Raw genomic sequence first — 105876 nt, 5'->3', positions numbered from 1 at the left:
CAGCACTACGTGCAAAACTACTCTAGCGTTGCCAGCCCTCTAACTGACGCACTTCGAAAGTCGGGGCCAATTAAAGTGGTATGGGACTGAGAAAAGGAGAATGCGTTTTGCAAGCTGAAACAGGCCCTAAGCGAAAAGCCCATTCTCATGGCACCCGATTTCTCTAAGAGATTTGTCATTCAATGCGATGCGAGTGATCGGGGCATGGGAGCTGTATTGTGCCAGGAAGACAGTGCTGGTAACGAAAGGCCCGTTTTCTATTTAAGTCAAAAACTCGGGTGCAGGGAAGAGGCATACAGTACCTCTGAAAAGGAATGCGCTTGCCTTGTGTGGGCTGTTCAAAAGCTAGCCTGTTTTGTCTCCGGTTCGAGGTTTGTGGTCGAAACGGACCACTGTGCTCTAACCTGGTTAAATAACATGTCGCCTAAAAGTGGCCGCTTACTGAGGTGGAGCATGATACTCCAACAGCACAACTTTGACGTTCACTACAAAAAAAAAAGGAAAGCTAAACGCTAATGCAGACGCATTGAGCCATGCGTTTCAGTACGTTCTCCACCTTTCGGTGTCTCGCTGGCGAGTCGAAGCAAAATTTTGTCCTAATCATGGCCTTAGCTGAGCGCTCTCGTCCAGAGTGATCTCAAGGGGCCAGTTTTATGTTGTATTCTATTCCATTACGTTGTTGTACGTGTAAACATATGAGCTCTCATTTTAAGACTCTTTGTGTCCCACATATGCCTCTTGATGTAGAGGGAATGAAATTCCGATAGAAACGTAGTTAGGCATATGTTGTACTATACTTTCTCTGGTATTCTGTCGGGTAACCGAAGGCACTTGCTTGTGCCATGTGTTGTCTGTTATCGAACCGTTCTTAACAAGTTGCAGAACCATCGACAAGTGCTGAGACCGAAATTTGTCAGAAGAGACGAGCGAAGCTGGCAGACAAGTTGTGGCGACAAGCCAGTGGAGCTGGTATCTGTCCTCAAGAATCGGATGTGTTCACAGAACTGAGACTAGAGAGCTACATTCTCCCGATGGCCCTGGAGGCGAACCTGGAAGGACCTGGCGAACGAGCGCGCGCGACATCCGAGCCACTTGAAAGCAGCTCGTCTTTCCGGTGCATTGTCTGGCGGCGGGGGTGCTGTTACGCCTGGGAGTCCACACCAACGTCAATGCTTCTGCAAAGGCAATCTATGTCAAGGCCAGCGATCGAGCCCGCCTGACGCTATCAACTCAACGACGTCATCAAGCGGCGGCGCTGGTCTGTCACGCAACGCAACCCTCGCCCCACGAGCCCGATGAAGCAATCGGCGCCTTCCAGTCTGGCGAGTCTTACTCAATTCATGGCAACATTCCTCGTCCTTGGGTGCAACCACACGCAGCGGCGGGTCACTGTTGGAGGATTCTGACATCACGGCCAGCGGCGCTTCTGGTTGGACGTTGGTGACGCAAAGATCCACCCGGTTCTATAAAAAAAGCCAAGTGGCGCGTCGCCAGCAGTTGACCTACGCGGCAGAGAGAAGCCGACGGATGCGTGCGAGAGAAGACATATCTCGGCTCTTCGAGTCCCTAAGTTGTCGGCCCCAGTGCCGAATATGTAACGCCTCTATTTCTATGCTGTACATAAACCTTGGGTTAACTCACCGTCGTCTCGCCCGCTCGTCTATCAGCTCTGCGCAGAAGCAGTCGTGAGCTGAGTAACACACGCTACCAAACGGCTGGTGACCCTGTCGTAGGAGTTCAGAGCAGTGGCGCCTTCGGGACCGTGTTGGCGCCTCGCCTTCGTAACAACGCACGCTCTTGCGTTGCTTTGTATTCCCAGCTACACCCAAGAACAATACAAAGAATGCAATAACGAGATGATGGGAATACTCGGCTTTAGCATTCTCTATTAATTTTGCGGTAATATGTCACTTGACTAGCAGTGACCTGTTTCTAGTGGCGTGAGTAGATGTTCGATGACGGTACGTGTTTTTTAGTCATGTGACTATAGATGCTACGTAACTAAACGTTATGCAACTCTACTCACGCGACAAGATGTACGTGATTTTAGTTCCGTCACATGGTGTTACACGATGTTACGTCATTTTCAGTCACATGAATAGTTGTAGAGGGTTGTTTTGTGCTTTTAATCCCGTAACTGGTGACTTAACGTAATGCAATTTTTAGTCCCGTGACTATTTACTACGTGATGTCACTTCATTTAGTCACGTAACCAATTGTTACGTGCTGTTACGCCATGTTTATAGCCGCGTGGCTAGCCGTTGCTTGATGTTACGCAATTTCGGTGAAGTGAATAGTTGTAAAACGATGTCACGTGATTTTTAGTCCCTCGAGTTATTGCACTACGCGGCCAAACACATCGGTGAACGTGTCATGAGATCAAAGCACAAGATGAAGAAGATGAAGCGAATGCGTGCTGTTTCTGCTCGCACTGTCCGACGCACTGAAAAGCTTTCGCTGTTAAAGGAAATATATTGTCACGACCAGCAGACTAAAGCTTTAAAACTGCGCCCACACAATACCAGTGGTCAAGAAAGATCCAACAAAGCTCGGCGAAATTGACATGCTATACAACGAAATCACTGAAAGCACAACTCTGGAAGAAAACATTTTTGAAGTTCAGTATAGCCTTCCCCTTTCAGTCAGCCATGGCAAAGAAATGTACGCACACTCAAAGTAGTTACGACAGGCCCGTCGCCAATGGGAGTCTCTTCACGTCCAAGTGCACAGGATACGACGAGGTTATCACGCGTAAAAGAGAAAAAAACGAACGGAAATTGTCCGTCACCGATTAACCACACCGTGTTAGTCAGTGGTTGATAGATAGACCAATATTATTTGTCGCCGATGTGGCATTTCCAGTTGCAGCCCAGGGTTATGCAAGAAACTTGTGCACGGGGACCCTTCAAATAGCGGCCGACGTATTTTTGCCGGATATCGTCAAGTCGACGCCGCTTTCACTCGTGCCAAACGTCACAGTCGGCGCTTGCCTTTGTTCCCATCTATGCACTTTGCCCATTGTAGTGCTTTTTCATGACTGCATAATAAATAAATGAGACGCTAAGGTTTTAAGCTACTCGAATGCGTATTATCAGCGAAATGAAAACAAGGACATGACCAGGATTCAGGTGCTCTCGTCGGCGACAGCAGAAGCCTGCCGTAAATGAACGGGAAATGGGCGAAAAAAATCATATTTTGTGATAAAAAGCCAGACATTAAAAACAGCTCCCGGTTCTACACAGCATATACTTAATGAAATTCAGTAAAATTAGTGTCGCACCACAAAACGCGTGGCTTTTCAGGATGTTCAATATTTCACAAAGGGGCCCCATGTGTTTTTAATGGGCAGTGTTCAGTTGTGATGCGAAGCCGCACGCATTGTACTGCAATTTTACCAAAATGTTCCAGTAAGCTCTGCCACGACCTTCATTTTTATCCAGTGGCTTTCTGCAGGCTGCAGAATAAACGGACATGTCTTTCTCGAGGCGAGGAGAGAAGGATGAAAAGTCCACTTGTGGAAACATCGGCTTGAGCCCACAACCTGTGTTTTTTACGGGAAATGTTATTCGAGACCAGAAGTTATTGCACGTACTGCTCTAGCGCCAGAAAAGACACGAAATGGAAGGTGAGTATTACTGCGTGACAGAAAGACCCTTTCTTTTTAAGAGCACGCTGTCGACCCCAATTGATATCATAATGAAAGCCATCCGGCTGAGTGGACGAATCAGCCTATACGTACGATCTCTTTGGTGTGCTGGTCCGACTCCGCATCTTCGAGTCCCGCGCCGACTTCCGACCAATGAGACGGCGGCGTCACACGGTCCACCGGGGTACGCGCGTCTTCCATCTGCACCTTACCCCAAGACACGCCGTGCGTGGACGACTTGGAGGCCTTGGAAGTCTTGGAAGCCCTGGAAATCCTGGATGACTTGCTTGCCTTCCTCGACAACTCGCGTGTCCTTGGAAAGGGAGGGGTGCTGGCAGTGGCCTCGGCCGGGCTCGCCGCGCCTTGTGCCGTGTGGACCGCCGTAGTGGTTTTCTCGATGTTGGGAGTCGACGCCACTGGCGTGTGATCCGCGGAAGACAGCCCCCGCGTTTGGTCGGATGCCCACTGCACCTGCATCTCGTCCGCGTTGTGCGCCTTCTGCGTAGTGTCTGGAGACTTCTGTTGCTCCTCCACCAGCTGCGCCGGCGATGCCGTCGAGTGTTTCGTGTGGCGAGACTTGGACTTCTCCTGGTTCTTGTGATGATGCTTCTTCTTCTTTCGCCCCATGACACAAGAGTTAAGACAGCCCGATGCCTTGGAGATTGCCTGCCAGCAGTGAAAGACTTCTTTATAACACCTGTATTAGCGCTGACGGCAAGCAGTGCCTCGGAGATTGCCTGCTTTCAGTTAGAGTTCCTTGTGTGTTAGCGCTGACTGCGAAGTATATACAATCGATTGATTGATCTATTAATTGAGTGATACGCCCAGAAACATTTTTTTCAAAACGCTATAAAGAGAATACTGCAATAAACTGAGACGTATACTGTTGCTGATCAAAGTACAGTAATTGCCAAAAGTTTAAAAGACCACTAGCCAGGTCTGCGAAAAGGTTGAGTTTGCCAGCGGTTTGTGAATGTGCTTGGTCGCACATGTTTTAATGCATCTTAAAACAGGCAGCAAATCTGAATCAAAGGTTTACGTGCCATTCCAGCGGGATTATTCAGTTTTTTTTTCTAGCTTTTGTGGTCTCTGAACATTTGAAGCTGAATGTACCTATACTCAAATATAAAACGCCCATAAGAACAAAGGAGGCACTTGGAACATCTGGCTTATTTAGAGAAACACAAGGTAAATGAAGAACGTCCATAAAACACACATGTTTTAAAGAGTTATGTGCAGTTTATGAAAAAATAAGTCATAGCCGAAAATACGATAGGTGTTGTACTGCAGTGTGTGACTTGTGAACTGTAGATCAGAAATGTGAACTTACTACACAGCTTATAAAACTCACTAATTTTACTTCGGGAATCGCCTGCGCTACATGTGTGTTGAGCCGATTTTCTTGTGCGCCTAAAACGGTGTTTCAGGTAGCTAGAAATAAAGCAACGCACCTGAGAAAAAGAAATAGAAGGAATTCGTTTTTGGTAATCGAAGCGCAGAAATTCGAGGTGGGAATAAGCGCAAAAAAAGCGTTTGTGTATTAAATCAAACAGACCATATCCACGGAGTGAATGATGATGAGTGGGCTAAGCTCCGGAAGTACATCAGTAAACCGTGAATCCCACTCACAGCCATCCCAGTGTAGTTCAGTGGCACAAAGCGCGAAAAACGCCTATGGTTTCTCAGCTGGCGAATCTTGGTGAATAGTTCCTTGTGGCGTTCTTGCCAGTACTGCACGGTGTTGGGTACATCCCGCATGAAGGCCATGTTTCGGTTCAACACTTCGTCCATGAGCTCAAGCCCACCACTCTCGATTTGCTTCCGCATAAACGAGCTGGTGATGGGAGCGATCGCCGCAGCGCCATCTAGTGAGCCTTCAGAGAACTAGGGGTGGGTACGACGAATAACGGCGGACAAGCCCACGCCCCAACGATCTTCGACCCTAATAAGAGCCACAAAACATTGAAATCAAGAAGGGATACCACCACTTCCGTGAAGATGCGACACCGTGCGAGCGTAATGACTTCGGATGAAGTTGTGCTCCGAATCCACCACCATGGCTTTCAGTGACTTAGCTAGCACTCGAAGAGCTATAGGCATTAAACTGCCCGTCCCTAATCCATAATTTGTGAACTTTATCTTTATCTTCAGTGATACCTTAAATAAACGCAGCTTGTCAAGCCAGAATCTCTATATTATTGAACATGCACTATCACCCTAGCCTAAGGATGTCTCATGGTACCAGCTGTCGGTGTTCGGCTAACCGAGGGTGCCACATCTTAAAACAAAGAATATTTTTTTTTCTGTTTCCAACGTCCTAGGGAAAGATAAGTCACAGGAAAGTACACTCACTCGATTGCCCGAACTGCGCAGCACCTACGATGGGTTCAAGCCTTCAAACCTGCACCAGTCGGGACAGAATTAAGCGAAGACTGACCACTGGCTAACCCTTCCTATTCTTCGTCTTCCTTTTCGCCTTTGGTCTGCAAGGCTTGCAAAGCATTTCACCGTAGAAGCTTGCCTGCTCCTTATTTTCCAGGGGGATTGGCCAGTATACCCACTACTCACTGCACCTACTCACCAAAGTGGATTGGCTAATAAATTGGTGGTCAATGTAAATATGAACATCAAAACATTGAACAACGGTAAGGGGTTCAAGTTTTACATTTTTAGAAAACGAACATACATACATGCAAATAACTTCATTAAAACACCAAAAGGACTAGTTGAATTAAGTCCTAAAAACCCCTATACAAGTTGGTGGCGCTAGCCAGGTCAGTACAGCAGGGTGGCTCGGGCCACCCTCCGCGATGGCTCGGGTCCTGCGGCAGCCAAGAGTTGTACACCCAAGTCTGGGCTGTGTAAGCTTTGCCGCCACGAGTACTCGTCACATAAATCCGCACCCACATTCGCAGGGCACTGCGAAAGCATGTGAGTTCGCAACCAACTCTAGAGGGCACAACGAACACACTCCATGTAAGTCCGGTACGTTTTTTTTTTGTTATTCAATAAAAGCAGTAAGTAAGTATTCAATAAAAGCGGTAAGTAAAATTCATAAACGCGGTATTATTGAATTGATGGCAAAATAATTCCTAGACACATAATAAAATATTGGTGGTTTTTGGAAGTATTGGAAAATCAAATATTATTGACCCTTTAACAAGGCGTCGTCTTTGTGTGAATCAGGAATTGGCAGAAAGACCCACGGATATTCTTGTTGCTGCAGATTGATAGAGCAGCTCCAAAACAAAGGAAAACATTGCTGAGTATTTATTGAAATTCACTGTAACTTTTCTGATTAAAACTTCAAAGTACTTGTGAAGGGTGCATAACTTCAGAAAAAAAAATGAGTTGGTGCGCGTATCTTGGGTGGTAAACTGAATTTTATTGTTGAAGATAGGAAATTATAATTAGGAAAATGCTGTACTAACAAAGAAAAAAATGGCAGTTTTAGGGGCGAAGCACCTTAAGGCGTGGGTCTGTACATCCTCTGATGTACGTAGTAGTAGGTAGTCACTGGTGGCACATAACCACTCTAGAGCTCTGTGTGTGTGAGTGAGAATTTATTAGAAGGCAGAGAGGTTGGCCTGAGCAAGTTCGCTCTAGCCTGCTATTCTACACAGGGGATAAGGGAAAGGGGAAGGAAAGAGGGATGAAGGGTGATGATGGGGACAAGAAGAGGTGGTGCGTATGTACAATAGCCACTTAGCATAGTACCCTACAGTCTAGTTTCTAGTCCAGTGCCTTTTATAAAGTCTATAACAGCCTTTGTAGCAGTTTTTGACACTGTTTAGTCGTTCATTGCTGACAATATGTGGCTTTCACTTAATGGTGTTCGTCCAATGCTTGCCAACGTTGCAGTTAGCATTTTTCTTTGCGCCACGTATAATGCACAGTAACAAAATATGTGAGCTATCGTTTCGCGCACTTGGCAGCGTTCACAATTCGGGCTGTCTGCACGGCCGATTAGGTGGGTGTAGTGGCGAGTAAAGGCGACGCCCAGGCGAATTCGGTGCAGTATATTAGCATGTCTTCGGCTGATTTTACCTGGAAGACGAAAAGTCATACCAGCGTCTGTTTCCCGCAGGCGCTTGTTCCGGTGATCTGGTAGCGACCGGTAAGTGGCAGCGCATTCGCGCATGAGTGATCTCAACAATGTGTTGACGTCACCTCGCGAGTACGGTACTTTGACGTACATAGGAGCGTTGTATATTGCCGCTCTTGCTTCGCTATCGGCTGTTTCGTTGCCAACTAGGCCGCAGTGTCTAGGAATCCATTGGAGTGTAATCAAGTGACCGCTCCTGTGTGTTAGGTCAAATGCTTGGACGATTCCTAACGTTAACTCGTAAAATTGGCTTCTTCTTGAGCAAGAATGGATAGCTTGAAGCGCTGATTTTGAATCAGACAGAATCGTCCATTTACGCGGTGCTTGGTCGTTCACAAATTTTATGGCTTCTTGTATAGCAACAAGTTCTGCAGCTGTCGAAGATGACCTATGATCTAAGCTGTACTGTCGGGAAATACTGAGTTGAGGGATCACGAAGGCTGCAGCTGAGGCGGATGGAGTTACGGATCCATCAGTGTAAATGTGCACAGAGTCGCTGTATCGGTCATCTAAATGTGCCAAGGTGAGTTGCTTGAGGGCAATATAAGAAACACGCGACTAATACGAAATTCCACGTATGTGAAGGCACATTAGCGGTTTAGTCAATGTCAATGGAGGCACTGCAGGGATTACGGCAGGTCAAAGCCTGAAGGGATCATGTGCCTATGCGTATCGAGGCATCGCGAATAGGTACAGCCTGGTTCGTCCACTTGTAGCGAAGACAACGGGTGCTGTGCATGTCGGGTCAGCAGACGAAGGTGCACTCTAAGAGGCTCGCAGGACGTGTAAACCTGTATAGGGTAGGTGCGTGGCTCCTCTATAGTGCCAGAGGTGGACGTGCACCGTGGCAGGCCAAGGCGTATTCTCAGTGCTCGTGCCTGAAGGCTCTCTAAAGTACGAAGGCACGTCGCCCGCATGCTGGAAAGCACAGGTGAGCTGTACCTTATATAGCCCACAAGCAATGCCTTGTATAACTGCAGAAGACTTTTCTCCGAAGGGCCCCATCTCAGTCCTGCTATAACACGAAGAACATACACAAAACTGATTAGTTTGTTTCGCAGCACAGTCACATGCTTTAACCAGGACAGGTTGCGATCAATGACGACCCCTAAATAGCGGTGGTGCTTGACCACGGGAATCACTGCTCCGTGAGCAAAGATTGGGTACAGCGACATTGATTTCTTCGTAAATGCCAATGCAGCTCATTTTGCTATTGAACGTTCCAGGCCCTGACGACGTAAGTACTTAGATGTTATTGATGTGCCTTGTTGTAGCCTTGCTCGCAGTTGTGGTCGCGTTGCTCCAGATGCCCATATGCATATGTCGTCCGCACACGCACTGATTCTGACAACGTCGGGAAGCTCAGCTTCAAGGCCAATGAGCGCTATGTTAAAAAGCATGGGGCTCAGGACGGCGCCTTGCGGAACTCCACGGCTTACGAGGTGCCTCGCCGTGTCACCGTCGGATGTCGACATAAAAATGGTACGTCCTCTGAGATAGCTCCCTATCCATCTGTGTAGTCAGCCACCTACGCCGATGTCTTCAAGTGCGTCAAGAATGGCCTCATGGTAGACGCTATCATAGGCGCCCTTTATATCTAAGAAAATGGCCCCTACCAATCTACGACGTTGTCTTTCCTTTTCAACAGAAGAAACTAGATCTACAACACCGTCTGTAGATGATCGACCTCTACGGAAGCCATTTATGAAATCTGGTAAGCCGACATTATTCTCCAGCAGCCATTCCAATCTTGCCAGCACCATGCGTTCCATTACCTTACCGATGCAACTGGCTAGGGCAATGGGTCTATAAGAAGACAACTCGTGTGAACACTTGCCTGGTTTCAGTAAGGCCACTATGCGGCTGCACTTCGAACTCCCTGGGACTGTCGCTGTTTCCCACGTAGAGTTGTAGAACGACAAGAGAGCCTGCCTTGCTTCCTGGCTGAGGTGATATAGAGCCGAATAAGTAATTCCGTCAGGCCCTGGTGCGGACGACCGTCGGGACGTGGAAATCGCAGCGTCGAGTTCGTGCATTGTGAATGGTAAGTCGAGGCGATCGTCGCTGGGTGGCGGTGAGGCTAAATACGAAGGTGATGTCGACGAGGACGACATACCTACGAGTAAGTGGCAGTAATCTTCTGCAACCTCTACTTCAGGTCGACCTTGCTTTAGAGCCAAAGATCGGAAAGGGAACAACTGTTGAGTGGGCGTCTGAAGGCTTCGCACAGTTTGCCATATTCGAGACAGGGGTTTTCTGGAATCAAGAGATCTACAAAATACCCTCCGCCGTTGCCTATCGAGCTTATCGAGGTGTCGCAATACATGTCGTTGTGCTTGGCGTGCTGTAGATAGGTCAGATGGCGATTTCGTCCTCCTGTATTTTCTCATTGCCCGGCGACGGATTGCACGAAGGTATTCATATTGTGCCTCAAGTTGAGATCTTGGTAGCGACACATTCACAAGTTTCGTATGCGTTGTTAAGGCTGATGCAATTGAGCTTTCTATTTCAGATATAGATTGAATGTTCCCGCACTGAGCATTTACAGAAGCTTGGAATCCTGGCCAGTCTACGCTTTTCACAGGCCGGGGAGTCGAACGACGGAATCCTTTTAGCTGTATATATGTAGGGAGATGGTCACTTCCATGTGTTTCAATCTCTACAAACCAACAGGTGGTAGGCAAGAGACTTCTGCTCACAAAACATACGTCTAGACAGCTGCTGTACGATGCGCCACGAAGGTAAGTAGGTGAGCCATCGTTAATGGGCATAAGGGCTTGATTGAGCACACAATCGGCAATGTCCTTGCCGCGGGTGTTCATTGAGGCAGAACCCCACATGGGATGATGTGCATTAAAATCCCCAACTAATACATGTGGTCCAGGGCAAGCTTGGAGAACAGACAAGAGATGGGGACAGTCCACGTGGCTTCTAGGAGGAATGTATCCACCAATGATTGATATTGAACGTCGCTTGTGCTTTATAGAAAGGCAAATATAGTCGTTAAAAGCATGAGGAGCCACTGCATGTCTCACGTATGTTAAATCTTGACGTACGCTTATAATTATTTGCTCGCATTTCGATCATCACGTGACCACAAAGTGACGTATCCGGAAATACGAAACGACCACATCATATTCGGATCACATATTACAACCAACGGAAATTTGTATTTAAACATTCGGTGTCGAAAGTCGGACAATCGGCTTCGCAAACCTCGTGCGTTCCACTGCATTATGGCAGAGGTGCGCACACGTTCATCGAAGAAATTCGCCATATTGTTTATGGAAGGGTCAGCAGTAGTGGTTCCAGCACGTTGAGGATCTGCACTGCTGTTTTCGCTCCTGGTGTGTGTAGCTCGTTGAGAATCGCACGAATAGATTTTAGTAGATGCTTCAGCATAGTTTGGCTCTTCTCAGTGCCTTGCCTATCATTTTCCGCCCTCTTTGAAGTTGCCGCCTATGATGTGGTCTTTTTTATTGCTCCGGTCGGCAGCGGAGGCCAACCACTCAGTATCTGAAGCATTGGCGTGCAACGCGGGCGTTGGTCCACTTTCTGCATCTCTGGGACGTGGTGCGTACAACATGGGTGTAGCGGCCTGATAATGCGCACGTGTAGGTTCATCTTTTGCTGATGGTGATGCATCTCTCCTATGTCCACTATGCTTTCGCTGGTGCCTACGTTTTGGACGACGTCTGTGTCGGCGGATGGACGTTACTGCCTCTCTGTGTGTCGAGTTGTCTCTGACCATCTTCCGCAGGACGCGAATTTCTTCTTTGATCTTCGGGCACTCTTTCGACGTTCCTTCATGTGCATCAGAGCAGTTTGGACATTTCAATGGAACAGCAGTATCCCAGTTTTCCACCTTATGAGACCTGCCGCACCGCTGGCAAGTTGTCTCACTTCTGCACACTGCGCTGGCGTGTCCAAACTTGCAGCACTTGTGACACTGCAAAGGCCGTGGCACGTAAGGGCGCACGGGATGTCTCACGTATCCAACCTTCACGCTAGGGGGCGGAGTCTCAGAATCAAATACTAGTTTGATGCAGCGAGACTGCCCGAAGCGGCGTATGGTCACGATTCTGACTGTCGACGTCACAAGATTCTGCAGGTCAGCGTCTGTAATGTCAGTGTCGACATCATTTATCACGCCAGTCGTTCCTTTCCCGTGAGCGAGAAACGTGCGAACTGAAATACTTCCGAGCTGACGGCCTTTAGTCTGTCAAGATTGGTTTTGTTTGTCACATCAACTGACAATATGTTTTTCCTGCTATTTATGCGAATTTCATTCACTTGAGCAGGTGCTACTCGCTCGAAATGATTAGTCAATGACTGCCTGTTTAGTGAGTTCAGGTTGTCTGATGTAGACATGGGTACATACGAGATGTTGAAACATCGCTTGCCTTTGTCTAGCGCCGGTTGTGGCTCCGCCGTTGATGACGTCCTGCGAAGCTTCCTTTTCAACCGGCGGGTATGGAATGTCCTGAAGTCGGCTTCCGATTCCATCTCTTCCACTGATGAGCTCTCGGTAGAATCATCACAAGGAGCAGATGCGCCAACGCGGTCACCCACATTCGGTCCATCCTTATGCAAACGGCTAGGGCCCGCTGTCTCGTTGTATGGATGGTCCCCCATCCCGGGGGGTGACGTCTTCCGTTCCGCTTGTTCAGAGACAGTCAGGAATTCTGACAGTTTAAGAAAAAACGATAGTTGTTCAAGGCAGAATTATGCCCGAACCTCTAGAGCGGGTATGTGCCACAGGGGATGCGAGATGGGAGATGGCGGTACTTGAAGTGTTCACTTGATGGACGCACGGACAGACGGACATACAGACTTGCGGGCTGACGGACGTATGGACGCACGAATGGACGGACAGACGGATGCACGGACGGACGCACGGATGGTCACGCAGACGGACGGAAGCAAGAACGAACGGACGGATGGAAGCATGGACGGGCTGATGGACGCTTCGCCCCACTCATCATCACTCACTCCGTGGATATACTAGGATTTTTGTGTATGTGTGTGCGTGAATGAATAAGAAATCAGTAAATGAACATCAGAAGAAATGCACGGTGCTCCCCTGAGGTGACAACTATGCATGCGCTAGTGGTCTGCCAGCCCGTATCTGTGCGCAGCCGAAAAGTAAAAAAAAACATTGCATTTCCTACAGGCACAAGAGGACATTGCATGTCGCACACCGATAAGCATCTCACACCGAGAAGCTGCCGCATTCATTACGCGACGATGGTTCCGTCGTCGGCGCTGCACCAAAGCCTCCAAACCTTGGCGCCTCGCGAATCACGTCAAAAACCACCTCCATAGCGTCATTGTTCGTTGAAGCGTCATTGTTCGTGGGCTTGGTGTCTGTGCCACTGCACGGATCACTAATCAATTCGCTCCCGCTATGCAGATGGTCCGTTACGTCATCGCTCATCTGCTGCTACCTGCGCTTGCGCATGCGGTAGCGCCGGCGGAACATGGCTTCAGCTGTCCTGGAAACGACGAAGGCAGCGCATGCCCTCTGCCTATCGTCAAATGCCTGGCTCGACCAGAAGAGGGACTCTGGGCAGCTGAGCTCAACCAAGCCTGGACGGTTGCATCATCATCGACATCCACGAGCCCGACACCTATAAAAGAACAAGGACCTTCAACGGAGCGCTGTGGGCTTGGTGTCTGTGCCACTGCACGGATCACTAATCAATTCGCTCCCGCTATGCAGATGGTCCTTTACGTCATCGCTCATCTGCTGCTACCTGCGCTTGCGCATGCGGTAGCGCCGGCGGAACATGGCTTCAGCTGTCCTGGAAACGACGAAGGCAGCGCATGCCCTCTGCCTATCGTCAAATGCCTGGCTCGACCAGAAGAGGGACTCTGGGCAGCTGAGCTCAACCAAGCCTGGACGGTTGCATCATCATCGACATCCACGAGCCCGACACCTATAAAAGAACAAGGACCTTCAACGGAGCGCTGTGGGCTTGGTGTCTGTGCCACTGCACGGATCACTAATCAATTCGCTCCCGCTATGCAGGTTGGTGAGCCCTACGTTGTCTTTTCGAAAAGATCTGGTAATTACTTTCTGGTACAGCTGCCAAGCCCGCATTGCTGTATGGTTATTATTGCCGAGTGTGTCCATGTAATTCGTGCACTACTAATTCTAGCTGGAGATGTTGAAACTAACCCTGGCCCTTCAAATATCTCTGAGAACCTTCTTGCTGAATTGCGTAAGCTGTCTACAGGTCAAACACAACTAATTGCAGAAGTACAGGGCTTGAAGTCTCAGCTCGGTAACACCGATAAAACAATTGGCGAACTGAACAAAAGATTATCAGACCTTGAAAGTCATTATCAGTCTCTGGTACCACTTCGAAAAGAAATAGAAGTCCTGCGCGTTAACACGGAGCAGACCTCCTGCAGAATCTTTGCACTAGAAGCCCGTATTGATGACGCTGAAAATCGCTCAAGGCGAAACAACCTAATATTTTACGGTATCCCGGACCCTTCCGCATCTGAAACATTTTCTGAATCGGAGCGGCTGGTAATGAATCTTTGCCGGGACAACCTACAGGTTCACTTAGAACCAAGAGATATCGAACGCGCGCATCGTCTCGGTCGACATTCACCTGAACGCTCCCGGCCCATAATCGTGAAGATTGCTCTGCACAAGACAAAAACTGCAATATTATCGAATGGTCGCAAGCTTAAGGGGACAAGTTACGGCATAGGTGAAGACTTCTCACGCTCAGTCCAAAATGCTAGAAAACAACTAATTGCTTTTGCGAGAAGTAACAACAAGCCATTTTCAATGCACTTCAAAACACTGCACATGAATCAGAAGCGCTACATTTTCGACGCCGAATCAAACACCGTCAAAGAACTATCGTAGCAATCAAGCCACCGGGAAAAAAAAACGACCGCTGTTGCGGTTACTAGCAAAACTCTTTCACTTTCTGTTATTTACACTAACATTCGCAGTTTCCTACCCAAACGGGAACTTATATCTAGCACTGTATCATCCTCTGAAAGCAATGTGCTATTACTTACCGAAACGTGGTTAACTGATGACATCCGTGATGACGAAGTTCTGTCAGAATTACCAAACTTCCAGTTGTACAGGAATAACCGCGCATCTACTCGTGGTGGCGGTGTACTCATTGCTGTTCACGAGCAATTATCTTGCTCAGTCGTACATATTAAAACAGAGCTAGAAATGCTCTGGGTACTTATTAAGGCACATCCTCAGTCCGTTGTACTGGGCGTTTGCTACCGACCACCCCGTGCTAGTTCCAATTTTAGCAACCAACTTAATCAGGCCATGTGCCAGCTCACGTCTGCTCATCCAAACGCGCACGTACTTTTATTCGGTGATTTTAATTTCCCACAAATAGAATGGCGCACCAGCAATGTGCATTCATCTACGGGTGTAGGTGAAGCTAATGCGTTTCTTGATATTTGCCTAAACTTCAACATGACCCAACTAGTCACAGAGCCAACACGTGTATCGCAAGATACAGCCAGTGTCCTGGATCTGATACTAACCAACAATCCTGAAAGCCTGTCACGCATTCACTATCTACCCGAAATCAGTGACCATAAGACAATTCACGCCACTTTTTCTTTTCAACCGCTTAAACGAGAAACCTACAAAAAAACGATCCATCTATATGACAGAGGGGATTACGAAACAATAAACGAAGCTCTTAGCGCATTCTTCCACACTTTCCAAGCAACTTTACATCAACACACAGTAGATACGAATTGGACCCGCTTCATCGGTAAACTGACGGAGCTAACCGATAAATTCATACCTAAAGTCAGCTTCACAAGCACCTGCAACAAACCCTGGTTTACTAAAAATCTAAAACGCCTTGAAAATAAAAAGAAACGTTTATTCCGATCTGCCAAACGTGCAGGTCAACCGAGTGTATGGGATAGGTACTATGAGGCTGACCGCAATTATCTTTTAGCCCTGCGCAAAGCAAAAAACTTCTTCTATAACACAGACCTACCCAAGCTACTGCAGACTAATCCCAGACAGTTCTGGAAAACACTTAAGGCTGACAAACCGTGTGACACTGTACTAACCCTTGAATCTGGTGAAGCTATTACTGACGGGGAATGTGCGAATCTATTCAACGCTTCTTTTGCTACAGTTTTTACTGATGAACCAAGCATACACTCCCGCATACCTTCACTTGGCTTTAATTGTAATCATGACATGCCAGCAATCAATTTCTGCGCAAATGGAATATTGTCTATAATAGAAAAAATGAAATTGTCATCCTCTGCGGGCATGGATGGTATCAATTCCAAAATTCTAAAAAATGTTAAAGAGAGTGCTTCGCTCTTTCTTGCTCTAATATTTTCCCAGTCCCTTTCCTCAGGAATCATCCCATGTGACTGGAAGATAGGGAAGGTCGTTCCGGTCTTCAAATCAGGCGATAGAAACTCTCCACTTAACTATCGCCCCATCTCCCTAACAAGCGTCCCCTGCAAGATCATGGAGCATGTCATCTACTCCCACATAATGAATTTTCTCGACAGCAATAATTTTTTTCACCCTTCACAACACGGCTTCCGCAAGGGGTTGTCGTGTGAAACACAGCTGGCAGCCTTCTTGCATGACATTCATACTAACCTCGACGTTAACGTACAAACTGATGCCGTTTTTCTTGATTATGCTAAAGCATTCGATAAGGTGCCTCATCAACGATTGTTCGCTAAACTTTCCCAACTAAATTTACATCCCACCGTCATAAAATGGATAATAGAGTTCCTTACTAATCGATCACAACGCGTCGCTGTAAATAACCACCTGTCTACTGCCATCCCAGTAACATCAGGTGTCCCTCAAGGCTCCGTCCTTGGCCCGCTACTATTTTTAATCTATATTAACGACTTACCTTTGCATGTAACCAGTAATATACGTATGTTCGCAGATGACTGCGTTGTCTACCGCACAATACTAAACACCTCTGACCAGTTAACCTTAGAGAACGATCTTACTAACGTTTCGAAATGGTGTACCACTTGGTTAATGACACTAAACGTAAATAAATGCAAAACTATGTCATTTACGCGTAGCAATAATCCGCTCATGTTTCCGTACACAATCAACAGCTTACCCCTAGAACTGACTAACTCTTATAAATACCTAGGTGTCACCGTGACTAGCGATCTGATCTGGCGTACGCATGTCCAAAACATCATTTCATCGTATAACAAAACCTTAGGCTTTTTAAAACGTCACCTCAAAAGTGCTCCAATGCAAGTAAGATTACTTGCCTACACATCACTAGTGCGACCGAAATTGGAATACGCATCCGCCATCTGGGACCCGCACCAAGCATACCTCATCTGCGCTCTAGAATCAGTTCAAAACCGTGCAGCTCGCTTCATTCATTCTTCGTATTCATACGACATCAGCGTCACATCACTAAAATTACTATCCAATCTTCCATCGCTCGCTCTTCGTCGGCGCATTTCTTCTCTCTGTCTTTACCATAAATTTTTTCACAGTTCAATCCTGCATCAACCATCTTACATCAAACCCGCAACACGCATATCAGCCAGGACAAGCCACACGCAGCAGGTTTCATTAATGCGCGCTCGAACATCAACATTTCTCGCGTCATTTTTTTCCCGCACAGCAAAAGACTGGAACGACCTCCCTTTTTCCATTGTCGACATAATATGTCCATCTTCTTTTGCACAACATGTCACTGACCATCTTCTAACAAATAACCTTTAAGTGCTTTTTTGAATTACATGTTGGTTACGTGTGTTATTTATTGTACATGCATATTTCCTTGTAATATGAAGAAATGTATATAGTTGAAACCCATGTATTGATTACGTTTGTTAAATATTATTCCCACCCCTTATGTAATACCCCCATTGGGGGTCTTTAAGGAAAATAAACTGAAACTGAAACTGAAACTGAAACCGACAGCGCCTGGCCCTAGTGGCAAAGACGCTTCAGCTAGCAATGGAGCAGGCGCTTTGTGCCTACTACTCAGTCCGAACGCAGCCTTATCTAAGGACAGTGACGCCTCTATCAGCAGTGCAAGGGACGCTTGACCCGAACTCCTGAAGATACATGCGCCTGGTGAGCGGCATCAGATTTCGACAGTACCTCATAACCTGACGGACGAAGACTGAGAAGTTGTCAGCACGGTCAGCACCCTGGTCAGCGCTATGAGCGTGCTGATGAGCAAGATGCAGACACCGACAACTCGGAGCGTGTTGCAACTGCTTGACGCCATCACTCCAGTTCTCGCAAGCCTTTAGAAGTCTGCTGCTTGAGAACGCAAGTGTCACCATCTACAAGATTTTGGGTGCATGGGGCCGCGCATACAAGTTGGGTAATGCAACGAATGCGCTGATCTGATTAAGCCACGAGAACGACTCATCAGCTGTGATGTTAAGCACAGAGCTGCCACTACATCGACCACGGCAGTAACCTTTCTCTCCTCCTCTCAAACTTTTGTTTTCCTTACCCTCTTTCCCATTACAGAATAGCCTACCGGACTCAGCCATGGTTAGCCTCCCTGCCTTTCCTACATCCTTTATTCTTTCTCTCTCTCTTCCACATCAAGGTAGTTTTTTGAAGGTTGTTTAAAGGAGACGTGGACTTGCAAGGCACGACTTTCCGAGCTGGCATTGGCCGGTCACGTGGTGACCCTCTATAACAAGGTCCGGCGAGCCACCGCGGCCAGTGGGGCTCCGCAAGAGGGCCTACAACCGGGATTAAACAAAACTGTTCACGCACTTTATGCAATTGTATACTCTTGATGTAGAAGAGCTTATTTTAAGGAGTTTCGGCAAACCAATCCGTTGAAACACCATAAAAACATGTATTACCAGCTCTTTCAACAGAGGTGATAAATATTTTATGCAAGTATTTAGCTACCCGTACGGCATATCAGTTTTGAAATGATTTTGTGATATTGTCGGGACCAGGTGATTTTTCCAGATCCAGTTTTTTTTTTTTTTGTAGAGGAGAGAAGATACCTTCTTCCCTTATCGCCAAATCCAGCATGGCCAATTTACAGCTCATGTAGTTCTAGCGGTGCGTTAGAGGAGGATTTCGTGAATGCAGAATGAAAAAAACAAGTTTATTTCATATACAAAACCTTCCGATTCGGAAATAATGCAATCAGCAACATTCATTTGTAGAATAGTTTCGCGTTTATCAGCTAAGTGGCGCCAGGAATTTTCAGGGCTGTCTCCCATGAATGATGGTAAAGTGACGTTGTGGAAGTGCGACTTAGCATCTGCGATTTTCTGTTGCAAAGTCGAGATAAGGTTACAGGTTTCTGCGTTTCTATTTTTTTCCCTGGACGCTTTGTTTTTCTTTTCATGTGTATTATCTGCCGAGTACCCGAAGGGTATTCACGCTTGATAAATTGTTTCTGTTGTGGGGCGAAATTATCTTCGCAAAAAGACACGATGCGTTTAAAACACGGCCATAGTTTGTTCTTATCTGTAATTTCGTTGAAAGACACCAGGTTTGTCTCCAGGAACCCAAACACGGCAGGGTCGTGTGAGCGCGCATAATCTTTGATAACAAACACGGACAGTGTTTTAGGGGTGAAACTCCTTATAACGGCCCCCGTTCGTCCCTCGTAGCCGTTGTAGTGTGTAACAAGTATAACATTTTGACCTCCAAGATGGGGCCGGTGAGAGATTTCTTCTGTGCGTCGTTGAACAATAAAAATAATGCTCAATGTACATGGCGATGGCTGCTAATGCAGAATGAAAGACAGAAGCATTCGGCTTTTAGTTAACGCACACACTGCGATCCCTATTAGCAGCCATTGGCATGTACATTGACCACTATCGCACAAGAAAGGGTTGCTACGTTATACTCGCTAGGTGTAACCTCCTTAGTTTCAGAAATGTTTAGTGAGCGTTGAGCCGCAGTGTCATGTATACAATGAACTAGTATATACCATGAACTCGAGGTGGTTAAAGGTGGGAAGTAGGTACGAAGCGCAAGCCGTAAGAAAGTAAAAGCCGAATTCTCCTGTCTCTCATTTCCCATTAGCAGCCATTGGCATGTACATTGAGCACTATCTGACAGGAAAAGGTTGCTACGTTATACTCGCTGGGCGTAACCTCCTTGATTCTAGAAAGTTTTAGCGAGCGTTGGGCCGCAGTGCCATGAATACAGAGAGCTAGTATATACCATGAACTCGAGGTGGTTAACGGTGGGAAGTAGACCCGAAGCGCAAGCTGTAAGAAAGTGTGCATGTGGCACATCTCATTTAGTGCTTGGAATGTCCGCTGGATGGTGGTGCTTCTATATGGAGAATATATGATGAAAAGATGCGAGATGGTGGTACTTGGAGCGTTGAATATATGGACGAACGGACACACAGACAGATAGATGCATGGATGGACGCATGAACGGACGCAGGGGCAGATGCACGGACGAACGCAGGGACGGACGCACGAACAGAGGCACGCACGGACGGGCGGATGGACGCATGGACGGTCACACAGACGGAGGCATAGACGGACGAATGCTTCGCCCCACTCTCCATCATTCACTCTGTGGATATGCTGCCATTTTTTTTTTATAGTTTCGGGCTATTGATAGAAGACACGATAAGATGATCGATTTGTGATCTGAAATGCCGCTTTCTGTAGACACAATGAATCCGCCTAGCGTACTGCTTGCAAATATTAAGTCGAGGAGCGATGATGACAACGAACGTATTCGGGTATCTTCCGTCACCGACTGATCCAATGAAAAGCTAAACGCAGTGTAGAGTAGTGAATCCGCACTGCGTGAATTTCGTCCGTCATGTCAAAGAGTATTCCAGTTTATACCAAGTAAATTGAAATCTTCGCGAGGATAATTTTCGACCCAAAATTGGTGTGTCTTGAAAGATAGTCATGTAGTTGTTGATGCTGCACGTTACTGTTTGCGACGAAGAATTGTGGCTGAGTGCCTTGCAGTGGGCGTTGAACCGCCGTCTCGTTGAGATATTGGCATTGCGTGCTGACTGCTTGCTATTTTACTCTTCTGCCAAGGTATATTCCATAGGTTAACGAGATTAATTAACCGACATGACACCTGTATAGGGTAGTTTTACAAGCGAGCCTCGGACGTTAGCGCTGTTTTGTGGTACAGAATACCCGACTGCCACGCAGATGTCCCGAGTCAAATTGCACTGCTACCCGGGGTATTTTTTCTCATTTTATTTTTTTATGTCTACTGGTTACGTTCCTATCTGTATCGGTTACGCCGCCGACAGCAACAGCAACGGCGACCCCGCTCAACGCAGGAAAGGGTGCCCGAAAGCTGCGCTTTAAAAGGGTTAAATTGTGATTGACAAATAAAGGTGCCCCTTGATCCACCCCAATTATTTCAGTGGTTGCGGGGTTACGAAGTGTCTCCTTGTTGGTCACTTTCGGTGAACGGCCCCAGGGGCTAAAAACAATTATACCTAAATACATAGCAATGTAACCTACCAAATCTTTCTGTGCTTTGGTGAGCTATCTGAAACTGTCGCAGCACAGGGTTTTCAAACCAGTATTTATCGTAGGCATAATTTGCCTCATTAACCACCATAAACGCCATTTAACTACGCAGTCAAGTTGGCAGTTGGGTGAGTTGGTTGTAGTTCATGTTTACGAGTGAAGCAGAGCACAGAGACAAGGCACAAAAGGAATGTAACAGTGGTTGCCCTGTCGTTTCGTTCCTTCTGTGCCTTGTCTCTGTGTGCTGATTCACACAAAGACATAGACCATTTAATTGCTGTTCTTGGAATACAGGTACAACAAACGAATAGACACCAATTATTTTCAATACATCTGTTCTGTTATTGCACTGCATTCTACGCATTGTTGCGATCATCCATTTGTAGGATGTGTTTAGTGGGAAAAAAAAGAATATGCAGATATGTGGATTATGTCGAAATGTGTCTAAACGATAGGTTTCGTTGACTCCTTTAACCTAATACTATAAGGTTGTTATTTTCTGCACTATGTCTCGCAGCAAACCTCGCTTACGCACGTGCATTGCGAAGAAGCAAGAGTCAAGTCCACCGCAGATTACGCATCACCTCTGCAGGATCAGCCAAGTTAGCACATACAGCCGATACATTTATTAAAGAAAATACCAACGTCTTTCATGGGGTGCCCCGCTTATCTTAAGGTGAATTCTAAGCGACTCACCAAACTGTTTGTCCCACTGATAAATGACCTATGCAGCTGCAAACCGATGGAGCAGATGAGCAACAATTAGTGTTGAAGATGCAGTGAGAAGCTTCGCCTTAATAGCATAACTGTGACCTTAAATGCATACATTCTTAGCAGGATACATATTCTTAGGTACCAGTGGCTATTTCATTACGTAATGCTGCAGTGAATGACGGGAAACAGTCACGCTTATGTAGGTATATTGCACATGCGGGCACATATTAGTATACAGCAGCAGCTTTCGGGTAGTCTAGGTCCATTGTTTTTGCGTATTTAGTAACTTCAATAACATGTTTTGACAATGAAATAAATTTTTTTAACCTTATGTTATATAACGTAACTGGGGCTACAATACAGAGGCGTCTCTTTTTGTTAGAGCTCTCTGCGATTAGTCTTCTATAGTTTCGCTAATGGCAGGTCCAGTATCATGGTTGGCAGAGTTATTGTTTTGCGAACTTTTCTACGTAAACTTTATATCAGAATTTGAGGGCGGAACGCTTGCTTATCCTGTAATCTTCCAACAGATATAAGATTATAAAGCTCATTTTCACGTCATTTAGTGCCGTAAACATAACTCCTTTTTTGCTGCCAGAAATATCTAAAAGCCAAAACTCAATCTGCCACCCCTGTTCCTGCTCTGTCGCGTAGCGTGTACCCATATCGAATAATGTCAGCCGTCGAAACAAGCCACGCCACTTTTGGAACCTGGCCGATCCCTGCACGACAACTGGCGCCGATTTGTGCAAATGTACACGCGTTCGAAGGTGCGCCCACGCGTCGTCGTCGCATACAGTTATTGCCGGCGGCGGGAGATCCTCGTCCCACGCGATTCCTTGGCGCAAGAAATCACGCGCGTGCGTACTCGCTTGCGTCCACCCGTTCGCATATAGTATGTGTACAGTTGGTGCTGCGTACACATGCAGAGTGTGCACTCCGCGTGTAGGCGTACCCCTCTCTCGACACTTGCCCGCTGATCTTTGAGGCGAGCGTCGGGGTCTTCGTGTCATGGCCGGCCCCCTGTATGTCGCATGTATAGTTCCGGTCGAGCGAGAGTCTGTCTTTTCTCCCGAGTTCTCTCACTCTCCTTGGCACTCTCTCCCACGTGTATATACAGCATCACCACATCGGTGAGATGTTGTCATGTTGAGTTAACCTCTTTTGCTACCTTTATTTATTTTAATTCGGGCTTCTGCCAGAATACGAAAGGGAAGAGAAACGTGTGCCACGCCTGCAAGAGGAAAGACGGTGACGCGCGACTGCCTGAAGCGCCAAGTGGAGTAGGAAGTTGTTCGATCGGAGGGAAACACCCGGACCCTGCTAGGCGCATGCATGAGTGAGTTACTACGGGTTCGACCTTTTCCGAGCGTGGTACACCGTCGTGACGCAGCTCTGAGAAAGACTTTTCGGCTCTCGGCGCGGCCGTCTTGAGCAGCGTCACTTCTCATCCTATACCAGCGTTGACATTGAAACAGCGATCGACACTGAAAAGCAACCCGGCCGACGTAGTTTGTGAGTACTATTCGATTTTCTAAATAAAACAATTGTTTCGAGTGCAGATCCGAGAGTCAGGGGTCACAGTAAAACGTGGCAGCATTAACCACTGTTATTAGCATAAATTATGCTGCATTGAAAAAAAAAACGTCACAGTGACATTCAACTGTCCATACCTTGTCTATCCTGAGAACGTTATATACTTTTCACTTCATGAATTTTATCACGCGGTCATGTGCTCAAGTGAACTTTCCTTATCGTGACACCGTTCTCGAGCTCTCGTGAGCTCTCGTAAGCCCCATGTTAATTTCCTTGAGTCATTCCATTGCCAGTAGCATGTGGTTCCGTTAATAATCATAATCAGCGTAATATGTTTTCTACAGAGAGCAATGTTTTGTGATAGTGATCAACAGCTATTGATAATCGACCCATACATCTTGTACAGGCTTTCTACACTATATGTCTTTATATTTCGTCGTTCCATTAGCCTATACCTATCAGCTGTACTTCGTTGCACCTCCCTTACAACCGCGACGCACATACTGTTGTTCTTGTACACTACCTTTTCATTTCACTGCGCCATTCATTACATTACATGTGCTACTTTATTGTTCAATCTCACCTGAGATATCTGCTATTCAAATTTGTTCTGCGGCCGATATCCTGCCTCCAAAACGTTGCGTCCATCATCTCTCGTTGCATTGTCCTCCATTTTTTTTCGCAAATGATTTTTTTCACCTCCGAAATTTTCTCTACATGCGCAAGCACCATTACAACAAGCGTACACTCTTTTTTTTAAATTCAAAATATTTGTCAAGTATGAGGCTGAGGAAGGTAATAAAGCTCGCGTGCGTTATTTTTGTGCCCGTGCATAATTTATTGACTCGAGTGTAACGCGAGTTTTGCCCAGTTTTTTTTTTGCCTCCTTGTGTTGGGATCTAATACCCAAAATAATAATATTTTTACCATTTTCTCTTCCTGGACACACCTCTCGTGTTACGATTCTCGTCCAGTTACTGTCAAGCAAATAAGGTACATTTTCAACCATTTCTCTCACACAGATTGCGAGGTTCTTTCGCAGGCGAGATGTGCGGTTCATTTCAGCGACTTCTACAGATATACCGTGTCAGGCGCGGACGCTACAGCCCTACGGGCAGACCACATTTACGTAGAATGAACAGGCCGTAATTAATACTGACGGATATACGACACGACATGAGCGAGGTTCGTCGTTTTTTACAGGAACAAAAAAGTACCAGAATATTTCCTTTTGTGGGATCATGCTCGTTTTCCTGCGATACGTGTATGCGTGTATTTTTTCACTCCTATGCTTCAAGTTTCCATTTGATACAATATAAAGGGGGTTTCGTTATTCAATGTCACCACTTTTCTGGAGCATTTCGAAGCGTAAAAAATAGCTACTCCCCCCCCCCCCCCCTGCATTTTATCGGTGGCGTCCTTTTATTGCGCGCCTGTAGCAGTGGAATGCGTATATATTTCGTAGACGTCGCTATTGCCTAGATCCCACACTCTCGAGGCTACAAACAAACTAACAAACAAGACCGCATTTTGTTCCACTTATAAGATCGTGTTTCTTTACTCGAAGCGAGCGTTTACGCCTTTGCTGAATTTATAGTTCAGCCTCTGACAGCACTGAAAGTCTGTTCACGAGAGCGGCGATAAAGGTTGGACGGTTTTTCCCGCATTTCTGTTTTCCTTTGTATAGTAACCGTGGTCATGCAAGAGTGAGAGTACATGAGAGAGAGAGAGAGTGTGGAAGGGTGCGTGTGTGTGTGTGTGTGTGTGTGTGTGTGTGTGTGTGTGTGTGTGTGTGTTTGTGTGTGTGTGTGTGTGTGTGTGTGCGTGCGTGCGTGCGTGCGTGCGTGCGTGTGTGTGTGTGTGTGTGTGTGTGTGTGTGTGTGTGTGTGTGTGTGTGTGTGTGTGTGTGTGTGTGTGTGTGTGTGTGTGTGTGTGTGTGTGTGTGTGTGTGTGTGTGTGTGTGTGTGTGTGTGTGTGTGTGTGTGTGTGTGTGTGTGTGTGTGTGTGTGTGTGTGTCACCTACGTATTAAAGCACAAAGTGGCCCAGCAATATCGAGCACCATACGAAAGAGCTGAATAAGAAGAATTCAAATGAAAATAAATGTGGTATAAATAATAACAACAAAGTAAATCTCTTTTAGTAAGTGCGTAGTGGTACGTTCCCATTTTTTACTTCAGTCCTCCAAACTAAAATGTTCTCCTTTCCATTTCGGTCACAACTATGCGACGGCTTGCAAAATACACCAGCGCAACTACATGTTAGTTAACGGTTAATCTGCGAACGCGATCCGACGACTGGTACATGTCTCAGAAACTCTTTTTTCAATTAGTATACTTGCAATTTGCTGTGCAAGGGCATTTTTTGTTAAACAGCTTCGTTGTCTGCGCATCCTATACGATTGGCGCATCCATTTTATCGATTGATGTGAGCACCCGGGGTTGTGAACGAAAGGAAGTATCTATTATTAGTGTATATTAGCGTATACAGCCTATAGATGCAAAGCGTTTGATGTCCTAGTCACCGTCTGTCCAACTGTTTCATTCTACTTTTCTTTTTGCGATATATAGCTTCTTCGCCGCTACATAAAGAATGTTGAGGATCTTTGTTTATATCAGGATTTAATTCTAGGTAATATATGCGGTGGCAATAACGAGGAGAATAAACTGTTATTCTCCTGCCACACGATTCGGAGCCAATCCGCCGTGGTGGGTTGAGGTGCACTTCTAGAATCAAATCAAACAACTTCATACAATCTATTGTAGGTACTCGCCATAGAAAAGCAGCCACCAGAGAATCTGTACTAACCGTAAATTTATACGCCTTGTTTTGGCAATTCCTGGATACCCGTAGCTTCTCCTTAGTATTGCATAAGAATAGAAAATTGGGTGAGCTGGATTGAGTACGTTGCTAAATTCATGACATAAATGCGTTTTGTGTCCCTTATGTGACCATATTTTATTTATTTTTCAATTTTAGGAGAGCAACATAAAAGTACAGCTACCTAATTCTTGGCCGATAGGGTAAGTGCCATGTTTTAGGGACATCATCATCGTCCTATTGTCTTTCTTACAATAATTTGATAGCATTACACTAGGTTAAGCACACAAGGCTGTCTGCTCTGCTGTATTGGCTTACAAAACGGAAGCAAAAACATTACCATGTTCGTATATTCTTATTTATTCCCATTATTGGCTCCAAACTCGTCACGATATCTGTCGTATTTCCTTCGATAGTCTGACCGTTTGCTCATTCAGCCTTTTCGTCGGTTATTTATGTGTTTTTTGTCTGAAGTTAAGTTATATATTTTTAGATTCATAGCCCTTTATTCTAAAGATTATGCCCCCCGGTTGTTGGCCTATCCCCCTTTGTGGGGGAGCGCCATCAGAGAGAATCATCATCATCATCATCATCATCATCATCATCGTAATCATCAGGTCCCACCCGAACGACTTGAGTGCTCCTACCCCGCTTTATGTGCCCTCGCAGGGTCCATCTGTCCCCACCAGTGCTTATATCGCCACCGCCGACGACATGACCTCGCGAGCGACCAGCAACGGTAAGTCATCACAAAACTAAGAAAAAATGGTAGGTAACGTACTAAAGGCACGCTATGTATGCGCATACCTGCGTCAGAAAATACATTTCCTCCAGAAAGTCTCGATTGTCGCACCACTTGGTGCATCATTGTGAAATTGTTGAGTGAAACAGAACATAGTACGGAAAGAAATGTTGTGAACAGGGTCCATCCTGTCTGCAACGTTCGCCAAAAGAAAGCGCTTTCGTACACAATAGAAGAGACAATAGTGGGAGTACCATTCGGCGATGTCACAAGCATTTTGTTCCTTGTGGAGCCGCGGGCCACGTGTTTAAGGTCCCTGATATAGGCTACAGCCTTTTTTGGTAACAGTGAACAGCGTATAGTGTTCTTGCATGCGCGAAGACGCGTCTCTATGCGCTGCACGCGGAATACGGCGCCGAGAATATCCTTGACAGCCGAGCTTTTCTTCAAAAGGCGCATGCTGTAAAATTGCAATGTTGAATGACCTTCAACGTACCACTTCGAAATACTGTTCACTCTGTTCCGCAGAAAACGAGCGCTACGAAGAGACGATAATTTGTTGAACAGACACTGCCAATCGAGCCGAAGGCCTCAGCAAGTTGACCTGTCTCCACAGCAGTGGAAGCTCATTCAAGGTTTTCAAAACACTGGTCAATGTCACCATATAAATCTGAAGCATGATATCCCCTGACGTTGACGTTGGACAAGGTGGTATCTCAATGCCTCTCTGTACTAATTTATTTTCCCTGTTTCTGTCTCCCTCCATGCGAAATAAACGTGGCGTTCATGCAGTGATCAGCGCTACCGAGAGGAAACGTCGAGCGGTAGTTACGTTCTCTACAGTTCAGGAAAACCTCACACTGCATGTCGTCGTGCCGAGTAGACATAGTATGTCTTCCTTTCTCATCACAGCACTGCATGCCTGACCCTCGTGATTTTGCGATGTAAACGAGGTTCAACGTTATACTCCTTTATAATCAGGTCAAACTTTCCATCTGCATGAAATGTTTTCACTCAAAAGTTCGACGAAATTTCGAGGTATCATGAGGAGGATGCAGATGCGGTCACTGCAGCAAATAAAGGTGAACACATGGAGACGTCTGGGGACCTGTACAGGTTTGCTGATAACACCTGATCAATAAACCCGTACCTGGTCACACCTGTTATTAAAGTAACCGGACGGGTCTCAAAACGTCTTTGTGTCTTCTCAATGACTTGGTCATTAACCGCATCTGCATCTTCATGAAAGGTCTCTGTATACATAAACAATAGATCCATACAATAGAACCTGAAACCTCGATTGCCTCTCTTCCTTGAGGCATATGTGATGCCACATATTGGCATATTAACTCTGCTATCGAAACCGCAATCCGAATAAGGTATCTCGGTCCACACGGACACCCAAAGTGTATCGTCTTTATTTCAGGCACTAAGCGTTTCGTGCGTTTGGCATTTCGCAGAATCCCCCATGGACGAGGTCGAGGAAGTGTTTCGAGTACTGCGCGGCCAGGAGCGCGTGGTGGGCGTCATAGCGACCACGTCGGACGGGGCGCCGATCAAGTCGACGCTCGAGGACAAAGGCAAGACCGGCCGGTACGCACAGCTGGCGGCGGGCCTGTGCGACCAGGCCAGGAGCTCCATGAGCGACGCGGGCCCCGGCGAGGAGCCGACGTTCCTGAAGATGAAGACCCGTCACCACGAGGTCGTCATCTCGCCCAGCAAGAGGTACACGCTCATCGTCCTCACCGAGGTGCCGCAGCCGTCGCCCGAGGTCGGACAGTGAGCGGCTAGTCGACTATTCCTCGCGCGGTGGTTGGGAAACGTGTAGCACTCGTGTGAGGCCTGAAGAGACCTCCAACAAAATTTGACAAACACGTTACTTCGGGAAAGTGCGCGATTGGAGACAACGCTTTGTAAATTCTTACGAAACAGCATTGTATAGATGACCCGGAAGATTGTGTTTAAACATGTACCCGAAAGAACGCACAATGTGCAAAGAAAGAAAAATCCAACGTGCAGGATTTGGGGATTTGACTGTAATATATGTTTTCTGTGTGGTGACACAGCAGTGTACGCCTGGCACCATTGGAGGGGTCGAAACGCTGTTGCGACGCATACGCTTAGAATTACGAACCATCCGAAGAAGCCCGCTCAGTGAGTGGCCACGGCATTGTGTAGGTGGCAAGCACACGTGCGCATCAGTAAATAACGACTACAGTGAGATACTAATAACATTTCATGTGAGATTTCAACATATTGCAAGCGTCGTATAGCCCGTTGCGAGATATATAATGGTTACGCTGTATATGGTTTATACGGAGACACATCTGTTGCACGTGCCACCCTCACGCTGTATCCTCAATCGAGAAATTCCAAGCTTAGGGGAAGTGAGAAGTCCGAGAGCGATGTGATTGGATGGTACGTTTGGGTATCAGCACTAATCGCATTCTATCGCGTAACGAAACACAGTAGTTAGTCGGAGTCACATGTTTGCGAGGGCGTTCAAGTAGGGCTCACAGTCTCCCCAAAACCAGATATTTAAACACTTACATACAATGTCGTTCGTACTTAACGTGAAAGGTGTGGGAAAACCCTGATATGGTATTTTTTTATGGTTTATGATTAATGCTTGTTTCAAAATGCCGGACCTTTTGAAGGCGACAACATCGAGGCGTTACGAATGACCCAGGTTTGTTGACGATGGCTCACAGTAAAGCCGAAATACTTACGTTGCTCATAAATGAATCAGACACTGCACGCTTTCGTGTTCACAGCTCAAACAAGAATAGCGCCCACACATCTGCCATATCTTGTGTTGTCCCCGCAGCGCTTGTGAGAAAGCAGCGAAATATCAAATATCAGGTACGCGCCAGGTACAAGAACCTGCGTGGTACCGAGAGCAAATCATACTCGTGGAAACGAGTGCTACAGTAAATAAAGTATTCACAACTGTAACACTTGGTCAATAATATTTGAATATTTAAATTGTTTATAGATTACCTTAAGAAAAACATCATTCGTGAACGACATACGCAAGTAAGACAATTTGACTAACAGTTCGACGGCGGGACCGGCTCTCGCTGGATTTGTTTACACAGTACTATGAGTCGAAACGCTTCATTGTAACAGCGAAACTGTATCGGCCATTCATAAGTTATATGCTTTATCGCAATTCATAAAAGGGCATTTGCAGAAGAAATCGGGCAAGCCCCACTACTTACTGACACATCAAAAATGAAGGCGGCAACGCTTTTAGCTAAAGCGTACTAGAACCATCTACTTCTGGCTCAACGTCATCTCAAAAAATAGGAAAAAAATCTTTTGTTGTAATAAAGCAGTGGACCAGTAAAAATTAAAAGGGCATCAGCTAGCCAAAGAAACAGGCATGTGCCACTGCGTGACCTATCTGAATACTATCATCATCGTAAATGTGTGTACGATATACAGTCGCTTCAAGTCACTGAGGAAAAACATTCTTAAAGCGGCTTTTAATCGAATTAGACTGGGTTTCATTATTTCTAATATTCTCTCCTCGGGAGCCTCCTCATTAGGTCATTGTCATCGGAATATCTGTTCGGCTGTACAAAGATTCTTAAACAAATCAAGGTGGTTTTGATTGCAAATTTCTCAATTGGAAAAATTTGATTTCTTCAAACCATTTTAAAATTCATTAGACTTAAAAGTAATATGTGATCTGCTACCAAATAATCGTTTATTGGCCAATACCCCAGAGTGGGTGTGAGCCACTCGTTTAGGCCATCATCATCATCTTCTTCTTCTTCTTCATCATCATCATCATCATCATCATCATCATCTTCTTCTTCTTCTTCTTCTTCTTCTTCTTCTTCTTCTTCTTCTTCTTCTTCTTCTTCATCATCATCTTCATCATCATCATCATATTGTGTATATCGCACTAGCCACAGCTTCTCCTGAAAATGGAGACTGCATCCGTTGAAGCAACAAATGGCTACGAAGCGACGATGGCGAGCCGGAGACCCCAAGTGCGAACAACAAGAGAATACCGTAAGGAACGGCAATGGGACATGCGGCTGCGAGATGACCTCGAAGTGACGGAGGGCCTGCTCCAATGACGTGGCCTTGTCGTGCTCGTGACTGCTTGTGATTTAACTCAAACATTTGCGCGCTGGGAATCGAAAGAGCAGAAACCATCGTCGAGTCTCCTCAAGTCACACTGTGGGGTCCAGCGATGTTCGAAATTAAGGACCGTGGCACAAGTGGCATCACAAAACAAGAAAATGCTGTAGCACTTTGGTCTTTCCTAACGGATATTAAGGCCAGAGCATTCTCGATTTCATCAGCTCTTCACGGAACCACTTCTGGAAGCTTCTTTTTCCACGGGGCGTGTGGTCATTCATGGGTGTATTTGCTTGCTACTAGTAAAATTTTCCAAAATCGCCTATACACCCAGCCGTACTTCTTCGGCCAGAAAAATAACGCAAAAGTAAAAAATTGCGACGACAGAACCATTTATTTCCATAGTTGACGGTGAGGCAACTTCACATTTCAGCGATTCAAAGCTCCAATATGCCATACAAAGAAGGTTTGACTTTGTAAAGACAGAAGGGAACAGAACCGCAGCAACTTTTACAACCAAAACTAGCTTAACGTGCTGCTTAACGTGCTGATTAACGATTCACTTCAGACGAGTATTATCGCGAAATCATTCGCATCCTTTCCCACATTCTAACACCTGAGTGATTACCTAAAGAGGCGACCGGCAATATTGCTGGTGCCAGATACATAGTTATGTGCGCCTCTTATTAATGTTATGTTCGCCTCTTATTAATGAGAACTAACAATGATGCCAAAAAAGTTACAGCATGTCCACGCACTGAATGATGATGAGTGGGGCGAAGCGCTCGTCCATCCGTTCGTGCATCCGCCCGTCCGTCCACCCGTGGATCTATCTGTCCGTCTGCGCGTATACCCGTCTGTATACCCGTCCGTCTAGTGAACACTCGAAGTACCACGATCTCGCATCTTTCCATCATATATTGATTATATACAAGTACCACCACCTAGCGGACGTTCCAATAACTAAACGAGAAGTGGATACCTACTACATACATCGAGGACGCACGACACTGGGCTTAAGAGCTTTCGACATTCCAAGAACTAATCGAGAGGTGGCTACCTACTACATAAATCGAGGACGCAGGACCCACGGCTTTGAGGAGCTTTGCCCCTAAAAGCCTATCCCCTGTGGCCCATACCCGCTCTCTCGGGTATGTGCCACCAGTGGTTACAAACTGGTATGTGCCACCGGCGGTTACAAAGGATAACGGGACGAACGGGTGAGGCCATAAGGAGCTTCGCCCCTAAAAAGGCATAGGAGATGTAATTAGAAGTAATTGTATTTCAATTGCTATTGGCGGGGATCGCTCATACATACCCCATAAAGTAGGCGCAGGGATGACCGCCACCATGGCTAAGTGGTAGAGCATCAGACGCGTGATTCGAAGGTCGCACGTTCGCTCCTTTGTCGGCGGCAACTTCTCTTTTCGCCCCCCTTTTTTTTTATTTCCATTTAAAAAACAATTATTACTAATAAAATTCTCTATACTTCTCTTAGCGTCAATATTTGTTAGTTTTTAATAATATAGTGTCTAAAAAAAGAAAACGAGTCGTTAAATTTACTATGTTCCACTTTTTCACCTCTTCATGTAGCATAGCGCGTAAACTTGCTTTATATGACATTCATAGTCATACTCATCAATTTCAACAAATATAAAAAATTTCGTGTGCCTCTGAACTATATCTGATTTCCATGCCAAATTAGCACTGACTTTGCACTCTTCTGCGATTCTAGGATTGACGAGCTCACTTGCTTGTAACGATTTCGTAGGTTATTAAGATTTGTACGTTTTCATACCATACAATTGATGTGCCTGAATTAAAATTAGTATTAAAGAGAGCTAAGTCGAGAATCACACGTACTCGGTGAAGTCACTGAGAGCAGGTACATTAAATGGAATATATAGGGTCAGCTCAAGGCAAAATGTCAGTCACACGGTTCCATGTGCTTAAGACGACTCAAAGACAAAATCTATTCAAGCCACTTTCTTCTCAATCATGAATTGTATACCCCTCTTTTTCTGAAAGCTTCTTGCACACAATGTGGTTCTGAAGTGCCTCCGGCATCAGAGGCATTGGAACCTTTCCACACCTCACGTGGTCTTGCAGTGCCACAGGGATAGGCACATCTGTGACAAAGTGTGGGGGTGGGGGGGTCATGTGACGACGTGTTCACGTGAAATCACGTTATCTAAGGTCTTACAATGTCGTCTCCACACGATCTTGCTTTGCTGTTTTTTTTTCATTGGGTTGACGCGAATGCCGCTGTCACGAACAGTCACTTTTCCCGCTTTATGAGGAATACAAGGTCTCCTGCTGTTGTCACACAAGGCATGTGCTGCTGCACGCACTTGTTAGGGTGGTGCACAAAAAGTAAGAAGGCCGCAGTGCCCGGTAATAAAATATTTGTTGGAAGTGTAGCGCGGTGTGTACTGAAGTCCGTAATCGATGATTAAACAAACCGTTCTGATAGCTGTAGTAGTAATGGTGAGAGCGTAATCGGAGAAAGTAGTGCGGCAGCGTCACTGATCGGGCGCAGAACTAATATCATCATCACGCAGGCACGCACTATGGCCGAACGTGAGGGAACCAGCGCGCGTCTTCCCTTCCCTGTAGCCCGACTGTGATCTTTTCCTGGCCGGGAAACGCAGGTGAGGCAGGCTCGCGTCGCAGAGCTATTTTCGGTATGGATGAATGCTACGATGGAGACCTACGCGGGGGGGTAAGATCGACACCTCGCGGCGTCGACAAAATTGCACTTCTATTGGAAGCGCGCCGAATGGTGCGGACGCGTAGCAACGACGCGCTGCTGGGGCTAACCTCGGAAAACGTAGTCATAACGAATTATTTCACTTTCCTTCTCCCAGAGCGCGACACCATCACATCGACCAAAAGTACTCTAAGAATAAGTGTGCGATACAAAAGGCGCGTTTGCAAAGTACCCCAAATTACGTGACCATGGCGTAGTGGATGACGCATCCGGCATCTGCGATTGAGGAGTTCGTGGGTTTGACGCCCGTTAACAGAACTCTTTTACTTCCCTCTCTGATGGTATTTTTTGTACTTCATTTCTACGACGGAAACGCGTCAGCGAAGTCTTGATGAACCCCAACATAAAACACTTTAGTGTTAAAAGAACAACAAAATGTGGCCTCCACGTCAATCGTGTGAACAATATGCAGCGAACCAATCAACAAACCCAGATATCATAACACCACACATATTTGCACACGAAGGCTGTCATTGGTTGCGATGCCCAGTCTCATCACAAGTGTTCGGCAACGTCAGGCATGCTTCGGGCGTGAACCATCAGGACTGCTTGCAATGGGAACCACTACCACCTGCATCGCTGCCGTCACGCCAACCTCCTCCATCATCGTTTTCACGATTTTCGGGTTCGGAGTTGGCAGCCAACACTTCCTCTACGGCCGCCTCGGGTACCGGAGACTCGATGGACACGTCGGGTGCAAGGCTACACATCGGGAGGACCACGGACGAAACTTCCGGGGACGCGGGTGACATGGGCGACTCGAGCCTGGGCGTAAATATGCAGTTGAACAGCACGAAGGATAGGGACGAATGAAACACGAACACACAAAACCATTGCTAAGGTAAAACGTGCGCAAGCGCTTCACACCGATATTCGGCATCAAGTACATCGAACTAAAATATTGTAATGATCGAGTGAATTCATTTTTAAGGTGAGAAAAGTCAGGGATGCGCAGTGCAGCGCGAGGATGGTCAGACCCACAACGGCTCACTGCTAGCGCACCGTTCTACCTCATCTTCTTTTAGGTGCGAAGCAGCTCTAAGACTCACGGGTGTAACGCCGTCCGTACGTGCGTTTGTACGAAAACGCCGCAACGCGTTCCCTTCGCCACAGGTGTCGGAGCAGTGCCAAGTAGGTCACGCTCCCCTCGCAAGTGCGCACTGACGTCACTCTCTCAATCACCCGCAGCGCGCTCGCCGCAGCGCCCGCAGCTGCCGGCTCTTCGGCCCGCTCACTACACACTTCTCTTTCACTTCACCCTCGTCATCGCCCGTAATTCTTGACATATATACGTCATACTTAGTTTATAGAACATAGCTGACAGAAGTGCTTGACGTGGATTCATACTACACTCTTAATCAAGTCCCGCTTCAAGTGCTGGACAGAGCTAGAAAACCGGACATTTTTCCTTTTGTTTCCTGGTTATAGCCAGCACTTACTCAGGACATGATAAAGAATGTAAGGCAGAAGCTTTGTGAAAAGGCTAAGAACAGAGGACGGAACACACAGTCACACCAGCGTTCCAGGCGAATACGACTGACGTGTCAGTTTTCGTCATGCGGTTCTTTTGGCAAGCTTTATCTTGGGCGGTAAAGGAACTTGAGCGCTGCCCAGATTCCTATAGGTATAAGTGACCAATTCAGAATAACTTGTGTACGCTGAAGCGGCCGCATGATAAAGAAGAATAGTATCCATAAACGAGGTAGGTTCTCAGCCGTAAATGAGAAAGGAGAGAACGCTGTCATAAGTTGAGTGGCACTATCGTCAGCGTACGTAACGAATGGTATATAATGTTGCGGTCCCAGTTGGAGTGTTCAGTGAGCACGTACAAGATTACCAGGGGTAGCACCAGGATGTTTTTTTTTCTGGGGGGCGCCGGAGACAATTGTGTTTCTTCAAAGGCGCAGAGAGGCACATAACTTTTGCGTTGTTTTGAAGTAACCTGGAGTGCGCCAATAAAACCAAGGACCCGAAAGAGATGGGACTGGAACAAGCGCAAACTTTCAAATGAACTTTATTTATCGTCACCCTTCAAATATACAATCACGGAAAAGACATAGTCACGTGCTCACACAGTCCATGAGTATATATTTCCCTGAGTATAGGATTGAAGAATGACAATTCTTACAGTTCGGCTGAAAGATTGCGCTTGTCCTTGTCAATATTTTCTGTGTCATTGTATTTATTTGCGCGCACCAGGTAACCTTTAAATACGAACCAACTCACCCAGCTGCAAGTTTTACTGAACCACTTATATATGCGTTATGTTTTGACTGTGCTTGTTCTTGGGGGGGGGGGGGGCAAGGGGAGGGCAGGCGAAATTTTTGGGTGGGGGAGGGGGCTCCCGCTTTCCACCCATGCTCTCCAATGGGGCTGCCCCTCAGCATCACCTAATGTGCGGTTAAAGCACTCAGTCATTCTGTTGGTTTGTGTATGATAGACGTTGGTTTTCTGATGCCCAACGTTGCGTTCTCGGAAAAGGGTTTATTTATTTTATTTTAGTTATGAATACTACAATCTCTAGTCAAGACTTTGTTAGAGTGGGAAGATGAACAATGCGTGACCTGGTGCAACAATTATATGGTTTCTACGCCTTCAAAGAGCATCGTACGTACGCGGTCGCTGAGTAGCTCAAGAGGTGCGCCATTGCGAAGTACAAGTTTGTGGAGGATAATTAAGCCGACTTCCCGTGATGTGGCCTCCAGCAGAGCAGCAATTTCAGCGTAGCATGTCGGGTGAATAGCGGCAATCACCAGGCAGCTTGCGCCAAGTGTGTACAAAAGGGGGCCGTACTACTACATTCCGATGCAATCAAAAGACCGGTAAGGACAGGGAAATCGCTGGAGCGGTCCAGTGAATATACGTGAGGTGAGTTTTTCCGGTTTTGACACTTGAATCACGAACGTTCGTATTGGTGGACAAAGCGGTACATCTTACGCCAGTAGTACCGCAGCCGTAGCTGTGCGTACGTTTTTATAACGCCGGCGTGGGGCTACTGGGGGTCTACGAGAAAGGAGGCGCAGATATCGGCGCGTAGATGGCGAGGAATCATCAACAACCATTTGTTGTCATTGTATAGGTAGTTGCTGCGGTACATGAGCTAGTCGCGGATGACCGAATATCAATCTGTACGTCACAGCGAACAAGTGGCGATATTTTCTGCAGAAGGACTTGTTCTTGGCCTAGTTGGTGCTTGCTGAAAGTCATAATGTGGCGCGAAAACTAAACGACGGATCCACAGAGCCATACACCACATGTTTATGTGTGGAGCTCCACCTCCCCTGGATACCACCACTATCAGTTTCCCTAAGTTTCCATTTTCTCGCTCATTTACTTACTGTTTCAGTTTTCAAAAGCCAGATGAAAACGATGCCGCTTCGTAAAGGCGATCTCCACTGAGTCATCTATGAAACTCCGTGTTTCGAGATTCTCTTTTACATGGCATCACTGAAGCATCGAGTGGACGTACCTTGTGTCTGTGTCCATGGGATTGGCCACAAGAGAAACGTTTTCGGTGGTTTCTGATGAGGAAGGCGTTATAATGCCCATGCGCCGCAGTTCGGGTAGGATGAGCACCGAGGATGGCCTGCGTGTAGGGTTCCGCGAGTGAATTTCCATTCGCGATTAAGAATTCAACGGCACATCACTATTCTATTCGCATTCGATACTGGAATTTGATGGTCGGAGTATTAAAATATTCATTTACAGGCGCATACAAACGATAGGTAGCTTAACGATAGGACCCGCAAAGCTTTTCCCTTACCTTTTGTCGCCACTTCCCGTGCATCACGTGCTATAATTTCGGGTAACCACGCTTAGTTACGAAAATGCCATACCGTATACCCAACGAACGTTAACTATGCGCACGCTGTTCTATAACTCCATAATAAGAGGGAAGGTTACTGTACCAAGAGCAAAGATAGAATGTCGCTTTGTCAGGTAAAATAAACCCTAATACAACTGGGTACTGGCAAATGTACGCCAAGTATGAAAGAAAATTACCTTTACCAAGACTATTCGTCATGTATCGCTGCTTACAATGGCGTCAGACAACACTCGCCAGGATGCGATGTCATCTGGGCAGCGCGTATTCCTCAAGCCGTCGACAAGTGCCTCAAGCATGCATGCACGCGTCTTAATAATACTGCTTCCCAGTGATCTATACAAATCCCAATGCGTCGTCGTGCTTATTTTTACATTTGTAAATTACCTGTTGTATTGAAAAAGGTCCTATAGGGACCAATATCAGCTCCGAAGACAAGCAGTTCATTCACAGAAAAAGGAAAGTTAATTGACCCAAATTGTCATGGCTGCAAACCATGTCATATACTGGGCAATGCTAAAAGCTAACCTCTCTGTCTTCCGTTTGACAGTATGTTCTTTATCTCTCTCTATCTCTCTCTCACGCACGCATGCGTACGCACACATCATTTCAACGTAGAAGTATTTTCTACAAATAAATTTTCAGATGCACATTCCTAACTTGCGCAACACTCGTATTGAGCTTACTGTGTGTTTTCTTTTTTTTCATAAATATCCAGCTGTGCCCAAAGACAGCTTAGCACTTCCAATAGTAAACTACCCTGTTTACTGCTAACATATATCGCAGTTCTTTAGCAAGGAATAATTTGTCTTGGCCTGCATGCATACCGACTGGCTCCTGGCTGCATTATATATATATATATATATATATATATATATATATTGTAGCATTGATATTTGGCACAGGCCGGAACGCCAGCTGAAGAAGAGAAGGAAGAGTGTTGTTGCTGCTCGCGCTCGCTCCGCTTGACAGCTGGTCGGTTCTACCGCTACGTTTTCCACAAAGTAAACGTCTCTTCTGCTCACCACTAAAGGTGTACTATCAAGTGGTGGAGAGTGCTGGGTACCTTTTTCCATCCTGGAACTCCGCAACCGAACTCTACCTTCGCCATCAACAATGTCCATCGACGCTGCACAGCAGACGGCTCCTACATCTCCACCTGTCCACTGTCCCGGCGTCCCGAGAGAGCGAGATCCAGACATCTTCAACGGCACCGATGAGCAGGACGTCGAGGACTGGCTCTCTTCGTTCGAACGAGTAAGCGTCAACAACAGGTGGGACGAAAACGACAAACTGGGCCGCGTCCACTTTTACCTCAGAGGAGTAGCAGAGCTCTGGCTCAACAACCACGAAGCCGAGCTTACCGACTGGGCCACTTTCAAGACCACCTTCGCGGACGTGTTTGGCCGACCGACAGTGCGCAAGCTCCGTGCGGAACAGCGCTTGCGGGATCGCGCCCAACTGTCGGGAGAGGGTTTCACGTCCTACATTGAGGACGTCGTAGGTCTCTGCCGTCGCTTTGATCCTGACATGTCGGAAACCGCCAAGGTAAAACACATTATGAAGGGCATCGAGGACGATGCCTTCCACATGCTGGTGGCTAAAGACCCGCAAACAGTTTCGGAAGTCATCCAACACTGCCAAAGTTTCGATGAGTTGCGAAAACAGCGCATTTCAACGCGACGGCCTACTTTCGACATGACCAGCACGCCAGCATTGACCGTTGGTGCAATATCTCCAGAACAGACTGTATTGACCCCGCAAATCCAGCAATTTATCCGAGAGGAAGTGGCACGCCAGTTGTCCCTTGCCCCCTTGCTTCCCAGCAATACGCATGGGCTGACCTCGTCACTGCGCCAAACCATCGAAGAGCAAGTCTGCGAGGCACTTCCCCCCACGTACCAGCCACCACCTGTGTCCGCTCCCCTGACTTACGCTGACGTCGCGCGAAGGCAGGTACATGCGCCGTCAAACGTCGTCGACCCTGCCCACCAAGCGAACGCCTTCTACGCAACACACGTACCGGCAGGCTCGCATGTTCCCATTTACCGCCGTCCTTCAACGCTTCCCAACAACCCTTGGCGTACATCGGATAACAGACCTATCTGTTATTACTGTCGTCAGCCTGGCCATGTTGAGCGGTTCTGTCGCCGGCGCGTCCCTCACTCAGGCATTATTGATGGCACCTACGGCTACGCCCCCACAGAACCACCACAGACGCTGCCGTTCCATGCAGCTTCGGACACTTCTCCGCCGAGCCGCCGCGCCTTCAACCCACGCCGATCGCCTTCCCCGCGCCGACGTTCGCCTTCACCAATGCTTCGGCGTGCACCACCTGCCCAAACGGAAAACTGACCATCGCAGTTCCGGAGGCAAGAACTGCGCCACCGTCGAACTCCACAAGGCCTCGTTCTCTACCGAATAATGAAATAACTGTCTTGATTGAAGGTATCCCCGTTCAAGCATTAATAGATACCGGAGCTGCCGTGTCTGTATTGAGTGAAGCATTGTGTCGCAAGTTAAGAAAAGTTACGATTCCGCTTTCTGGTCTCTCCCTTCGTACGGCAACAGCGCATCACGTGAACCCTTCTATGACGTGCACGGCTCGGTTAATCATCCAGGGCGTTCTGTACGTGGTTGAATTTATCGTGTTTCCGCACTGCTCACACGACGTCATATTAGGCTGGGACTTCCTTTCCACACATCATGCCGTTGTTGATTGTGCCCGGGCCGAACTAGAATTGTCATCGCTCTCCGACGACGATTATAATAAGCCTTCTATTTCTCGTGTTGTCGTCGCCGCGGAGACTGATATTCCACCTATGTCTTCTGTTATTGTGCCGATCTCGTGCGACCATGCCGCTTTTTCGGACGTCATGTTCACGCCGTCAGAAGACTTCACTTCTCGAAAAAACGTTCTTCTGCCTTTTGCTCTTCTGACGGTCGAAGCCACTTGCGCAAACATTTATGCCACGAATCTCCTTTCTGTACCAGTCACCCTATTCCGTGGCGAATGCATCGGCCGCCTTGAGGACATCGATTGTGTTTGCACCAGTCAACTGCCCTATCAAGCAAAAAGCCTTGAGATCGCCAGTGTTACTTCCGCTCTCACATCCGCCACCTCTTCCCTCGACGTCTTCCTTCCATCGATTGATCCTGACCTTCCTGTTGACCAACGAACTCAACTCTTGACACTTCTCGACCACTTCCGCTCATCGTTCGACTTCAAACAAACCAGTCTGGGCCGAACATCTGCAATTGTCCATCGTATTGACACTGGCACCCACGCACCATTGCGTCAGCGTCCATACCGGGTCTCCCACGCCGAACGCCAAGTTATAGACGATCAAGTGTCTGATATGCTCAATCGTGGCGTTATACAGCCGTCTAACAGTCCGTGGGCCTCCCCGGTGGTACTGGTCAAAAAGAAGGACGGGGGCATCCGATTCTGTGTGGATTACAGGCGCCTTAACAAGATCACGCGCAAAGATGTTTATCCGCTCCCCAGAATTGACGACGCTCTCGACTGTTTGCAAGGTGCAGAATTCTTTTCTTCGCTGGATCTTCGATCGGGATACTGGCAGGTACCCATGGATGAAGCTGACCGCGCCAAGACTGCGTTTGTAACTCCGGACGGCTTGTACGAGTTTAACGTGATGCCGTTCGGCCTTTGTAACGCCCCAGCCACCTTCGAGCGTCTGATGGACAACATACTTCGAGGCCTTAAATGGCAGACGTGTCTTTGCTATTTGGACGACGTCGTCGTTTTTTCAAAAGACTTCGATACCCATCTTCTGCGCCTCGCAAGTGTCCTGCACTGCCTTACACATGCTGGGCTCCAACTAAATTTGAAAAAGTGCCATTTTGCCGCCCGGAAGCTCACCATCTTAGGGCATGTTGTCAGCAAGGACGGCGTTCTACCTGATCCTGGAAAACTCCGTGCTGTCGCCCAGTTTCCGAAGCCATCGACACTTAAGGAACTCCGGAGCTTTATCGGCTTATGTTCATACTTTCGCCGATTTGTCCGTAATTTTGCATCTGTCATGGCCCCTTTAACACGGCTACTTTCTGACACCGAGGGCATTTCGGCGTGGTCTTCCAATTGCGATAAGGCATTCGCGAAACTACGTCAATTGCTGACATCTCCACCGATTCTCCGTCACTTTGATCCTGATGCCCCTACAGAAATACACACCGACGCAAGTGGAGTCGGACTTGGCGCTATTCTTGCTCAACGCAAGTCTGGATACGACGAGTACGTCGTTTCTTATGCCAGTCGCACTCTTACTAGGGCTGAACAGAATTATTCAGTCACAGAAAAAGAATGTCTAGCCATCGTCTGGGCAATCACAAAATTTCGACCCTACGTCTATGGCCGTCCATTTGACGTCGTGACTGATCACCACGCCCTCTGCTGGTTATCGTCACTAAAAGACCCATCTGGCCGTCTCGCTCGTTGGGCGTTACGCCTCCAAGACTATGATATCCGTGTCGTCTACAGGTCAGGCCGCAAACATTCAGATGCCGACGCTCTCTCCCGCTCTCCACTTCCCCATGAACACGGAAGTACTTCTGTATCCAGCCTCGATGCTGTGGCACTTTCGTACGCGGACATGCCCTATGAACAGCGCCAAGACGCTTGGATAGCCTCTATGATAGAGTTACTGTCTCGGCCGTCCCAAGTTACGCCCAATCGTTCACTGCAGCGCACAGCTCGACACTTTACCATCCGCGATGGACTCCTGTACCGTCGCAACTACCTTTCTGACGGCCGCAAGTGGTTGCTTGTGATTCCTCGCCACCTACGTGCCGACATTTGCGACTCTTTTCACGCGGATCCTCAATGCGGCCACGCCGGTGTGATAAAAACGTATGCACGTCTCCGGCTGCGGTACTATTGGCGCGGAATGTACCGCTTTGTCCGACAGTACGTGCGTTCGTGCTCCAAATGTCAACGCCGAAAAAGCCCACCACACATAGCCAATGGACAACTGCAGCCGTTGCCTTGCCCCTCCCGCCCTTTCGACCGCATCGGAATTGACTTGTACGGTCCCCTTCCCTATACGCCTAACGGGAACCGCTGGGTGATTGTCGCCATTGATCACTTGACACGCTATGCTGAAACTGCTGCGCTGCCAGAGGCCACATCACGTGAAGTTGGCTTATTTATCCTTCACAATCTCATTCTACGCCATGGCGCGCCTCGTGAGCTACTCAGTGACCGCGGCCGTACGTTCCTCTCCGAAGCGGTACAAGCCCTTCTTCGCGAATGCAACGTTGTGCATCGGACAACCAGCGCATACCATCCGCAAACGAATGGAATGACCGAACGGTTTAACCGCTCACTGGGCGACATGCTATCCATGTACGTGTCCGCTGATCACACCAACTGGGACCGCATACTACCCTTTGTAACTTACGCTTACAACAGCGCCACTCAGTCTACGACAGGATTCTCTCCGTTCTTCCTCCTTTACGGGCGCGAACCTTCCTCATTCATGGACACCATTCTCTTGTATCATCCAGACGCTTCGGAATCCACAACTCTATCTGAAGTCGCCACCTATGCAGAAGAATGCAGGCAACTCGCGCGTTCCTTAACCGCCCAAGATCAAGCGTACCAGAAGAACCGTCACGACGAAAACCTGTCTTCGCAGTCATACTCGCCTGGCGCCTTGGTATGGCTTCGGGTTCCCTCATCTGTTCCTGGTCTTTCCACCAAGCTACTGCCGAAGTACGAAGGCCCCTACCGAGTCCTACGTCAGACCTCACCGGTTAACTATATTGTTGAGCCGGTTCAACCATCAACAGACCGACGGCATCGAGGCCGCGAGACTGTTCACGTAGATCGATTGAAGCCGCACTACGACCCACCCGTCGTACCCGTTCCATAGGTCGCCAGGATGGCTCCTTTTCTGAGGGGGGAGTGATTTGTAGCATTGATATTTGGCACAGGCCGGAACGCCAGCTGAAGAAGAGAAGGAAGAGTGTTGTTGCTGCTCGCGCTCGCTCCGCTTGACAGCTGGTCGGTTCTACCGCTACGTTTTCCACAAAGTAAACGTCTCTTCTGCTCACCACTAAAGGTGTACTATCAATATATATATTGTGACTCTTTACATATCATCATCACCAGTGTTATTTAGCTCGAGTCTGGCTGAATAAACCGGTTCCTCACAAGTAGTGGATGGTGCTGCTCGTTCGCCCAAGTCATCTCGCCCGTTCTCGCTAGAGTTCCGTCCGGATCGTCGCGTACAACCCCCTGTCATGGCAGCCCAAGAAAATCCTGGCCCATCCAACGTCACCGTCCTACTGCAGCCATCGCCACCCGCTCTGCCCAGCAACATTCACCTCCGTGATCCACCTGTGTTTTCTGGTCTTAGAGGTGGTGATGTAGAAAACGGGATCAAGAACTACGACCTCGTCAGCGATTTGAACAGGTGGGACAATCCACAGAAGTTGCGCAGCGTCCCATTTTACTTGTCCGATGTCTCCAAAACTTGGTCAACCCGGACATTCCCGACTGGGACACTTTCGCAAAGCAACTTCGTGAACTTTTTGGTGCCCCTACAGTTCGCGCTGAGGCAGCAAAGCTCGCTGAACGCACGCAGCTGTCGGGTGAATCTTAAACCTCGTGTATTGAGGGTGTACTTGCACTGTGCAAGTGTGTTAACTCCATCATGTCTCAGATCGACCAAATACGCCATTGTATTAAAGGCATCAGCACCATCGCCTTTAACACCCTCGCCACGCAAAATCCTACCACCACCCAGGACGTGATAACCGTCTGCCAGCGACTTGACGAGCTTCAGTCTCTTCGCCTTTGCTACGATGCCACCGACGTTCGTTTGCCTGCACCCCTCGACTTGCGTACGCTTATTCGCGACGTCGTTCGTGAAGAGCTTCACGGGCGCTGCTCTTCCTGCGCCGCGTAAGCTACTCTTCCTTCTACAAAAGATGGCTTGCGAGATCTGATTAGGCAAGAGATCACGTCCGCATCACGTCCGGCGTGTTCCAACGGCACCTGCGTGCGCCAGACACCCACGTACGCCGAAGTTGCCGCGCTCTCTGCCGCACCAACCGTTTCTGTGCCTACACCACGAGACTATATGCCTGTGGCTTCGTTGTCGCCACCAGTGGGTGCACCGCCTTGCTACGCCCCTCAACGCTCTCCTCGGCCAATCTGTTACTACTGTGACTATCGAGGACATAACACCTAGTGTTGTCGAAAGCGCCAACAAGCCGAGCAACGCGGCTATGCTCCTGAAGAACATCAAAGCTTCCGTCCAACCATGAACTACTTACGGCCACCCTTGCGCTCTTCCTATCATCGTTCCCCGTTTCCTACCTACCATACTGACATGCCTGGGAATTTCCTAACGTCTCGCCGCAGGTCACCTTCGCCAGGTCGCCGTACAGTGTCGCCTCTGCGGCCCGCCTGCGATTCCACGAACACCCACGCAGAAAACTCCCCGATGCAGTTTTAGGAGGGGAAACTGCATCCACCGGACAGCTAACAATTCCTCCAGAGCGGCCATCTAACTTGATAGTAGTGTTTGTAGGAGGTGTACGCGTTGAGGCTCTCGTATACACTGGCGCTGCCGTTTCGATTATTCGTGCTGATATTTGTTCCCGCCTTCGAAAAGTGACCACACCTAATGGCAGCCCACCTCTTTGTGTGGCGACCAACACTCTCATTCGTCCACTTGCACAGTGTACCGTTCGTGTCTGCATAGAAGGCATTCGTCATCACATCATTTTCGCAGTATTTCGTGAGTGCACCGAACTCTCAATCTGCGGAGGCACTTCTTGTCTTCTGCGTCCGCTTTCATATCTTGTCATCAGCGCCTCCTGCATCTAAATGCCGCTGACTCTTCACCGCCTGAACACGACGGACGCATTCGCCTTGTCATCAAGTCATATTATGTACTTCGGCTATACATCGAAGAAATTATAAGTGTTAATTGCACCAAAATTGTGGTTGGTGACGTACTTATTCTTCCTTACGGCAATAGGGGCATTGTGATCACACCAGGGCTTATTCGCGTCTTCGATGGGTCTACCTACCTTACCACCTTAAATCAAACCCCCGAACCTGTACTGCTGCCCTGTGGCTCAACAGTATCTTGCGCGGTCGACAGTGAGACTGTTGCGATTGTTACTCTTCAGAACAACAACCACAACGATGTCCTAAAGTCACCATCACTGCTACTCAATACCTCTTCAACACCTATGTGGGCAACCATAAGCACTGACTTAACACCTGCTCAAATTGAACATTTGCTCGCCCTGTTGAATAGACACCGCTCTGTTTGACATGAAGTCACACGTCCTCGGCATGACTACCACCGCTACTCACATCATCCAGACTGACGGCTCTCGTATTGTACATCGGTGCCCATATCACATGTCTCAGGCAGAACGCAAGATAGACGAGGAAAACGTTTCAGACATGCTACGACGCAACATCATACGTTCTTCCTCGAGTCTCTGGTCATTCCCAGTTGTTCTTGTTCAAAAGAATGCTGGGGCAGTTCGTTTCTACGTCGATTACCGTGCGCTAAACAAAATAACACGCAGGGATGTTTATCTTCTCCCTCGGATCGACGACGCACTGGATTGATTACATGGCACCGAGTATTTTTCTAGCGCCGATCTTAGGCCAGGCTACTGGCAGATTTCAATGTCGGAGTCTGATAAATAGAAGACCGCCTTTTCAACGCCAGATGGGTTGTACGAGTTTAATGTGATGCCTTTTGGACTCTATAATGCGCCTGCCACCTTCGAACGTATGATAGACGGCGTACTGCGTGGTTTTAAATGGAAAAGATGTCTGTGCTATCTCGATGAAATAGTAGTGCTTTCATCCATGTTCTCGCAGCATCGCCAACGTCTTGGAGAAGTCCTCAGCTGTCTTTCAAAAGCTGGTCTGCAGCTTAATACCAAGAAATGTACCTTTGCTCACAAGACAATCAAGGTTCTCGGCCACCTAGTCAGCAAAGAAGGAATTCGGCCGGACTCCGAGAAGCTTGCCGCCGTCCTCGACTTCCCTCTTCCACAACGTCAAAAGGACCTCCGCAGCTTCTTTGGGTTAGCTCCTTACTTCCGACGCTTCATACACGGCTTCGCGGAACTTACGCCTCCCTTCCATCAACTCCTCGCAAGTAACGTTACCTTCGTTCAGTCCGAAGACTACGAAAGCACTTTCCCGGCATTGAAGCAAGCCCTCACGTCGGATCCGGTACTGCGCCACTCCGATCCAAGCGCACCCACCATCCTTCACACCGACGCTAGTAGTCATAATCTAAGTGCGGTACTCCTGCAGCGCGACAAGAACTCACGCGAACGCGTCGTTGCTTACACAAGCCATGTTCTTACCGCTGCAGAAAAGAACTACACCATCACCGACCAGGAGTGTCTTGAGTTGTTTGGACAGTACAAAGATTTCGACCATATATTCACGGACCTCACTTTACCGTCGTCATTAGCGACCATAGCGCCCTATGCTGGCTTTCATCAGTGAAAAAATTATCGGGTCGCCTCGGTCACTGGGTACTTCGCTTGCAGGAGTACGATTTCGATGTCGCCTACAGATCTGGTAAAAAGCATCCATAGATGCTGATACTCTATCGCACTGTCTTTTGCCCAGCGGAGGCAACTCACCATCGCTACTCTAAAACGACACCACCTCTCCAATATGAGCGCTAAGTTCATCACCCAGCACCCAATCCGTCTTTGTTTCAAAACAACGTCTTGACCCATACTGCCGCACCATTGTTTGACCACATGACCGGCTCTACTACTCCTCCAAACGCCAGACTCCGTCGACAACTTAAACAATTTAAGCTTGCCGGTGGTGCTTTATACCACTACATTTACCACATCGATGGTAACAGGTGGGTACCCGTCATTCCACGTTCTCTGCAACGTGAGGTTCTGGAAGCTTTTGTGATGATCCAACCACCAGTCGTCTAGGCTATCACAAAACTTACGACAAAGTCCGAAGTCACTGTTTTTGGCCTGGCCTCTCTTCTGCCGTCGCTAAGTACATTGCCTTTTGTGTCCATTGCCAACGGCAAAAACGACCCACAACTGATCTGGCTGGCTTAATGCAACCTCTTCCTTGTCCAGCTTTACTTTCTGAAGTCACCGAAATAGACTTGTATGGCCCTCTTTCTATATCATCGAATGAGAATCGTTGAATTGTCACGGCCGTCAACCACCTTACCCGTTACGCAGAAACAGCTTATATACAATCTGGGACTGCCACTGAGGTAGCCGATTCCTTCCTTCGCAATGTCTTTTTGCGCCATCGAGCCCCATGCGTTCTTCTGAGTGATCGCGGCAAAGTTTTTCTCTGTTCTATTATCGACCAAGTTTTGCGCGCTTCCAACACTGTTCACAAGAACACTTCCAGTTACCACCCACAGACCAATGAATTGACTGAACGCTTTCATCAGACCCTCTCGGACATACTCGCAATGTACATTCACCCCAACCACACGAACTGGGACGTAATCCTACCCTTCGTGACATTCGCTTACAATACGGCTGCTCAACGCACTACCGGCTCTTCCCCATTTTTTCTCGTCTTTGGTCGCTCGCCGAGTTTTGCTCTGGACGTCTCTTTCCTTTCGGCCCCTGCACCTTCGACAGCTCCTTTTTCTGAAGAATTTTTATCTCGTCTCGCACACTGCAGTCACCTGGCCGGCGTTAACACCGACCTCTCTCAAGACACTCGAAAATCTCGCTACGACTCGTCTCGCCGTGTTGTGACTTTTTCTCCTGGTGACGAAGTTCTTCTATGGGCTTCACTCCACGTCCTCGGCTTATGCGAAACATTCATCAGTCGCTTTATTGGACCGGACACGGTGGTCCAACAGACATCTTCTGTCAATTACCACGTTTCACCTCTTAGCACTAATCCTAATTATCGTTGCCGAGGTACAGAGATAGTACTTGTATCTCGCTTAAAACCTTATACATGACGCATCTCACATTACTCTCAGGCGACCAGGTGGACGCTTCCACCACACGGAGGAACTGGTGTGAGCGCAACAAGCGAATTACTATTCATTCTCTTTACATATCATCAGCACCTGTACATCTTCGTCATCTGCATCTGTAACTATCAGCACCAGTGTGATTTAGCTCGAGCCTGGCTGAATAAACCGGTTCCTCTCTCTCTCTCTCTCTCTCTCTCTCTCTCTATATATATATATATATATATATATATATATATATATATATATATATATATATATATATATATATATATATATATATATATATATATAAATATATATTGTAGAAAGGAAGGTATTTGACACATAAAGGACGCTTACGCTTTAGCACAGTCTACTCCGACGTTTCGGCCCTGGAACAGCCCATACAATAATAATGTCTTCGTTGGCTCAAAATATTTACTTCATGCCAGAGGTGTGCCTCATGTTTTATTATTTTTTTTTTCGGATATCCGTGTTCGACTCTACTCCACGCTTGCCCAGGAGCCATCGCAACGTCATGAGTATTGATATCCACCGATGTTCGGAGAGCTCTTTGATATTGACCTGGCTGCCGGATACCGCAGCATCATGAGAAGCATTTTCATATGATTCCTTAATTAATCAGAACGTATTCATACTCCTCATAACTGGGCCGCCGTAGAACACTGTTATTTGTTTCGCAAAGTATTCCGATGGATCTACACCACTCGTTCTTCCTTGAAGTTGCGTGATGTAGTAAAGAGGGAACTAGCACTGTTGATTGATTGATTTTGTGGGGTTTAACGTCCCAAAACCACTATTTGATTATGAGAGACGCCGTAGTGGAGGGCTCCGGAAATTTTGACCACCTGGGGGGAAGTAGTGCTGTGTCCTGGCTCATTCGTGCGAGACACTTGTTACAGTTACGCGGCATGTGTGTATCCCGCTAATTAGGGATGAGTGAAAATTAAAGCAAATACATATAATCATTCTCTGGCTGATGCAGTTCCACATGAACAGTTTCTTTTCGTTAATAGCCCCATTTATCTATCAGCCTACAAATTTTTAAAGATGTCGACGACACCAAAGTAAACACAAATTAAGTGCAAAACTGCCCTGCGATTCGGGATCCGCCCGGCGACGGAAGATCCGTAATATGCGCAAGTCTTTTCTTGCTCTTTAAATGCATTCAAATCCCTGACCTTTAGACAAAGTGTAATGAAATGTAGCGGTTTCTATGTGGGCGGCTTGGCGGAGGTTTGGCTATTTTTAGCACAAGTTGCGTGCAGCTGTGGCGGTTGCTATCGCAACGTCACAGCAGGGCTCTTTTCTTTTTTTTTTTTTTGCAGACATCTCACTGCCAATTTTAACACCTTCGCTGTTGAAAAGTACACAAGCTGACTTCACAGTCTCGGCTGTGGATTTTTATGGGGTGACGCCTGTTTAGCGCAGCTACTCTAGCGCAGCCCAAAAAGGATTATGGCAACACCTTGTGAGCCATTCATGAAGAGCTCTGTAACGGCTAACGCGAAGAAGCTTGCCAGCAAATGAAGACCCTGTACTTGTTATTGGTCCAAATTGAAAGCACACCTGCGCATCATCTTGCGGCGGCGGCGCTCGGCGTGCTCCTGCGAGTTCATCTCGAACAGTACCGTCTGGAAGATGCCCCTCACCGACGGGAAGCGGTCTATCACTTCGTGGAAGTCGGTCGCCAGCAGGGTCAGAATGTTGCAGTGGTTCACGGCTACCACTTTGTTCTGCCGAACCTTGGGGCCCAGCAGGCACGACTCTGCGGCGATATACACGTGCACACATATATTAGCGGAGGTTGCACGACAGAGACGCTTCGACGACTATCGGCCACGCGAAAACCACGCCAAGCTGCATAGGACATAATTCTGCCCAACATTTTCAGAACGTTGTTTTGTTTAAGAAACGTTACTCCTTCGGCAAGCTAAAGACTGAAGTCAACGTCTCATTTATGTTGTCAGCCATGCAACCATGCAACGCACAAGGACTCATGGCTGCCATCTAGAGCGGGGGGGCTAGGCTTTCCATAAAATTCGTTTCCTCCACCTTCCTGTCAAGTTAAATGGGAACTTAGACAGTTCGTATGAATGATCCTATAAACATGCCCACCGTACAAGCGTCACTGTACTTGCTACACGTACTATTGCTTCAGTTCCGTCTCCCGGCTGACGTTTTATAGAGCTTTGAAAATGTAACAAAGAGAAAACATCTCTAACAGCAAGCTCTATGAATCTTCTTTTCATATGATAGACCTCAACTCACCGTAGTAGACAGTGTACTAGTGGTGACCCATTCGTGGAAACAGTTGCCGAAAAAATGCAACAGTAAGAGCAGGCAGAACCTTTAGAGAGCGTTTACATTCATATTCGTAACAATAACCGCCTAGATAGAAGTTAGCCCTAGATATTGTAACACGAAGGCAGCAGACACACCAGCGCAGAGCTGGTGTATTGATGGCCAAAGAATCTGCTGCCCAAGCGGCAACAAGAGACGTCGTCTTCTTCTAGTGCGAGTCCGCTATCTCGTACTCTTTGCCACAACATCAACCTTCTGGAGGGTTTCGCTCCGTCCTGGTGCAAATCACGGAGCACCAGTTAATCTGGGTAGATACGGCTTGAGTATGGCGACGAGAACAACGCCACTGCTGACGCGAGGTAGCAAAGACACGTCGGCTGGTGCGATCTCGTACGTCACGTCAGACAGCTGGCACAAAATCTTGTACGGCCTAGAGTATATAGGGAGAAAAGAGCTTTTCCGCCAAGCCAACCCGACGTGATGGTGTCTAAAGGAGGACAAGGGAACCAGGCGAAAATTGTCTTTCTTGATAGCGATGGTCGTAGCGTCGCTTTTGAGACGCTTGTGATGCTGTCAGGCGATGACGAGCGACCTTTCTGGCATTGGCGGCCACGGTAATTGCACTGCGGGCGTAATCAGTCGTTCAGAACTGTACGTCAGAGGGTTGTAACGTGTGAAAGGGCAAGACAGGAGAACGGCCGTGCAAAAGGTAGAATGGTGAAAATCCGGCGGTGTCATGACGGGATGAAATTGTAAGCAAATGCAATGTACCGTAAAGCGCCGTCAAGAAACGTCGTCGTCTTCTCGTCCGAGCGAGCTTTCTCGTGCTTTTTGCCGCAGCAATATTCTCTACTCTTGTCTCATTGTTTTGTAGCGCTGTTTCCAGAAGTGAAACCGCGCCACTAGGCTCAGTCTCAAACAATTAGCCTTTAAATATGACCAACTAGCACTTACCAAAATACTTGAACCGAGAGATAGAAACATGAAATATCGCATATTCTTCTCGAGTTGTCGCATTAACTTTACAAAAATACATTTAGGAAAAGCTTGAAGGTGCCAATGTTCTTCATCGGCATTCGATTGTATATTGCGATCTCAGAAGTACGTAGCAATAAGGGCACATTATTCACTGCAGGCGAAAGCCTCATATAGTATACCTCATGAGCCGAAAAATTGGCCGCATATCTCCGTGATTTGCTGCAAATGACGTCGAAAGGCAATAGTCATGTGTGTGGAGACGCTATACGTGATATACAGCACCATCTGGCAGTAATGTGAAGAAACAAAAGGTTTTTTTTTCTAACGCAGAGTCACTGGTAGGTGGTAGAAGGGGGTCGTTTGTTAGGATGAAGGGGCTTTAGTTTTAGTTAAAGCCCCTGAATTTTTTTCGCGACGCGTATGAAGCACCCACTTCTTCGTTCATAGCGTCGAATCGTCAGCGCAGCTTAATAAACACACAGGTTTCTAGAATTACGCATCTATACATTCATAAATAAAAATATGCGCTGCTTAACACTTATGTATTGATGTTGCACCTCAAATATGCGTAATATTTGCTTTTTGATTGATAATGTTCAGAAGTATGAACGCCGCCACCAGATGAAAATAAGTGAGCATTGAGCAAGGCGCTCAACTTTCTCCGGATGGCTGAATCATTGGGCAGACAACAACAAACAGACAGACCAAAATTTTAGACCCTTTTGTGTCGGTCTGCGACGGAGAAGTGAAACTCGTCTTTGGGCCGACCTGGTATTGGTAGGCAGATGTGCCGATGCGCCAGCAGAAATGACATGCCTACATGTAAATATGCAAAATGTACATATTCATGTTTTATTTGTGTCTCTCGTTCAGCTTGAAATATTTTCTGTGGTTGTGTTTGTGTGAACCACCGAATGTACATGTTGTTTCAACGTCATCTCATATCCATGTTCACGTAAATGACGTCTGTTTTCTTAACATCATTATTCTATGTTTAAGAAGAAAATGCTCTGTTGAATGTAACTGACGTTTGTGGCAATAAATTTTTCTAAACAACCTTGAAGCATCCCAGGAAAGACTTTAAGAAGAATAGTCTTTCATGTTCAACCAATTTCCGTTCGTGGTTATCGCTGCAGTAGAGTGACTAGTTGAACGAGTTAGTTCATTCTTACAGTCTATCTTTTAGCGTGACATAAACACTGTGACTTTGTTCGCGTATATATATATATATATATATATATATATATATATATATATATATATATATATATATATATATATATATATATATATATATATATATATATATATATATATATATATATATATATATATATATATATATATATATATATATATATATAAACTTTTCGAATAAATTTAGTTGATAGTTGTGCTTGTTCGTCTTTCGTGTTTATTTCTCGCTAAAAGCTACCTAAGTACCTAAGTAGTTACCTGTGCTCCGTTTGGAAGCACTGTCGCGTACCTAAAGGCACATTTTTGTCCCTTCTGCCGGCTAACAAAGAAGGTGGATTTGCGGTTCTTCCTCGTTCAATGCTTAAGGTGAAGGTTGTACAAGCAATGGAGTCTGTTTTAAACGAGAAAGATGAGATTTGTCTGGTTAAGCTTAAGAAGCGTGCGAAAACTCTTACGGGGGCCCTGGGATTTCAAATTTTGTCAAAGGCGATAGATATTTGCAACAAGTTTCGCCTTGACCTGTTCTTTTCTGCGAAGAAAAAAGTATATATATTATTGCCACTCTGTGAAAAAAAAAAAGTTAGTTGGAAGCCTGCGCTCTTTCTGTCTACCATGTCCTTTTTTTTTCTTCTATGTTCTCGCGCTGGAAAAAAAAAACTTGCAAATATGACTACGCACCAACTAGTCCAAGCCGTTTACCGAAGCGTCGGACACGCCATTGATTGAGCCAAGCATGAAAGGTTTCCCCGGCAATTGTAGAATCTTGTCAGGGAGGTTTGCAGCCTCGGTGTGCGACATTGTGGTGTACTTTTTCTGCGCATTATCTACATACCTCCTGCGTGTTACGGTATAGTTAAGATATTCGTCGCCCACAGCGACTTACGTCAGGCTGTTTGCATGATCAATATGTGAAGCCCCCGATCCCATCAGACAAGCGATGCCACACCTTGTCACGCCGTCGAGGTGCAGGAGGCAGGGAAAGGGGCATTGCTCAACCACGACCGCTGGATCAAAGCACGCTTTGATCCAGCGGCCGTGGCTCAACGATGCGGCGGGGCTCCCTCTTGCACACCGCCGGAGTCAACCCCAAGCGTACGTAATGTTTTTAGCAATTTTAGGTTCATTATAACGACTACTTTTTGCTTATTTCCACTAATTATATTACTTTACACCTCGTTCGTTTATTTCAACCCTGTTTTAAGTTTTTCTAGTCTTGTTAAGGCCTGTATAGTGAACGCTTTGCGGTTAGCGTGGGCCCGCCACATGAGAGTTATGGATGGACGACAGGCTTAAAATGATGCGCACTGGAAACAAAAAAAAAAGAAACAGCGGGCCGCGACGTGAACACGCGTGACACCAAACGTCAGATGGGACGATCCCGAAGGCAGTGCGACGTTTAGCTCACTTCGAGAGTTATTTCTAAATTCCAAACCAGGCTCTGCGCTATAACGTATGACTCGCGTGCTCTCGGGAGCCTGCGTGAACTATACCGACCTGCAGCGTTTTCCGACCATGCTGAAAACGTGTCGCTTCTTTCTAAGCTTCGCCTTTAAGAGTGCAACGCGAGAGCTTTACGGGCATCGTTCGCATCGCCTTCTCGCTCACTTCTCATGCTTCCTTTCTCATTGGACGACGCCCCGACCGTGTTGTGAAGGGCGAGACGTGCGCGTGAAGCTGCCCATTGAAAAGCATGCTATAGTGCGCCCACCGGAATTACAGTTGCTGCAGATACTCCTTAATACGCGCAGCAGCACACTCAATTGAGCATGCTGCGGCTGATTAAAATAATCAATTGTTTCAGAATGCCTCGCGATGGTTGGACCTCACTCGCTCGTTGCGCGATTCAGATGCTGTAACGTCTAGTGCTATTATTCTACATTTCTGCCACGAAGTATAGTTGCTTGCCAATAAGTGTGAATTCGTCACGACAAAGTCAAGTTCCTCTCTTTCGTTCAAGTTTACTTACTATGCTGATCTCCTTCTGCTCTGTCCTATTTTTTTTTCCATAAGCGATATTTCCTAGAGCACGTTGTGTCTGGAGGATGTCCTTTGTATGGCGTACGCTGTGGTTTCAAATGTTTCTCTTGGAAGACGGTGCACGCGATGCGTTTTTATTTCTTGGTATGTGGTTTCCTTTCACTTTTGTTTATTGTTCCTGGCGAGCTGTACTTGAATTATACATTTATACCAGCTACATAGCTCCGCTTTTCAGACTCCACCGTGCATAGCGTGCAGGCCAGACCCGTTCAGTGGGCCGCCCTGCTCTCCCTTTAAGTCGTAATAGAGTTTTTTTTTTTTTTTTTACTGAATTTAAGTAATGGAAATAGGTGCTCCTCTATAACAGTCAAAGTTGACTTCTGCAAGTGTAATCCCTTTCGAAAAAAAAAAAAACGCCTGCAGCTACGGGCCCGTTGCAGGCGTCAGGTGTGCGACTGGTGCGAATAAGCAAGCTTCTCACGGCCGAAATAGGACCCTTCTGTGACGGTGTCCAGCAGTTCGTCGGTCTCGCTGAGCACGTGGGCGACGCCGGATCGCATGAAGTACACCTTGTGGCCGATGGTGCCGCGTCGAGCGATCACATCGTGCGGCTGGTAGAACTCGGCGTTGAGATGCTCCGCTATCGCGTTCGTGAAGTCCGGGTCCGCTTGCGCGAAGAACGGCACCCGCGTCAACGTCGCCGAGTAGTTGTGTCGCAACACTTCCTGCGTTTTAAGACGTGTTGTAACTAGCGCTCCGTGCTGTCCGAGTTTATTTTCTTAAAATTGAGAGGGTGTTTTCGGAGCTTTCTTGTAGTGGAAATTCGTGTTCATTTTTCGTAAATCCCCAATTCTCCGAATTGATGAGGCTAATTTTGCTATTATTCTCCATACTCCAAGATAAAAGACGTGACACCTGAACAGGATCACTCCAGAACACACACAGGAAGTGTATTCCAATTGTCTAGAAGATTTGAACGCACAAGCACATATATAGCACAAGCACACTCACGAACAAAAATAAATGATTACAGAAGGACTACATTTACGCATATTAAATCTTAAAGCTTGATATAATAGGCTATGGGTCAGTAACCTTTTATGCAGAGTACCAAGATGTTTGAAGCCGACACCTAGATGGGGGGAGGGGGCACAGTCTCAGGCAAAGGAAAAAATTGTGTCAGCAGAGAAAAATCTACAAAAACCATAATATAAGCATAATACTTACATTTATTTTAACCACACACTTCAGGAAGTTGCAATTTACAAACAAAAGTTATCACCGAAACTCAATTCGAGGTCAAAACTTTACTACTGTCAACCTTCGAATGAGACGTGACAAGAGGAAGAGTTCGCACATCACGCCGGATGCCTCAGTTTGCCGACCCCAGGACTATAGCATACTCTATATACGAGGTTTCTGTCATTGATGCCAGCGCGTTTCTTTCGACTGACACAATACCGCTTTTCTTTATTCACGTGTACATCACAGTTATTTCTAATGACATACCTATACTTTCCTGGACATCATTATCTGCCAATTCTCATTATTATTGTGTCTAACAAAGAAATTGAGCCCTTAAATTCACAGTTCCTTGCTTCATTCAGAGCGAGGGTTCTGTGCTGGCAGATTTCATGCCTTCAGGTATATACTATTATACCAGGGACTATTGGTCACCTGCCAGCTCATACTAAGATCACGTGCTGTGTGACGCCAAACAGGCAGAAGAGTGTTCCACACTCGTCATTGTGGCAACTGGCGGCGCTAACTGACGCTACCACGTTTAAAATGCCCTTATCATCATCATCATCATCATCATCATCATCCTGGCTACGTTCACTGCAGGAAAAAGGCCTCTCCCATGTTCCGCCAGTTAACCCGGTCCTGTAATTGCTGCTGCCAATTTATACCCGCAAACTTCTTAATCTCATCTGCCCACCTAACCTTCTGTCTCCCCCTAACCCGCTTGCCTTCTCTGGGAATCCAGTTAGTTACCCTTAACGACCAGCGGTTATCCTGTCTACGCGCTACATGCTTGGCTCATGTCGATTTGTTCTTCTTGATTTCGGCTATGATATCCTTAACCCCCGTATGTTCCCTAATCCACTCTGCTCTCTCCTTGTCTCTTAAGGTTACACCTACCATTTTTCTTTCCATTGCTCGCTGCGACATCCTCTATTTAAGCTGAACCCTCTTTGTAAGTCTCCAGGTTTCTGCTCCATAGCTTAGTACCGGCAAGATACAGCTGTTATATACCTTCCTCTTGAGGGATAGTGGCAGTGGCAATCTACCTGTCATAATTTGAGAGTGCTTGCCGAATGTGCTCCACCCCATTCTTATTCTTCTAGTTACTTCAATCTCATGGCTCGGCTCCGCGGTTATTACCTGCCCTATGTATACATAGTCTTTTACAACTTAAAGTGCACTATTACCTATCTCGAAGCGCTGCTCTTTTCCGAGGTTGTTGTACATTACTTTCGTTTTCTGCGGATTAATTTTAAGACCCATCTTTGTGCTCTCCTTGTCTAACTCCGTACTCATGAGCTGCAATTCGTCCCCTGAGTTACTCAGCAATGCAATGTCAACGGCGAAGCGCAGGTTACTAAGGTACTCTCCATCAACTCTTATCCCTAACTGTTCCCATTCTAGGCTTCTGAAAACCTCCTGCAAGCACGCGGTAAATAGCATTGGGGAGATTGTGTCCCCCTGCCTTACACCCTTCTTGATTAGTATTCTATTGATTTCTTTATGAAGCACTATGGTAGCAGTTGATCCCCTGTAGATTTCTTCCGGGATGTTTATATATACTTCATCGACGTATATATATATATATATATATATATATATATATATATATATATATATATATATATATATATATATATATATATATATATATATACTTCATAAACAATAATACATAATTCGGGTGGAGGGATAGGACCGCCACCGTAGCTCGGTGGTAGAACATCAGACGCGTTACTCGAATTGAGGTCGCAAGTGCGGTCCCTGCGGGCGGCAAGTTGTGTATTTATCCATTTTTACTTCTCCACATATACATACCTCAATTACTTCTTATAACAATGCCTATACTTTCCTTGGTACTGTGTCTAACAATTTGAACGCTAGCTGTACCAAAATGATCTGGTGTACGCATGTGCACTGCGAAGTTCCTTTGAACTGTCTGTCTCCATTTTCAGCAGCGCGGCACGCTCAAAGGGCCATGTAAGTCATCAGGTGATAATTCTCGAACCATTTCGATAAAACCTTTTCGTTAGGACGCCCTTTTGATAAAGAACTAAACAGGGTCACGTATGCCGTTAAAAATTGGGCAAAACCAATAAATCCCAATCGGCGAAAAATTTAACGGCGACTGTTTATCGTACTTTTTTTCGGATTCATCGAAAAACACGAAACTCTAATTCTAATACGCGCTTAACCCCACACTACACCACTAATAAAGGTTCTCAATGAACAACGTGCCTTCCCCTGTATAAAAGGCGCGCGGTAGGCGAATTGCCGCCTCACGTTCATCAGGTGTATCTTAGCTTAAGCACGCCATGAAAATAAGGTTATGACAGATATTGGGTGTGAATAAGTGTGCTCCACTTAAAAGTTACTTATCCTGCAATTTAGGTGATGAAAGTCATGTATGTATGTACGTACGTACGTTTGTATGTAATAATATGTGGGGTTTGCTGCATTTGCCTGCGTTTGCTCTGCGGAGTCTACAGACGGCGCTGTGTTCTCATTAAACAAAGCGCGCTGGCAGTTTAGGTTCGTTAGTTCGAAAGAGATTTAACAGGAACTGAAAAAAAAGCGATTGTTCTCCTCTTTCTTCGCTTGCGTCACTTTCAGTGGACTGGCTGAGGCGAAACTACAGTGGGCAGGGGCGTAGGCAGAAAATATGAAGTGGGGGGCAGGCAGATTAGCGCTCTGTCTGCCGTGGCAAAATAATAACAACAACAACAACAACAACAACAACAACAACAACAACAACAACAACAACAACAATAATAATAATAATAATAATAATAATAATAATAATAATAATAATAATAATAATAATAACGAAGCTCCCCCTAGTGATGCCCAATCTGAAGAAAGTGCGCAGTTGGACAGCCTTTATTTCTCCTCGGTTTTCTTTCATTCTTTTCTTTTTCTGTTTTCAAATTGTTCTGCCGTTTTTTTTCTTTCCTTGTTACTCTGAAATCTATTTCTCTTCCTGTTTTTTTTTTTTCTTTCTTTCTCTTTGTACATTTCGGTTGCTTCTTCTCGTTTTCTATTTTATGCGTTTTTTTTTTCCCTGCGATTGCCAACAGACGAAAGCATCCAACTGTCAGGGCTCCTCGGGTGCTCCACACTTAAAAGGCAAGAGACAAATTCGTATAACACCACTCGCATGAGAATATTAGACGGATCATAATGGCTTTTGCCACAGTCAATTTATGCGACAATAAACATCCCTGGGAGGTTCATTCTCTTATTACCTGGAAAAGTGGACCTCTTCAACACGGTCGTATTGGCAAGTAGACCAAGGCTGTAAAAGTTAGCTACTTCAGAGGACAAATAGTGGTATTTGCTCCACCATCATTCAATGCAGCTATTTCGAAATTCGCGCGATGTCTTGACGACCAACGCTCCTTTTTACGAGCGACGAAAGATGTCGCGCCAACCTCGCCACTCGATAAAGAGCGCGGCTTCCTTTTTTTTGTTGCGCTTTTACGTAACCTCGCACACAAACAGGTTTTGCGGTCGCCGCTGGCAACGCCGTTATGCGCCTCCGCGAAGACGCGCGTGTTTCGCACATGTGAGTAATATCGTTGGACCATGTAAACCTAGACCCTCGAGCACGCCGTGAAGTCTCCGCCGTATTGTTTGCACTACAACGGATCAATCCAGACCGCGGCAGGAGTCAGCGACTGCCACGATCGTGTGCCGGTGAATAACCAACCGCAAGGGGAAAGCGACGTGGAAGTATTCGTGCAAATCGAAACGTGAGCCAGCTTCACTTCGTACACGCTCGATTCCGACGCCGGTGCTTCCTCGACGCCGCCGGCATCGCACGTGGCGTGGTGGGCGGCAACTCTGCTGTTTTCGTTGCCCCGCGACGTCTGACCGTTCTCATCGCGACAACACCGAACCGGCTGATAAGACGGTTACTTCGAATAACAGAGCACGCCCGCGTACGTCGGACGTTCGGAATGGTTATACCGCTTGACTGGGACGATACGCGGCTTCTGAAATTCGATAAGATATGCGTCGGCGAAAACAATTGAGCATGGTTCGTTCGTTTTCATTGTCTCTGCTCAGAGATAGTGCGGACGGGAGCACAGGATCTTCGACTAACAGCGGATCATTCGAGCTACACGCCGTCTCAGCGAGCCGCCGCAGCCAGCGGCGTTCCGTACTCGTCGCGATGCGTGGCGTCGGCTTCAACTCGCTCCTCGTGAAGCGCTTCTGGAGCCTCTGCTCCCTTGTCGTGAGAGACAAGAAATCGGCGTTGCTACTCGCCGGTTTGATGTTCTTCGCCGTGACGTACGAGTTCGTCTCCTACCAAATGGGCCTCACCAACAGCCGCTTCTACTTGGTACTGGGCAACAAAGACCAGCGCGGATTCTGGATCCAAACGGCGCTCGGACTGAGTCTTGTCTTCGCCATATCCAAGGTCAGGGCGCTGCGCACCTTCCTGGCGTCGACCACCGGCGTGCACTGGCGAAAGATCATCACAAAAAACCTGCAAGGGCTTTACTTTGCCGACAAGAACTTCTACTGCGTCAACGTCTTGAAGGAGTTGGGCGGGGAGCTGGATAATGCTGACCAACGAATGACGCAGGACGTCGACCGCTTCTGCCGATCTCTGGCGGACACGCTGCCGGCCGCGCTGATCGCTCCGTTCACGACGGCATACTACAACTACCAGGCGTACGTGGCCACCGGCTGGATAGGCCCGGTCTCGACGCTCGTCTTCTTCGTAGTGTTCACAATTCTCAACAAGTTCTTGCTGGCGCCGGTGGTTCCGCGCGTATACCAGCAAGAAAGGCAAGAAGGCCAGTTTAGGCACGCGCATGCGCGCGTCAGGGACAACACGGAATCCATAGCGTTCCTTGACGGCGACCCCGTGGAAGAAGCAAACATGAACGCCATTTTGGACGACGTGGTCAAGGCTCAGCAGTCGGTCGTAAACAGGCAGTTCCCACTCGCCTTCGGCATTCATCTTTTCGACTATACTGGTGCGATCCTCAGTCTACTAGTCATCGCTGTTCCCATCTTCAGCGGCGTGTACGATTCGCTGACGCCGCAGGAACTTGCAGCGCTCATCAGCAAGAACGCGTTCGTCTCCATCTACCTCATCAGCTGCTACAGCAGCCTCGTGGACATGTCCGGCAGCGTCGCTGTGATCGCGGGAAACGCGCACCGTATTGCGGCACTCAGGGAAAAGCTGTTGGCATTGAGCGAAGAACTGCGCGAATTACACGCCGCCGAAAGCAGCGGCGACGACGAGGACAAGCGTCCGCCCGAAGGAGGCGACGGCCACGACGGCGACGGTCCTACGATCGAGCTCCAAGACGTGACGTACAGTTCGCCGCGGGACGGCAACGTGCTCGTCGACAAGCTAACCTGGAGAATCGACGGCAAGCGGAGGGCTATCATCACGGGACCCAACGGAAGCGGCAAGACCACCCTGTTCAGAGTCATCAAGGGTCTGCGGAACGCCGACTCCGGAAGCGTCCGCGTGACCAACTCCCACTCGTTAGCATTCTTCCCGCAGCAGCCGTGGTTGACGGTGGGAAGTCTTCGAAAGCAGCTTCGCTACCCCTTCATCGAACAGTGTCGAGTGGGACTCGAAGATGGCGACGCTGAAGACGCTGAAATGATCTCGCTTCTGGAGCTCACGGGTCTTGGAAACCTTCTAAAAAGCGCCAACGATCTCGATAGCGATATGGACGCCGCGTGGTACGACACCTTGTCTCCCGGAGAACGGCAGCGGCTCAGCTGGGCCCGCCTGCTCTACTTCCGGCCAACAATCGCTCTGCTGGACGAAGCAACCGCCTCGATAGACGTCGAGCTTGCGGAAAAGCTCGCGGATGAGTGTGTGAACAGGGGTATCAACATAGTTGCCATAAGCCACAAGCATTCCTGGAACGCTGAATCGGTGCTCGAGCTGCGAGGCACCGATGGCTACTGGACGGTTTCCTAGTGGACCGACGCACCCTAAGAAACGTAATAGCAGTGGTGTGCCTGTGTCTGATCGTGTGAGTGTGGGACCAATACCGTCTGAGGTACTTTTACTGCGGACTCGCTGAACACAAAGCAATTTTGATATACATAGACACGGAGACTTTTACGACATAAATGTTTTTTTCAGCTGTGTGTTCATTGTCAGTCTTGTTTGAATGGTTGCTATATATTTGCGTAATTATTCCTCAGAGTCGTACACCGTGATCGGGTGCCGTCAAATGCACATAAAAACACCAGCAATCTCACTGCTCTATACAGCTATATAATGGTCTTTGTTCATAGATAAATAACCTTGCTGCTGCAATCATCAGCACCTTCCGGGTGCGGCGATTCCCTGCTGACTTGTCTGTTCTGAGTAGTCTCTGAGTTTGCAATATATTTTGAATCATCAACAACATTCTGCAAGCGATTGTTCGGGCTGAAAAGAGCACTCATAAGATTAATTGGAAGGACAACACGCCAACGTACTTGCTCATTGCAGAAAAGATTTTGTTTCGTGTGACAACACGCATTGCGGAGAACCACAAAATGAAAAGTTCGCACGACGAAGAATTTTCCTCAAGAGATGCCACAAAGAAAGCAAGTAATATAAATGATCGCATGGCTGGCATGGAATTTCTTCCGCTGAAAGCAGCGGCCTCGTGAGGAACTCGCTTTGCAGATTCCATGCTTAACGGTTGTGTGGTCCGCGATTTCCGACGTCAGTGCAGCCCTCGCCGATCGGCCCACCGTCCGCAATCTTCTGACGCCGATATGCACCCCGTCCTCGGACTCTTTCGACTATGTCCCCATCTTTCCTATGATCTTTCGGATACACTCCGCGACACCTACACATCGCCCGGCATACCAACTTCTCTTCCCTCATACACAGGACAACCGAATGCCGAACTCGACACAGATATAACCGAGGCGGAGGTCAGAGCCGCGCTGTTGACTCTCCGCACTAAATCCGCACCCGGAGCCGACTTGATTACCAACACAACACTCCGCAACCTGGATGACAAATCGATCACTCGCATCACGGAGTACTTCAACCAGTGTTGGAAGGAAGGAACGCTTCCCCAGTCCTGGCGTCACGCGAAAGTAATGTTCATACCGAAGCCCAACAAACCACTTACACTCCAAAACCTTCGCCCAATCTCATTAACTTCGTGTTTGGGCAAGCTTTTCGAACATGTTGTACTGGCGAGGCTTTCACAGCATATGACAGACCGTGACTTATACCCTCACAGCATGGTTGGCTTTCGCCCCCATTTGTCCACTCAAGATGCCATGCTACAAATCACTCACGACATCTTCGACCCGCTCATTCCGGGCCACACAAAGGCAGTGCTGGCTCTGGACTTATCCAAAGCCTTTGATCGCGTTGAGCATCATGCGATCCTGACAGCACTTTCTCCACTGAACGTGGGTACACGTACGTGCACTTACATTCAGGCCTTTCTCACAGCACGCACGGCCGAACTTCAGTTCGGCCCGCTCACCCACCCAACATACACACTAAAGAGTGTCGGCACCCCTCAAGGGTCCGTCCTCTCACCTTTCTTGTTTAATATCACCCTCATCCCCCTAGCTCGACAATTGGCAACTGTTCCTCATCTGAAACATACCCTATACGCAGACGACATCATGCTCTGGTCTACCCATGGCAGTGACGGTGACATACAGGACAGCATCCAAACAGCCGCCAACCTAACGCAAAATTATGCAGTTAGCGTAGGACTAACCTGTTCTCCAGAGAAGTCCGGACTGCTCTGCATCCGCCCCAAAAGCCGCAACTCCCCCTTCCCACCCATCGTCATCGAACTGGATGGCAGATCGGTACCAGAGGTCGACACCCTCCGGATACTGGGCATGCATATCCAGAGTGATGGGAAGAACACAAACACAATCCGGAGACTCAAGCAGGTTGCAGGGGCGATCTCGCACCTCATCCGCCGGGTCTCAGGCCGTTACCGAGGCATGAAGGAGGGCGACCTATGTCGCCTTATTCATGCCTTTGTACTCAGCCGTGTGCTCTACTGCACCCCCTACCTCCAGCTCTCTCGCCGCGACACTGAAACATTGGACGCCCTCATCCGTCGGGCATACAAAGTAGCCCTCCACCTTCTCATAAGTACACCTACCGATCGACTTCTCAAGTTAGGCCTTCACAACACTATCGGGGAACTTATAGACGCGCACCGCCAAGCACAATACCTTCGTCTCACACAAACCGACACTGGTCGGCATATTCTACATTCTCTTGGAATCCAGATACCCGCCAATGATTCCACATTACTCCCCATACCAAGACCCCTGCACCGCGAACTCCTCATTACACCACTTCCCCGTAACATGCACCCCGACCACCACGATAAACGTCGCAGAGCTCGCGCTAAAACTCTACACCTATGCTACGGCGCCGAACCAGACGCCGTATTGGTAGACGCAGCCTGCGTGGGTGATGAAGCGGTCGCTGCCGTGGTGGATCACAATCTCTCTCCCATAGGTACACACACACTCCCTCCAGACACGTCCCCCGAAGCTGCAGAGGAAGCTGCCATTGCCTTAGCAATCGTAAACACAGAAGCACGGTACGTCTTATCAGATTCCAAAACCGCAATCTTAAATTTTGCATGAGGCCGAGTTCACGTCCCTGCTTTTTGCATACTGGATTCGCCCGCTGCAACCCCGCCCCGTCAAGTGGAGTTGATTTGGGTGCCCGCGCACTGCGGGAATCCTGGAAACGAGGCCGCCAACCTCTTAGCCCCAGGTTCTTTAAACCGGGCTCCCGCGGCCTCCGATCTGGGATTCACGAAGGACCGCGCGCACACTTTCAACGAGCTGACTCAGGCCTATAGGGCAGCACGTCAGCTATATCCCCCACCGCACAAGTCCCATAGCAACCGACAGGCAACCCTCTGGCGCCAGCTACAAACTCACACTCTTCCCTCTCCTCTCATTCTATCGCACTATCACCCCCTCTTCCTCACCTCAGCCTGTACCCTTTGCCCTGAACCTCATGCTTCTGCTATACACATCCTTTCTCACTGCCCGGCGGATCCTCCCCCGCGGGCCCTAGAGCACCTAAAGACTTGGGAGGATTGGGAGACCCTACTGCGCTCAGAGGACCCGGTTGAGCAGACCATGGCGGCCGACCGGGCTGCCAGCGTCATGGACCACCACCAAATGAACGCTTGAGCGCAAAGGGGTCGTGCGGGGGCCCGGGAGCCTGCGTGCTCCAAACTCCTCTGTTGAATAAAGTTTTTCTCCTCCTCCTCCATCTTTCCTATTTCTTCACTCGTGTGCGGCGAGTGCTCCGTCTTTTATATCTTTACCCTCCGACTATTCTTTCTTTATACTCTTACCCAACCCTCTACAAAAAGCTTAGCCGTGTAGCAACTTGGCAGACAGAAACTAGCTCCTTTTTCCTTTCCTTCAGCCTCATGGATAGGCATGTTTCGACAGACAAACCTGAGCTAGCACTGTTGTCTTCGCTCATAACGGCGGGTCGTGTGGGCTGTGCTATCGCCCGCGTATTGGAAATTTCGCTACGGTTTCGTTGTTCTTATTTTAGGGGCGAAGCTCCTTATAGCGGCTCCCGTTCGTCCCTCGTAGCCGTTGTAGTAGTGTGTAACAAGTATAACATTTTGACCTCCAAGGTGGTGCCGGCGACAGATTTCTTCTGTGAGTTGTTGAACAATAAAAGATAGAGCTCAATGTACATGCCAATGGCTGCTAAGGGGGAATGGGAAACGGGAAAATTCGGCTTTTAGTTAACGCGCACGCTGCGAATTTTAGGGGCGAAGCTCTTCATGGCGTGGCTTGTGCGTTCCTCGTAGTACGTAACCACCAGTGGCACATACCCGAAATAGGTATAACATTTGACCTCCAAGGTGGTGCCGGTGAGAGATTTCTTCTGTGCGTTGTTTAACAATAAAAAACAGCGCTCAATCTACATGCCAATGGCTGCTAATGGGGAATGAGAGACAGGAGCATTCGGCTTTTAGTCAACGCGCACGCTGCGATCCCCATTAGCAGCCATTGGCATGTGCATTGAGCACTATCGGACAAGAAAGGATTGCTACATTATACTCGCTGGGCGTTCGTTACCTCCTTGGTTTTAGAAAACTTTAGCGAGCATTGGGCCGAAGTGCCATGAATACAGTGAACTAGTATATACCATGAACTCAAGGTGGTTGAAGGTGGGAAGTAGACCCGAAGCACAAGCCGTAAGAAAGTGTGCGTGTGCCACCTCTCGTTTAGTCCTTGGAATGTCCACTGATTGGCGGTGCTTCTATATGGGGAATATATGAAAGATGCGAGATGGTGGGACTTTGAGTGTTGAATAGGTGGACGAACAGACACACAGACAGATGCATAGACGGACGCAGGGATGGCTGCACGGACGGATGGATGCATGGACGGACGCAGGAGCGGATGCATGGACGAAAGCAGGGATGGACGCACAGATGAACGTGCGGACGGGCGGATGGACGCACGGGCGGCCACACAGACGCACGCATGGATGGACGGAAGCAAGAACGAATGGACGGACGGATATGATGCTTCGCCCCACTATTCATCAATCACTCCGTGTATATGCTGCCATTTTTTGTGTGTGTCATTGTTTGACAGCTTGAGACCTCTTTCTACACATAACCCGTCCGTGGACTACCGTTTGCGATGTTAGTCAAAAACCGTTGCGTCATGGAAGGACCTGGCGAAGAAACCGTGATATTATGCGTGCACGCAACTCCCAAGAGCGCCAGCGCGTGTCATAAATAATCGTCTGAAGGCGACACTTAACTGTAAACTTACTTCTGTCTTTTTGTTACTGTGAGCTCATCATGCATAAGGTCAAGATTTGGTCATGTCTTGGAAGTCTGTCCATGTGGTCAATAGTTAACAAAGCTATGGATCATCTTCCCCAATGGAACCCTGATTGGACGATGCAGCAGCAGTGCACACGGCGTTGACCCGGTTGAAACGGGCGCCGACGCGGATGCTGGAAGAACGGTTTGAAGCAAAACTCGGTGTTGCGTTTACTCCAGTAAGCGTTTGTTTGAAACGCTAAAACACAGCAGGTGGGTTGGGTTTTGTGTAAGTTTCATCGCAGATAAACGAGCCGAAAGAGTGGTTCCACTCGACGGGTGGTCGAGCGTTCCGGGCGGTGGAGAGAGTGAAGCGAGATAGAGAAGTGTCTTGCGAGCGGGCAGAGGAGTCGGCAGATGCGGGCGCTGCGGCAAGCGTGCTGTGGGGTGAAGGAGAGAGCGACGCCAGCGCGCACCTGCGAGGGAAGCGTGCGAGGGGAGTGTGACGCCAACGCGCAGCTGCGGCATGACCTACTAGGCACTACTCCAACATCTGCGGAGAGGTGAACGTGTTGCGGCAAGTTCGTACGAACGCACGTACGTACGACGTTACACACGTGAGTCAAAGAGCTGCTTCGAATCTGAAACTAAGTTCTTAGGTACCATATCTCGGTTACTGGTACGTTCTTTGTATGCCCCGTTCATTTTAAAGCAATCTTGTGCAAAAGAAAATTTAACCGGTTCCACGCCTTGATAAACATCGGGGAGCGAAGCTATCGCCTCTTTCATCGAACATTGCGTTGTCCTGACCTCCAAAGTTTCGGCTAATTTTTGATTTATACATCCTAGAGGCGTCTCCTCTCGCAAGCTCGCGTTCGCACAGACTTAAAGGACCAAAAGGGTCATCGTCTGTCGCTAGCGCTCGGCGTCTCAGGCGCACCACGGCCGCTCAGCCAACATGACAACGTAGACAAGGGAATGGCCCCCGAATCCGAGGGCGTGATTCGTTGCGAAAAGGTAAGGACAAGAGTGCGCCCCCCCCCCCCCCTACCTTTCACTCTCGTACACAGGAGGACCGCGTCCAACTTCCTGGGTGGCGGACTAAAGCTGCCCCATTTTGCTATAGTGTTTTGTTCTACGTGAGTGTAATACTGGAATGATCCTGGAAAAATAAGCTTACGAAATTCACTGACGGCAACACCAGATTATTTTTGCTTGGCATGCGATCACTTCTACAGTGGCTACAAGCTTTCCATTCCCACTCAGGCCACATGAATAGGCAAACTAAGTAAATTGGCATATTCGGCAAACTAATAAGCATATAAAAACGGATAACTTTTCTCGCGCCCGCCATTTACGATCATTTAGATATCTTTTTTTAGCGCATTTTTGTCTCAAGCGCACTATACTTCAAAATTTCGGGCATGCAGCCCTCGAAGAAACACGCGATACATCACTGCATTCATCAGTTCTACTGCAGCGGTACAGCGCACGATATTCATTCAGCTGACGTAGCCTCACAAGCTTTGCATGCCGCTCAGACACTTTCAGGTATTCGCAGTCTTCCTTATATTTTGTTGCAAAGTCGCAATGCGTGATCGAAAGAGGAGAAAGGAGAAGTATAACACGGCGTTTACTGTTGGCACGACGAAGAGTGCCAAGGCACTTGAATATCTCAAGTGCTGTTCACCATTATCACCCCAGACGATTCTTACACAGCCTGTCTTTCAAGGCTTTTATTCTTTAGCGTCTACTAACACAACTACAACAACAACAGCAACACGGAAAGAAAGAGAATGCGGCTCTATCCGTCACTGACCTGACACTTATACAGTCCGCGTACGTAAACAAAATTTCTCATTTCAAGCGAATACTTTTGAGGTTGAGCATCAAACAAAGAAAACCTCTAGAAAATAACGTTGTGAGAAAAACGTATCTATTTAAATGCATTTACGTGTAGAGGCAATGGCGTACTTGAGATCGGAGCCGGTTCATTCATAAGTTTGTTGTTCTCGATCCATGTCTATCATAACAAGAGAAACTTCACAGCGATTCCGCAAAGTCGATTGATAATACACTGAAACTATTTTTTCGTACGAGAAAGAAGCAAACAATAGGTATACGACCGACGCGTAGACGCGAAAAAAGAGAGGGTACTCAACGGCCCGTGCACTCTCCGGAAATTATCAGTTTTGCATGCCTGTTGTCTCGTGGTTGCGGCGAGGACCGAGGCAGCAGGCTGCGTGTTTAAGGTGAAAACTATTTGGCCGAACTTGTGGCAGGAAAACTGGAAAGTCACACTACTGCAAAACACGCGGTAGAACGATAACGGCGAACAGAGCGTCGGCCGTCGATAAAGTGATCCGCGAGCATTGGGCATTCACACATGCAGCGGCGAACATTCGGGATTTATCACTCTCGAGAATATACTCGGATGTGCGCGCTTGTTGCGCGCTCAGGCCCAAAAGGTGGTCCCAAAACACTCTAAATAGCTCCCCGACATTCTAGCGCGGATTGCGCATGGCCGTGTCTACGCCCCTGATGCTCAATCAACGCTACAGAGGATGCCGTACTTATGCCGTAAACGAACCACCACCGTTATTTTCCGTTGAACGTTTTTAATCCTTGTTTTGGGGAAGAGGTGAGATTCTTTAAATGAAAGAGGGTGAATAGTGACGCAGTAACTGTCTCTATAGCGAGGACGAGCGTCCAAGTGAGTGAGTGAGTGAGTGAGTGAGTGAGTGAGTGAGTGAGTGAGTGAGTGAGTGAGTGAGTGAGTGAGAAAGCCAGTGTGTGTGTGCGCGCGCGCACGTGTGTGTGTGTGTGTGTGTGTGTGTGTGTGTGTGTGTGTGTGTGTGTGTGTGTGTGCGTGTGTGTTCGTTCGTGCATGCGTGCGCGCGCGCGTGTGCGCGAGACTGTAAACAGAGCGCACTGTATTCCCTCACCTCTCGCAGCGTGCCAGACAACGAGGAAAGGATGTCCTTGTCGTTGAGGAACATGGCCTGGGCGTTCAGGTGCGACCTGATGCGCGCCCGCAACCTCTCGGGCAAGTCGTAGTAGCTCATGAACTCCTCCACCTCTTGCATCTGCATTCCACACCGCCGAAGCAGTCATTCGAACAAACGACTTATTTTCTGTTCGTGACAGTACGTACTGTACCGTGTACGGCTGGCAAAGGCAACGCAAACAAGCAGATACAGGTCAGGAACTTTATGCTCCGTTTTGTCAGGAAATCACCGACCTAAACAACTTCACTCACTGGATGATGACCGCAAAGTACGGTAAGTGCTCATGAGTAACTGAATGAAGCGTCCTTGACAGTAAATTTCTTGCATATAAAAAGATACACCTGATATACGTACCAGCCTAAATTTATGAAGGGTGCACGCAGTTGGGTTTACACTGTTAACATAAAGTTCGACTTCGTTATTGCAATAAGTTCGATGTTTTAACTGGCGGTGCTCCTAAAATAACAAATCAAGCCAACTAAACGCTGTATGACTTGAGCAATAAATTCTACGTGAACAAACAGACGAAGGCCCAATAACCCGCATGACACACGGGCGCTATGTGTGTTATGCGTGATTTTTGTCCTTATCTGTTTGTGCGCTTATAATATATTGATCATGTCATACCAACGCACCCAAACCAGCACAATTGCGGTAAGACGACTGGAAGCTATAGTATATTTAAGTTTACCGAAAACAACATGCCTTGCATGAAATTGCCTCTTTCCTAACTTTTTAAAGTTTGTATAAGCGCGCCTTGCGAAGATATGATGAAGCTTTTGAATCTTACACATAGCCCTTTGTCATACAGCCTTGAAAGCCTTGAACGACTTCCAGAACAATATCGTGAGCTGCAACAAGTTGCATATATACAAGCACTGGAAGAAGCCCAATTTCTCACTGAAATGCGTGAAAATACGTACACCACACTATAGCGGTTAGCTCAATTAGCTTATATAGGGCTGTTGAACGGTACCCACGGCTTTTAATTAGCATTCATTGTATGCACATATGTTGCACGCTTAAACAAATGTACGAATGGGGTAAAGAACTGCCATCGCTCCCGAAATTAAATCATATCTCCTCTTCTTATAATATATGACAACGTGAGAACCAGTATAGATTATTTGCGACATTGTGGGACGCTCACAAGTATAGAGGCTTCCATTTGTACACGGCATGGTGAATGAACAGATAATTGATCTTCGCTCTCCTTTTCGCCCACAATACAGACCACTACGCTGCGGAATATTAGCTGCTCCGTCCTTTATTGGTATCTCACAAATACTCAACAATGGGGCGGCTGACAAAGTACTTTTTTTTTCGCCGCGAACGTGCTCAACCCTTCACACTCATGCCAGCACTCAATTTTGCGAAACTAGTGCTTGTAAAGATAGCGCTATACACCGCGCACGTATACCAGGATTTCTTGTGACACAATATTGCCACTCCTTGTCGACTAACCCGCGCACAACCGGTGACAAATGTAAGCAACTGTAATGTAAGCAATGCAAGCAAGCGGTGACAAATGATAAACGTGAGCAAAGCGGTGACAAATGTAAGCAATGCAAGCAAGCGGGGACAAGTGTTAGCAACTGTACGTTGCAGGCGCACGGTCCGGTGCAGTGGTATCTGGTTTGTGTGACTTGTATTACGTGCTGCAGCTCCAGCTCCAAGGCAATCACGTGGACATGCACGGCGTATGGCGCCGCGCATTGAGGCCATCGTACCCGCGACGCCCCTTAACAAAATTGGAAACGTTTATCAGCGTGCACCTGGACAGGAGAAGTCATCTTGCTTCAGAATCTGGGACCAGTAATATGCTATGTCACTTCTGGAAATCTCAGATGTACTCCATAAATTGTCACGTAGCACAGTGTTTCATGATAATGGTCGCTGTTAACACAGGGGAAATGCAATTCTTTTGTCTGGTACTACCGCACCTGAGGATAACAGCGATATTGGCCCCACCACCTTTCTTTTTCGGTTCTTTTGTCACACCGGCAGACTCGCTTCCGCGTGACTATCACAACGAGAAGTTTTATCGCCACACTCGGCCACAGAGAGGCATTGTTGTCGCGTTATCGGGTGCGGTTCAGTGAACGTCGATACTTGCAGCTTTCTCCCTTAACTACAACGACACGCGCACCAGGTCAGCTGGGTCTTGCGGTAATAAGCGATAAGTGGCCATTTCAAGCCGCGTCATTCTAACGGACGACCGTACTACCTGTAAACTTTTGATGCTTCTGAAGCATTCATTTTTTCAGCAGAGACGAGTTTGCTCGATAAAGTCTGCATAATGCCACGATTATCGGTAATCTGCCACTGCCGCACGCCGATAACTTTATTTTGCACGCAACAGCTTCTAATACTCAATAGCACAGGCCAGGTATTGTTTAGCGTGTATCACAAGCACCTAAACTACGCAGCATATTACCATTGTTCATCGATCAAAGGAGTCTGTAACTTGCGCTGCGAAGGAAGGCGATAGTGAACCCATTGCGACAGCTTAAAAAAAGAAATAAATAATCTGGAGCCATTGTCTGATCGTAAAATTCGGGGTAAGCGATACTTGACGTGTGTGTGTGTGTGTGTGTGTGTGTGTGTTTGACTTGCTAACTTTATTTATTTATTTATTTATTTATATTTTCCTTCCTCCATGCCGGCAATAGGACTTTCATTCACGCATTCGGATGCTTGACACTTCAGTTGCTACAGGCAACTGCGGCGGTCGCGGGTTCGTATCTAGGCAACGATGAAATGTGGCAAAACGTGCAATGGCAAGTGAAGCAGGAATCAGCTTCACCGGTTAGACTTTTAGGCACAAATGCATAAGTGCTCATGGTCCATAGTAGCGACCAAAAAAACTTTGCTTTCCTCTTTATTTCTTTCAAGGGGGAGCTAAGGGAATAAGCGCACCACTTCATGCTCACTTTACTATTCATTTCTGTGCAATATCAGTTCAATGCAGCATCCGGAAATACAATTGCAGGTGGGTGCGCGGGTTCAACACTTGACGCGGCGGCGTGTGTTGTGTGATGTCGGTGCACGTCAAAAAAAACACCGGATGGTCAACAAAACTTCCGCAGCACTTCACTACGGAGTCTCTGATGACCGTATCGTAGTTTTCGGTCGTTAAACTTCAGAAATCATTATTATTTGCAGCTGGGTGTCTCCACATAAGCACTAACGCGAGCTTCTGGTCACCATACTCAATATCGAATAAATTCATCTTGAATAGAAGTTTTAGAGCCAGAACTTCAATTTAAAAATTATCTTAGCGAAAAAAAAGCGTTTTTCACCTAAAGAAAGATATAGACGCGTTGGTACCCCCTCCCCCCAAAGAAAAAACTTTTTCGGCATTATCTCAATTTCTAAACGTTGAGCGCTTATAGCCGGAAAACGGTACGCTTATTGGTCACGATACTGATTCCTATTAAAGAAAAAGTGAAATGCAGCCTTATGGGTATTTATTTCTCAATTAGTGTCGAAGGGTTTCTGAGCAAAAATATTAGAAACGCAAAAAAACGCACAAAATACCTTATTTCAGGAATTTTTTTTAGACAAGTCATGCAGGGGACAATAAAACTTGTTTAAACCACTCTTTTCCCGCCCCGACCGAAGCAAACTGTCGAACTAACGTCCAATAAAGTAAATTCGTTGATCCATTGAAGATAATAGTACGCGACTTAATAAGAAGCTGTTCCAAAAGAGCTAATGCGCAGCCAGGGACAAAGCTTTATTTTTCATGGTGCGACAAGCCTCATGTATAGTGATATGTCACATGGTGGGTTACAGTGGAATATCACATTTCGAGAAAGTGGGAAAGTTGGTTGTTCGTACAGAGGCGGAAACAGCGCGTACTGAAGAGGACGGACCGAGCGACTTGCGTCTTGTGTTTCCGCGGTCCGCCCTCGTCAGTACGTCCTGCCTCGGAGCTTGAGTGGACGATCCGCAGCGGCGCAGGTTTCGAGGCTGCAGGCGCTCACATTACCAGCGCCGCTTCAAATGGCGAGCGAGCTCCGCTCGAACGACTACACGACGCCCAAAGGACGAATGAGATGAGGAATGTGTCACTGTGGAAAGTAAAAGCTGCCATTCAAGCAAGGTTCATAGCGTACAATTATTATTTTTTCCCCGTCTCTTGTAGTGAGCATCCGCCACGGTGGTACAGCGGTCATGATGCTCAGCTGCTGACCCGAAGGTTGTGGGTTCGATGCCGGTCGCACTTCGATGAAGGCGAAATGTTTGAGGCCCGTGTACTGTGCAGTGTGAGTCCACGTTGAAGAATACCAGATGGCCATGACTTCCGGGCCCTCAACAATGACCTCCTTATAGTACGTACCTCGGCTTTGGACATAAAAGCCATTATTGTTAGTTTGCATGCCGTAACCCACATGACTTCTTCCTCTCCTCCAATGGCCTAAAGATGCTTGCATCCTGTCTATGACTAGCTTATATGACACAGGATGTGAGAAGGCCTAGAGTGCCCACCTGCGCCACTAATGTATCGCAGGTAGCTTATGACACAGGAATCAAGCCTGCGATAGAGGCGTAGGCCAATTCTTTTTTTTTAGGGGGGGGGGCGTGAGGGGGAAGCGTGCCTGCAGTGCTACCTACCGTCTACACCACCGGCCTACGACATCTAACGAAATTTATCATATACATGCTCACGCTGGTCAAACAACTCAAACCGCACGCTGCCGTTCTGCTTCTCAAGCCGAAAAACTGGTTTTAGTGTACCTGATTCCTCTGCTTTATGAAAGCACAGCTACTGCGATATTCTGTTCTTGTGTGTCTGCAGGCACAATATTCAACACAACTTACGTGTTTATCACGATATTTTCCGGTATCGGGTGTAAGAGCAGAAGAACATGTACATCCGCGGTCATGTACATGTCTGTGTAGAGCGCGCGAAGAGCCAGTTTACGCTCCGCGGAGCGAAACCTCGAGGCAGTTTCGGCCTCTGATGAGGTCAGCCTGACAGCTAGGCCGCACATGCTTGTGATACAGCACTTCAGAGCCCGAAACTGCCTCGAGGTTTCGCCCCGCGGTGCGTAAACTGGCTCCTCACGTGCTCTACCCAGACGTGGCCGCGGCTGTACATGCCTACTAAAAAAGCTCACTGCATAATTATCGACAGAGCTTTCGTCAAATCAAATGAACCTTACTAGCAATACTTAAACTGGTGTAGCGCATTACGGGGAAGAAGAAACTGCCGAGCAGACCGACACAAGAGGACAGAGCGCTGACTTCCAACTGAGCTTTATTGTCAAACTGCATCAAATATGTAGACCGGCGCAAGCATACAAAACCACCCAACGCAACGACAAGATTACACACAACATCGCACCGTCACATATCACAGATTCATAGGCGGTTATGCTGATTAAGGAGGGCCACTTCATGTTCAGATAAAACCAAAGACGGGGCGCTAATACACGTGCTACCAGCTCTTGCTGTACAATGCGCTTCTATAATTTCCCGAGTTAATTGGGACGGGTGCTTTTTAACCACTTCACATTGATCAAATAAACGGCTTTAACCTTCAAGGTTGATACGTTCCTTATATGATTCGTTGTCTGAGCGTCGTTTAGGGTACGCGTGCGATCGAAGCAACACTGGTAATGCGAGCTCTATAGCAGCCGATCGTAAGAGAAAGCTTGCCGCACCATTCAACCTGGCTGCAGATTTAATATTTCGGATTATCTGGTTGGTTGTTACATCACGTACAATTATTTAACAACTTGTATACGATTTGCAGTGCATAATTGCGCGGCCGTTGGGCGGACCTGTTCCCATTGACGCCTGATAACGCATTAGCGGATGAGCAACGTATTTTTTTGCGCAGAGTGGCGGACAAAGTTCTTAACTTCAATAACAGAGAGTCAAGAAGAAAATTTTAAATTGACTTTTTAAGAAACTTATTTTTAAACTTCGACGTTTTTGGTAAAACACGTACATGTTTCAGCACAATTTTGAAGTATAACGATGGAAGAAAGAGCCACTACGTTTTTCTTTAAGCAAAGCACAAATGTCACTGGCAGTATTTACAATGCAAATATTATCCTCAGTGTAACTTACTTTCACCAATTAATTCCTAAAGTACAGGAATTTTGTTTCATTTAACATGTTTGTGGTATATTTTCTCACTCAAACTTCATTCCACGGAAAAAGAAAAAGGAGTACTCATAAGATTGCATTGGAATTTGTAGTTTACGGCAATGAATAATGGGATCAAGAAGTGCGTCGTATTTTTTTTCCCGCTAGGTGCACTCAAAGTTGAAAACTTTCGTAGTTGACGGAAAAGTGTTCTTGCGGTTAGAATATGTATAATTTTTATACCGAACAAAAGTTATTCAACGAAAAAAAATCTAACCTCAAAATCATTGTTCTGGACCTGTAATTTGGTTGAAAATGAAAATGGTGGCCACTAACTAGCGTTCATTTTAATTGAGACACAGCCAGACACCGGTAAAATTTAACAATGTGCAAGAATTCTTCATTTTTATCTGAATTTTTACCATGGATTCAAGGTTAGTTGTGGCAAAAGTCTGTAGCTTTTTATCAACTTGACGGACGTTTCCTTTTTCTATAAATATGGGTCTGATTGTCGTGAGCGGAATAAATTCCCGAAGTTTCATTCTGGCTGTCACGCTAACGGTCATTAGTCCACGGTCACTGAAACAAGAGATTGAACACGATTGATCTTTTCGTCCGTATACCTAAGCGGTGGCGGACCGCCCTGATCGTTCAGTTCTCTGACTTGTTCATACGACAGTATCTACTTAAGACAAAACGTTGTTAGTAAACCATTCAGCACGGTGGTGCAAAACATGACCGTTTAAATTGGCAGAAACTGCACATCAAGGACGAACGCGATCGAGTATACGTCGTCGTGTGAGGAGCTACGTTTAAGTAACAACGCAGATATGCTGACTCCTTATAGAGGAAAGGACTAAAAATTGTTTCAATTGTCCTTTCCTCTAGGGAGTTAGCCTCTCTATGCAAGTATAGCTGAATTTGCGGAGTGCTTGTAATGACGATGGTTGAAAAGCGATGTTGCCTATACAATGTGCACGGCTCCCTGTTTCCGAAATAAACGTTGTTGCAAGTTAGCGCCAGCGTGTGTCCCGTGTTCCTCAGTCCGTGTAAACTTTTTGTGCTATAAAACTGCAGTCAAACGGAGCGGTTCAATCAACAACACCCGGTGACACTGTTTAGGAGCGAAAGAAAACCACCGCCTTTGTTGAGCGAGCGAGCGAAAGCCGTCGCTCAATGAGCCGCTTCGTGAGCCGTCTTCCAAAGAACCTCCGCCTACTTTTACTGAGCCGCGGATCACTCGTTCTTTAGAAAGAGCCCCTCAAAAGATCCGGCTCACTCCTGAGCCACCCATCTATACCCGAAGGTTACGGGATCAATGCCCGGCCACTGCTGCCGCATTTCGGTAGGCATGACACGCTGGACTCCCGCGTCATCAGATTTAGGTCATGTTACAGAACACCAGATGATCAATTTTTTCGAAGCTCTCGATTCACTACGGCATTTCTCATAATATGGTGGTTCCGGGACGTAAAACCCCGGCATACATCAATATAATAGTAAATGTAGCGGCGTAACTTACCCTCTCCCTCTGGACGTTCTTGGTGTAGTCCTTGTGGGCGAGCAGGTTGGCGCCGTATCCGAGGAGCAGGGCCTGCCAGAGGGCGCCAAAGAACATGCCCATCACCTGGATCCACTCCTCGATCAGCAGGCCGGTCTTCTGTGCCAAGCCGTAGCTATTGGTCATCATGAGGGACACCGTGTTGTGCACCGCCCAAGAGTACTGCACCCACCACGGCTTGTTCTGCACGGGGTTGTGCCACGGGGTTGTGCACTGCATACGTCTTCGAGGAGATAAGGTTCTCGTGCAGTGAGCCAGGAGCGCTGACATCCTGCTCATGCGTTTGCCTTCGATGTCATTTAGTCGTTCGCCGTATCTTATCAGTGGAATCAAAGTTTTCTTTGACGCTTATTTCGCCAGCATGCTTTGTTTACAATTTTCTTGTAAAATGGAACTTTTTCCACCGATAGTTGCGTGCATTCGGACAAGCGAGAATTCGCGTGTATTCGGACAAGCTAAGTTTACTATGAGAGACTGTCATGGGGCTTTTATTATTCCTTTTTATCCCGGTGCACTACCATTTAATATTCTACTTGAGAGACTGCGTATACCGCAGTCTACTGGCATACGGAGCTACAGGTTTTTTTTTACTTGGTAAACTAAATAATAAACACAAACACGTGCGCTTTTGCCACGTACTACGTTCTCATTTCCATCGCTAAACAGGCGGCACGCAAGCAGCAGTAATCTCAATCTCCCTTTATGGTCAAATGCATAGGGCGAAAAAATAACGCAATTTCACGGTACTAGGCTGTGCAACAAAAATTCACATGAAATTTTGAGATTGCATCCAAACAATGCCTAACTTCTCAGCAATAAAATTTTCTTATTTTAATGTATATTTAAATTTCGACAAGTATAGTCAATGTGTTCATAGTAATTATGAGTTAGTTCATTTCTTAGTTTTCCCCGCTGCGATGGTCTATATAATGGCTAAGATACTCGGCTGCTGACCCGCAGGTGGCGGGATCAAATCCCGGCTGCGGTGGCTGCATTTCCGATGGAGGAAGAAATGTTGCAGGCCCATGTGCTCAGATCTGCATGCACGTTAAAAAACCTCAGGAGGTCGAACTTTCCGGAGCCCTCCACTACGGCGTCTCTCATAATCATATGGCGATTTTGGGACGTTAAGCCGCACATATCGATCAATCAATATTTTCTCAGCTCTTTGGATATGCCTAATGCTTGCGCTAATGCATGATACTTTCGCCACTTTTTTTTTATTTTTCCTGTCAAAGAGTGCTAATTATTATAACCTTGTCTCTGTTGAGCCCACCACTAGCCGCTTAAGGTATGTGTCGTCTACACTTTTTTTTTCGCATCACTGAGCTCTAGCGATTGATTGTTTGACAACTATATACGCAACGGCGTGCAGATAAACTTCCTTCCTCATCCTCCTATATATGTGGCTTTGAACAACTTCTGATGAAGTATTTTTTAGAATTTATCTGCTCATGCTACCAAAATCCCTACGCCCTTCATTTACAGCGAGAATGCATACGTGCTCCCTAAACTTCTCCAAAACTGCTGCTTGGGCAAGTCGGTTCATGATTAAGATAGATTTACCTGCGCCAAAATACGAAAAACTTGAGAAGAAACACACACACAAACGCAATGTGCGTCTGTGTTCCTTCCTAAGTGTTTCGTGTTTTCGCGCTGGTAAATTTACCCTATTTCCCATGCCTCGCGCGCTCGGACGTTCATACGCGCTTTTGTGCATCTGAGCGCGCGGGATACTTTTTTTTTTCTTCCTGTCTCGTTCTTTAGTTGAAATGGCACAAATATATCGAGCAGAAGAAGTTAAGGACATGGCCGGCCACCTGCAGGTTGGCGATGGATATCCAGGACTTCGGCGGGAAGCCCATCAAGGAGCCGACGAAGAACTGCAGGCAGGCGTGCCAGTGCACAGCTAGGAAGATGAGTGCCAGGATGTTGCCCAACTGCAGGTATACGCCCGTCGTCTGATAGAACTGCAACGCGATAGGCAAAAGAAAGGTCAAACAGAGCGTGTACCTATAGTGACAACATAAAGATTGGGTAGCAGCTCCACCCGCAAGATCGTGTTGCATTTACCACTCGCCGTAGTGAGCCATGTTGGCAATACAATTAGAGTTGTGTTTGGATCTAGTATATGTATTGACTTGTAACTAAGTATTTACTTGTAACATAAAAGCTAAAACAATGCGCTTGGCTAGAAATTTAGATGCAAGGAAATACCGAAAAACATACCATGAAATTCCAATTTCACCCTGAAACAAGCCACATAAATAGAGATTTTAATCGCAATATATACCACCTTAAACAAGCAAGACGGTCTTCAATAAGAGAGAATGCAATTGGCTATCACGAAATAGCGCCTTCATGCTCAAAGAGGGTGGCGATTTGGGCTTGTTGGTATGGTTGCATGATGATGGATGGTAGCGCAGACAACGAACACGGACAGTGTTGTGTCTATGTGCCTTCTCTTGTCCGTGTTCGTTGTCTGCGCTACCATCCATCATCATTCATGCTCAAAACACAGTTTACTCCTGTTTCTACGCGACACGCAAATACAGTTCTCCCTATAGTAAAAATACCATGGAGTAACATACTCTACACCAATCCAATTTTCTTCCCAACACGCACAACCTTGCATGACGACGTAAGATCGTATGACTGTACCCGGAAGAGGAACGTGCTGCACACCCGTCAACGACAGGGCTCTCAAACACGCGGCCAATGTGGGCGTTTCACGCGCAGGCCGCGCGTTCAAAACGAATAAAATGTTTGCGACATCGCCACATCGTACTCGCGTTGTTTACACGCTCGTTGCGACTAGTAACGCGTTGATCGCGTAAGGTATGCGCGAACGGGACTGGTCACAACCATCTTTCTCGTGAGGCACCCCATGCGGCCAATTTCCGTAAAAACGTAACCGTGAAATAAACCATGTCATTTCGCAATAGGCATCCAGATTTGATTCGTTTTTGGAGATTGTAGTCCGAATGTATTTGTCGAATACTGAAGCTAAGTCCTCCTCAGAAATGATTCGGCGATGGATGCGATATGATACTTTGCTTTTTTTCAAATGGCAGCATTAGGTGACATTTTGTTTTTTCCGCGTTAGCGTCCTTCACTGTCTTGGCCTTTGCGGGACCAATTTTCGTCACTTAGGCCCTCTAGCTAAGTGAGTTTGAGACCCCCTGGGCCAAAGTGCGATTCGGTGTGCTCCCACGCGACTACTTTTTCAATAATCGCAAATGTGAAACTACTAAACCATTATTATCCGAGTCCGTATATCCACTGGAAAGGCGTCAGAGATATTGTTTGGTGTGCTTTCGGTGTTACGACAAACTCTTCTTCGCGAAGGAATCGCCGCCTTTCCGTGTAAACAATATTCAGAGGGAAAGGCGCAGGGGAAAGGGTGCCATTACATTACTAATGGTTTCCTCTCCCACGACGAGTGGCGACCGGGCTTCACGTGTAGAACGCCACCGTTGCCGAGGAACAGGTGAATCCGCGCTTCTTACAACTTTCGCGTGGAGTGTAATTGCGTGCATTTCTTCGAACGAGTTACATTGACGCAAGTATTTACTGCCTAGCCGCCTGCGTCGATTGCGTGCGTTGATTCTTAATGAGCTTTCCTTTGCGGATGGATCATTTACTCAAGCTTTCTTCGGAAGGGACAGCGATGGTGGAGCTGACATTTCCTCCAATCGATAATATGTATTCTATAGACGTCACGGAAGCTGCTGTTCTGGCGTCCCGAAATGCGCCAGAAGGACGAGAAACCGCATAAGCGTATAATGCGTTTTTTTGTATTTTTGAGAGGCTGGTGAGGGGCCGTTTTCCTAGAACACTTTTTGAACATGGTCAGAAAACACTCCCGATCGGTATAGTCGAAGCTCTCGAGAACACGTGAGCCAAATAATTAATAGACAGTTATAGTTTAGCGTTAGCGTGATAGCGTAGGTTAAGGGAATGGCGTTACCGTGCAGCTAACGTTCGTTGTGGGCGGCGTCTTATAGTTTAGCGGAATAGCGTTAACGTGGTTTACGTGCCCCTGCTGGGATGGTAGCGCCATCTATTAGATGGTTCATAAGATAACCAGTGAAAATGAAAAGAAAACGAGAATGTTTGCCTACGCCACCGCGCGAAGCATTGTTAGAAGTTTATTTTAGTGATAATAAAAGTAAATAAATATGAACCACGCACCAAACACGATTACATTATGTTGCCAATTTGTTTACATCAATCTTGTAGTTAGGCCTAGACGCGTTCGAAATGGGAAGCTATCCCAAAACCTACGCCAACTTATCCGTAATACTCAGTCATCGAAGCTAACTGAAGGTAAGCGAAGCCACTTGGAACAGTCGTTTGCTAAGAAGAGGGTGATTCTTTCAACAACTACGCCAAAATAACTTCAAAGCGGGCGCCCGAGAGCACCGCCATGTTTACGTACACTACGTGCACCTACGCTCATCGATTCCGGTATCACGGTACATCCGGTAACCCGGTAAGCCCGGTATACTATAACTCTCTATTATAGCGGAGCGCGCAGCCTGAAATTCACAATATATTCTCGCAGTCAGCTAAAAATTGCTTTCTCTTCTCTTGACAAATAAACACATAGGCCTAAATAACTCTTCAAATTGACTGATTTGAGTATGGCACGCTTAGTCATTTCTGGGACTACCGCAGGAGGCCCATAAATGGCTCAATTGTTCACGCGTGCGCGATCGCACTGAGAAGCTGCGCATTCGAAGGGAAAGAGGGAGGAGGTGCTCAAGGTCACCATGCGCGCGTGACGTATTTCCTGTCCTCGTACCATCCCTTCCTGCTCAGCTTTCAGCGCGTTCGTCAGGAAGAGGGAAGAAAACGCAATGACATCGTACAACAAATCTTTGTAACACATCTCGTACTGGACGGATTCTCGACATTTTTGGCGGCGGCGAAATCGTGAAGCAGTGACCCCTTTTAGTGAATTCATTCCGTGGCTACTTGAATCCCTTTAACGAGTACTCATAAATGGTTTTAGAGAACCCCGACTGACCATTATCTGTTCGGTGCGGCCACCGTAGCGGAACAGGCGGCTGATCTTGATAAGCTTGACGAAGCTGATGAGCTTGGCGAGTTGCGATAACGTGGATCTGCGGTCCATGTTGCGGTATTGTGCCGGCCAGTTCAGCACGAGGAAGTCTAGCGGTAGGCTGCTCACGAGGTCCACGGGAAACCAGCCTTTCAGGTAGTGCCGCCTAATCTGAACCGGATCCATGATGACGATGCCCTGCTTGCGATCGTCGATACCTGAGCGTGACAAAGACCGCCAATGATATCTCCGAACATATTTAGATGGTACAGTAGCTATACTCCGAGTTTTTGGTCCAGCCTCCCCGGTTACCTCTGAATCAAAATACCAAAGAACATCTACGAGATTTAGGTTTTGAAATTCATGCAATGAGACGCTCGCTATCGCACGCAAGCAAAAAAAAATCAACTAAAAATACAACTCAAGGCACCCTTCACAAGTAGCGCGAAATTCGTAATTGCATATAATACGTGATAAGTATTTTATTACGTGCATGCATGCATGCCATAAGGTGACGCAAAAATGACGTCATTGTGTGGGATTCCTGGTTTTTGAAGAACAAAATAGGGCCTTAAGCGATTGTACAAGTCCAACCTTGACAAAGTTCCTGATGATGTTAAGCGTGTTCGGCCGTTCGAAATTTCGCATACGAATGAGATATACAATATATCTTTAAACATTATTTGGTCCGAAAATAAAACATGTTCCGGTAATCCCGACTTTCCATCAAGGTCGGACGTGCTGTTAGGCGAATGTTCAGGCAATCATGCAAGTAACGTGTTATGAATGCTGAGTATTTTTTAATTTTACGGTGAAGCATTTTTGCTATCATAAACCTCTTTTAAGCCTACTCTTGTATTTAAACCTAATTTGATGATAACTGCCTACTCTGATTACCTTTTTTGCTACCATGTTAATATTCCTTACTTCCGAGCTGGAGACACAAGCGAGCTATACACAACAGGTCTGCGATGCGCGCAACACCATCACGTCCTTTTTTCCGATCGAGATGGAAATGTTGTAGGCCCATGTGCTCAGATTTGGGTGCACGTTAAAGAACCCCAGGTGGTCGAAATTTCAAAAGCCCTCCACTACGGCGTCTCTCATAATCATACGCTGATTTTGGGACGTTAAACCCCACATATCAATCAATCGAAACCGCCACATCCTTAAACACAAAGCTTTCATTAAAGCCATCCCGTACTCTTACGACACTGTATAGTCTTCCAGGATGACTCGCACTGAGGCCCGCGCTCGTGTAGCGTGTCGTGAAAGGGCGCTATGCAGAATAGGCCGAGCTTTGCGAAACTCGGGATTTTCCCGAGCTCTGGCGACACCCCCTTATGAACGAGCCAACAGGACGGAATAGTTGGATTCTCCCCTCAGCGCACTGCGTTTTATTGCATGGTTACGATGGAACGATTCATTTCGTCAAGGACGGTCGACCAAGTTCGGCGGTGTTTTCAAACCAGAGACATCTTTTTTTTCATTTGCTTGTCGTTCCACTGAGTGCAAAAGAGCACTCATGCAATAAAGGTGTCCGAAAATTTTCGTGATAATATTTCTTAGAGGCAGTGGTGTTTAAATTCACTTTGAAGCTTTCAATGCCCGCACTAAGCATGTTTTAGAATAATCAGCACGGTGACTTCTGAGATCAGTACCAGCCGAGCGTCTTACAACATCGTGACCGCAACTGAATTCGAGGCCACATGTCGGTCTGTACATTCTAGCGGGGCCACGTGTCAGCCTGTATACATTCAAGCGCGCTGCTCGGCCGGTGCGCGTCGACTTTTTTGTCATCACCTGCCAGCACCCGAGCACGTGCGGCCGGCTAATTACCTATTTCGCTGGACGGTATACTTTGCTAATTAGGCCAGGACATGCTGTGACCAAGCTAATTACGCCAAGTCATAGTAAGGCTGAGGTAATTATGTCACATCTTAGGAAGACCGTGCTGATGAAGCCATGTAAAGCTAGAACCAGACTAACTAGAGCAAGTTAATTGATGAGCTAGCTAAACTTTGCTAATTAACGCGATATTACTCATGAGCACGCTAAGTAAAAACGTGCTAAATAGCCCTTACTAAATTATGACAAATTATATCCTGTTGATCAAGATTACGTTTAAAAGCTTCATACTGATCATGACCTTGCTGATTGCGCTCGAGATAATTGCCTTTTCTTTGAAGCCTTATCAATGAAGACAAGGCAGCTTAGTGTAATGGTCGTTAAACCTCAGCCAATAAGTACAATAACTTAAGACAGAAATGACGCGAACTGCACCATGAAGCTCGGTTATCACAGACTCCTCTATGTCTTTAGCCTTGCACAAGTCGTGTAAGCTCACAACATATATATATATATATATATATATATATATATATATATATATATATATATATATATATATATATATATATATATATATATATATATATATATATATATGACGCTATGATGAATGGGAGACGTGGCCTGGCTCATACGCCATGTTTATTCTGTTCTGCACTTCTTCCTTCTCGACCTCTACTAACCATCACTTGATACGTCACACGATTTTCCCTCTCCCCGAAAGAAGGCATGGATTACGCACAACAAAAAGTAAACAAAGAGAGGTTGAGAAGTCACAAATGTCAAAATGCACAATTGGTTTCATGGCCCCGCGGTGTTCCGTAAACTCGCAAAACTTCAGAAAAGAGTGCAGCAGCCCGGTAAATGGGGGAGTTCTGGTGGGCGAGGTTGGCTGTGGCGTTCTGGAGAAGGTAACCGCGTCTCGCAAAACTGCACTGACCATGACGTGACTTGAGCACCTGCGAGGAACGAACAAGGTTGGAAGTCCTTGGAGCATTTTAAGGTCGAATGTTGTAGGCGCAGAATCCTCTGTCGTACGCGCTGTATTTTGTGTCGCGGCTGAGACAGAATTAGTGCTTGCAGCCTGCGTGTACAAGAACTGAAGTTCAAAAAATTATGTCTATGTTCGTGCATTGTACAAATTATAGCGTTCAGTCTCTTTTGTAGTTTTTTGTGGCGTTGGCTCCATTGTCGTGAACTAATGGGATGGTGTCTGAATTTTTGTGTGGTAGAACTGGTGACTTCTTGTATTGTTCGCTGTTTCCTGAGGTTTCGGAGCTGCAATCTTAGGCGCAGTCTTGATATTTTGTGCCAGATGCGTTTCTGGCGCCGATCTCTTATGCAAAGATGCCTGACGTGCTGAATTTGTTTTAAGAGGCTGACTTTGCGTCGTCGTCCTTGTCGGTGTATCTGTTGGAGTGTCTGCGATTCTTGGACTTGCTTTTGCTGGCGTTACTGATGTTGCTGTGGAACGCATTGCGGTGAGATCCCTTCTTGAACATCGCGCTCGTTTTCTTCACAACTTGATGTGGGGCCCAGTCGGCAGCTGGTAGTTTGTGGGCTGTTGTCATGCACTTCGGGCAATGAAGATAATGCTTCGGAATTGATAGAAAGTTCTTCAGAAGCTTCTTATACCCTGTTCACTATAAGAGGCTCTTGCGCATTGCAGCGTGCGACGTTCGATGCATCGGAGCCTTCGGTGTTTCTTTCCCTGTCGAGTGTGTATGGACTGGATGGCGATGCATGAACCCGTGTGGAAGGAGCATGGCTCGACAGGGTATTTTCCCGATGCGCCAGCTCATCTACGATAAATACGGCGTCCTTATAAGGCAAATGGTGAGCGTTAGGAGTGCTTGAAGAACCGCGTGATGAAAACCCAGGTGGTGGACCACGTATGCCAGACGAAGAGTGAACGGCATCAGGTGGTTGGGCAACGTCTCGGGTCATATGCTGAAGCGATTGCTTCGCAAATGCCGACTTTCGTGTACAAGGGAGACGCGCTTGACAGTTGGGTTTTCCCCAATGTATGCGTGGCCTTCTGTAAGTAAACGCATGTGCACTTCGTCTTGAGGCACTTGTCGATTCGCGCTGGACTTTCGAATGTTTGAGGACTGCTTAGGAAATTGACGATAGTGTGCAGTTGTCTCTAGATGGTTGGCAATGAGTAAGTCTTGGTCATAGTCATTAAAACGGGTAATCATCTCCTCTTTGATTTTTTGCCATGACTCGTCGTTCTCGAATATGTGAATAAGGTAAAATTTAAATGCCTCACCGGTGACGTAGTCGCTGAAGTTCGTAACCATCTACCGTTCCGACCAGGATGCCGCGGTAGCGTGGAGTTCGAACAGGTTGAACCAGTCCTGCACGGGTCCGTCGTCCGCTGATCCGGTGTACTTGGGGATGTCGAGGTCAGCCGATGGTTCTGTCATGGTGCTGGTCGTTGTCCTCCTAGGCGATGATTCGGTAGCCAATGTACGGTCAGGGCGTCTTCTGGGGAACTGCGTCGATGATGAGTGACTGATGAAGGGGCAGTCAGGTCTCCATCCTGTCGACTTGTGTGACGCTATGATGAATGGGAGACGTGGCCTGGCTCATACGCCATGTTTATTCTGTTCTGCACTTCTTCCTTCTCGACCTCTACTAACCATCACTTGATATATATATATATATATATATATATATGTGTGTGTGTGTGTGTGTGTGTGTGTGTGTGTGTGTGTGTGTGTGTGTGTGTGTGTGTGTGTGTGTGTGTGTGTGTGTGTGTGTTTGCGGCGAATGTCGGGGGTACGCACACCACGTTTGCTCATGTCGAGGAGCAGTACTCACGAGGAGAAGCACGAACAATCGTGCAATATTGGACTTATGTGGACTTTAAAGAACACCAAATTGTTAAAGTTAATGCGGAGTAACCCTTGCAACGGCGCGTCTTATAATCATACGGAATGGTTTTGGTATACGTAAGAACCCAGAAGTTACTAATTCACAGTCACGTGCATCGCGTGAGCTGCATGTTGTGGCTTGCAAGATTCGCCAGCCAAGCAAGTTACCGCTATGAAGACGGATTTGAAGGCAACGAACAGTATATATAATCCAATTAAGCAGCTCACGAAATTTCTACTTCACAAATATCCGCACGTGAGATTTCCATTTGCCACATTCCGTCTCTGTATCATCCCTTTTTAGTTTTGCACGGTCAAACAGTGGAGTAGTACTCCGAGTGTGTTAAAATTTTTGCTACATATACGATATTATATGTAACGAAGAAGAGCTTTAGTATTTTCAACCAGAGGGAGCTCTGCTCTCTTTACCAGTATACTTCAACGCACTTTGGAGAATGACTCTGTATACAGTATAGACGTCATGTCGGCCAAGCAGTTACACAGATATAGTATTGCGTGGCGTAATCGTAGGATCACACCAAGTGTCACGGCATGTGAATTGCGTAACGAACGGGTAGTTGCTAGTTGCTAATCATTAAAAAAATTACGGCACATCCACGGAGTGAATTATGATGAGTGAGCGAAGCTCCGGAGGTTCATCGGTAAAACTGAATCTTCCATGAATCTTACCCACCACATCCTGAAAGACTGCCCTCCGTCCATCCCCCACTTACTTGTATATATATATATATATATATATATATATATATATATATATATATATATATATATATATATATATATATATATCATCATCATCAGCCTGACTACGTCCACTGCAGGACAAAGGCCTCTCCCATGTTCCGCCAGTTAACCCGGTCCTGTGCTTGCTGCTGCCAATTTATACCCGCAAACTTCTTAATCTCATCTGCCCACCTAACCTTCTGTCTCCCCCTAACCCGCTTCCCTTCTCTGGGAATCCAGTCAGTTACCCTTAATGACCAGCGGTGATCCTGTCCACGTGCTACATGCCCGGCCCATGTTCATTTCCTCTTCTTTATTTCAACTATGATATCCTTAACCCCCGTTTGTCCCCTAATCCACTCTGCTCTCTTCTTGTCTCTTAAGGTTACACTTGCCATTTTTCTTTCCATTGCTCGCTGCGTCGTCCTCAATTTAATTTATAGTGCGGCGATGGCAAAGTGGTTAGAGTATCCGCCTCGCATGCAAGAGGTCCGTGGTTCAAATCCCGGTGCCGCGCAGTTCCCAACCGGAAAAAAAAATCCGCGTGTTGATGGAACTGCATTAAGAGGCCTGAGGTGCGGCCTCACCGGTAACCACCGCCGGGAACGCACTCCCTCACCAGAGAAGGATTGGCCACCCTGGTGCAGTATCTGGCCGCTACCTCCCACATGCATACGTCAAATATATACACTTCGATGAGTTGGACACAGCCAGACATATATATATATATATATATATATATATATATATATATATATATATATATATATATATATATATATATATATATATATATATATATATATATATATATATATATATATATATATATATATATGTGTCTGGCTGTGTCCTACTCATCGAAGTGCAGGCAACGGCCATCTCGTGAGCACTCCGAGTACTAGGAGTGGCTACGACAGCAGACAAGCCTAAACGCCTTAAAGGGAACCTGAAGGGGTTCTAGAATTGAATCAAATTTCTTGTTTAGGAATGTCATAATTTCTCTCGTAGTTGCAGCGGTAGGTGAAATTAAACCTGGTTTTGCTCCGCCCACACGAGCAGGCTGAAAATGTGGTCGTGGAAACATGCGTTATTTTTGTTTCATCCGGCCTAAGCCACATCTCACGCAAGGTTCAGCGGCTAACTATAGGCGTGTTTAGCCTTTGATTTAGCTGAGCATCGCTTACACTCAGCCATGCTTAACCGATCTGCTTGCTTTCTTGTGTCAACGCGCGTATGCCCACCTGTCCTGAAGTTGAGCATCATGTCCGCGAAAAACATGAAGTCCGAGGAGAGTGAGTAGAACTGCCACTCGATGCCCGGCAAGCGAAAGAAACCTAGGTGCAGCGGCATCAGCACCAGGTTCATGAGGAGCAGGATGAGTATTAAGATGTCCCACCACCTCCTGCACAGTGCAAGTAAAAAAAAAGTGTCATATATCCCGCAATGAAATAGCTTCTAACGCAGAACCAGTAGATGACCTCACTCAAGAACGATTTGGTAGAGGTGTGCGACTCTCTTAACCACATGTGATGTGTGGTGCGCGTTCAAAGTGCGCGCCTTCGAAAAGTGCGCGTCACGAAAAAAAAAAAAAACAAAAGGAGAAATACCAGAGTGCACGTGCGGTGCTGCTTAAACAAGAATGACGACGTTAAAGAGCGTCAAGCACGAGGATGCGTGGCAGGACGTGAAGTAAACAAAAGGTAAAACATCCAATGGGCAGCGAACACGGAGATTTCAAGGCCCAATGGCTTGACACCACGAAACAGCAGTATCTCCAATGAGAACGAGACAAGTGGGCCAGAGCTGAAGCAGGAGCCTGGGCAGACCAGAGCAAGGGGAATTCGAGGCAGGAGTGCAAGCGGAAGGTCGTCACCGGACCGGGCGCTGAAGATGGGCCGTTGGGTTCCGGACCCGAGCCTACAGGACTTCCACCGGCCGGGGCCTCCTGCTGTCGGGTTCCCGCTCCAAAGGACCGTGGCCATCCGGTCCTGAACTCCTTTCCAGGGCCTGCGGACTTTGGTTCCGGCAGGCGAGCTACAGCCGTCGGGCTCCGGGCCCGAGCTGTGCGCCCAGCTGCTTGACTAGGTCGACCCTAGTTCCCGGACGCGTCGCCACCAGCCTGCGTTCTCCCGTCTCCGACGTGTCCACGCTCCTAAAGCCGAAACCATCACGATTTGGTAGGGCTTTTCGACGTGTCGCCAGCAGCCAGCGTTCCCTCGTCCTCGTCCAGCCCACGCACTGACGCAGGAGTCACGGCGTTCTGGTTTCTCATCACCGCCGAAAACCAACTTGTGGGTGAGACTGCACCGATACTCTTGCGCTACTCCCATCACTCAGCCCCTTTCGAACGTTAGGTTTAGTTACTGACTTTGAACGTTCTTGTTGGGTGTTTACAGATGTGTTTCGTCATGTCCAGTCAACTGTTTATTAAGTGTTTTGTTTTGTGAGGAATCTTTGCCTTTTTACTTTTCAATTAAACTTTTTGTGTGTTTCTTGGAAACCGAACGGCTTTGTCCTTATTAACAAAACTCTCTGAGGCTCAGCCCGGGAGAAAAACAAATCAGCAACAAGAACCCTGCATCACAAATTGGCGTCCGCGACAGGACAAAGTCGTTTGTTTTTCCAGTAGATTTTTTGACGCGGTTAACACGATGACGAACACGTGGGAGTTAATTGAGTTGGCGGATAAAATGGGACTGACGGGAGCGGAGTTTAGAGTATGGTACGAGGAGCGGATGGAGAGGGAGCGTGAGCAACGGGCTGCAGAACGAAAGGCGGCGAAGGAAAAGCTTGAATTGGTGCTTAGAGCTAAGAAGGAGGAGCTAGAGCGCGTAACGCGTGAACATAAAGTGTTGCTAGAGCGTCAGACACGCATACTGAAGCAGCAGCTCCAATTAGAGAGGGTGGACTTCGAGCGGCGACTCGAGCTTGCGATGGCGAAAAGGGGGCAGCTGGCGATGCAGAAGGTCGAGCAAGCGGTGAATGTTTGCTCCGATAGCAGCGTTTGCTGGAGGGAAGTCGATTCCTGCAAGGTTGGCCTCGAGCCTCGCGACAGCCTTACTTCGGAGCGAGAAGCTCAGATAGAGGAAGGCAGAGAGGTGGACAGCCAAGAAGGCAGGAGTCATGAGGAGTTTGTTGAAGCGACGGAAAGCTTCTCTGGCTGGGAACATATTACTTCCGTTAGCTGCTTGGGGACCTCTGAGAGGCCAAGCACCTATGAAGAAGAGCGCCTGGATATGGGCGACCTAGAAGCTGTGGAAAATGTGGTGGAGCAAAGCTTCGATAGCAGGGAACAAAGAAGTTCCATTCAGAATGAGGTGTGTATCAGAACGTCTCAAAGGCCGAGCACATTTCGGGAAGGGGTAGGGCTACCTCTCAATAGCTCCATGGAAGGAGCGCTAGAACGTCATTGGGAAGATGGCAGCGAATGCCGTGAAGGCTCTGATATAGTGGCCACTGATTGTTTTGTACCGACAGAGGTAGCAGCAGGCACCACGTCAATGGTCCTAGACCATACATATATCTCACTCAGAGAGAGAGGGGATTCTAGTTCACAGGATAGCGTAACTGCTATTTGTCCGAGAAAACACGATGGGAGTGCTGAAGCACTCTTCAAAATAAACAGTATCGAATCGGAGGTGGGCTCGATAGTAGGTATGGAGAATGCCAGACAGGGTCTTGAACCTGAGAACGTGATTGGTTTTGAACCTATAATTAAGTCCACTCAAGATGAGCTGTATAATGACCGAGCACAACGGCATCCCTTCTCAAGAATCCAGGAACCTCACACGCTTGTCGGAGCGTTTGGGCTTGCTGAGGGCACCCCGAGCTTGTGTTCATTAGATGGTGAACTAAAAGAAAGCATTTGTGTGAGAGATTGTGGCATTTGGACATTCGTGTCTCAGTGCGTTTCGTGTCGACGCCGACGGCTCGAGACCGCGCCCTGTTCCTCTGTGACCGGTAAGCGTTCATGTGGCCGGCGGGGGCGCAGACACGCGTTTCAGCGAAAGTGCATAAAAGCATGTTTGCCACAGTTACTTTCGAAACGTGCGAGAAGGGCAGTGCGTCTGGTTTGGGACGCGATAACCTGAGTGTAGGGTTAGAAAACCGGTAGCTCTTTCTGGACTTCGACTTTTAGATGCGGACACAAGTAGCTTTGTCCATAGTCGATTTTGTAGTAAAAAGGTTTATTCCGGGTTTCAGAACTTTTAAATGCAATTGGGTGAATCTAAAGTTTAAGTGTGGACATTTGGACGATGTAGCGAACTGTAGCCCGGTGATGTGTTGAACTGCGTGGTGCAAATATGTGGTTTAATTGTGACGTAGTGCAGAACGCGCACTCATCGGCAGTTTTTTTTTTCTAAAAAAAAAAACTTGAATAAAAGGGGGGCGTATGTGATGTGTGGTGCGCGTTCAAAGTGCGCGCCTTCGAAAAGTGCGCGTCACGAAAAAAAAAAAAAAAAAAGGAGAAATACCAGAGTGCACGTGCGGTGCTGCTTAAACAAGAATGACGACGTTAAAGAGCGTCAAGCACGAGGATGCGTGGCAGGACGTGAAGTAAACAAAAGGTAAAACATCCAATGGGCAGCGAACACGGAGATTTCAAGGCCCAATGGCTTGACACCACGAAACAGCAGTATCTCCAATGAGAACGAGACAAGTGGGCCAGAGCTGAAGCAGGAGCCTGGGCAGACCAGAGCAAGGGGAATTCGAGGCAGGAGTGCAAGCGGAAGGTCGTCACCGGACCGGGCGCTGAAGATGGGCCGTTGGGTTCCGGACCCGAGCCTACAGGACTTCCACCGGCCGGGGCCTCCTGCTGTCGGGTTCCCGCTCCAAAGGACCGTGGCCATCCGGTCCTGAACTCCTTTCCAGGGCCTGCGGACTTTGGTTCCGGCAGGCGAGCTACAGCCGTCGGGCTCCGGGCCCGAGCTGTGCGCCCAGCTGCTTGACTAGGTCGACCCTAGTTCCCGGACGCGTCGCCACCAGCCTGCGTTCTCCCGTCTCCGACGTGTCCACGCTCCTAAAGCCGAAACCATCACGATTTGGTAGGGCTTTTCGACGTGTCGCCAGCAGCCAGCGTTCCCTCGTCCTCGTCCAGCCCACGCACTGACGCAGGAGTCACGGCGTTCCGGTTTCTCATCACCGCCGAAAACCAACTTGTGGGTGAGACTGCACCGATACTCTTGCGCTACTCCCATCACTCAGCCCCTTTCGAACGTTAGGTTTAGTTACTGACTTTGAACGTTCTTGTTGGGTGTTTACAGATGTGTTTCGTCATGTCCAGTCAACTGTTTATTAAGTGTTTTGTTTTGTGAGGAATCTTTGCCTTTTTACTTTTCAATTAAACTTTTTGTGTGTTTCTTGGAAACCGAACGGCTTTGTCCTTATTAACAAAACTCTCTGAGGCTCAGCCCGGGAGAAAAACAAATCAGCAACAAGAACCCTGCATCACACCACACTACTACTACTACTACTACTACTACTACTACTACTACTAATAATAATAATAATAATAATAATAATAATAATAATAATAATAATAATTGCTAGCTTCACGTCCCCGACCAGAATATGATCAAAATGCCGTAATGGAGGGCTCCAGACATTTCGACTACCTGGGGTTCTTGAACGTGCAACTAAATCTCAGTACACGGGCCTTTCAGGATTTCGCCTCCATCTAAGTGCGACCGCCACGGCACGGATTTCATGCCGCAAAATTCGTCTCAGAACTCGAGCACCAAAATCGCCAGACCGTCGTGGCGGGAAGTTTTCGAACCGGACAGGAGGTGGTCGTAATTCCGAATATTTGTTTCGAATAATTGAACCAATAGTTTTTGGTAAACACGTAATAACTGATAGTGCTGCTGACACAATATTATATACCTTGGGCAGCGGATCAGGATACTATTCAGTGAGCAAAACATGACTAATTGTTCGGACTCCGTTACGCCACACTTTTCCTTCATAATTTGGGTGCGCCGTTCATTGATAGTATTCGATATTGGTTTCTTACACTGCAAGTCACCTAGTCTTGCAAATACGTATGGCGCAGTATATTTTAATACGGCCAGTATCGGTAAACTGACCGTGAATCATTTAGCTATCGGAGCGATTTATCAACCGGCCGGTGATTCAGGCACTATAATTTTACAATTAATTTATTTAAGAATCAAGCGAAAAAAAACCTGGTCATTTCTATTAGTAATAATTTCATATGATCATACGGAGGTCACAGACAAGCAAGCTTAAATTTCCATATGTAACATGGGGCGCTTCCTCTACTGTTAAATAAGGTATTGCTATTTCTCGTCAAAACGCGCATGTTTCCACTTATCATATATGACGGTATGAGAGCATGTGATATGCTATGTGGGGATTTTTTCATGAGATTCTAGAACGTTCACGTGACTCCACATATGCGACGCTTCTTAGCTCGCGAAACTCCCGACATTGGGTATCTGAAACAGTTGCCGCGATTCTCATTGAACTCTTTCTCACGGTTATAGCGCCAAAGGCTACAAAATGTTGTCAAATGTAGCTACAAGACAGTAAAGAATATCGTTCACAACTGATCATTTTCACATTTAACAGGTTCACTTCTCTGGGAAAGGTGTAACGTGAATTCAAGAAAATCTGCACAACGACAGTATCGACTAAAGAGGCGAAATCACGAGAAATTTTGGCCTGCACTATAACGTGCATTTGAAATACAGATGTCATGCCTCGCGCGGCCACACATGCATCGCTGGCACAGATGGTCTGATTTCGGGGCGCAGATGTAATCGCGCCCACTTGGCGCTTTCACTCGCAAAAAACAAAACAAAAAACTAAAAAGCAGTTGTGAATGCGGTAATCCAGACTTGGAACAATATACGAAGTAAATCAATATCGTTAAACTCTTTCAGCATACGTCTCATAAATCAAGAAGCACTGGCCTAAGAAAATCCGGACGCTGCAGTGAGTTAAGCGACCATCGTGCTATCCCTTCATTGCAAACCGAGTGATGAGAACAAACACGGAACGGACAAAGGTATGAACCGTTTGCTGATCTCTGTCGAGTGTGTGTGTGTGTGTGTGTGTGTGTGTGTGTGTGTGTGTGTGTGTGTGTGTGTGTGTGTGTGTGTGTGTGTGTGTTTGTGTGTGTATGTGTGTGTGTGTGCGCACACACATACACACACACGCGCGCACACGCGCGCACACACGCACGCACACACACACACGCACACACACGCGCACACACACGCACACACACACACGCACGCGCACACAAACACACACGCGCGCACACACACACGCACACACACGCGCGCGCGCGCACACACACGCACACACGCACTCTCTCTCTCTCTCTCTACGTGACCATCCTCTCTCTGGGGCCTTCCTCTGTCATGTAAGTGGCAGCGCATTCCCACTTCGCCTGAGGAGCTTTTACTCGAGCATAAAACATCGGCAGCATGGAGCGATGTTATAGCACTTGGACTATGTGTGGAACTGCACAGCGACGCAGACGGCAGCTGCAATATTCTCCCTGCTGTGTCCACATATTCGCTATTACAATAAATATCGAGCCTCATCTTCATGACCTCTTCATCTTTGCCCACGCTTTTTGCGCCTTGAAGTTGGCATAACTTTTTACACTATATATGTATGCAACACTAGTTCTAGCGACGTGCAGTGGCACCACCTATCTATAGTACGGATACTAAATATTGAATGAAGAACGCAGGGACAGGGGGTGTGACACAGGGAGCCAGCGAAATCAGCTTTTTCTTGGGGTATGTCCTACAGGCAAATCCGTTGTTTTTTCTTTTGTTTTTTATTGTCGCGCTGCCTCTTAAAGAAGTGGCACAACTGGTTAAGTGCTCTTACAAACACTGCTTCTTGCTGGAGAACGCTGTCCCACTTCATGCAAAAGTTCCGCCGAAGTGGCTAAGACTCCTCGCAACCACAGCAACATAGCTCCGTGCGTGCGATCCGTGTGATTTCATGTGCGTCGGATCACATAAATGTTGCTCACCGGACGGTTTGGAACCGATCGGCGACATGTAGCCCTGCTGACAGGAAGTCCCGCAAAATCCGGGACGGTTGATAACCCTAATCTCGAGACCCGCTGCGACTGCTCGGACTATACCGTTTGACACACGATCACACATTGACTGAACCGCACCTTTCGAGGAAAATGCTATACGATCACACGCACCTAAACCTGGAGCGCGGGTGCAGGATGCACCTGTACTCCCTGCGCGCCCGCTTCTTGAAGTCCAGTCCCGAGTACTGCCTCCTTGACGCAGCCGTGAGGGTCTTCTTCATTGTGGTCTTTATGGCATGAAGTTGGGCTGCAAAAACGAGACTTTCTGGCGAATGATGTCCAAACAACACTGCAGTGCACAAGTCTTCGGTGCGTCAGAGGCACGCGGTGTTTTTCATTTCAATTTTTACCTCACTCATATTACGTCAAGTCAACGAGGATTGTGCTCATTTGTGCCTGGGTGTATATGTCCTTACGGCCTATAAAAAAACATATACATTTACGCCATACGAAGTTGAGTGTCTTTATACCGAAGTGTTCCACCACGAAAATAGAATGTCGCACGGGTAACTTTGTTTGAATATTCTCGCACTGTAACCTTCTCGAAATACCTGGCACGTGAGAAATTTTGCGTTATGCAGATCGAGAACGAGACGACTGGTCCAATCACCACTTATGCCACGACTGAATTCGGGTAGCGTTGAATGCGAGAACGTTTGTGTGTTTACAATTGAGTGCACGATAATAGAATTCATTCGGTTACAAATGAGCCTGAGCTTCCCGATACCGTATCTCTCATTACTGATGTGCTATTCTGTGGAAATTTGAATTTGAGCATTCGAACTGCTGGTATGTTTTCCGCATGCCTTACACAGTTCGCTTGATTTTGTTACTCTCTATAATGAAAACTATTAACGAGACAATACAGTATTGTGTTCAGCGTTGGGAGAACACTCGTCGGCGTTTTTTTTTTTGGGGGGGGGGGGGGGGGAATAGCTGTGATGCTGTGTAAAGTCGAGCAGCCTAAAGAAATGGAAAATGTTCAATGCGAGTTGATTTTTCGTTAAAGTACTCGTCAATCAGCTTTAAAAAAACGCTAAGCGCCAATATTGTGTCGACGTAGATTGTAGAAGTAGCGTTAAAGAAACCTCGTAGACCTTGTTGCGTGTCAATGAGGCAATTAGTTCGAAAGGAAATCGCGTTTTAATGGTTTGCATACTTCCAGCACAATTTAAACTGACAACGTCCAAGAACGAACTTGTGGCGTAGCTCTCGTAATGCCCTCCGTTTTTTGCCCGCAATGCATGACTGAGCACAGCCCGACAAAAAAATAAAACTAAACAAACGGACAATGCTGTGGCTCGTCCGTGACGTCAAAAAGTTATTTTTTTTTTCACAAATGAGACTGAATTGTACGTGTTGCATTTTATTTCAAGCTGCGTGGGCTGAAATACTTTTTGTTCGAGTACTTGTGATTATTACACTGAGGAACTACCAAGTCATCGAGCTTGTTTCAAAATGTCCCATTGGTGGCGCATATTGCGGCCTCCCTTCAACTTTCTGCGTTTCTGCGTGCAACATTGATGTTTCAGAAGATTTTAATCACTAACCAAATGTATTTGCCGTTTTAAAAGTCATTTGAAGGACGCCTTCTTTTATACAGGTCGTTTTGTATAGAGGAATCATTGCTATGTGGTGGGCCCAAAATCATGCAATGACTCGTTTACCTCTAAAACAGACGCCACGGAACTACCTTCTCGATCAACTGTCACAATAACAGATGAATAAACACTTGAAATCACCTTGCAGGATCCCTTGTAGCGTTCTTTTTTATCTTTTTAACTGCACCTCCGTACGTTGTTCCCCTGTTTTTCTCACTCCTTTCTCCTTTCTGTACTTCAATTGGACCCTGAATGTATTCTTATCGAATAAAAAGTGTACATTTGGTAAGCAAATGTGCCACTTTATTCTGAAGCGCTAAATGTGATTTCATTTTTCAGAGAGGCATTCACATCCCATATACTGCAAACACGGGCAACGTGGCAAAAGTGCATTATCACCAAAGGCATTCTGAGTGCTTCACTGGAAGGGAGACTCGAGGCCCTCTTTCGCAAACAGTGTAAATGCTGCCGTCCCCCAAGAATTACGCCTGGCTTATTCAGGCAATGCCCTTGATTCAGGTGTATATTGCATGGCAAGGAACGCCGGCTCGTCAAAATAACTCCAGGGCAGTCCCGAACTATAAGGCATCTCTCATAGTGTTGTGGTTTTAACACCTAACTACAAAATTTATCTTTTTACATGGGCACGGCGTAGATGGGTACAGTTATTCCAAAAACTCCTTCGAACGACCTAGCTGCGAGCAACGCACAAGAGCTGTAATACGCGCGAGTATACATAAGGGTGGAAGGATGTCGGGTATGAAGATAACGCCTTGCTTTCAGCGGTTCGGCAAGGGCTGTGTGGAATGATTGCACAGATATTATACGGAGGCCGTCAATCTCGATAAAGCCTTGAATCGGGTCATGCAGTACAGCGATAGAAACAAACAAACAAAAAAGTTGAGCACACGAATCTGCACCGGCATCTGTTATCTTCGCAGAACGGATGTGCAGTACTGGAACATTAGCGCTTGACTTTCGCTTTTATTAGTGCACAGCGCTACGATAAGTGTTTTTTTCCTTCTTCTGTGATTTAACGACTCAACAAATAACCGGCACACAGAGATAGGTGCGGAAACGATGAAGATGATATGTAGGGTTTAACATCCCAAAACTACCATATGATTACGAGAGTCGCTGTATAGTGGACAGCTCCGAAAATTTCGACTATCCTGGGTTCTTTAACGTGCACCAAAATTTGAGGATACATGCCTACAGCATTTTCGCCTCCATCGAAAACGCAGACGCCGCAGTCGTGATTCGATCCGGTGACCTGTGGGTCAGCAGCCGAGTACCTTAGCCGCTATACACCATTGCGGCGGGGCTAGATGCGGAAACGATAGCGCCAGCTAGATTAAGTTATTCCCTAGCTACAACGAGAACGGAATCGCACAGTGCGAGTGTTCGGCTTAGTAATAATTAAGAACAGTCACGTTACCACTTGTGACGTCTAACGATACCGATGTCTCTAAGTAGCCATCATTAGTTCATTACATGTGTCGGCAGCCTAAGAGGCTCTTCTGGTCATCCGGAAAATTATATATCACATCTGTAATGGCTTTCAGAACAAGAAACTGCTCAATGAAACGATGAACTCCGTCGCAGTATACTATCTAAAGTTATCAAATAACTCCAATAACAATAAATATTATTGTGCGGGTTTTTACGAGTAAAATTAACCCACGAGACAATTAGGAGGCACACTGTAGTGTCTCACGCCGCACCTATGAAAGGCCCTGGAAATTTCGAAACTTTGATGTTCTTTAATGTGCCCCATTACAAGGGCCACGAGCGTTTCACTTCCACCTAAATACGACCCCCACCGTCGGAATCGAACCCGCGACCTTTGCATCTCAGTACCGTGACCGCCGTGGCGGACATGAAATGACATTGACGCTGCAGAGGGCAATGGTTCAGGAATTAACTTATAATTATTTCTGAGGGGCATGTGAAACTGCAGTTTCTCATCACGTCTGATAAGGGTTAGTGTTTTCTTTATATGTGGGTTTTCCTTTTTGAACGTTGGCCGAGTGTTCCTCGGTAAACACTCGGAAATATGAAAAACAACAAGACAGATAAAATACAAGAACGAAGACTGGCATAAATAGAGCTACCGACCCACCTCTGGCGTCTCCGGTTCCTATCGCCACTGAAAAGTTGACAAAGCTATTTAGGACTAGGGGAGAATTGCGCTATCGTCCAGTGCGCATGTGGGATGATGCAGAACGTATCGTTGTCGTGCGGAAAACACTGCACGTATACAGAAGAGGTTTCCGTTTCTGTCGATGACTGATTGACGCAAATAGTCTTGAAAACAACCCTGCAAGAATACATGCATTCGAATGCACCTGTTGCTTTCCCTATTGTGAGACCGTTGCTTTCAGGAGCATTACTAACTAGCGAAAACTACAGGGTGTGCTCGCAATTTTCTCAGAATATCAAGGCAAGAAAAAGGAAGGAAATACTCTGGCAGACCTCGCGCATTGTGGGAATTGATTTCAGGATAAGCAGTCATCGGGGAGCTATTCCATGCTTGTGAACAGCTGTAGGTGTCATGGACAAACTGAGGCGCTTGTGCCACGTCGAAGAGCACAGGCTCCGCCCAGCCAAAAGCTCGCCACCGCCCTCTATGATCACGTGACAACTGGCACAGCAGCTTTGTAGCTGCTGTGCTAAAGTGAGCTAGATTTGCACGGCTAAAGTGACCTTAAATAACTCACTCTAGCCGTGAGCAAACATTTTTCAAACAAAAATTTTTCGGCGCACTTACGACAAAATTAAGTTTGAGTGTTCCAGAAAAGGAAAACAGTAAGAATTGAACTTTATAGGCTACTATGCTACAAGTCCACAGAAATGGAAGGGCACGTAACTCTCAGTGCATGTGTTTCCATATAGTCCCTTTCGAAATGAGGTCGCTGTGGACGGAATCCGAGTACACTGCGAGAGATACAGTGATCGATAACATGCACCTCCGTAAGCTTGAAATACCGCGTTTCAGCTGACGCTTTATTTCACGAAATGCAATAAGGCACCCGTGCGAATTAGTGATAATGGTTTGTTTACAGGTGAAGCTCCTTAAAGGCGTGGCTCGTTCATCACCTGTATGTATGCATGCAGGTAGTAACCACCTCACAGCATATCCATGGAGTGAATGATGATAATGGGGTGAAGCTTCGGAGGATTTTATAGGCAAACCGTGAATCATCCACTGGCCGCGTCCGTCTGTCGTCTGTTTGTCGGTCTGTTTAACGCACGGGTGGACGGACGGACGGACGGACGGACGCGCGGATGGGCGCACGGACGAATGGATGGACAAACGAACGCATGGACGGATGCACAGACGAACGCTTCGCTCCACTCATCATCATTTACGCCGTGGATATGTTAATTTTTTTTTTCGAAATGAGGAAGATAAAGTCCAGAAAATGTCTCTAGAATATACAGCTTCGGTCTTAGCCTCTCTGCACCTGAACCAAGCAAGCCCCGCCGCGGTGGTCTAGTGGCAAAGGTACTCGGCTGCTGACCCGCACGACGTGGGATCTAATCTCGGCTGCGGCGGCTGCATTTCCGATGGAGGCGGAAATGCTGTAGGCCGCTGTGCACGTTAAAGAACCCCTTGTGGCCCAAATTTCCGGAGCCCTCCACTACGGCGTCTCTCATAATCACATGGTGGTTTTGGGACGTTAAACCCCACATATCAATCAATTCTCAACCAAGCAAGCTAAACAAAGATTTTAGCGCTAATTTGAAACTTTCTTTTTGCCGAAAAAAAACTGCTTACTGCTAGGATAAATGAGCATACTCATGTATAAAAGGTTTAGGGTGGCGACACGTCCGACAGAACCACCATTCCGGGCACACAGACGTGCGCGTTGGCAGATACCTTGGATACAATGTCGGTGTTCGTTAATATTTCTGCAGTTTCACGCCCGTGTCTGCCATCATGTCCACATCGGCCACTTCGACCCAATATGGCGTTCACCTGGACAAAGGCAGAGTTCTTCAATCATCGCAGTTGCGAAACAGGACACGCGCATTGCCGATTCATCTGGAGCCTGCCGCTTGTCGCAACATCTGGGAGCAGCAATACTAGGCACTGTGAAAAGCGTGCATAACACCACGCTTTTCGCAGGAGCCTAGGTTTTGCTTCTTTTAATTACACGACCTAATCTCACACCCGCCACGTAAGATGCAATAGCTTTTTCCCAACGCGTCTCATCAGCCAATCACGTTTTGTTCGTTCTATATAGCGAAGCGAGTGATCCCGCTCCTGCAACCTGCCAGCAAGGTGTTCAGTTGCCATTTTATCTCTCCATACGGTTCGGAGGCCTGTTGTACAGACTCAACCGCTTTGATGGTCGTTCCTTGTCACAAACAGCTGGAAGAGTTCATATTTTTTACACCGACAAAAGCTGGCGAGTCATGTCATCAAGCTCGAGGTCACACCATTTCGAATTCGCGAGCAAGGAAGTATTGAAAAGTCTGTCTGACTACTGCCTCGAGCAATTGATCTATAGCAGGCGGCCAGAAGACGCAGTCATAAAATTGCACTAATTTAGTGATGCTGCACCTGTAGCACTAATTTTTTTCAAATGTATGCTTATGAAGATAATCCAAATGAATTCATCCAAATTTTGGTTACCGTGAAATAGCAATATAGTCTGTTTATTTCTGCTTATATCGGTTCATAGTACGTCATACCAGCGGTAGTACATATCCTCGCTCCCCTCCCGACAAAGCGCATGAATAATAGAAAAAAAAATCGGTAGGCTATTCGCATTCGAAACTCACAGTTGGCCTTGGCGTTCACCGAGCGCTCGCTCTCGTTCATACTCTGCGAGGGCGCCCTCAGCTGGTCGCCGCCGCTGCCGCGAACGATGCTCGACCTGTGTGATCTCTGCGAGCTCCGAGAGCTCCACAGCAGCGACGTCGCTGAAGACGACGACGGCGGCGACACCGGCGTGTCCCATGGAAGACGCAGCGACGGTGGCGGTGAGGCTCGTTTCCCCGAATCACGCGGCGTCGGTGGCCGTGGTGTCGCCGGCGACTCGGGCGACGGCGTCGCCGACGAGCACGGTGTCAGAGGTGAGGTCAACGGCACCTTCGTCGCCGAGTACGCCCTCGGAAAGTTGCCTGGCGTCGGCAACCGTGACGACACAGAAGCCGGTGGTACGGTCACGCTCCGCGACGTCACCGACATTAAAGACTCCGACGGCACCAGCGAGCCCAGGAATGACGTCGGTGACGCCGAGGCCGGCGGCATCGGCAAGTCCCGCGACGTCGGTAACAGCGACGACAACGAGCTCCGCGGCGCCCGTAAGTTTCGAGAGGTCAGAGTAAGTGCTGATGCCGACTCTGGTAGTGCCAGCGAGTGCTGCACTGAAGACTGCGACGGTGACGACCTGGAGCCCACCGACATCGGGGACATTGGCGACGCCGGGCTCTGTGCCATTGGTGAGTTTGTTGACGAAACAGACGACGGCGAGTCCAGTGGCACCAAAGCACCCCGTGACGTACGATTCATTGGTGTCTCCGAAGACGTTGTCATTGGTGGTTTCTGAGACAACGGCAACAATGACGACGCTTGACCTGGTGGCGCGGAGGATTTTCCTGGCATTGGCCGCCGCGACGATGCCGCATCCGGAGGTACCACTTCCTTGCGTGACACCGGCAACCTCGGGGGTGGCGAGCTCATGGTGGCGCTACTCTGAGAACGTGGACACTGCCTGCAAGCGTAGCATATTCATTCAAGACGCTTTTTCATGGCGCTTAGATGTCATTTGCACTGACATTGCAGTGATAAACCACCAACTCTAACTATATTCTGAATGCCGGTTTCGTCAATTCGAACATTCGCGACAAGATAATTTTTTAAATATGCTTTAACAGATGTCAACTGTGCAAGGGCTACAAGAGACATAAACCCTATACTATTCAGAGCCGAGGGCTTGCCTCACAGCGTCATCGAAATTTCGCCGCTAAAGAGTAGTTTCAATACGCAAGAACTCCGCCTAAGCATGCATCTGCTATCACAATCAGTGTTGTTCAGCTCAGTCGATGGGATCAGTTGAAATATATGTACGCAAGCGCACGCCAGAAGAACAATAATTAAAATTATAAGGATTCATCCCACAAGTATGCATGGGCTTCTGAAGAATGTTTTCTGAAGAATAGTTCTCTGCTTTGAATTTATGCTCATTCTTTCAAGAACGAAGCTCGAAAATATCACATCAAGCGCTTAGTGCAGGAAGTATGATAAGATTGATTTAAATGTAACCGACCTAGATAAACATTAATGCGTGGCCAAAATACAGTCATGCTGGACAAGTACGACAAAAACGTTACTTGTAACGTCATATAAAAATAACCGTTATATCAATCCTATGGACTTTTTTTTTACGGAGAGGAGGATTTCCTCCTGTCTGGGCTATTGCACGAGAGTACGAAAGCCAACGTCACAGCCTCGGCAGCGCATTTCCTGGGGGGTCACGCGCGTCAACAACAGCCCAGAGAGGACTATGGCGCCATCCAGAACGCCTTGGGTTAAAATGTCTCTCCCCCGTATTCACATACGCTTCTCGACTCGACTTTCGCCCTTCACTTGACAGAGTTGAGCACTGCGCCACAGCTCGGCTCAAAATGACGCTGCGCTGCTCAAGAATCGCAGCAGATTATCGCTGATATGTAGTGACTTTCCGTGCGTAAAGATGGCGCTCCCATCGGCTTTCTCAAGTGAAGTTGAAATGTTGAGTGAAGGGACGTTCTAGAATACGGGGGTATATGTATGCTGTGTATGACACGTCGTTATCACTAAAACGAATATCACACAAACATTATCACTAAAACGCTGCCAAACCGACGGAACGCAGTGAAGCTCTGCTGCTTCGGTGCACTTGAAACGCTGCGAAATCAATCGAATGACGGCCGATGACAATGATGCTGCGGGCGACTGGGCGAAAGAGCTTCTTTTTGACGAAGAAAACACCACAGAAAACCGAATGGACGCCCGACGGTCTCTGGGCAGCGGCACATCGCCTCTCGTCGCGAACGGCGCCATGCGAATTTGTCATTGGTTCACCGTCACTCTAACGTCATAGTAATGGGCGGCCCCAGTTGGACGCGCATAATACAAAAGGACAGTTGTACACTTGGTCTGCCGCTAGGGGGCCGAGCCACTCGGACGCCTCTGGGCTCTGCCAGTTTTTCATTTTCGCGGCTGAATAAGGACAACCACGGGATTCAAGACCATCACAGTTGTCGCCAGACGATCACCCGATTCGTCCGATGCCAGGACATACCAGGTGGGCCTACTTTTTTTTTTGAGCCGTGACACTTCTTTCATGTTCCCACAACGGCATCGCCCTAGCTACGCCATCGCAGTGCCAACGCAGTGCCATCGACGCGCTGGCAACTAGGCGACAAGCCAGGCCCCGGGCTTGTTCGAAGCCTGCGAAATGAATGTTGTGGAAATTGAGGGGGAGACGCTGTCTCCCGAAGAGTACAACGACACTAATGCCCCTGTCACACGGGCATTAAAAAGTCTTTTAACTAAGCGGTCTTTTTCCGAAAAGGAGTTCCTGACAGCAGACACACGGCACAGAGCGAACTCCTTTTCAGAAGCGGTCTTTTTCGTAAACGGAGTTCGTCGATCTCTTTTAAGGTCCGAATGAGTAGCCTCGAAACCAGTGGGTGCCAGCAATTTTCGAGTGGTGGGAAAAAAAAAGAGCAAATGC

The 105876-nt window shown here is 47.3% G+C and overlaps 5 protein-coding genes across 6 annotated transcripts in view; 4 read left to right on the top strand and 1 right to left on the bottom strand.

The window, feature by feature from the left end:
• LOC142785154 (uncharacterized) overlaps positions 1–6923 on the top strand; it is a 10602-nt gene extending 3679 nt beyond the window's left edge. The window contains exon 6 of the mRNA XM_075883603.1: positions 6873–6923. Coding sequence (XP_075739718.1) covers positions 6873–6923 — 51 coding nt within the window. The remainder of the gene's footprint in view (positions 1–6872) is intronic.
• Positions 6924–13294: 6371 nt separating this feature from the next.
• Positions 13295–15828, top strand: LOC119159827 (uncharacterized). Its single transcript, XM_037412666.2, has one exon. It carries the CDS (start codon positions 13468–13470, stop codon positions 14635–14637), a length of 1170 nt encoding a protein of 389 aa, XP_037268563.2. The 5' UTR covers positions 13295–13467; the 3' UTR covers positions 14638–15828.
• A 7086-nt stretch (positions 15829–22914) lies between these two features.
• LOC142785078 (dynein light chain roadblock-type 1-like) lies at positions 22915–30007 on the top strand. Of its 2 annotated transcripts, XM_075883478.1 has the most exons (4): positions 22929–23471; positions 26470–26513; positions 26980–27049; positions 28513–30007. In XM_075883478.1, the coding sequence occupies exons 3-4, from the start codon at positions 27025–27027 to the stop codon at positions 28833–28835; spliced, it is 348 nt and encodes a 115-aa protein (XP_075739593.1). In that variant the 5' UTR covers positions 22929–23471; positions 26470–26513; positions 26980–27024; the 3' UTR covers positions 28836–30007. The 2 variants fall into 2 exon arrangements, with proteins under 2 accessions (XP_075739594.1, XP_075739593.1); XM_075883479.1 differs by lacking the exon at positions 26470–26513 and having other exon boundaries at positions 22915–23471.
• Positions 30008–34456: 4449 nt separating this feature from the next.
• On the bottom strand, positions 34457–102974 carry LOC119177804 (potassium/sodium hyperpolarization-activated cyclic nucleotide-gated channel 1). Its single transcript, XM_075883602.1, has 11 exons — positions 102935–102974; positions 96654–96789; positions 89695–89855; positions 82941–83194; positions 79729–79878; positions 77870–78091; positions 70183–70323; positions 55681–55924; positions 50313–50511; positions 37387–37503; positions 34457–34682 (listed from the first exon to the last, which is right to left on the bottom strand). Exons 1-11 carry the CDS (start codon positions 102972–102974, stop codon positions 34457–34459), a joined length of 1890 nt encoding a protein of 629 aa, XP_075739717.1.
• LOC119177803 (lysosomal cobalamin transporter ABCD4) lies at positions 59975–62573 on the top strand. Its single transcript, XM_037428992.2, has one exon. The coding sequence runs from the start codon at positions 60457–60459 to the stop codon at positions 62398–62400; it is 1944 nt and encodes a 647-aa protein (XP_037284889.2). The 5' UTR covers positions 59975–60456; the 3' UTR covers positions 62401–62573.
• Positions 102975–105876: the final 2902 nt, after the last annotated feature.

This window comes from Rhipicephalus microplus, unplaced genomic scaffold, assembly GCF_043290135.1.
Source record: "Rhipicephalus microplus isolate Deutch F79 unplaced genomic scaffold, USDA_Rmic scaffold_18, whole genome shotgun sequence".
In the NCBI taxonomy this organism is placed as follows: domain Eukaryota; kingdom Metazoa; phylum Arthropoda; class Arachnida; order Ixodida; family Ixodidae; genus Rhipicephalus; species Rhipicephalus microplus.
This window is presented reverse-complemented; position numbering and strand designations above follow the sequence as displayed.

Coding starts and splice junctions, on each gene's coding strand:
- LOC119177804 (XM_075883602.1), bottom strand. CDS start 102,974: ATGAACGAGAGCGAGCGCTCGGTGAACGCCAAGGCCAACT. Junction 96,790..102,934: donor GGTGAACGCCAAGGCCAACT/GTGAGTTTCGAA, acceptor TCGTTTTTGCAG/CCCAACTTCATGCCATAAAG. Junction 78,092..79,728: donor TATCCATCGCCAACCTGCAG/GTGGCCGGCCAT, acceptor AACCCCGTGCAG/AACAAGCCGTGGTGGGTGCA.
- LOC119177803 (XM_037428992.2), top strand. CDS start 60,457: ATGCGTCGGCGAAAACAATTGAGCATGGTTCGTTCGTTTTCATTGTCT.
- LOC119159827 (XM_037412666.2), top strand. CDS start 13,468: ATGCAGATGGTCCTTTACGTCATCGCTCATCTGCTGCTACCTGCGCTT.
- LOC142785078 (XM_075883479.1), top strand. CDS start 27,025: ATGACCTCGCGAGCGACCAGCAACG. Junction 27,050..28,512: donor CTCGCGAGCGACCAGCAACG/GTAAGTCATCAC, acceptor GGCATTTCGCAG/AATCCCCCATGGACGAGGTC.